A 144179-nucleotide genomic window follows, 5' to 3' on the forward strand; every position below is an offset into this window, starting at 1 on the left:
AGAAATAAAACAGAAGAAACCCCTGAGAAATTGCCTAAAATTGTCTTGGAAGAGGAGTCCTCTTCCAGAAATTAACCTCTCCCCTCCTCCCTCCCACTCCTCCTCCTCCTTCTCTACCTCGCCACTATTCCATTATGCCAGGAACCCCTCTCAGACATGTAAAGTGAAGTTAAATTTTATTTTATTTTTATGTAATTAATTGCTTTTTCATCCATGTCTGTTTAGTTTTAAGGTTCTGTATTACAAAACAACCTCATTACTTAATATTAGCCCAGTAAAATGTGAAAATTCTAAGGAACTATCACAAATTATTTCTAATTACATTATTTCTTACGGGAAAAGTTTGTTCGGTACTCATCTGTTTCAGACTCGTCATTAGTTCAGGAATGAATTAACAAGTACTGAGGTACCACTGTACATAATATTATTAGCTATAATCACTATGCTGTATATTAGAGCCCCATGAACATTAGACCTTATAACTGTGCCCTTTGACCAATATCTCTCCATTTCCGCCACCCTCCAAGTGCCCATAGCCACCACTCTAATCTCTGTATATTTCCTAAGAACAGAGATCTTCTCTTATGTAATCACGGTACAGTTATCGAATTCAGAAACTTAATGTTATTACATAATGTTATCTAAACTACAGTCCATATTCAACTTCCAGAATTTGTCTCAAGATGTCCTTTCTAGAAACTTTATTCTGATATAGATCCAGTTCAGGAGCATGTTATACTTAACTATCATGTCTCTTTAGTCTCCTTTAATTGGAACACTTTCTCAGTTTTTCTTTGTCTGCTAACAAAAACAATAAAAAGATGGCGTGACATTTTTGAAGAGTATAGGCCAATTATTATTTTTTCATTCTTAGATTAGATTATATATATTTATATATATTCTCCTAGTTTATATCATGTTTTACTCTACAGGGTTTTTTAATGGACCTAAGTTCTAATTTTAATGTAGTCAAATTCATTAATAGTTTCTTGTATGCTGAGTACTTTTATTTTCTATTTATTTATTTACTTATGCAGCACTATGCCTTTTAGTTGTTTGTTTATAAAATCCTCACCCAAAGGTATGTTTATTGATTTGAGAGAGGGAGTAAGGGGGAAAGAGAGAGGGAGAGAGGGAGACATTGCTGTGAGAGGGAAACATGCATCGGTTACCTGCGGTCCGGGCCCTGTCCGGGGATGGAACCTGCAACCTAGGTATGGACCCTGACCAGGGATCAAACCCACAATGTTTTGATGTACAAGATGATGCTCCAATTAACTAAGCTACTAGGCTAGGGCGCATTTTATTTATTTTAAAAATTTTTAATTGACTTTATTGGGGTGAAATTGGTTTGCAAAACCATACAGGTCTCAAGTGTACAACTCAATGAAAAGTCATCTGCACACTAAATTGCACATCCATCACCCCAAGCAAATCCTCTTTCCAACCCCATTTTTCCCCACTGCCTACCTTCACCTGTCCCCCACCACCCTTTCCCTCTGGCTATCACCACACTGTTCTCTGTGTCTCTGTGTTCTGGAAATACGTTTTTTTGACTAACCTCTTCACCTCCTTTCACTCAGTTCCCCAGACTCTGCCCTCTGACAGCTGTCAGTCTGTTCTATGTATCCATGCCTCTGTTACTGTTTTGTTTGTTAGTTTATTTTGTTCATTAAATAAAACTGCATCCTGAGGACATAAACTTTCTATCCTGTATTTTCTTCTAATGCTTATAAAATTTTGTCCTTCACATTTAAGTTCTTTGTCTCTGTGGAATTTATTTAGTGTATCATGAAAGAAGAATCTAACTACATATGTCACATTTACAAAATTGTGTATATCAGAAGTTCTTTGTCAATAACATGCCATATTCCTTAAGAAGCAATAGGTGTAATATAGTGAATTATGTACATTCAAAAGTCTTGGGAAGATTGGAGAAATAGGCTCTAGACCAGGCTTCCAAGAATGATTTTCAACAAACAAATATGTTAACATTGAAACGACTGCAGAGTTAGACCTCGGTCCTTGAGTTTTAGCTAAAAAGAATTCAGAGTCAAGACTCAAATACTACCAAAAGTTCATTTAGAAAATCACAGAGGTAGGAGAAGTGAGCTGTGGAAGAAGTGAGCTAGTTGGGCTGTGTGTGATCAGGAAACAAGTTACAAAGGCAAAAGCAGGGCCCTTGCAGTTTAGGAGAGAGAAAGCAAAGGTATGTGCCTTGAGGGAAGAAAGGGGGAAGAAAGGCTTGGGAATGAGAGAAAGAGAGACAGAGACAGAGAGACAGAAAGAGAGAGAGAGAGAGAGCCCAAGGCATGGAGGATGGGGAGCTAGATTATGTATTTTTGACTTGAATACTCCATGTGTTATTGTGCTCTTTGCCTTTGTTTTTTCTAAACTACAGCTGGTGAATTTTAGAAGACTCATGCAAGAAATGTTTTGATAGTATTGATGCTAAGGATTCAATATACAAATTTCAAATTCTCAACCCCAATAAACTATGGAGTAAACTGTGTTTACACCCAGGTTGGAATAGCCAAGAAGCTCTCTGCAACAGTCAAAGTAGTTTGCCCTTTGGGTATCCTCATGGACTTGGGAAATGTAGAAAACTTGTGAGGCTGGACTCTCAACAGGGCTCAACAAGGCCATGCTGGGCAGTGGACTCTTCAGACCCTTAGGGAAGTGAATATGAGTATTCGTCAAAAAGGATAGGTCTAGTATTAATGTTCTTTGGGTTACAGGTAACAAAAAGGTGACTCTCCTTAGCTTGTAAGAAAGGGAATATTGAAATATACTACTTGTGATATTGATAGACTGGCCAGACTGCGGGGAGCAGGCGGAGGGTGGGAAACACTCATCTGTGTCTCAGAGTTTGCGTTGGAGAAATGTAAACTAAAATAATAGAAGAGAGAAATCTGATCATTCCAAGCTGACACTGTTTCTCACCTTTAGATCAAATAGCTACAGCCCTGGAGGCTGGGTCTCTTAGCACAGAGCCGGCCAGCTCTTAGCCACCCTTATAGATGAGCACAGTTTCTGAGCCATGAAGAATGTTGTGAGCTTCATAGGCACTGCAAAGAAGGCCCGAAGGGACTCTCAGCCTGTGAAAATTTATATGAAAGGAGACATTTGAGAGGGAAGAAGCTAAAGTGGAATCAAAAGGAATTAAATCTGCTCCTCAGCAAAGTTTGTGGGTGGGATGTGTCTGAAACTCATGAGCTTCACTGTGCTTAGGTCAGTTGATATTAGACTAAGAAATTTTTATCCAACAAAGTAAGTTTTCAAAAATCTGGGTCTAGACATGGGATTGCCAGGTTTTAATTTTGCCAAATATAACATTATAAAATAAAACAAATTCCTGTCATTTCAATTTTAATATATATTTTGGCCTTTAAAACATAAAAAGGAATGGCATGTATCATAGGATATCTTTTTAAGGAAATAAATTTGGCTTCATGGAAAACTTATGACAGTTTCTTTCTATTTCTCACTTTTCTTGTGTCTGGTAAACATGTCTTGAGGAATCATCACCCGTTCCACATGGACTTTGAGGGACATCACTCTTCTTGTCAGAATTCTTCCTAATGGTTTTACAGTATAGAAAGAGAAACTCAGGTGAATAAAAAGGAGAAAATGAGTGAATTAATGGAAGGGATGCAGTGGAAATCACATTCTCCATCTTTCAGGATTGTTTTCTCTGCCTTCCTCTGTTGACTCATCTTGGACTTGGCTTTATAATTTACAACCTTCAGGCCTAAATATATAGCATTTATTGAGGACTTCCTTCTGTCTGTTATGGGATGAACTGTGTCCCTCAAAAAGATATGTTCAAATTCTAATCCCCGTATCTATGAATGTGATCTTATTTGGAAATTGGGTTCTTTGCATTTGTAAGCAAGATGAGGTCATCAGGGTGGTCATCAATCCAATATGACTGGTGTCCTTAGAAGAGAAGACAAAGAGACAGACATGCACAGAAGGAAGCCAATGTGAAGACAGACAATGTGAGGATGGAGGCAGAGGTGGGAATTGCATCTCCATATCAAGGAATGCCAGAGACTGTTGGCAACACCAGAAGCTAAGAGAAAAGCATGGAGTAGATTCTCTCCTTGTGCTTTCAGAAAGAGCATGGCTCTGCCAACACCTTGATTTTGCACTTTTTGTCTCCAGAACTATGACAATAAATTTCTGTTGTTTTCAGCCACTAAATTTGTGGTAATATGTTGCAGGAGTCCTAGGAAACTAATACAGTATCCTGGCTGAAGTTGCTGGGAGAAGCTGATTAGCTTCCCTCTGATCATGTGTAGAACTCTGGTCCAATCAGAAGCCAGCCTGGGCAACTAGGTGTGAGACAGTTTGATCTACATGTCTAATATAGGAAACCGGGCAGGCTAAGACCCACAAGAGAAAGGCCAGTGAACGTGGCTAGTGGATCGAAAACACGGAGGAGAACGTTCACCTTCACGCCCCCATTGGGTTGAGCTCGCACAATGAACTCCGATAGAAAGTTTCCCATTTCTGCCCTGGTCAGTGTGGCTCAGGTGGTTAGAGCATCATCTTACGGACTGAAAGCTTGTGGGTTTGATTCCGATCAGGGCACATACCCAGGTTGAGGGTTGGATATCCAGTTGAGGAGTGTATGAAAACACAACCTATTGATGTTTCGTTCTCACATCTATGTTTCTTTCTCTCTGTCTAAAAGTGATGGGAAAAAAAGAAATGTCCTTGGGTGAGGATTTTTTTTAAAGTTTCCCATTTCCTGAACCAAAATCTTCATATTTTATCATGGAGAAAAGGAAAACTTTTCATGATTGAACACCAACCACTAAAATGACATTGACCAATACTGCCTTATTTTGATAAAATATCTTAATTTCTCCATGTCGGGAATTCTTGCAAGATGTGGTTCCAGAGGAGAAGAAGCACTATCTGGTTAATGAACTAGCTACTTCAAGGCACAAGTATGTTAAACAAAATGGGCTATTCAGAAAATGATTAATCTAGTCCTGCTTTCCCTCTTGGGAGCACATCCCTCTCTTTCCCCTTCCCCCTCTCCTTCCACCCAGGCACGTTACCTTTGCCTTTCTCTTTTCTAAGCTCCAAGGGCTATACTTTTCCTTCTGTAACTTGTTGCTTAAGCCCACACAGTCCAGCTGGCCACTTCTATTACCTCTGTAACTTTCTATATAAACTTCCTCTTATATTTAAAAAAAATTAGCCCTGGATGGTGTGGCTCAGGGGACTGAGTGCTTGCTGGCCCACAAATGGAGAAGTTGCCTGCTCGATTCCCCATGCAGCACGCGCCTGGGTTCCAGGCCAGGGCCGCAGGTGGGGGCCTGTGAGAGGCAGCCAATTGATGTGTCTCTCACACGTGGATGTTTCTCTCCCTCTGTTTCTCCCTCCCATTCCCTCTCTCTAAAAATAAATAAATAAAATCTTTTAAAAATTATTAATCTGGGCTCTTTATGGCAACAAAGGGCAGGATAGAGTTTTGTTTTTTTTAAAGCACACATCAGCACCTGAGGATGTTTTGTGGGGTATATTGTGTTTCTCTAATCAGATCGAAAGAGCTAAAACGGGAAAAGTCTTTTTCTGGATGTGTTTTTGTTTGTTTGATTTTGTTTGTTGGTTTGTTTTGCCATTCTTGTAATTCCTTTATGTTCCAGCTGGGGAAGTAGACCTTGGGACTCACAGAACCAAGTTATGAATCATTCCCCCCAAATCAATAATAAACCCTGAATTTGAGCCAGGCCTGTAAATTCATTAACTTTCAGTTTGAGAGCTGTGGTGTGCTGGTATGTAGCCAACAACCGACTCTCCAGGGGGAAAGGCCCCGAATTGCAGTGTCTGCTGGATTTTGACTCCGCGGCTAATTTCAAGTCACCAGCCTCAGGAGAGTGAACTTGAAGTCGGAAGGAGATGTGCACAACTAGACACTCAAGCTAGCTTTTGCACACTATTGCTTAGGCGTCTGTCCTAATGGTCATGCTTAATATCTGTAGGAAACTTTCAAAAATTGTTTTCTTTATACCAAGTGTTTCCCATAAGATCTCCTTGATAGTCAACATTCTTTTTGTAATCCTTACACTTGATGAGGTAAATACTATCTACATTTTATAGGGCATAAAAATGAGAGCCTAGGAAAATAAGCAGTTTGTATAAAGCCAGGAAGTCAAGCTGAACTAGGCAAGTTATTTAACCTGAATAGTCTTGGTTTCCTTTTCTGCAAAGTGGGTTATAATGGTATCTCAAAGATGGTTGGGAGGATTTAATTAGATAATGCATGTAAAATTTTTAGCACATTGCCGGGTATGCAGTTTTCTCCATTTCAAGTGCAATAAATATTCATTGTAGAACATTAGAAAGCACTGCTATGCAAAAAAGGAGAACATTTAAAACACTTATGACTGCTAACAATCTTGGTGCAGAATTCTTTTCTGGCTTAATATGATTTATGAACAGCAGGCAGTCCAAGCATATGAAATACTTTTTTCAGTAATGAAGTATTTGAGCAATTGTTAAATGCAATTCTGCTTGAATTATGGTAGAAGCTTAGGTTGCATATCAATGTATTTAAATTACTTTTTAAAATAAATTTAAGCGGGAATAATATTCTTTCTAGAGTGGGAGTCCAAAGAAAGGAAATGCAGTCAAGACCCAGGGCATTTAAAAACCATAATGGGACACCAGCAGGGACACGTGGTATCTGTAATTTACACTTCTCATGAATGCTGCAAGAGAGATGGAGGGAGAACTGAGCTGGAAAAATTCACAGTTAGACAGGGAGTGCTAATGTGTTTCTTGCAAGCCCAGTCTCTTGTTAAGTGCTCCCTGGAATACTGTGTTGAGAGGGGCAATGGAGCCTATTCTCTGGGGTGAGTGGCGGGGAGGTGGTAGGGAGAAATGGAGAGGAATGGAGGGACAGTTGTGGAAGGACTGTGTGTGCATTGTGCCCACACTGGGCAGAGGAGGGGGAGCAGTGATTTGAATGCCAAGTATATGCTATTTTTGGTAGGTGATAGATCTCTGCCTGATTTGACTTAAAATTTTCAGTAGAAACAAAAAGTGATACTTTTGTCTTAAAAATTTTACATACTCTTGTTTTATTTGTGTTTCCTTTTGTTACCATAATTTAGTATTTCTAAAAGGGGCTTGTAGTTTAGTTTGCTTGTGTACAAAATGTCTTTTCTATTATTCTCAGGCACAATTTAAAAATTAACATATATTGCTCTGGGTGGGTAGCTCATTTGGTTGGATCATCGTCTTGTGCACCAAAAAAGTTGTGGGTTTGATTCCCAGTCTGGGTATGTACAGGAGGCAACTGATTGATGTTTCTCTCTCATATTGATGTCTCTCTCTTTCTCTTTCCCTTCCTCTCTCTCTAAAATCAATAAAACATACTTTCAGGTGAGGATTAAACATTTTTAAAAAAATTAACATACATTCACATAGGATATTTGAAAAATTTAGAAAGATGTAAAACAGCAACAACTTCATATGTCTCCACTACCTTTTTATGCATTCAGTTAGCCTTTTAAAAAAAATGCTATACCAACATATACCTCTATAAGTATATACATATATCATCTAGACTTTAAAAAAAAAGTGGGATCATATGATACACTACCATTTGTTTTTTTAACTTAACAATAGAATGTGGACATCTTTCCAAGTGGCTATACAAGGAGTAATCACATTCTTTTAGTGGATATGTATTTCTGTGTAAATAAATGAGCATCATTTATGTAACTATTATCAAATATTACATTGAAGGGTGTTTACATTGTTTTTACTTAACATTTTTTTCTGGCAATTTTAAGATAAGCTACATGAATATTCTTGGTATATCTATGTGCCTGTAGTAGTAATTCTATAAATATACATTTCTAGACATACAATTTCTGGAGTTAAAAGCCATGCACACTTAAATTTTTCATAGCTATGACCACAACATTCTCCAAAAAAGTGTTATCGAAGAATATCCTTACCTTTAATGCACCAAATAATTCATTTCTTCATAGCCTTCCAAAACTGCGTGTTAGAAGTCCTTCCTTTTATTATTGATAAGTTTCTGCGGTTTTGTCCTTGGTAAGAATTCTTGGGAACTCAGGAGACTAAAGCCTAGATGGTGAAACTGTTTGTTCCATTGGCTGTTAAAAGAGGTCTTTGGACCTGGAGTCAAAGGGGACCATTCTGGGGTCTGGGCAGGAAAGAGCTTCATGCTTGCCCTTAGACCTGTGGTACAAAGACTACACACAGTGTACGTGGTAGAGTGGCATAGTAAGCTCTACTAAAAATTAGAGGATCCTTCAAGTGGATGAGTCCAATTACAGAGAGGTTGGGATTTAGAAGTTAATCCTTTATTTCTTCAGCCAACACAATTTATCAAATCTATTTTACAGGCATTATTCTAGAAATTAAATAGAAATGTTTCAGGATTTCTAGGAGTTTACAATATATTTGCGGAAAGTGGGGGAGATTGAGAATCAGAAACCAGTACCTTCTACAGAGTTTAATGTAGATGTGATGAACATTTGTCTGTGCAAGTTTACTCATGCAAATTGTTGTCCCACCCACAAAGGAAGAACTAAGGAGAAGGGAAGAGGGTGTTTGTAAGAAAATGCTGCCAAAATGAATTTCAGATCACCTGATTTCCCCTTTGAGCTAATTTTACAGTGGTAGGTGGGTGGGTAACCAGTGGAGAAGGATCTTCTAGAGCAGATCTTCTCAAACTTTGTGTTTACATGAATCCCCTAGAGATTCTGTTAAAATCCAGGTTCTGATTCAGTAGGACTGGGATCAGGCCTGAAATTCAGCTCTTCCAACAAGCTCCTAGGGAATGCCGGTGCTGCTTATTAAAGGACCACACTTTGGTAAAGTTTTAGACCATGGAGCCCTAAATCCCTGAGTATGGTTGGGAAGAAAGGGGTGTCTTGGGTCAGAGATAAAGCTCGAGAGGTAGATGGGAGCCAACTGAAGAATAATTGTGTAATTATGGAGAGTCAATGAGATACTAAAAGAGAGGAGTGATTTATTAGGGGGGTGGGGTGGAATCTAACCCAGAGATGCAGACTATGGAGAATAAATCTCCTACCCACTTCCTTTCCCATCTCCCTCTCCTTCTCATCATCATTATCTTGCATTTAGATGTTAAAAGTCGAGAATTTCTTAAAGCAAGCACAAGAAAAAAGCTCTTTAACTATAGATTCATAATTATAGGGGAACTCAAGAGTTAAAGATTTTAGGCTTAGTTGATAGATTCAACTAAGACTAATGCATGTGGAAAGCTGTTATTCCAGGATCCTTTGTACCCCAGGAGTCTGCAAGCCATGGAGATGGTATCTGAGCCACTGCTCTTGGGCTGCAACTCTTATCCAATTAACTTTTTTCCAATCTCCTTACATACCCTTTCTTCTCCTTATAAAAAGGTGAGCTTGAAATGAAATGTTAAAATGGTTTTTGAGGGTATATAACCTGCCTTCTTGGATTACCAGCCATCTGAATAAAGCACCCATAAAGATTCAATCGTTGTCTCTGCTTATTGGTTCTGGTAGTGACAGGTAGTATGAATGTTGACTTCTTCAGTTTCAAGAATATAGTTTATGACGCAAACTTGACATGTAGAACACAGACAACATAAAACAATAGTATTTCTAAAGAGAGGTAAAAAGGGAGATACTTGGGGGAATCTTGGTTTGGTTGAGTTTGGCATACTGTGGAATTAGCACTATTTTGAAGACAAAACGATTTCTGACTATAATAAGATTCTTAGATCTCCGAATTCCTTAAAATTTCCAAAATGAGCTTTAATCTCCTTCTAAAACAATTTTGGGCTGCTTTGTTTGTGCAGTAGCCACCTCGACCTCACTGCTTCACTAATAAACTCTCACTTAAAATTTTAAAAGAAAAATTGTTTTGGCTATTTGTCTTATATACTGGGTCCCCACTTTGGCCATAATTCTATTTTTTGAATCATAAATTGGTGTTTTGACAGTGCTTTCTCTGGACTGTGACCTGGAACCTAAAGAAATTCATCACTGATTTTAAAGATTTTATTTATTTTTAGAGAGTGGGAAAAGGAGAAAGAAAGAAAGGGTGAGAAACATCAATGTGAGAGAGAAACATCAATTGGCAACCTCTTGCACATGCCCCAATCAGGGACAGAACCCGCAACCCCTGAGTGTGCCCTGACCAGAAATCAAACTGGCAAACTTTCCGCTGTGGAACAATGCCCAACCAACTGAGCCACATCAATCATGGCATAATCACTGATTTTATTAACATGTTTTATCAGACTGTGATATAATTTTCCTATAGAACTTTTCTGTAATAAACTCCTTATCTGCAACTTCTGTTCCCAAATCTGGTGGAGTAACCATCTCTAAAACAAACTAATAAATTGATTTTTATCAACGTTCATTTGTATATTTGGTTGAGGATAAACAACTTGGGAGACAATTTCTATTTCTGGTGGGGTTTAATTGACTACATATACTACAACTTGGTCCTCCAACCATGAATCAAAAATACAATATTTGTATTAAATAAGGGAAAATCATTTATTCAGATTTCAAAAATGATGAGTAATTAGTTAAATCTGGAGAAAAAAGATAGCTTCAGAATTCTGACTGCTATCACTTAGGGTTCTTAGGCTTTTCTTTTTCTCCTGTAGGAAAATATTTTGATTACTTTTATTTTTGATGTCTTAACATCTTTATGTAATAGTCTACGTTAATTAATTTCATTGTAACACTGATGAATCCCAAATGGTGTGGGTAATTCTGACCCTCTCTCCATGCCCCTTGGGTTGGGGCTTACATTTGCTCTTTTAGAAGGAAATTGCAGTAAGAAACATAGCCATGATATATATTTATTTTCATGAAAGGAAGACAAAGGTCCCTTTAACTCAGCAGGACAAAATAATCAGAAGTTTGTTTTGTTGTTCTGGAATCCAAACTTAGAAGCCTATCTGGCCCAGGTAGGAATATGAAATGTATGTTTGGTACAGTAGATGAGTAATAAGGATTGGGTTAGGGTATATATTCAAAATTAAATTAAGAAAAAATCACTGTGTGAGCCATACTTCCACAGTTGTGGGACAGATATGTCATCTGACTAAATGTCATTGTTGATAACCAGAGCAGTACTCCTATAGGACAAGGTAATATGGGTGCAAGAGGAGGCCATGCAGTGGAACCCATGACAACTGAATCGGTGCTTCTCTATTGGGTACATGCATTATTGTTTATCATCAAATACTGACATCCACGACTGGCAGTTACTTAATACTTTTCAATAAAATTTTCAGTGGTTTCTAGAAGCATGTTTATACCTGCTGTGTGCCAGGTATTATCCTGGGATGCAAAGATTAATAATAATATATAGTCTTTGCCCTTAGGGCCTGATTATAGGAGGAAAAAATAAATATAACAGATAAAAGCAACAGAGTGTTAGTTCTCACTCTCGTTGTCATTTTATAGGTAAAATAATAAAGAAATGTGGACAGTAGAAGAGAGAGCAGACCCATTGCCTTTCATCTCTTCATCTAAATCGCTAAATCATTTACATAATAATTGCACCATTGCCAAGAACCTCTGCCTTCCTGACTCCAGTCCCAGCTCTCTCTGACCCACTGCCAGCCTGGTGTGAGCAGCTGGGTTTTTGAGCCGGGTGTATAATAGCAGTGCTGTCAGAAATCTTTTGTCCAGAGTAAGGATATGTTCTGAAAACAGCGGCTCATTCTGCAGACAGTCATCAATATTTTCACTAAAATGATAGAATGGTAGCCAATTATTGAATAATTTGATCAGCTAAGGAAATTTCCTTGGGGATTCACATTAATGCAGAATGCACAGGGCTGAGAGGCAAAAAATAATACAATCAGAAAAGGCTGAAAAAAGGGCTCAGTTCAGTGTTTTCTGATACGATTTTTGTTTTAGTTTTACAAGGTATTTACTTCTAAAGAGTCCATAGGAGAGACACTTTTCAGAGTTGCAATTATGTTAAATTATATTACGGGTGGTGATTTTTCTTTAGAGACTGCTTTGTAATACCCAGTTTTACCAATATACTAGAACTTTACAAACAGTATCTCACCAGTCAGGTGTTTCTGTAGAATGCTGCACTAACTGAACATGAAAATTTGAACTAACACTATCAGAAGGCTGGTGGTCCACAAATAACTTCTTTAGAGATGAAAAGTTACTTTTGATTTTCCCGGTTATGAAAAATGATTATTCTACTGACCTTTTTTGTGGAGGGGTCTCTATATAAAAACTGACAAATCTTTCTAGATTATTCATCCATTAAATAAAAACATTTTTGAAACTCTCCCTTTTAAATTTTATTGATTTAAAACATGGGTAAGGAGCCCTGACTGGTGTGGCTCAGTTGGTCATGGTTGGATTCCTGTTCAGGGTACATACCTGGGTTTCAGGTTCAATTCCCAGTCATATGAGAGGCAACAAATTTATGTTTCTATCTCACATCAATGTTCCTCTCCCTCTCTTTCTCCCTCCCTTCCCTGCCTTTTTAAAAATAAATAAATAAAATATTTTAAAAAATAAAATAAAACATGGGTAAGGAAATCTAATGGGTAACTAACTGTAGATTGATTATCTATCTGTTTATGCAACTAGTTTGATTGCCACACTTCAGTGAGTTAAGGTGGGTATTATCATATTTCATCCATTTTAAGGTCTCCTTTTTATAACTTTAACATCTGAAATTACTGGTGGCCAGGCAGCAGTTCCGACACACTTGTCATCCTCTGGGCTCTCTTGAATGTGGTTGTTTTTCCTGGTGGCATGACTAATGCCTACAAGAATCATTTGAAGATGGAGGAGGAGTCTTGGCTGTTGTCTGTAGACCTTCATTGATATCTTCTCTTGGGATCAATGGATTAGAGAAAATCCCAGGGATATTATTTGAGCACTTAAAAAATGCTGCATCACTAATGTTATTGGATAATGTGTTTAGAAAAAAAGAACATTGCAATGTTACTCAGGATTGAGCTATAAGTGTAAAGAAGTCTGAAGAATACTTAATTTATTTTACTTGAGCATTGAAGGGAATTCCCATGGGGAATTCACATTAATGCAGAATGCACAAGACTGAGAGGCATTTGGAAAGACAAAAAATAATAACAAGCAGAATTTTCTTTTCTGTGCATGCACAAGAATGCTGTATAAGCCCTGGCTAGGTAGCTCAGTTGGTTAGAGCATTGTTCTAACACACCAAGGTTTTGCATTTGATCTCTGATCAGAGCGCATACAAGAACCAACCAATGAGAACATAAGTGGAACAACTCTTTCTCTCTCTCTCTCTCTCTCTCTCTCTCTCTCTCCTTTCTCTAAAATCATTGAAATTTTGAAAAAAGAATGTTATATAATAAATTTATGTCTAAGTAAGTGTAAAAGAATACTTTCAGTAAGTACAGTAAAACATTCTAAGTTATAAGAAAGTATGATGGCATAGTTTAAAGGCCAGCACTTTTTTGATTTTAGTATTGTCTTACAACAGCCTTCTTAGATTTGATGAAACTCGTATTTCCTCCATAGAGCTGAGATTCAGTGAAGGCCTAGGAGGGATGTAAGCACTGGAAGCAGCAGATACTATGTTAGATGCTGGGTACCTTCTCAAACTTCATCTCAAATAACCTGTGTTGTTTAAATTCCCACTGCGCTGATGAAGAAAAAGGTCAAGGAAGACATTTTGACCCTCGCATTTGAATATTTTCTGCCCCAGATATTTTGATCCTATGATGCATTTGAGAGCTTGGAAAAAAATACACCAGAAAAACTGCAGCCAATTTGAAATTAGTTAAAAGTTTCATGTTTGAGGCACCTAAATAATTTTGGAAATCAGCAATTTATTTATTTATTTTTTTAAGGTGAGAAAGTTTTATATTTATTTATTTATTAAAATTTTTTTACAAGGTTACTTTTTACTTTATTTTATTTTTATTTTGTTTATCTGTGTTTTTGTTTTTGTTTTTTTTTTTTAGAGAGAGGGGAAAGGAGAAAGAGAGGGAAAGAAACATCACTGTGTGGTTGCCTCTCACTTGCGCCCCCAACTGGGGACCTGACGTGCAACCTAGTCATGTGTCCTGACTGGAAATCAAATCAACGACACTTGGTTCGCAGGCCGACGCTCAATCCACTGAGCCACAGCAGCCAGGGCGGAAATCAGCAATTTATTTATTGTGTGTGTGAATTTTTAGAAGAGTTTATTTGAGCCAAACTGATGACATATGCCAGGGAGCAGGATCTCAAATCCTCTGGAAATCAGCAATTTCCTTGGTTTCCTCCATTATAGGACTGACCTTTTTATGAAAGAAAAAACAGTTGTGAAAATTGAACTACAACAATTATGTCACCTACATAAGTAGTGCGTACTGTAATTTAGGAAATTGTTCATGGACTAATATAGAGGAAAAGAGAAGTATGGATAATACCTTTGAGGAGCAGCACCACTAGTGAGGTAAATAAAATACACGAAATTGATAGTGTTTTGAGTCTGACGGCTGAGCAATTGTAAAATATCTCAGGAGAATATTTACAATATTTTAGTGGAATGATCAAGAGATAAGTACAAATGGTCAGCCTTTTATTCAAGTCATAAGGAATATTTCTGGGAGAAGAATCAGTCCAAAACGAACTGGTGACAATCTTTGATAGGATTTAGGGAAGGAGCATGGATTAGGTCCATCAGCTTGTCCTATGAACATTAGGCAAGTAATTGCTTCACTAAAGGGTGATTACAGAAAAATAAAGATCTAGAATAAACATTTAAAGGAAACAAACTTGTATGAAAGAAATTAATCACTGTAGTATGACGAACAGCGCAGGAACGAAATAAACTCCAAGTTATTAGGAAATGTACAACAGCTGACTTTAGCAGATAATCGTACATAATTGAGGAAAGTTTAATTCTTTAAGAAAAGTGGGATTGATACGAGCGCCATCAAAACAACCATTTCATCCTGTGCCTATCGCAAAGTAGGTACTTAATAATTATTAACTCAGTGGATGACGTTGACTGAAATGCCCTGGGAGCTAATCTAAGTTCAGATATCAAATGTCATGAACAATCCGATTTATGAAACTGGAAGTTCTGTCTAAAGCTAGAGCTCATTTAATTCAAAAGCCTCTTCGGTAGGCTTATTCCAACCAATTTACAACTCAAGCTATTTCTATTATGCGTCCTTCAACATTCGCTACAAAATGGTTCTTTTTTATTTTCAATATCTCACTGATTTTAATGAATCTGGTAACAGTTTTTATGTTAGTGTTTAGTTGGGGGTTAATCTTGAGGCTGGAAAGACAACAGTTTAAGTTAGGTATTTAGCAAATGCTGATCCATTTTTCTGGAACTATCATAAAAGAGAAAAAAATCTGTTTTTTTGTTTTTGTTTGTTTGGTGGGGTCGATTTTTTTTCCAGAAAATAAACGACAACTTTGGCAGAGGATCTTTTCAATTTTCAAAAAAGTTCCTTCCAATTTTAATTGGCATACAAATAATCTGGGACTCCTGTTATGCAGATTTGATTAGGCAGGTCTGTGAGGGTCCTGAGACTGCAGTTCAGACAGCCCCCAAAGTGAAGCAGCTGGGTTGTACATCTTACTTTGCGTAGCCAAAGTCACCTAATTCTCGCTTTCAACTTTAAAGACGCGATCCAAGTGTGCTTGTTTCGTAACGAAAGAAAGTTTCCAGAAAACATCTGGTCGGCTAATTTTCCTCATTTTCTAAAGGGAAAAAATGCAATTCAGAATCGCAGCTCCAACCTCCAGATACTTGGCTGTACTAAATAGGCTTTGGAGACCCAGGTACGCATCTATAATCAAGAGCCGGGTCTCCCCTGTGTCGCCGCCCGCAGCAGCTGGGATCACCAGAAAACACCGATCGCAGAAGCCTAGATGGATACCCGGTAACCCTCGGCCGCGGACTCGGCCCCTTTCCAGGAACGCAGGGCCCGCCCCCACGTGCGCGGCCCCCTATTGGTCGGGAGGGCGCCGGGCTTGACGTCAAGCCCCGCCCCACCGTTCCGCCGGCCCCGCCCCGCGGGGGTGGCCTGGCGGTTTGGTCCGGAGCAGCTGAAACCGGTTTGAGCGCAGCCGCATCCTGCCGCTGGGCGCTGCCGCTGGCCGCCTTGTGGAGCGCTGGCGAGGCGCAGCGGCCGGAACCCTGCAGCTCGGCCGGAGGCACTCACTCCTGAGCGCAGCGCCGGCGGGGAGGATCCGGGAATCCGCGGATCCGCGGACCCGGCAGGTGAGATGGACAACCGGGCGGGCGGGGGCTCGGTGCGGGGACCTGGGCGGCCGCTCACGTGGCAGCCGAGCTGTCATGGTGGCCCGGCCGGGGGGACCCGGTGGGGCTGGGGGCGCGGGGACCCGCGGCATGGCCGAGGGGTGGGCAGCGTCCCCGACCCCGGGCCGGGCACTGCCTGACGGGGAAACAGCGGCCTGGACATTCCGTCAGGTAAGTCGGTAGGCAGCATCTATGTATTCGACTTTTATTGTTTGCTGCCACGTTTCCGCTGGGTTGTCTGGTGCTTAGTTCCCTTCTGAAAAATTTGTGAAGTAACGCAAAGAGCGTAGGACCACCCAGAGTACACGAAGGACCAAGTTCAGGGACGGAGAAGCAGAAACGCAGCTGTAGCCGGCTGTGCGCCCTAACCCACACCGTGCCCCGTGCCCGCCGCGACTCCCTCCGTCTTTCCCCGAGTCGGACTGTTTTGACAACTGCTTATTTTCTGAAATTGCCTAATCGCGTAGTGTGGGGCATGCTTGGATAATTCAGTTATTCCAAGAAACCGAAGTGCCTTACTCTCCTAGGAAAGGGTTCCAGGAATAGACATCAGTGCCCTCGATCCAGTTTTAAGACAGCAGCTCTCTTTTCTCCAAAGCTCTACTTTTTCCGACTTCTGTTTGCCTCGATGAGACAGCGTCAGTCAGTTGGGTGCTTCATCAGCCCCTCCTCTTACCCCACTGCTCTTTTATAAAGGAAATCTGCCGTGAGTTCAGCCTTGAATTGGAGAGAATCCTTTCACCTTGAAGCAGCTGTTGAGTCTGATGTGGTACAAACCCAGGGAACTGATGGAACCAAGCAGGATGTTCGGACCTGAGGCCGTCTCATTTATACGCCTGTCGCCTTCCCCATTTCTCCCCCGCCCTAACCACTGCTCTTCCCCTTCATGTTTCTCTGTCTTGCTACATTTCTGATAGTTGTGACTTTGCTAAAAAGTAAATACAAGCTATCAGTATATTTTCCAACTCCTAATGTTTTGGCTACAAATAACACAAAATAAACATTAGGTAAAACTGCACATGGACCCATCCGTTCATGGTTTCAGAACTAGGGAGAACCAATATTGTAGACAAAATAAGACTTAGGAAAGTTGGACTCAGAGAAATGAGGACCACAAAAGAAATTCTAAGTGGCAAAGTGAGTCAAATTTGTACAAAAAGTAGATGAACGAATCAAATCTTTGTGTATGACTTGACCAGGAAAAATACGTGAAGTCTATATGAAAACAGTATCGCGATAACATGAAATGGAAACTCTTTGGAAAAACTTTACTGCATTGTTTGGAAAGTGATTAATTAACTTGGCTTAATGAAATCCAGAAATACTTTCTTAATAAAAATACATTGATTAAAATATTGGCTCAAAATACACTGGGGTCAGAGCTGTAAAGTGATAGTGATCCTCCACCAGAATGAACAGAAGTTAACTCAGGAAAATGTACATATATTCCCTTCTTACAGCCAGGATTGGAAACAGCTTTTTCTTTAAAAAAAAATTGAAGGGAAACAATGAGAGAGATTCTTTTAAGTCAGAGGAACACGTTTTAGCTAAAAATATCTATGACTTAAATTTAGCTCTAAACTAAATGTTCCTGTACCATAGTTGGATTAAATCTCCGTTTTGTCCCCTAAGCTGCCGGTACACTGGTAAGGTCATGTGTTGTGACAGTTTCTTTGACAAATGGAAGAGAGTAAAATTTATTTTGCCAGGTAGTGTAAAATCAGAAATATTTAAAAATTAACATGTCATATTTTGCTAATTGCATGAGTCTTCAAAAATGTTAAAATACTGTTAAATGTTATTTAAAATCTCACATGAGAATGCTGTTTAATATTTATCTTCAAAAAGCACAAAATGGAGGTTATATTTAAAAACATAAGCAAACCAAAAACCTGTCTCAGGAAGCATAGCCCGTACATGTAATAGGTGAGTTGGTTAAGTTACATATATAATCAGCTCACGTATGCATTTTTCATCTTGTTTAATGTATATTTGGAAGACCACTCCCTTTCGGCATTTTGTTGTTGTTTGTTTGTTTGTTTTTGCTTGTTTGGATGAAGAGGAAGTGTTGCTGGGTCTGTAAATTTTGCATTTTACCGCAGTACAGTATTTTACTTTGTCATTGCTGTTTTGGTGAGAGCTAGGTGCTTCAGTTCTGCACCAGAATTTTGGCCTCTGTCCACAATCAAGTAAACCGCTGAAGCAGCAGCTCCCTCCTGACTTTTATTTGGTATGGCATTAAGTAAAGGGAGTAGGGTGAAAATTAAACAAAATTATATGACTTTTGGCAGTCCAAGTAGAGAATGATGCTTTGTTGACATTTGGGGAGGTTTTGTGGGGGTATCCTTGTGCTTTAAGCTTCGTATAATACATTTACTCTAGTTGTGTCCTGCCAAGTTACTGTAGATACTCTTACAAGCAACTTTAAGAATAAAAGCCTCAATTTTAATAATTAATTGATTGCCCTTTTATTAAATTGAATTTAGATAATTTCCTCATTTAATGCCGTAGACATTTAGAGATAATTTTGTATCATTTGTTGAATTCAGTACATAAGAATAATTACATCTTATTTCTCTAAAATTGGTTAAAATAGTTATTTAAAATTGATCATCTAATAGTTGAGTACTATGTAATTATGTAGACAAGATTGTCCTTAGTTGAGAACTGTAGTAGCAAACACTGGGTGAAAGTACAAGTTACAGGTTGAGGTTAAGGTTGGTTATTCAGCAGTTTTACTGGATGGTGGGGCTTTTTGGTGTGTCTCAAAATTAATTCAGTAACTTCGAAGTTGAGCTTTTTTGCTAGCCTTAAGGTTTCGTCTTAATAGGATATAAATTTAAATGGACGGTTGCAGTGCTTCAGTGAGACATCTTATTTATTAGAAAAGGAAATATTTGTACTCAGGTTCTTATCAGATATGTTAAAAAAGAATTATTAAGATATTAGGATAATAGTAGGTTATTTGGGGGGAGGTTAACAATCTAGGTAGTTTTTAGATTTAGGACATTCTTTGGCATTGCTTGAACTGGATGTATGTGCTTTAAGTAGGTCATGTTTACTCTTAGAAAGTAGATTAAGGTATCTTAGAAATGATTTTGATCAAGGACAGATTTTTCTCCAATGTAGAGTCTTGGGTTTTCTAACTGGTAGAGTTGCCAAACTGGGAAGTCTCTGTCCAAGTGACATGAAACCACATTGACTCACGATCTTGTTTATATATATTCAACATTCACATTTATAATTGATGTAATGTGATGGTACACACTTTATAGCTAACATTGCGTCTGAACTCTTGATCCCCATAGCAGCCTCCTATGGATAGATATTAGAGATCAGGTTTCTCAGTGTCAACCCTGTTGATATTTGGAGCTGGACAATTGCGTGTGGAGAACTGTTCTCTGCATTCTATGGTGTTTAGCAGCACTCCTGGCCTCTATACATTAGATGCCATGGGCATCACCCCTGATTATGGCAACCAAAAATGTCTCCTGATATTGCCAAATACTCTTGGAGGGCAAAATTGCCTCTAGGGAGATCAGACTGATGGTTTGCCATATGGGAAGGGGATTGTGAAGTTGGGTGATAAAAGGTAAAGGGATTAAGAAGTACAGATTGGTAGTCACAAAATACCCACAGGGATGTAAAGCACAGCATAGGGAATATAGTAAATAATATTGTAATAACTATAAATGGTGCCAGGTAGGTACTAGACTTATTTATAAATTATGCAGATGTCTAACCACTGGGCTGTACACCTGAAATGAATATAATGCTAAATGTTAGTCGTAACAGAATTTTTTTTTTTAATTAGAAAATAAATTGTATGTTCACTTCATTAAAAAAAAGTGCTTCCAGTGAGAACCACTACTGTAGGTCTATCTTGACTTAGAAGTGTAGTTAACTGAGGGTAGCAGTGTTCATTAACCACTGCACAAACTAAGTAGGCAACGAGAGTGAGAAAAGAATTATAGGTATGGGGAGGGGGAAGACGGGAAAGGGAGAGATATGGTACAGGAATTAAGCATAGTAGGAGGGAATGATGTTGAGAACTATATGCACAACCAATGGGCATGGACTAAGGTTGGGGGACCACTGAAGGGAGAGGGAGGTCACTAGTTGGAGGGGAACAAAGGGAAAAGAAATTGGGACAACTTTAACAGCATAATTAATAAAGCATATTTTAAAAAAAAGAGAGAGACCATTGCGGAGTAGTGTATGTGTTCACAGAGAGCCAAGGGAGAACAAAGGGGAAATAGAAGAATGAATAACTTTGAAAGCTTCTTTAGGACTTTTTAATATAAAATAAGTGCAAATAAACAGTCTAGTAAATTAATAGAAATGACTTAGAATAACAACGTGATTGGAATTTTTTAAGGAACATTGGTGGGATGGGGTGCAAAAGTTTTGAGAGAGCACTGAAGAAGTTACGTAGCCATAATGTGTCCTTGTGTGGCATATGCGTTCCTTCTATATTTAAATTATATAAGCCTTCTTAAGAATTGACATTGTGTATTTTTAAAAAGTTATCTATTCCTAACTTCCCTTAGGTATTTAAGTTAGGGAGTGGTAAGCAGATTGGTTTGGCTGGGGAAAACAATGAAGAAGTGAAAATTCAGAGACAAAGAAGTGGATAAGTGATAAAAGACAGCAAGGCTTAGAGGTTTAGATTTCTGTAAATAACTGAAGTGATTTCAAGAATATTGAGGAAAAATATTCTAAATGACATAAATTATATTACTGGGAAGAGATTTAGAAGTCAAAATACGAATAGGAGAATTAAAGTTTTGAATGAAGTTCAAACTTGAGAAAGGAAAGCATATATGTGAGATCAAATAGAATCAACAGGGTTTGGTAATAGGTTGGAAATTTGAGACCCTAAATTCAAGTTTGCAGAACTGGACTCGATCGTTTTAAGGATAATAAAGAGAAAATCTGAAAAGAGTGACTTGTGGGGAAAGGTTTTTGTGATTAGTAGTTACTAATAAGCACATTCTCAAACTTGTTGCAGACCATGACTAGTTTGGGTTAGTGGATGATACTTTGTTCCTTGGTTCTTTCTTTGTTATTAAAGTTGAAATTTTTTTATTGAAGGAGAAATCATTTCTTGAGCCAAGCCTTTTTCCATCTATAGCTTTTTTTACTCCCACCATAACATGGGCCTGGTCGGGAAAGAGGTTGAGTTCAGAACAGCTGCTTATCAGAAGAGAAAATATGTGACAAAAGAATCTTGCATCCTTAAAAAAATTTGGCAGGGGTGGGGGGCACATTTGTTTTGCAGTTTTTATGATCCATACACTCTTATGGAATAGTTTTATAACCTTACAGGCCCTAAAACTTGCTAGGTACTTCATAAGTAATTATGTTTCTCTATATAAGGTCTCTGAAATCTTTTGTTTACAGTTAAGATTCATTTTGGGGCCCTGGCCAGGTAGCTCAGTTGCTTAGAGCATTGTCCTGATGTGCCAAGGTTGCGGGTTTCAATCCCCAGGCAGGGCTCATTCAACCAATGAATACATACATAAGTGGAACAACAAGTTGCTGTTTCTCTCTCTCTCCTTTCCCCTTACTCTCTCTTAAAAAAAATTGTTTTGTGTGTGTGTGTATGTAGCTATCTAGAGCTAATATTTTCATATATTATAAATGACATCTTCTCTTTTTCTTCCTAGCACAACGTCCTGAAATAAATCCATCAGAATGACACCTTCTCAGGTTACCTTTGAAATAAGAGGAACTCCGTTACCAGGTATTGTAAATGAGCATTTAAAAAAATCTGGCTTATCTTAAATATGGAGTTGTTATTAGAGAGGGCCTGATTTTTAGGTGAAGATATCTTTATGGCTTGCCTGATACCAGAAAAGTGCTTGGAGCCTAGTAAATGCAAGGAAAAAAACTATAACAAAACAAACAAACAAGAAAACCCACTCATTTCCTAAGAAAGCTATGATTTTATTTAACACTGCATATGACAAAGATAATTGAGCTGTGATTTTTAAGTAGTATGAAAATAAGGGAAATTTTGCTAGTGTGTGAAGTTGGCAAAATATTTTGGCTAAGATTGTTCCCTATTTGTACATTTTTATATTTAGCTTTATAGTATTTTTTGTTCCCTACGTAAGCAGTGTGAAATAGTTATTTTTTATTTTTTTGTTTTTAGTGTGAAATAATTTTAATGTGAGATAGCATGTCAAAATAGTATCATACCTGAGTTATATGCCTCCTTCTTTAATGTATAATACTCTGGCTGTACTCGCCAGTCCTTAACTCTGTTGCATTCCTTCTCTAGAACCATTGGGAGTTTCTCAAATTATTTCTTCTGCCCAGATCTGCGCGCCCTCCTTAACTGTCTTTACTGCAATCTCCTACTTTCAGCTAAGGTCCCTGTGAAATTCAGATATTATAGAATTATCTGAGTAATTTTTTGTGTGGATACATTATAAACTCTATGAAAACATGTTACTTTGTCTTGTTCATGCTGAATTCCTGCACCTCTCACAATGCTTGGCTCAGAGCAGGGATAAATGTGTGTTCAGTGAATGAATAAATGAATAATTGATTCATTCTACATATATAACATCTTTGTTTTAGGAGCTACATAGCAGTTGAGAGAGTTGTGTGTGAGTGTAAATTCTTAGTTAAAATGATCTGGTATAGCTCCATCTCTAGGTAAGCTTCTACAGATTGAAGATTGCTAGTTAGCTGATGGGTTGGCGCCCTTGGGTCGAGTGCTCACCTCCAGTCCTCCGTGCAGCCTTCTCTTGGGGAGAAGACTACAGAACTGTATCATACACATTTAGGGAGTTGTACAAAGGCAGTTTAGCTAGAAGGAGCTGGGTATGTCAGGCACATAGACTGACCACACAATTAGCCATAGAAGGATCAGCTTGGGAAGAGGGGACTCTCATTCTTAAGAACTAGAGGGAAGATAATGGTGGATATGAATGAAGATGAATATATAGGGGGGAGGGAGAGGACATAGAGGGACAGGGAGGGGATGTTGGGAAGACCCCCGCCACTCCCAGTTCTCTCCCATCATCTCAATTTCCTCTAATAAGAAGGAGGAAGTAAGTGTTCTCTACTGAATGTTGAGCAAGTAGGGAGTGCAGAGAGGAGTGAGGTTAGAGGGAACAAGTGAAAAGAATATGTGGGCTTGCTGTTTGCAAATTCCTTTAGCCTCTATAATCTTTTTATAAATGAAAACTAAATAATGAGATTTGTCTGTTTTAGTAAAGTTTCCCCCTTTCCCTCAGAGAAGCCATATCCAAAGGCAGACAGCAGAAAGACAGTACAGTAACATTGCAGGAGGAGCTGGTAAAATGCAAGAGCACTTACAGGAGGAAAGAGTGAACCACCTACTGATGGCCTAAGTTTTACTTTTTCCCTTTGGAGTACGTGTTCTTTCAAGAGCAAAGAGTAGCTGCTGTTTTGTGTGGGGCTAAGAAATAACTAACTCCATGGAAGTGTTTGACACTGTCCTTTCTAAAGGAAATATAATGGGCCCGAATCAGTGACTTTATGGTAATCTATATTTTGAGGTAAGAGCGACAGCATGTGCTATAATATGCATAGCAACATATACAGTTTGGGCAATGGATATTTATTTGTGCCTTGTATTTAACAACAGTGTTTATCCTCCAAAATAAAAACCAGAAGGTATGATAACCTAAGTTAATTGTAACCGATTACTTTAAAGGATTTATATATTAGAAATATTTTGACATCTTCATACACAATCACCTTGTGCTTTATGCACCTGTATTTAGAACTCTGAAAACTCCTGAATGACTCTCATACCTAGAATTTTAGTTAAGTTTTACAGTCCAGGTTTATAAAATGCTCACGGAGATGGCTAAACCAACTATAATCAGGTCTTTCCAGAGTAGTGCCTAAAGCGGGAAACCATGCCTGTCTCAGCAAGTGGAGGAATTTGTCTTAAGGTTTATCATTTGGGCTCAGTTCATTATCTTTTTCTTTATGAATTTTAATTATATTGATTCAAAATGTGTTTATATAAGTCAAAGACTTCTGCATATTTATATCCAGGAAGGTCTGGACTTCTGCTAAATACATGTAAGTTTAGCAAATTTAGATTATAGCTCTGTTATTTTGTTGATGAGAAATGTTCTGATGAAACAATAGTCATTATTTTTATAAGGTGCACTAAATTTTTTTATGTATTTTTTGAGGATGGTTGTTGTTGTCACATTGCTCCTGTCCTGGAAATTATCAATTACTATTTCTTTAGAATATTTACATGCATTTAGCGATTGCCCCTTTATATTGGAAGCTGCGGTTTGATCACTTTGTCTTCTTGGTGCTTGTTATCGGTTCAATAAGTAGTTGAACAAATGAAGAAAAGTTCATCCCTCCACATCCCTCTTTGTCTCTGGCTTTGATTCTGTAGACGTGGGTCAAGTTAATAACACAGGTGCTAGTATGGTCCCTGGGTCCAAACCCACATTTCCAGTGAGGGTCCTCTATCTCTGCTAAAGGGGCCTCTGCATCCAGTAGAGTGGATGCAACTGACAGCTTTTTTCTTGCTCTCTGAAACTAAAATTTGAAACTCTCCTATTTATGCCACTATAACTAGTGTTCTGTTCCTTTAGGAGAAGTTTTTGCAATATGTGGAAGCTGTGATGCTTTGGGAAACTGGAATCCTCAAAATGCTGTGGCTCTTCTTCCAGAGAATGAGACGGGTGAAAGGTAAGCATGGAGATGTTAGGTTACAGAATAATTGTGACATTCAGATTATAAACTTGGGGACTTCTAAAATAGCTTGGTGTATTCTATTTTTTAATTTTATTTATCAAGTTATCACATGTGCATAGATGAAGAGTGATACCATTTTAGAAAGTTTGTGGTGAGGAAAAAGTTGATCTGTGCCTCAATTTCTGCCTCTCAGACAACCATTTACAACTGTTAGTGGGTTCTTCTAGTATACATTTCTAAATAATAGGCTTATACAACTATTTCTTCTTTTTAATAAAAAAAACTTTTATGCAGTATCTTTTGGTTTCTCAATACATATTCTTGATAAAAGATTTAATTTTTGCTTTAGCCTATAAAAATTTTTTTTCAAACATGCATAGTATTAACTAAAAGAACTGAGAGTGGAACACACAATTAGATATCTGAGCTAATGTAATGAAATGAGTTCATTATGGAGATTAAATACTGCACTAAACCTAGCATGGGTTATTGGTGCATTAGGCTAGGGAAAGATGGATCTGGGTGCCAGTTTCAGTTCTGCTGTTAACTGTGATCTTGGTTGGGTCTAATATCTCTAGGCCTTGGTTACCTGGTCTACACAGTTATGGGGTTAGGATAGAATTAGTGAATGCCAAAAAAAACAGGTGCTTTTCCACTTGGGGATACTTGAAAGTGTGATGGGTTATCAGGCTCTATGAATAGGGGCAACGGTGAAGAGAGATGAGGAGATTCTAAACAGTACATGAATACATGCTATACCCTAGGGAGAAATACAGATTTGGTGATCAGGAAACTCTAATTCTGTTTTCCTGTGGAGCAGTGCTACTAAAAATGTGGCCTGTTGACCGTGCTGGACAAAACTTTTTTTTTCTTTTTTAATTAGTGCACGATATGAGAAACACAGACATTGAGAGCAAGCATTTATAAATGTTTATAGCAGTTTGACATGCTAGGCATTCTTGCATGTAACCATGGACTTATCCTATTGAACTGAGTATGGAGACCAGGCATATTGGTTGCAGGATCGGTTGGGTAAAACAAGTGAGCAAACAAAAACAGGGCCTTTGCAGCAGATAGTTTGAGAAACACTTAATGGCAAAGCAAAGGAAAATAACAAAAACTGGGCCTTTGCAGCAGATAGTTTGAGAAACACTTAATGGCAAAGCAAAGGAAAATAACAAAAACTGGGCCTTTGCAGCAGATAGTTTGAGGAGCACTAATGGCAAAGCAAAAGATAACAAGGAAATATGCTAAGGAAAAGAAAACAAACAAAAAAATATATAGAACACCCTTTTCGCTAATTGTCATTAATGTGGCACATTTTCTCAGCCACAAGTCAAGTTCTATTGATAAATGATACTGCAGTCACAGGAATGATATGTTTATTTCTTTCAAGTGGGTATTTTTTTCTTGATTTTTATCTCAGCCACTCCTATGAAGTAAACCTCATATCTTTCTGAACTTGTACCTAAAATACCCTTCTGCTCTGAACTTTTGAGCTGCTCTGTCATCTGTCTTAAGTCCATTTCATCCAGCCTCATTAGAGTGATATGGACAGAATGAGGTAACACTTAACTTATGGAACCAGCCATTTTCACATTGCTGATGTACACTGAAATATAATTGATTCATATATGGCAGATAAAGAGTGCTTCATAAGCAGAAAGGAAGTAGATGATACAAGATGATACAAAAGGCAAGCATCACTTTGCCTTTGGACACCAGCTTTGTGTTTCAGACTTGAGTTTCTTTGGCATTTTAGTGTACTGTAGCAGAGAGGGGAAATAAATTTCACCTTGAAGTTGGTAGAGTTTGCCTGGACTCCTGTGTTGAAAATGATTCGGAGGCCTGTCAGGGAAAAGTAGAGCACATATACCACGCATTTGCTGTCCTTGCTTTACAGCAACCAAGTGTATGCATCCATGCCTAGGAAGTTTTATCCAACTCCGTATGACCAGGCTCCACCCCAGACCTATGAAATCAGAGTCTCCCAGGGTGGAGCCAGGGTATGTGTATGTTGTTACTACCAGATTAATCGGATTGCTGACGGTAGGACTGTGGATGGCAGCTGGTTGTGGATATTTGTTAGGAACCACAGTTGAGTCAGAGTTAGGATAATGCCCTAAAGCATGTCTTGGCAGAGCCAGGTGGGGAGCAGTGCTAGCCATCTGGTGTCATGGAAGGACATTTGGAGCTGTCGTGTATTCACTGAACTGTTCATGTGGAAATAATGTTTGGGTAATAGTCTATGACAGAGGCTCTCAAACTTGTCTTTGTCATCGGAGTTACCTGTTAAATTACAGATTGTTGGGCTCTACCCTCAGAGTTTCTAATTAAATAGATCTAGGTCTGGGTGTGGCCTGAGAATTTGCATGTCTAATAACAAGCTCCTAGGTGACACTGATGGTCCTGGGACCATGCTTTTGGGTCTATGATTTGAAGCTAAAAATCAGTTCTTATCATGAATTGTAGTGAATTTTTTCACTGTTGAGTTAAAGTTTTGGAATAGCATAGTTCAGAAGGAGACATTGGATTGAAACAGGTAAGAAATACAGATACTGATTGCCTTGCTAGGGGAATAGCCAAGGGGTGGGCAGGAAAGTTAGAACAAGGGACAGTTGGGAAAATGGGTATAACTTGGCCAGCTTTGGCCCCAAAGCCTCTTAGCAGCCATGTAACATCACTAGCTAAGTGGAATGTTCGACTCTGGCTTCCGCCTCTGCACTACTTACTTTTTCTGTTTGGAATACTTCTGACTGGTTCCTTCCCATCATTTAGGTCTCAGCTCAGACAATTCTTCCTCATTGAGGCCTCCTATATAGAAACCTCCAAAACTTCCTGTCGCATCAGAAAGGTCAAATAGCCCTTATTATGTATGTTGCTTGGTTATTTATTTGTCTACCCACACAAGAAAGCAATCTCCTTGAAGATGGGGCTCTTTGTGCCTCACTCATCAATGTGTTCCCAGCACCTGGTACAGATTAAGCCTAAAGTAAAATTATGTGTAGAAATATATAAGTGGTATGGGTCACAGACCCTACTTGAGGGGTTTTATGAATTATAAAGTCTTTATGCATTTTACTTGATATTGATGCTGCTGCTTTAATTTTTGTTTGTTTGTTTTTTCCCCACACAGCATGTTATGGAAAGCAATCATTGTACTCAGTAGAGGAGTATCAATTCAGTATCGCTACTTCAAAGGATGCTTTTTAGAACCAAAGGTATGTTTTCTTCATCTAGTTTCCAGTTTCTTTAGCAGACTTAACTTCTTTCAAAAGCAACTGATTTATATTTGGAAACATTAAAAGTAAAATGAGTGTGTTTTGATAAATAAGGACAACAGAACTCTAGGTTAATAACATTTTAGTACCAAAAAGCAAGGAAGTAACCACTTCAGATGCAGATGATGTCTGTAATGGAATTTTTAAAAGATTAATAGTAAGTATGTTTCAATATTGTCATCATGGAATAGGTTTTAATGATAAATAAATGTTCTTGATAGGTAGGTATGCATTTTCTGTAACTTTTTAAAATTAATTAGTAACAATTTGCAAGGGTTTTTCTTTTTGTTTTTGATCCTTGTGTGGCATAATACATTTAGAGGAGTATATAGCCAGCTTTAAGTGAGTAATTCTAAAATTTCACAGCAGCCATCTCTTAGTGGCTGCATTGTTTATCTTCTATCAAAACAGATGTCATTTCTCTTAGATTTTTTTCAACAATGGTGTTGATAGATCAGGATCTTTCCTGAAGGCCTTTGGAGTAGCTATTAAATCTAAATCTGCTTGCTCACAATGATTTATTATTTTGGGATTGTTTTCATCTTTAGAAAAATAAAGTTAATTGTTTTCCTCTTTATTGTGAAGATACTTATTTGCTGAAAGGATTCTTTTCCTTAAGCGTTTTACCTTTGAGCACACTTGGGCTCCATGTGAACAAGGGTTTAGGCAGGAGTCTAGGAACAAAACATGTATTAGAACTTTTAAAACATTTTATTTCCCTTTGTGGTCATTGAATACTTGTTACATGTGAAAAATGCAAGCAGCCACTGTTAGCTCATTCTCTTAGCCACCATTATAAAAAAGAAAAAAACTGACAAACCCACGTCAGCTGTCTTTTGCACCTATTACGTTTCTTATTCCGAAAATATATTGTAAATACTCAGTAATTAAACTTAAATTACATTACGGTTGATCATTGTGTTGGCTTATCTTGACAATAGTCTCACTTTATGACTTAGGAAAACGTCATTTATTTAATGTAGGGGTTATGCATCATGACATTGTTCTTCAGTATAAATTGAATAATTGTGCATAGATACATTGAAAGCTTACTTTATGGATCCTGGTATGTGAAATTTTTAGCATGTGAAATCAACTAAATCTTACTTAAAGGGGCATTTGGACAAGGAAAATCATAATGAGTCCTTTGGGCATAGTTTTTTAAAGTAAGACTATTGTCAACACAGGTTAAATTAAGTCAGCCTACATTATTTCTCCTCCTCATTGAAAATGTAACCAAAAGCAGCAAATCAGTCTAAAATGCCTTTTTAAAAAAATTGGCAAGAATCTACTTACAGTAAGAAACAAGTTTTTCCCTTGTAATACTTGCAAAAGTTTACAGTATGTGTTGGTGAGTGTGTTTCTTTAAGTAGGTGCTCTGTATCGTGTACACATGTACCGTGTGATGCAGGGGCTGCCATGGTAAGTATGTTTTTCATGGAATAGAGTAAATAGCTTCATAAAATCCCATGCATATGGCTAGAGGCGTTTTCCCCCCACATGTCAGCTTAAAGTGACACTTTTTTTTGTAAGTTGGTGGCGCTTTTTAAATGAAACTTAATTTTTAACAGAAATAATTATAAAACTTTGTCTCAATTTTGCAAATAATAGAACAAATGTGCAAGGAATCTTAAATCATGAAATGGTGTAAATTATTGGAATATATATTTTATAAATATAAAGAATAATTGGAAAGCAAAGTAATTATGAAAGCATTGAAAAGCTGAAATGGGTAATATTAATCTTATTGAGTCAAGTTTTAGGAGGCAGTCTACCCAAGGAGTTGTAGAGCCTACGCTAAAAATCTTGTGATCTCCTCACTTGACCTTTGGCTTCAGCTTCCTCATCTTCAAAATGAAGGTTTTGAACTATTAATTTCTTAGGTCCCTTCCATTGCTAATATTTTATTGTAAATAATTAAAATTTATCATTCATATCCTCTTTTATATTTTGCTCCTTATGGCATATTCCTTTTACTTTAGAAGTTGAGTCTTGCAGTCCTTTTTCTCTTTAATTTTTCATAGCTACATGTTCTCTTATACTTTGTAGAATTAGAATAAGTGTTAATATGTTGAATTTTAAGATAATTTTACAGGTGACAAACCAAAATATTAACTTACTTAAACGTAGGAAACAAAGGTAATAGTTATTCCTGGAATGAAAACATTGGAGTGAGCCTGCAGAGAGTCCATTAATTTCACATCTTCACTAAAGTGATTTTTGAGTTAACATGCAATTCAAACATTTTAAAAATCTATGTCCACCCCTCTTGTAGCTAGAATTAGGGTAGTTACCTTTACAGAAATGTTAGTTAATTTTTAATTATATTGTCTGTGAAATATTTCCTTCGTCTCTGTATAAATAGCTCTTTATTTTTCAGTAACATGTTTCCAGTTTTTAATAGGTGTTAACATTTACTCATAGTTAGATTCATTACAAACTCTTATTTTATTCTTAATCTCCTTGATTTAACAAAAGAGTCAGTCATCTGCAATAGGCAGATGATGGTTTATTTTTAGAATACAGTAGTCTCTCTCTATATTGCGGTTCCCTTATCACAGCCTCACTGTATTATGGGATTTTTAAAAATATTATATTTGATTATCGCGGATTTTTCACTATATTGCAAGATTTTGCAGTACTCTATACGTATGTTGTTAAAGTACGTAGGTTTAAGAGTGTAGAATAAATGTAAGGTTCCTACTTTGTGAGGGGTCTAAAATGTAATACCCGCGATAAGTGAGGGAATACAGAGCTCAGGGTGTTATTTTGTAGAATGGTTTCTTAATATAATAAAAATCTCCTAAATGCTAAATACCCTCAGCTTCAAATATGAACCATCTCATAAATCTGTCCACCTAGCTTTCTTTGCTTAGGCAACCACTTTTCTTAATGGTCTTATTAAAAATAGTGATTTTTAAAAATAACTGTGGTCTGGCCTCTGACACCATAGATAAAGTTTCCTCAGAATCTTTTCCATGAACGCTTTTCTAAAATTGTGGAAGAAAACAATCAGTAAAATTTTAAAAGTTCACATTTATTTTTTTTTTGTGATATTTAAAGGCAGTGATATTACATGAGTATTTGCTTGGTGGTTTGTTAAAACAAAACCAAAACTTCAATTTATATGTTGGATTATCTTGTTTATTTCTCTCAATGCTTGATGTAGCTGAGTGATGTCCATACTGTTGAAGAAAGTAATCGTTAAGATTTTTTGTTGTGTGTGAAAGCAGATATATTTCCATTTTTGTTAGTATGCATGTTTGAAAACATTCCAGCAGTCCTTTGATTTAAAATAGGCTAAATTGTGAAATATTATAATTCTACTAATACTGCAAATGGAATACTGTCTTGGACCGATTTTTTAACCCCCTCCAAAGATCACTTTCCACCTGACTTCAAAATGCTTAAAACTGTGGCAGCCTTTTACAGAATGGAACTGTTCTTTTTTTTTAAGATCTTGAAGATTGTTTTTTCATTGGATAGGGCTTTAAAAAAGATTTCATGTTTTGGAACCATTACTGAGATTTTTAATATATCACTGCTTAGGTTTTAAATTTTTTTAAAAGAATTTCAGTGAGCTAAAATTTAAGATTATCTTCTAAAGTTTTAATAAGTAATCAAAACAATTTAGGAAATTGACTGTATTTTAAAACTTGGTTCATTTCCCCCCCAATATTATAACACTTTGTGTACCGAACAACATGGATTTGTAGTGTGAACACTAGCTGATGCAATTGTAAGTCATCTGTTGAAGCAGCCCTTTGGACTGCTCCTCATATACTCCATTCTGCTCCTCATACACTCCATTCTGCTCAAGCCCAAATTGTTTTATGCTGTGAGTAGTGGCTTTGCAACTAAAATATATGAGGGTAGAGTTAATTAAAATTACTGTTAAAATATATTCCCTATCAAATATTTAATCCACAGGGCTATTCTTAAATGACTAACTGTAGATACTACAGTGAAACACATGGTAAAGTTCTCCTGATGCCTGAATTAAAACACAAACAAAAGCAAGCTCTCTTTTTTTTCTCTGCCCACTTTTTATCATTGCTGATATTTAACATTGTATTCATGGTACCCTTTCAAATTACCTTTGATTAATAACTTATATAAGAATATAGATTCATTTCCTCTTTGAAGTGAAGAGGATTTTTTTGGTAGGGGATATGAAGGACATGGGAGGAGTGGAAGAAGGGAATAGGTTCGTTTTTTTTCTGGCTGCTTATTATTGCTAAGAAACATCATTTTATTTTTAATGTATATGTTTACGTCTCTTAAGGATTGGAAAGTTTGATATTTAAAAAACACAAATTCAGAAAAAATGTTACAGGAAAAAGTAGTAAAAAAAAAAATCATTTAGGAGATGTAGGATTGTATGCATCTTTCTTTTAGTTATAATGGAAATTAAATTCACCATATTTTAATATGAACAGTTTCACTTTTACATTTTTAAAAACATCTTACCCAGTCTACTGATTCATAAATAAACCTTCTTAACAAAGAGGTATTTGTCTAGAGAAAAGGAGCATTTCCTGTATTATTCCAGGATAAGTGATTTGAATGAGTATGTAGTGATATTTTAGTTTTCAAATTTAAAAACTTTGCAAGTGTTAAAAAAGATTTTAACCTCTGGTTGTGTTAAGTGGCACAATTATCTCATGTTCAGTAACCTAATGTGCCTAATGTACTTATTTGTTATTTGGCATACTTACTAAATATAATCAATATTCAGGTCCTATAACATGTTATAGGAGAATATTAATACCATCTAAAGGTGTACAACATTAGAGAGAAGTTTATGTTTTAGGCTTTTTAAGAGTATATTTAGTATATGCTTTGAAAAGGGCTTGAGGATTATGTATGAAAATGTTGATAGTGATTAACCTGAAGTGGTGTGATAATGGGTGACTTGTTTTTTTGTTTTGCTTCCCTGTACTTTACTACATTTGTTCAGAAGACATGTAAAGAACAGAAAATTGAAGTAACTCATAAGGTTACAGTAGAAAATTTGCTTTTAAAATATGTATTTAAGGGTTTTATTTTGGCACATAAGTTTAGTCATTTTTTAATTATTTTTAAAAAATGACTGAATACTTCAGTCTCTTAGGTGTATGCCGGGAATCATTTGGTAGGTTTATTCTGTTTTTAAATTAGATGTTATCAACAACATATAAAACTTTGTTTTCTCTTTTAGTAAGAGAACTTGATAACAGGGGACAACATTAGGAGTTATCACACTGTATGATTTATAAACTCAAAGGCATAAAGAGTAAAACTGGATGTTAGTTCCCCTTTTATCAGGTTTGTTCTTCAAATTTGCCCATGCGTGTTTTTTTTTTAGGGTTTCCTGTGCCCTTTAGAAACTCTGGTTTCTGTGATATGAGAAATCTGATGTTCTTCCTGTTATCTACTTACTATTCTTAAATGACATAGCAAAGAACTTTATTATGCCCTCAAGTTTCTTGAGTACCTTATGATAATTGATCTTGAAGTGCTTGCTCCTACTCTTCCTATGATCATAGAGTTTAGGCTTTTTCCTAACACTGCCAGAGTTACTTAAGATGAGATACTTCATCCCGTAACACCCCATTGATTCTGACCTACCAAACATAAAGTATATTTGCAGCTAACTTTAATTTAGGACAGAGTATCAGTTAAAGATTTAAATTTCATTGAAAAAAAAAATTGAGCATCATAGGCACTTCGAAGAATGGGTTGAAAACGGTTTATGTGCCAGTTCGTCTCATTTTTCTGTTTACTGTCTCATCCTCATTTTCTTCCAGCACTCATCAAGTTTTGTGACCTGGTACATTCCTAATTGGGGGCATATAATATTGCTAATTAACAAAATGAATTTCTTGGTTTCATATTTAGTATAAACTTAGGCCACAAACATCTAATGGAGTCATGGGTAGAAAATAAGATATAAGAAATTATTGCAGACATTTAACTTTTAAATTGCAGACTATCGGTGGTCCCTGTCAAGTCATAGTTCACAAGTGGGAGACTCATCTACAACCACGATCAATAACCCCTTTAGGTATGGGCATTAACTGCATCTGTTTGAGGCATATGCATAAAGTTACTAATATGCTGCACAGTGGCTTAGTGGGATTTAATAAATTTTTATTCTAAATTTTAAGGTCACTTTTCACTTAGCATATCGTGAATCTTACTTTCAAAACTAAATAGTTCTTAATTGCTTTTTTATAAACTATTAGAAATGCTTGCCTAGTTATTTTTATTTTTGGGTTTGGTTAACTCATTGTAGAATATTTATTTTCATTTGGATAGTTACAAAGTTTGTAAAATAACAATTGCTGAGCATCCATGGCTTTATTTGATTACTTGCTTAGAGAACTTTTGAGGAAAGAATTCAAAACAAAGATTCATTTTAAAAAATTTTTATTTAAAATTTTTATTTATTGATTGATTTTTGAGAGGAAAGGGAGAAGAGAGAGAGAGAGACATGAATTTGTTGTTCCATTTATTTATGTATTCATTGGTGGATTCTTCTATGTGCCCTGACCAGGGAGCGAACCTGCAACCTTTGTGTATTGGGATGATGCTCTAACAAACTGAGCTACCTGGCCAGGGCAAAATCAAAAATATTTAAATATTTAACTTTAAATAGTAAGAATAGAACAAGTTATTCTACTTTTTGTGTGTATTGTTTTGAACTAGTAAATACCTGAATAAACTTGTGTGAATAAATTCAAATTTCTTGGTTGTAGCAGACATATTTTCCTCCTAATTTACTTAAATAACTTGTTGGCTATGTTAAAATTGATATTCAGGTAGTTTTTAAATAAAAATTATTCAGTTTTCTTATGCCTAGAAATGGCATTTCTCTTTTATACAAGTATTTTTTAATTTCCTTTTTCATACTAAGATTAAAATTTGAAGTTCATTTCACGTATATTAAATTATCCACTTGGATTCATCTGTAAATTGACTCAATGCTTAGAAATGTATCTTTCAATTTCTAGAGAAAATTAGAATGTAAAGATAATAAACGGCTTTTTAGTTACCAGCTTAGAAAGCAGTGAGAGATTCTGCTTCACCCTGTAGTAGACACATCTTGTTTAAACAGATATCTCATCCTCTTTATTGGATTTTCTTTTTCTAAGTTTTAATCCTTTTTTAATATAGTATATTTAGAATTTTTCTGATAGTATACTTCAGCATTGTAATAGTTCTATACTGAGGTTGGATATTATTAGGTACTGCATATTTAAAAGTAATTTGTGGTTTGAAGCATCTTGCTGTTAAATATATTTTATTATTGTGAGAAGTGAGTGGGATGACTTTTGTTCTGATGTTTTAAAAAGAAATTTATACTTTTGGTAATATAGAAGTTCTAAACTTAAAAGTTGTGTGAAATCTGTCAGAAATCTTCATTGAGAACTGTCACCCTTATTTTGACAAATATTTTAGACTTAATGTTTAAAGTAAAGTAGGAAAGGAAAAAGAGAATCAGTATGTTACTCAGAGGGTGGGGCTTAAATGGTTTATCTCATTTAATTGAAATTTCTCTTAGGAGGTCATGTATGTGCTAGAACTTACTTTTTTGGTAGTTCCTCACAGCTCTGAGTATACAGGTAAGTTGATGCTGTTTGTAAAGCTTTTAGATAGTTATAAAGGATAGTTGAGATTTGAAGAGAATTGCATTTTAGATAAGTTCAAAATATGCATCACATAAGAATAAGCATTTTAATTGTGCCAAGACCTTTGGTTTGAAAAATGAACCGGGAGATATTGTTGTCCAGCAGCCTGTCAGTCTCACACAGTGGTGGGTGTAGAAGTTTGTCTCAGTGCCTCTAGAGCACCTGTCTGAGGAATTCAAGTATGTAAGAACTGTTATTGTTTGATAGCCTTCTTAAAAGGGAGTTCTTTATTGAGGGCTACAATAAACATGCTTATTCACTTTGGGCTGCTTTAAAATTTTAGATTTTAGATTTTAAAAAATGTTTAAGGTGGGTAATTTCTCAATTCTTTATTTGATATACATTGTGAATTTTAACTAGTTTTTCTATTTTCTTCAATTCTAGAAAATGAGATTATTATTGACGATGGACAATTTGGAATCCACAGTAAGTGAGGCTGAGTTTTAAAATTTTTACTGATGTGGTTGAGATGTTGTGCAACGTTGGTTAGAAACAGCATAGGGAAGTATGGCAGAGGTGGTATTTAAAATGGAGGTTAAATCTAAGAAACAAATAACATTCTCTTAAATAATAGTTTCCAATATGTATAACTCTTATGCTTTAAAATTTTATCCTGCCCTGGCTGGTGTGGCTCAGTGGGTTTGCTGCCAGCCTTCAAAGAGTCACTGGTTTGATTCCCAGTCAGGGCACATGCCTGGGTTGCGGGCGGGGTCCCCAGTTGGGGGCGCGCAAGAAGCAACCACACATGGCTGTTTCTCTCCCTCTCTTTCTCCCTCCCTTCCCCTCTCTAATAATAAATAAATAAAATATTTAAAAATTATTTTTATCCTTTTGAGTTTTATTTGATTGTTGATTTCAGATATTTGAGTTAATGTTGATATCACTTTTTAACAATATTATGTTTGAAAATGATACTAACAACCCTAAAATTTAAGGTTTGAAGTGTTATTCTTAAGCTAAATTTATACATTTTGTATGTTTATGTGTGCATTTACAGTAAAATCCAGATTAAGTAGAATGTTCTAGTAATTCTGGCTTAGTCTTTAACATTTAATTTACAGTATATTAGAAAATCTTTTTACCTCTGAATATGTTAAAAATGTTATACATTTATATACTTTTGCTTCAGTAAAACTTTATCTTGAGAATTCAACTTTTCAATGACTTGAATTCTCACAGTGTGTCAGCATTAGGCTAAACTGCATTTTCATTTTAAATACTTTACTGTAGGAGTCAAACAGTGTAAATGGGTGGGCAAAATGTGTGTTTGTGCTGAGTGAACCAGAGATAAATTGCTGATAACCAGTTTGCTTTCCTGTCCAGAACAGGAAGGAACAGGTCTGAATGTTTTGGTTGTGGTTTTACTAGGGACATATGTTTATACGCTTTAGAAATGTGCATGCTTTGGCAGTGTTTGGATAGGAATTTGGATTTTATTTAGGGTTATTTGTACTACATCATGAGGTCATCTAAAATGCTTCAGTAGCTTTAATGTTTAGTGTTTTATAGTCTTGTCCTCTTTATTTACAAAAGATTATATTTATGCTACATGTTTTGGAGAGCTTTCTTTATGGAGGAATAGTTTTCTCATTTCTTCAACTGGTAATGCACGACTTATATCTCATATGTTTTTTTTCTTAAGATTTTATTTATTTATTTTTAGGAACAGAGGAAGGGAGGGAGAAAGAGAGGGAGAGAAACATTAATATATGAGAGAAATAGATTGGTTGCCTGTCGCACGCCACCAACTGAGGACCTGGCCCGCAACCCAGACATGTGCCCTGACCAGGAATCAAACTGGCAACCTTTTGGTTTGCAGTCCGGCGCTCAGCACACTGAGCCATACCAGCCAGGGCTACTATATGGGGTTTTTTTTAATTAATTTAATTTATTGGGATGACGCTGGTTTGCAAAACCATAGCAGTTTCTAGTGTACAGCTCAATAAAACATCATCTGCACACTGCATTGTTTGCCCCAAGCAGTCTCTTTCTGTCCCCATTTTCCCCCTCTTTGAGCACCTCCACCTAGCTACCTCTATTATATGTTAATTACTATGCATTGTTACAAATGCATGAAAGTTTTTGTTGTTCTAAATTGAGCTTTAGTTAGCTTTTAAGATGGAAAGCCATATCTCCTACTTCTTCCATTTCTGAAAACAATTTAAAATTAAGAGATGTTAGTGGTTTCTCTTTGTTTTTAAAAATTTGCTAATTATTAAACATTTTAAAGTTATATTTACGGAGAAATGTTTCTTGTCTTTTTTGTTTGTTTTTTTTAAGTCCTCTGGGAAAACTTAGTTCCAAAACAGTTGACAACTCTGTAGCATTATGAAAAATTTATTACCTATTTTAGTAGGAAACTTGAAGTTAAACAGTGCTAATTTAGTATTATCATAGTTGTGCAGTTTATGGTAGAATATATGAATGTGAGAATACAGAATTAATAGGAACAACTATAAGTTAGAAGCCATCTTGGAACATATATTTTCTCTGAAATTGATTTGTATTACTTCAGTAATGGATTTAGTAAGAATATTTTTATTTACTTGTTGTTAACTGGCTATTGTTAACATTCGTTTCACTTCTTTCCCTTTTGTCATATAAAAGTTCTTGTTCAATGACAAATTTAAGACTGCCTATATATTAATTCGCTTTGGAGGGAAGTACCAGTGACATATAACTTGAGTGTATTAAAATCTAAGTGTGAACTGAAATTGTCAGCATGTATTGTACTTATTGGATTGTTTTTAAAATATGTATAATAATTATTTTTCTATTATTTGCCAGATGGTGTTGAGACTTTGGATTCGGGGTGGCTGACATGTCAGACTGAAATAAGATTACGTTTGCATTATTCTGAAAAGCCTCCTGTCTCAATAACCAAGAAGAAATTAAAAAAATCTAGATTTAGGTATGACCATGTGTATTTGTTACTTAGGCCATTTATTTCCACTAATGCTTTAGATTTCTGGTTTTAGGATTAAAGTGTATAAACTAAGAAAAGAGCAGACTTACAATGTCTCATTTTCTAATCACTATAGGTTTTTGTGATAGTGAACTGCTTCCCTGCCTCAGATTGCTGCAGATACATGCATTTATGTATTAATTTAGTCTTAATCTCTAAATTTGAAACTAGAACAGTTTTTTTTTATGTAGATAAATGATTCCCAAGCTTATACATCTGTATAGTTTATACCATTTACAATTTCTTAGTGTAGCATAAATCTCTTGTTTAAAATTGATAGAAGAGCAATGATTTTGTGCTAAATGAGGGCAGAATGGCTTAAACAGAAACATCATTGTTGGAAATATCCTTCAGTGTTCTAAACTTTCCTGTAGCTTAAAAATGAAAACTGTTCCATGAAGAAAGATAGCAGTTATCATAGCAGTTCCATATTAATTTCTTTTCAACCCTATATTAATTTAAGAAATAGATATCAAGCTTTGTGTGAATAGCTGAATAAATAGTAACTTTACTTTTCTGTAATGTCATTATATATATCTTTGAGCTGGCTTCTCAGTAACCCAGGCAGCTCTGTCATTTGGATATAATTCATAACAATACTGCAGTGTGAAAATCCTTAAATGTTTTACCATAACTGCTTAATATTGTAATACTTAACCCCCAATCATAAAATACATAAGGGAAAGGGTGTGTAACACTTCATAGTTGTTTGCATTGGCTGCTCTGAGAGTGAGTAAAGGGTTTTGGGTGTGCCTTGTCTCTGTGCATTTCTAGGCCTCTGCTTTGCTTCAGAAAAACCGAGGCTATTGGACCACATGGTTGATCTGCAAGATCCATTTGACTGCAAAGATTCTCTAACCAGTTAGTCATATAATTGAATATTTTATCTACATGTTAAAAGAAGCAAGTAAATTGTGTAACAGCTATAAAGTGTCTCATTAGCATAAGACCTTGAAGTAAAGAGCAGTAGAAGGAAGATGAAACCTTGGTTGGTTGGGCTTATTAGGATTTTTTTCCTTGACTGTAATTAAGAAATTAATAGATATTAATGGTTGCGGTTCTGATTGCAACAGTTCATATATTGCAAATATATGCTGAATTCTATACTGATTTTGTTTACAGAAATTATTTTGAGTGTTAGTATATATAATAATATAGTGTTGTTTAGGCTTAAATTGGAGTATTTTCAAATAACCATCCTTACTTCGTCTCTACAAATTAGTAACAGATTGTTATTGAAATAATCATGATAATCAATAACAACTGGTGTTTGTTCTGACCATCTCCCCCCACCCCCAATTTGTGTTAGTGATAGACCAAATTTTCATGGAGTAGGAAATAAACTTATCTACAAGGATATAAGGACTTTAAAAATTGAGTAACATCTTACACAGTTTATTTTATTTTTATTTATTGATTTGAGAGAGAGAGAAACATCAGTTTGTTATTCCACTTACTATGCATTCATTTGTTGTTTCTTGTATGTGCCCTGACCAGGAATTGAACCCGCAACCTTGGTGTATTGAAAAAACACTAACCAGCTGAGCTACTTATCCAGGGCAGCTTACGCATTTTAAGTAAAACACTAGACATGCTGTTTTATCTTATTACCGTCAAATTTTAAACACAAGTTTCTCTTTCAGTTGACTCCAGTAAGTGGAAAGCAATGTCTTTTTATGATAGACTGTAACATTTATGTAGCTACTTGAAGAAAACATTTAACAAATAAATTCTTTCATAGATCCCTTTACATGTGAAAAAAAATCTTTTTTTGTAGATGCACATTGTTTTTGGCAGAATAGCCTTTTTATCTTCCATACCTTTCTTGCCTGTTCGTTACTGTCCATATGTGGTATCCTTTCTTATATCCTGGTAGAGAATGTTTCTTCCTTCAGGTTCACCAACAGAGTCAGTTATCTAAAACTATTCCTAAGAGCTTGGTTTATGAGAAGAGATGATGGTTTTTGTTTGAATTATTGAAGTGCTACTTCTGATTTTATAGTATGATTACACAACAGTATTACTAATTGAATAATCTATATAGATTTCCCCTCTGGGAGACCTCAGAATTATGTGGCTATGGGACAAGGTTCAGCAGTGGTTGGAGGCAGGAGGCCATGCAGAGAGAGCATACCTCACAATTCCATTATTTGTATTATCATTCAGATCCCATTTAAATCTAAAATGAAAAGTTTTTGTAGCCCAGCTGTTACTCTATACCAGAGATTTTCATCTGGTGTGCTGCAAGAATTTTTAAAACATGCAATACCTGACTAGTCAGGGGCACTGACCTCTTCTCCCTTAAATTGTCAAATAAAAAATGAAACAGCCAACACAATAGCTGTCCTGTGTGAAAGAAATCAAACTTATACTTATTTTTTTTGTTTTGGTCAGGTTGGAATAAATATATTTTTTGGTGTGCCACAGAATTTTAGTAGTTTATAAACGTGTAACGTGAGATGGAAAAGGTCAAAAATTGCTGCCTTATGCACTAACATTGCTTTCTACATTAATAGTACTAAAATTGTTTAAGTACATTTCAATTGGTGCAAGAAATACTTTAGAATGAATTCTTTTTGGCATTACAAGTACTCTGTTTAAGTGATTGCCGTTTATAGGGAATAGGCTAGTCTCTGTGGCACTATGGCTTGGGTAATTGGTCTTTGTTTTCATTGCTGTGAAGCCTGTAAGAGTTTTAGACTCTTGGTTTATTTCTGGGTTCATTGTTTCATTTTTAAAAAGTACATGCATGTAAATACATGCAAACACATTAAAAGATGCATACACACAAATATGCTTAATTCAGTGTTTTTCTTTAGTAATATACTTTTCACAAAGTACCTCAACTCATTGTGGTAAGGTAGAAGAAAGGGGAAAATTTTCAGTTTACAACCTCCAACTCTTAACAGACTTTTAATTCACACTAACAGAATATGGTTCAATTTTGCGCTTGTTTTATGTATATGCATTTGTTAAACTTCTCAAAATAAATTGAGATAGCCAGTTGTAAATGAGATAATAGTGAATACCTTTTAGATTCACTTTAAAAAATTAATGTACATTTGTTTCATTTAATGCTTTAAAGAAATATATGTAGATTAAAACATTAGTATTTGTAGTCTTTGTTTAATACTCAGGTTGGGGCAAAAGTTGTTTACAGTTATTTTTATGGATAATAATACTATAATAATGATACAAGAATAAACTTTTGCATGCTGACAATTGTAAAATGACTTTTGCCCTGCCCTGTATTATATTTGTTATTTGAAGATCTTGCATAATCAGGGGGCACTTCTAAATTTTAGCATTTAGGTAACATTTTATGAGTTTTCCTTCTCCACTTTTTTGCATTTCATTAATTTTTCCTCTATTTAGGGTAAAGCTGACACTAGAGGGTCTGGAGGAAGATGATGATGATAGGGCGTCTCCCACTGTCCTTCACAAAATGTCCAATAGCCTGGAGATATCCTTAATAAGTGACAATGAGTTCAAGTGCAGGCATTCACAGCCTGAGTGTGGGTATGGCTTACAGCCTGATCGTTGGACAGAGTATAGCATACAGACAATGGAACCAGATAACCTGGAATTAATATTTGATTTTTTTGAGGTGAGTAGTTATTTAACTTAAGGGGATTGAGAAAGAATGCAGGCCTAAGCCTTTTTTTGCATATATTTTGATTTTTCTTGTATCCAATTTGTGTAAACCCATGATTTGTACAACATTTTAGATGTTTAATCCTCTATACATTTCACCAAGCTTAAACAACTTTGAGAGACTCAAGTACTATTAAGAATATAATTGAGAACTTCAGCAGCATTCATTTCAAATCAAGACTGGATGTGTTGATGTCTGTGTCTGTTCTAAATATAGATGAATTATATCAAAAGAAACGTCCAAAGATAGAGGGATGGGCATGCTGTGTAACTCTTGGTAGGCAACCTGATGTAACTAGCATGATTGAGTCCTCTTCGTGACTGAAGTCTGTGGTTTATTGAGGCATTTTTTTATAAGAATTCATTGTAACAGTGGGCTTGTTTTTGCAACTTTACTTGATTTAAGTATGTAATTAAGAAAAGTTGCTATAAAAACTGTGCCAGGTTGTTCCGAATCTGTGCTGCCAACTTTCCAAAGATACTTGTAACACTTATATACTAAAGCTCTCTAGCTTATTGGCTGTTCACATGCTCCTCACAAATAATGCTAGGCCATCCCTTGGGGTCCTTGCTCTGTTGCACCTAGTTAAGTAGCTATGTGTACCGCTTCCTTACACTGTTTGTTTTTTGACACTTCCACTCCCATTTCCACTGGATTAAAGTTTAAATCCTTGAGGGTAGAGAGAATGCGTTGGCTAGCAGTAGCAGCTAGCTACAGTTTCCTACAATTGACAATTCAGGATGGTTTTAAACCCACTGAATAACATTTGTTGCATATAATTAAAATGATAATCTTTTAATTGTTTAATTTGATGAATTCCTTGGCATAGCCTTTGTGAGTGGCTTTTTAGCTACCTTGCATTAGATGGAATTCAAAGTTTTTTTTCATTCATAAAACTAAAAACACTTCAAGAAAACTAAAATTAGATCTTACCTAAGTAACAAGATCTGTGGGATTTTATAAAAATATGAAGTTTTGGTTGAATGTTTCCTTGTTCTTTAAGGACCTACCTTTTAATCTCTTGAACAGTTAACTTCCCTTTAATTTGGAAATACTATTTTATTTATAAACTAGGTGGATAAAATATCCAGTGTAATCTCAAAGTATTCGATATCTTGGAGAGTTACCATTCATCCCTCTATATCATCTGTGTGGATGCACTTTTAGAGAATATAATATACATTAAAAAGCTCACTACAAGTATAGCTTGGTCTTTGAATATAAAAGTACTTAGTAACTTTCAGTCAATGCTTTAAATTCACTTAATATGTATTAAAGGATCAGAAGTGCAAATCAGAATCATGATTCATGAAGTAACACATAGTCTTAAAATACCATATACAAATAAGTATTATTTATTAAAACACTCTCTAAATTGTATGGATACAAGTTTGATTGTATTTCTTCTTGATCTTCCTCCATACAATGTTTTGATCTTTAAATGGAAAATATTGAAGTATAAGAATTTAGATTATGCTAAACCTCATTTTTTCAGGAAGATCTCAGTGAACATGTAGTTCAGGGTGATGCCCTTCCTGGACATGTGGGTACAGCCTGCCTCTTATCATCCACCATTGCTGAGAGTGGGAGGAGTGCTGGAATCCTTACTCTTCCTATCATGAGCAGAAATTCCAGGAAAACAATAGGCAAAGTGAGAGGTAAGCCTGGAGAAGCAGGGTGGCCCTTTACAAATGAGCAAAGTTAAGTTAAAGTTTTTTATTAGATTCAAATTGAGTTTTTGAGAATGATAAAGATTAAATTAGTGACTTGTTTTAGAATATTAACTAACATAAGGATATATATGTTGAATTTTCTGGAATCAGTTTTAACTTTTTTTTCTCTATTTGATAGAGATTGATAAAGCTAGGTTGGGTGGTATTTAAATGTAATTGAGCTCATCATGGCCTTTTTAATTGTCTTTATTTTTGTCCCCCCTCCCCCTTTTTCCCTACAAAAGTTGACTATATAATTATTAAGCCATTACCAGGATACAGCTGTGACATGAAATCTTCATTTTCCAAGTACTGGAAGCCAAGAACACCACTGGATGTTGGACATCGAGGTGCAGGGAATTCTACAACAACGGCTCAGTAAGTTGAATATTTGAGCAGTATTAGCATTTTGGTAGCTCAAACTTGATAATGTTTGACTGACAAAAGGTCAAATGATTCTTTTATTTTTACCCTGCAATTTAAATATAATTTGGTAATTGGGTTTTCCAAGTCAGATTAGAAACTGACTTTTCTAAGATTCTCGATAGTGTTTTTAATATAGTATTCCCTAACTTATCATGGGTATTACATTCCAGAACCCCCACGAAGTAGGACCCTTACATTTATTCTACACTTTTAAATCTATATAACTTTAACAACATACATATACACTACCGCAAAATCCCGCAATATAGCGAAAAATCTGCGATAAATAAATATATTTTTAAAAATCCCGCGATACAATGAGGCTGTGATAAGTGAACCACAATATAGCCAGGGACTACTGTATTCTACTGAACTGATGATAAGAGAGACATTAAAACTAGAAAGCCAGGCCCCAAAGGAGAGGAGAGTAGGGAGTGGGTGAAAAAGGTGAAGGGGAATAAGAGGTACAAACTTCCAGTTATAAAATCAATAAGTCTTGGGGATATAATATAGTCAATAATATTGTAATAACTTTGCACGGTGACAGACGGTTACTAGACTAATTGTCATGATTATATCACAAGGTATATATATATATGTATATGTATATGTATATACTGTGTTGTACACCGGAAACTAATATAATGTATACCAACTGTATACTTCATTAAATATATTTTTCTAAACAAACAAACTAGAAAGCCAGGAGGAAAGCTTAATGCCAACAGAGTCAGCCTGATGACATCAGTGTGTTGGTATTATAGTCCTGACTTGGCATGTTGCCCTCTCTGGGCCTCAGTTTCCTCACCCATTCTCAATATAGTTTCCATACTTCCAGCCTGCTAAGAGGGTCAGCCTTTTCCCGTTCCCCCCGTCTGCTCGTATTAAGTCATCTGAGGCTTCATCACAAGGAACAAGTTTCAGTGTCTCTATTACCTGCTATTGCAAATGTTTATTTTTCTTTCTTGGTCACCTCATCTGAGGAGGAGGTTGTGTTAGCATAGGATATGCCTATATTCAGCTTGTAAATACTTCCATTTTTGAATAAATACACACCAACCAAGTGATGGTGATAGTCTTATTTTGGGAATGGCAAAATTAGTCTCAAGGTAGAGAATAAGTGCTATTATCATTGTTGGAAGTAATAGCTGGCTTCTTTATTACATTTGTTTATCTTCCCTATAGTATATGATAACTTTAGTCCTATATATTTCTCTTTCAGACTTGCTAAAGTTCAAGAAAATACTATTGCTTCTTTAAGAAATGCTGCTAGTCATGTGAGTGAGCCTCTCTTTCTTTACATAACTTTGGCCTGTTGGTCCAAAGGTAGAAAAGTGGAGAAATCCGAGTCTGGGAGTCTCCTCCAGTCTGCATTAGTAGGTTAAAAAGGGGGAATTTATGCTGCTTCTGAACATGTTTCTAAGTGAAGATGAAGTATCTCTAGACACTTGTATTTAGATTCATGGTATAGTTGAGATGAAAATAATGGAATTATTAGCTTTTTATTGGAAAGAAATTTTGAGTGGTTGGGCAAGAAAAATGTTCCCCATTAAGCACTGGTTTTCATCAACTGAATAATGTGCTCATTCAGATACTCACTTTGGGAATAATTCTTATATTAAATTTTTAACTCCTTTTATTCAATTACAAAGGGTTAAGAGTCTTTTTTTAGCTTTTAGTTTTTTTCAGCAACTGCAACCTGACTTTTTAAATTAAGAGCCTGAGATCCACCTTCTCCCCCCATTCATCTGTACCTGATTAAAAAGTCTCATATCCTAGAGTGAAACTAAGGAGAACATGAAGGAACATCTCATTCTTTTATTTCCACTTTTACCACAGTGTCCTCCACATACCTTTTAAAACTTTGCCTTTTTAAAAATAGTTCAGAATGTAAACTTGATTCATTAGATATTTAACTTTATCACTTATAAATAAGCAAACGTCATTCTAAGACATACTTTTTCATATTTTAGCATCTTTGAAATTGTGATGGGTTTTAAAACTTCCTTAGCCTTTTGTAATGGCTTGGTTGGCAGTGGTATTTTTTCCCTCTTAGGGATAACATAAAATAATGATGCATTTTATTGTAGTTATTTATTTTAATGTTTAAAAATATTAATAGTGGATAGTTTTGACTTTGTGTTAAAAGGATGATATTAAATCTGTGTTGGCCTGTAGTTCATTATTTGGAACCAGTTTTCCTTCATTGTAGCTAGCTAATCTAAACACTGTTTATTAGCGGTCAGCAAGTGAAGATCCCTATTAAGAACTTGCAGAGTCTCTGCTTTTTAGAGAGGTTTCCATTAAGCCTTTTCCTTTTGTATTGTGTTAAGTTTCTTTGTAACTCATATGGATCACATTTTAGAATATCTTATGTTAATTATTAATGATTGGTTTGTTTTAATGTTAAAAACATATCCTTAGAGAGGTTTTGCCTTATTTCCTAAATTCACACATGAATTTTGGGATCAGATTTTATCTCTTAGTAAGATTAACTTTGTAAAGGATGATGGTCATGTCAAATTAAACATTTAAACTGGAAAGCCATAATTTAATATGTTTAAGCATTACAACTATTTGGAGGTGGTATAGTTTGTTTTTTCCTGTAGAAATGGTTTGTGTTATCATCTTGCTTATATAATAGAAGGAGCTAAGCTTATTTCCTGCTTTAGAAATTATCAAAGAACTCGACTCCTGCAGTTTAAGTCTGTTATCCATGTTTACTCAAAAGCTGAGCAAGGTTCAGCAATATATCCACCCATTCATACTCAGTATTCCTCTAGAAGCTCAGACCTTGTTTCCTTTGATCCTAGCTGGCTTACTTGCAGTGAACACACAAATTCACATGTCAGGTTATATTCTCGACCTTTATTTGGAATAACTCGTCTATCGGAATGGGTCTGACTTTTAAAAATATATTCCTAACTCTAATTTTTGTCCTCCTTTCTTTGGTTTAGGCTTCTATCAGGAAATTTGCCATGTGCATCATTCTTGTCCATTTCTGCTTTCTTTGTCTTTTCAGCAGCAATTGTAGTTTCCTCTTTAATATGGTTACAGAGGTTTTGCTATAAAAGGCTGTGGTGTTCTGCTCAAATGTACCAAGGAGCAGAGCTAAGAGACTGAAGCATATTCTTTTTCCCACCTCATCTTTAAGATACAGCTGTCGAGCTAAGGTCTGCAGGGGACAATAAGGTATGAGTGAGGTAGCTCTGTGCTCCAGGCTCCTGCTCAGCTCCGTTTCTGCTAAGAGCAGTAGCAAAGGTGACACACCTCTGAAGGCTGTCCCCTACCACAGAGGGGCCCAGGGCATGTTCAAGTGTATCGGTGCCTGTTTTTGCCAGGAAAAAATTGCTCTGCTATTGCAGAAAGGAAAATACTTATAATGGCTTTAAGAGAAGAAATTACTTTCTAGGATAAAGCTTGAAGTGTAGCATTAAATCACTAAGAAGTTTTATGTTTTTGTGTACAGGTCTGTGATTTTATAGTAAACAATAGATTTCTTATGTCCTTGTAGTTTCAAATGTATTGTGATCCAGATAACATTTTTCAAGCACTTGTTTCCTTTATTTCCGTCAGGGTGCAGCCTTTGTAGAATTTGATGTACATCTTTCAAAAGATTTTGTTCCTGTGGTATATCATGACCTCACCTGTTGTTTGACTATGAAAAAGGTATGTTGAAATTCTTTCATTTAAAATAGATATATAGTAGATAGTTATTAAATAGAGCTGACCAATTCATTTTCTTGGTGAGTTACTACTAATCCCTGTTTCTTTCAAGTTCCTGCAACATTGAGACAGAATATTAATGTCCTAGAGTAGTAGGGTCTCTGTGTTGCTGAATTGGCTTTTTGATATTACCTAACAAAATGACATTCTAGGTGGTTTCTTTACAGTCTGGCACTGTCTCTATATTGAGGCAGGAGAGGAAGCTATCAGAGTGTTCGTTTTCTAGGGGCTCTTCTATTTCTGCTTCAAGCTTTTTCTCAAATTAATAGGCTAGTATGATTTGGCTAAAGTGGGAAGAGCCACAGTGAAAAATAAAATTGGGAAAGAGCTTTGGAGCTAGGTAGTGGAGAGTGTCCATGAAGGGGTTTAGAATTAGTAGCTAGGGAGATATAAAAGACTTGAGCCAAGAAGGGAAATGTTCAGAACTAAACTTTCAGGTTAATAATTTGATACCTGATGTAAGAGGAATTTAAGAGGACAGAGAGGGAACAGTCATGCAGGCCAAAGGTAAGATGAGCCTGAACTGGAGTGGAGACTACGTGAGTTGGGAGGAGGACTTGATAGAGGACAAAGTCCAGAGGAGATTTGAAAATGCATATAATTTCTTAAAGGTTATAATTATTGTGCCCTGGCTGGTGTGGCTCAGTTGGTTGGAGTATTTCTCTGTAGCTGAAGGGTTGCAGGCTTGATTCCTAGTCAGAACATGTACCTGGATTGTGGGTTTGATCCCTCAGGCGTGTGCGATCTCTGTTCCAGGTGCTTATGGGAGGCAACTGATCAGTGTTTCTCTCGCATTGATGCTTGTGTCTCCCTTCCTCCCTCTAAAAGCAATGAAAAAGTGTTATTGTGTGAAGATAAAAAAAATGTAATTGTACAAACGTAATTGTGATAATTATATAGTGCTTAAACTTCAATATACAGATAAACCAAGTATTATTCGGTATTTGGTATTATTTTCTACGGAGTTGATTTAAATTAAGGCTAGTTTGCTAACGTGTGACACAGCACCGGACACTGCATGTCGTGTTAGTAGATGACAAGGCTTTTGGTCTGCCTGCTAGTGGATCCTAATCAGTCATATGGGTTTGGATTACTGTGATGTGCAGGAGAGGGAGGGAAGGAGATGCACTTTTAGATGACAGAAGCAGATGTAGAATAACTTAATAGAAATGGAGCAGGTTGTTTTTGCTGTGAGGAAACATGAATGCAAAGTGAAATGAGAAAGATGGAGGGGACATAAAGGGTCTTACTACCAAGGTGGAGGTTAATGAATCTAGTTCTAATTTCTAAAAATCTATGAGTTAATTGAAGAGTAGTATTGATTCCCTTTGTTCACCAGACTTTATGTTTTTCACCAGACTTTTTTCCTTTTTTAAAAAATATATTTTCTTCTTTGTCTTGCTCTTCAGTTGAATCTGGATATTTGGGGAATGAAAGTAATGAGTTGTATGTATTTTTAGTTTTAATTTTTAAGCTGGTGTTTTCAAAAAAATCAATAGTTCATAAGATTATGAAATAAAGTTTCCTTTCCCCTTGGCTGCACTCCCTTACTTTTAATAGTTTCTTATGTATTCTCCGAGGAAAATTTTGTGTTCATATCATATGTATATGAATGAGTATAAAAGTAATGGATTTCAGCCCTGGCTGGGTAGCTCAGTTGGTTGGAACATTGTTCCATACATTAAAAAGTTACAGGTTCGATTTCCAGTCAGGGCACATACCTAGGTTGTGGGTTCCATCCCTGGTTGGTGCACATTTAGGAAGCAACTGATCGATGTTTCTCTCTCTTTCTCCCCAACCCTCCATCCATTCTCTTTCTAAAATCAATAAAAACATATCCTTGGGGTAAGGATTTTTTTTTTAAAGTAATGGATTTTAGTATACAGAGGTGTGAAAAAGTAGGTTTACAGTTGTGAGTACACACAACAGTTTATTTTATTATTATTTATTATTGTATTATTTATTTGATTACAACTGTAAAGTTACTTTTGCCCACCCCAGTATTTGTTGGATTGATGATTTATTGGTAGTATGTTAACTCATTTTTATTAAGATAGATGTGCCTAACCAGTGTGATATTTGATATTGTATTAAAAGTCTAATAAAACAGATTTCCTCATGGGGAAAACATTTATGGTGGAGTTTCAGGTACATATATATTACTGCTTATAGTTAAACAGACATTTTTAATAGCAATTGATTTTTGTGGCTATTTTTAACCAAACTTAAGTTTAAAAGGTTTAGAAAAGGTTAGAAATTTATTGACAGAAAGTAATTCTTACATAGTAGTTGCCTGGTGATTACCTAGTCGTGTGGCATAGTATATGGAAGATAAAATATATACAGGATGACAGGACATAGAGGAAATCACTGTACCTCTGGCTTTGTTTTCAGTGTGTCTTCAGTGCCATAGCTTGCTCCCAACTCTTTTTTCTTCTTCCAGGCACTACCACTGACATTAAAAACAAAAACTAGAATTAAGAGCTGTGGGGTGGTGGTAAATAAGAAGAGCTCACTAGTTACCACACAGTTCTCATCATTCAGTAAATTAAGCTATTAGGCCTGTCTTGGGTAAATTCATTAATAATTTGGAGCCCATTTTTCTCTTTATTTTTATTTAGAAATTTGATGCTGGTCCAGTGGAATTATTTGAAATCCCAGTAAAGGAATTAACATTTGACCAACTCCAGTTGTTAAAGGTAATGATAATAGCATAAAATGTAAATTATCTGTTTGTACCTGTCAGTATATGATAATATTCCTTTTGCACATGAGATGATATATTTAGCATGAAGAGAGCGTATGCTTTGGTTTTCTGTTCTATTAGGAAGAGTGGGTTTGTGCTAATCCATCTGCCTTCTCTGTTTTCATGGACCTCATTGGTTTTTGCATACCTGAAGGGGCTAGGCTATGGATCTTTGGAGGCCATAGAGGGCTAGCCCTTCTCTTCCATAATCTTAGGTTCATTCTTTATATAACTCACTATTTTACAGTTGGCCTTTTTATGCTATTACAGTTGTCCTGATTTTATACTCATGTTGCTACCTAAGATCTTTGTGTATTTTGTTATACCATGTAATTTTATATGTTCCCTCTTTCTATTCTCATCAGATACCTAAATAAGTGGTTGATTGAGCATAAACAGTTTCCTAACTTAAAAATTGTTATATTCTTCTTTCTTATTTGGGTATTTGATTATGATCTTATGTGTATGTATGAACATATAAAATATACTCAGTGGTTAGTGCTTATTTTATTAAACTTATAATTCTATCTTTGATAGTTTTCTCTAGCTTGCTAGCTCTTCATAAACTACATGTCTTTGTAAACTAAGGCTTTTTTAACGGTTGCATTTTGTGTATGTTTTTTTAGCTCACTCATGTGACTGCACTAAAATCTAAAGATCTAAAAGGTATGTACATATATGGAAACACTGTTTTCATTTCATAGTTAACATACAAACCGTATTTCCTTATACATTTTAGTGCACTCTTGGTCATTTTATTTTATTTTAAATTATATTTTATTCATTATGCTATTACAGTTGTCCTGATTTTCCTCCCTTTGCCCCCCTCTACCCAGCACTCCCCAGTCCCTCAGACAATTCCCCCACCATTGTTCATGTCCATGGGTCATGCATATAAGTTCTTTGGCTACTCCATTTCCTATACTGTACTTTACATCCCCATGGCTATTCTGTAACTATGTATTTGTACTTCTTAATACTCTCACCTTTTCACCCAGTCCCCATAACCTCCTACCATCTGGCAACCATCAGAACACTCTCTCCATGATTCTGTCTCTGTTCTTGTTTTCTTAGTTTGTTTTTTAGATTCAATTGTTGATATTTATTTTTTGCCATTTTATTGTTCATAGTTTTGATCTTTATTAAAATAAGTCCCTTTAATATTTCATATAGTGATGGTTTGGTGATGATGAAGTCCTTTAGTTTTTTTTTTTTTTTTTTGTCTGGGAATCTCTTTATTTGCCCTTTGATTTTAAAGGATAGCTTTGCTGGGTAGAGCAACCTTGGCTGTAGGTTCCTGCATTTCATGACTTTGAATATTTCTTGCCAATATTTCTAGCCTGCAACATTTCTTTTGAGAAATCAGCTGACAGTCTTATGGGAACTCCCCTGTAGGTAACTAACTTTTTGTCTCTTGCTGCTTTTAAGATTCACCTTTAACTTTTGGCATTTTAATTATGATGTGTCTTGGAGTGGGCCTCTTTGCATCCATCTTGTTTGGGACTCTCTGTGCTTCCTGGACTTGCATGTCTATTTCCTTCACTAAATTAGGGAAGTTTTCTTTCATTATGTTTTCAAATAGATTTCCAATTTCTTGCTCTTTCTCTTCTCCTTCTGGTACCCCTATGATGCGAATTTTGGACCTCTGGAAGTTGTCCCAGAGGCTGCTTATACTATCCTCCTTTTTTTTTTTTTTTTTTTTTTGATTCTTTTTTCTTGTTGTTGTCCTGCTTGGTTGTTTTTTACTTCCTTATGTTCTAAGTCATTGATTTGATTCTCAGCGTCATCCAGTCTATTGTTGTTTCCCTGTAAATTGTTCTTTATTTCAATTACTGTAGCCTTTGTTTCTGACTGGATCTTTTTTATGCTGCTGAGGTTCTCACTAAGTTCCGTGAGAAGCCTTATAACAAGTGTTTTGAACTCTGCATCCGATAGATTGCTCATCTTCATTTCATGTAGCTCTTTTTCTGGAGTTTTGTTTCGTTCTTTCATTTGGACTATGTTTCTTTGTTTCATCATTTTGGCAGCCTCCCTTTGTTTGTTTTTATGTTTAGTTAGAGCTGCTTTGACTCCATGTCTGGGCAGTGTGGCCTAATGTAGTAGGTGTCTTGTAGGGTCCAGTGGCGCAGCCTCCCCAATTACCGAAGCTGAGTACTCGAAGTGCGCCCTTTTTGTGGGCTGAGTACACCCTTCTCTTGTAGTTGAGCCTTCATTGCTGTTGGCAGATCAATGGGAGGGATTTACCCAGGTCAGTCAGCTGCAAGGATTGGATGTAACCATTGACCACCAGCCTCTGCCCTCCATGGAGGATCAACTGTGTAGGTGCAGGGTGGTGGTGTTCTGAAGTGGTCTGTTGCTGTCCACTGGGTGTGCTGGCCCTGGGGTTTCCCGGGTAGTACAGGCCAAGGTCAGACCCCACCTGTGTTTTGCCAGGGCCACCCTGTATGAACTATAAAGCAATCTGAGATGGCTTCTACTTGTGCTGGGCTTGGAGATTCCTAGGTGAAGCCAAGCTGTGAATCTAGGCTGGCTGCTGCTAGTGCTGGGCCTGGGGCTCACTGAGGCCAGTTGTTGCTTGTTTGATAGGATTTAGGATGTTGTGCAGCATGAGCGAAGACCAGCCATTCATATGGACAAGCAGCTTGGGTGGGCCCATAAGTTGAGTGGGGCAGAGTCTCTGGGGATCTCCATGGTGGTTCAAACAGTGTTAGCCAGATTGATGGAGTCTTAGATATGGCTCCAGCTTGCTGGCTCAATCTGGACAGATGTTAATTCTGTAGTTGTCAGACTTCCATTAAACTCGATTTCTGGTTGTTTTGAGTGATGGTTGTTCTATATTTTAGTTGTAATTTTGATGTGGTTGTGCAAAGAAGGGAGCCATGTCTGCCTATGCCACCATCTTGACCAGAAGTTACCCGCTCTTGGTCACTTTAATGCACATAATACTGGGCTATCCAAATTAATTTTATAAACATGAAAGCTTTACGTATATTAATCTTCAAATACATATATGTCATGTGTAGTAATCATGATGTTTTACTTTTATGAATTTTCTTAGCTTGATGATCAAAATTCTTTATAATTTTGTTGTACCCTTCATCTTTCCCACATTCTTCACATTACAAAGTAGAGAATATATCAAGCATAGAATCTGGCTCCAGAGTCCAGAGTTTGAATCCAGCCTTATCTAATATTTACCAACTGTGACCTTGGGCAATTTAATTAACTACTCTGTGCCTCAGGTTCCTTAAAGCTTGTCCTGCTTAGAAAATCTCTTTGTAATTCTACTTTACTTTCTGCTTCCATGGAAATTAATAGCCTATGCTGTACATCAGAGGCTTAATGTATCCCTTTTTTAACCCTGTATTTTTATATATGTCCTATCTCTTCAACTAGAATGAAACCTCTCAAGGATAGGGAAAATGTTTTTATTTTTTATTGTGTTCTATTACAGTTGTCCCAAGGGAAAATGTTTTTATATATTCTCTAAGCCATTTGTAGTATTCTGCGTACAGTAGGTAGTCATGACATATTTATCTGCGGCTGTGATAACAGAATACTTAAGATGCTTTTACTTTTTAAAAAAATGTGAAGGGCTTAAAGATTCCAAAGATTATGCCCAGAGCACAAATATGACTTAATAAGCTTATAAATATTTCATAACTTTTCCTAGTAAAATGAATTTTACCTTTAATTTATTCAGCTGGAAAATTTAATATGATTTTCTTTGAATTTGTAGTTCATGGGCTTTTTTTTTGTTTAAGAAGAGAAAAGCTTGTATTAATTTTTATTCTCTTTTGGAAAAAATTCTTGTGTGTCTCGAGTTAGAATCTGTTTTTGAATAAATGTGATGATAACCAAAGCACATTAGTAGCTGGAGCTTCCCTTAATTTCTATCTTTTGAGCTGATTTTGATATTTCAAATGGTCTTAGCAAGATAAAATAGCTCTTAATTACATTGAGAAATAAATCACTGCCTGTGACTACTTATTTAAAAATAATTGTACAGTTTTTATAAGAAAATAATCACTGCTCAGGCTACAGGGTATGGTATTTCTATTAAATGTTGAAAGCTAGCCTTCAGAAAGGATGCTTATATCAAAAATTGGGGGTTTAATGGTTACAAATAATAAATACAAGAGCCTTGAAACCTACATATGAAAAGATTTCATAATTACTTTAGCATGTTTTTTTTTTTTGCCTTAAGAATTTAGGAAAAGATCTTAGTAATAAAATAGTATTTTATCTACTGAGCTTTTGCAATTTAAAATTTCAGAATCTGCGGTTGAGGAAGAAAATGCTTTTTCTGAAAATCAGCCTTTTCCTTCTCTTAAGATGGTAAGTTCTTTAGGAAAACTAAAGCAAGGCTATCTCATTAATTTTGTTATGTCTTAAATGAGCACCAAAAAGATTGTGTCAAAGGCAATATTAATATAAACTTGCGATCACTTATGCTTTTTACAAAAGATACATACATTCTTATGTGGTATACTAATGCTACCTTTTTTTTTTTTAAATTTAAGTAATTTATGTGCTCAAATGAATAAAAATTCTCACCTCAGTTGGTCAGTTTGATAAGACTAGGAAATTCCCATATGTCTATATATAAACAGGAAGGAGAAGGCATGGGACAAAGGGTGGGAGGGAGATGTGATGGTAAGAGAGGCATTTTTACAGTATTTTTAACTATTCCTTAGATTTTGGAGAGAATTGAGATTTTTCCAAAGATAATAAGAACCCTGGTTACTTAATATGAGTCACAGATATAAAGAATTTACTCTGAAAAAAGTGTAACAGAAGCAAGCATGAAGATTTAAAAACTAGACAGAGTTCATACAGGAGTCCATTTGACACATCAGGCAAGCCTACATGGACACCAGACACTCTCCTTAGCCATGCTAGGCCTGCTTTTTATTCTGCTGGCTTCATTTCCTAATTTCTGCTCTTCTCCATAGTCTTTTCTTGGTGACATCACTGATAGATTTCTTAGGAAAAAATAGGTCATTTCAATTTATTGCAAATACTTACCCTACAAAAAGGATGTTACAAGAGACCTCCTAATATGGACATTGTCTAGTGTCAACAATAAAGATAAAGTTAAAAAGTAAAAATAAAATAAATAAAACATGTATTTAGCATAAATTTATGCTAAAGGAAAGTCTGTAGACTATTGTGTTAAGTGAGCGGGCTAAGGAACAATAACAGTATTAGTACAGTTTTATAAGAAATAAATAACTATGAAAAAAAATTAAATGGGCCTTGTCCTAGTGCATTTAAAACATGATTTGAATAATTTGTCAGATATTTGTGAAGCCCAGCTATGTAAAGTCATTTTTTTTCTAGTCCAAAATTCTGAAATCATTTGGTTCTTAGAAATCTCATGATTTCTAGAGTCGTGATTTAAAAGAATGGAAAAACAGGTTTTTAAAAAATTGAGAAAGGTTTGACAATATTTGTTTAACCACATAAGTTAAGCACACACACACTCATTTATTCACTCACTTTGCCATCACTATAATTGAATCACAGAGAAATTTTAAAACTAAAAAAGGCCAAATACGATCTCAGTATAAAGGAGGATCTTTCTGCAAATTTGATGTTTAGCAATCTCAACACTAATATATACTTTTGTCCTTATTTTTCTAATTTAGTGTTAGTCCAATAAAAATGTGCCATGTATGTTAAATAAATATGGTTAAAGATATCAGAGAAAAAATGTCAAAAAGCCCCACATGAAATTGAGCACAAACTCTTAGTTCTGCAATTTTCATGCAGCTGATTAGTATAGAACCAGGGCTAGATCCCAGATCACCAGAATCCCAGGTATGTTCTTACGATTCATTATTGTTAGTGTGTTTATTTGCTGTTATAAAATCAAATATCATGTGTACTATACATGTTAAATGATTTCTAAAATTTTCAAATAAATGGAAGTTAAAAACAATCTGTTTCAAATTCATTTTCCCTGAGCATGTTTATTGTTTGCCTGGTCTTCATGTTTGAAGACTAAACAAGTAAGCTCTCTGTAGATTAATAACTAGGCTTCCTATTTTCAATTTGCTTTTCTAGTTAACGCTACCAAAAGGGTTTTATTGCAAAGTGTCTAGATAACTTAGTTTAAATAAATTGACATCATATTACTCGTTCATTTATATAGTCATATCCTTATTTACGAGCCGTGGCATAATCTTTCATTTGGAGTGACATCTTTTCAGGAAGTTAACAGCACAGTATTGTTAAGCATCATCACCTTCAAAACAAGCTGGAACTATTACAGGAGAAAGTCAGTTGTTTTTGCTGGTGCAATAAAGAGTTACGGATCAGCTAGTATTAGCGTGCAAGCAGGGTTTATTAGTGACACGTTCTAATGGAAGAGAATGGGCCTTGCTGAGGTGGGGTGGTGGGGAAAGGCATAGGTTCAGGGCAGGGCAAGGTAAGGGTGTCAAGAGCATCAGGTCCTTTGTCTTGAGGACTTACCTAATTTGTGGATAGGGGTAAGGGAGTTAACGTATTGATTGGTGGGTAAAGGCGGTGCCAGCTTCCCCCTGGGGGGACGTGACCACCCAAATGTAGGTATGTGTGGGGGTCTGTTAGCCTGAATTGTTATCTTGCTGCAGACCACATTTGGTCATCTTGTTATAAAACAGATACATGATGAGAGGTAGTTAATTGAAGTTGAGGCAGTTACCCAGAGTTATTTATGGGCTCTTTCTGTAAGCACTAGGGACCACCTCGTAAAACAGATAGTAACTAGAGGTAGGCAGTTAACTAAAGTTGTTTTATGGGCTTCTTCTTTGGGCACTGTGGACCCTCCACCCCCACCCCACACCCCCCATCCCCTTCTAGGCCTTTGGATGAATGCACAGTTTCAAAGGCCTTCTTTCCCAGATAGTAGAAACAATACATACAGAATTTCAAGGGCTCCCCTCCTCCAGTGCTATCATGGTGTTTCTTGTGATGTTCAGAACACTTGGCAATATTATCGGACCAGGCTGAAGACTGCTGAGTTAGTGGGTGAGACAGATCTTCCTCCTCCTCCCTTCCTTGGTTTACTATCTGTCTTACCTAACAGAACCATGGTTTTTCAACCATATCTTAGTATAGTTGATTGACATATTTGAATGAAATCCGGAAAACATGATAAACGTCTTCTTAAATCCTTGAGGTTGCCTAAATTATTACAGCTCACTTTGAATGTCCAGTAGTAGTGGTGAAAAGAATTTTAGGTTAGGGATCCATCTTTGTAGTAGGAACAAGTAATCAGTTACCACAGATATTGCCTAAGATGATTACTTTTGCTGTTCAATTTATTTTGACTCTCTTAATTAACTTAACAAGGTATCAGTTTGAGTATGAGAAAAGATACTGGTTTATACTGAGGGCACATTTTACTCTCACTAGTGATACATTTCGTTACAGATGGCTTTTTGTATTAATACTGTTTTCCTTTTTCTCCCTCTTATTCTACCATTCATCTCTCCAAAAATAAAACAAAATTCACCACCAACAAACTAAACTCTAGGTTTTAGAGTCTTTGCCGGAAGATGTGGGGTTTAACATAGAAATAAAATGGATCTGCCAACAAAGGGTGAGTAATTCTCTAGTATGTTCTTCTTCCCCTCGCTCCCCTATTTCTTTAAATGCATTCATTCTTTGTTTTAATGGAGTCAATGAAATTGAAAACTTACTACGGCTTCTTACACTAAACACAGTGTTTTTAGACCTGTTTAATAAAGCATCTTTTATACTATTATGTGAGTACAGTAGTCCCTCTCTATATCGCGGTTCACTTATCATGGCCTCACTGTATTGCAGGATTTTTAAAAATATTGTATTATTTATTGTGGATTTTTTGCTATTTTGCGGTACTGTATACGTATGTTGTTTAAAGTTGCATAGGTTTAAAAGTGTAGAATATGTTTAGGAACATAAATAGTGTTTATAAAAGTGTGGGAAAGGTTAATAAGGGACTGGGAACAGTTTTTAAGTGTGGGAAGGGTTTATAAAGCCTTAAAATATATATAAATACTAAAATAAATGTAAAGTTCCTACTTCACGGGTTTTCACCTATCGCGGAGGTGTCTAGAATGTAATACCCACGGTAAGTGAGGGGATACTGTACTTAAGAGCAGTGATGAATGTATTACAGTAGAAATTTCCATTTACATGTGTCTCATGCACATTTATATGGGTAGTTTCTGGGCATACTTATAAGGTGAACAATGAGAACACTCTGGACAGTGAGAACTTATAGCTCCGATTAGTTTTTGTTTTATCCTTCCATCTAAAAACATTTTAAATAATTTCCTAAGCAGTTTTCTGTTAAGTGCTAGTAGATAGTAATAATTAACCAGGAAAAGAAATTTCTGCAAATATGTTTTAAGTCACTCCCAGATTCAGTCATTCTTTTGTTCAACAATGATATATTGAAAAGCTGCTGTGGGCCAGGCATATTCTGGGTACTGGACAAAACAGAATAAATCTTTGCCTTCCTGGAACTTATATTCTAGTCAAGGAGAACAACTATTGAATGTATTAGATAGGGATATGTGTAAAAGGATGGGGGATGCACGGTAAGAGGACTAGTTGGGATGGGGGACATTAGAGGAAGTTAATTCAGGTATCATGATTGGGCAAGCAGAAAAATAGTCTGGAATTTGTTTTGATCGGAATAATTATAACTGCCCTCAAATCATGCCTTCTAAGTAAACTATTTATTATAAGGTAATTTTTAGTTTTGGGAGCTTTTAGATTTATTTTAATAAATTTATTTTTAATGGGTATTTTTATTAAAATACTATTTGAATATCAGCAGGACTCTTGGCATCTCAGCTATATTTAGAGAATTATTTTTATTATTTTTTCAAGGTACTTGATATGCCTAAGAGCCAAAGAATGAGCTAGTAATTTATAATCACCATGGCCTTTTTTGTAATGAGTTAGCAAATGGAGTCCTTTAGTCCTAAAGTTTATGAAAAAAATATAAAAATATTTTAAAAGTTATAGTATGTTGCAGATTTCCAGAGTTTTAGTTTTTATTTTGTTAATTTATTAAAACAAAAGTCTATTGGTAGTTTAATTGCTTTGTGTAAAATTGTGTCTATAACTGAGTTGTGATAGCTGCACTGTCACTAAGTAGCCATGTGGTCATGGTCAAGTCACTTCATTGTTTCAGGCCTTTGCTTTTTCTCATCTATGAAATAAGAGTTGGATTGGATGTTCTCAAGATTTTTTCTAGCACTGTGATTCTGGGGTTTTTAATAGCTTTTGTTTATTTTTTTCTACATAGGATGGAATGTGGGATGGTAACTTATCAACATATTTTGACATGAATCTGTTTTTGGATATAATTTTAAAAACTGTCTTAGAAAATTCTGGGAAGAGGAGAATAGTGTTTTCTTCATTCGATGCAGATATTTGCACAATGTGAGTACTATTTTTATTTTTTCCTCCTATACTCTTAGACTGTATGTAGCTAGGACTTAGGGTACAAAGATTATGCTTGGATGTGGGGAAGTGCCCAGACCTCACCCTTGATATGTCCTCTTAGTCAAGTTATGTATATTCTCACTTCCCTTGAGGACTGCCTGCTGGGAAGCCCTCCACTCCTGTGAACTCCACACCCGCTGGGTCCTAACGCCTCATGCCCTGTGTCATATGTGACATCTTCCGTACCAAATTGTAAGCCCTCTAGGGCGTTCTTGTTACCCATATCTGAGAATATTGTAGGTCTCGTATAGAATATTTAAATTTTTTGTATTTTTTGACTGAAAGACAATATGTGCATGTTAATGGTGGTTGTATCTCAGTAATGGTATTATGCTTTTGCAGGGTTTGTTTTCTTTATATATTTAGTATTTTCTAAAGTTTCAACACAATATATTATAATTGTCTCCCCAATGAAAAGTATTTTTTAAATTGTCTTTTTTTAGGGTTCGGCACAAGCAGAACAAATACCCCATATTATTTTTGACTCAAGGAAAGTCTGATATTTACCCTGAACTCATGGACCTCAGATCTCGAACAACTGCTATTGCAATGAGCTTTGCACAGTTTGAAAATCTACTGGTAAGTTATGTTTGAATTTCTTAATTTCAATTTTTTTAAAAATGTGTTTTAGAGCAGTAGTAAAGTTTTAAGTTATGCTACATATCTAATTTATTAGTTTTCACCTATGTATAACGAACAGATAGTTCTACTTATAAATGAGGGTATTGGATCTTAGAATCAAAAGTCCTTATAGGAACAAAAAAATACATATTTTCTTGCAGGCCTAGATTAAGTAAGTTTTATAGTTGAGTGGATGTCTAAAATGGCTAGACTGTAAAAACTTGCTTTGATAAAATAAGTTGAGTAAGAAAAAATTGTAGCATTTTCTCTCCCTGCCTACTCTACTTTGGAGAGCACTGATCTAGAGTATGACCATTTAGGATTTGCAGTTAAAAAGTTACTTTTTAACCAGTAACTTATTTTTCTTCCATTAGGGGATAAATGCACACACTGAAGACCTGCTCAGAAACCCATCCTACATTCAGGAAGCAAAATCTAAGGGACTAGTCATATTCTGCTGGGGTGATGATACCAATGATCCTGAAAACAGGAAGAAATTGAAGGAATTGGGAGTTAATGGCCTAATTTATGATAGGTATTTGTTTTTCATGAAAAATTTTCATGAACTGTTAGGGAAAAAGTAGTTTTTATTTTATAAAATTATAAATAATAACTTAGTAAAAGTTTTGTAGTTCATCCTGTGGTTTTTTAACATTTGTCAGTGGAATTTTTCAAACTTGGGAATTGAAGCTTGTTCAGGTGACTGGACCCTGAGTCACATTGGGCGTGGGTGTGGCCGGCTGCCTCAGACGTCTTCTCTGTCCGCACCAGCTTTTTTGCTAATCTTACTCAATTCTGTGGTTTTTCATACCTTTTATATATTCCTAAGTTTTTGTAGTGCCAACTCAGACCTTGCCCCTGACTGCTAAACTTTTATATCCAGCTATCAATACATGCTCTTCCTGTAGATTTCCTGATGTCAGTATAAATGACAACTCTGTCTTTCCAGTTTCTCAGGCCATCCTTGGAGTCTTTCATGATGACTCTGTTCTTGATTTCATATCCCAATTCCAGTCAAACAAAATCTAGTTGATTCTGTCTTTAAATATATCCTGAATTTGTGTACTCACCACGTTTACAATTGTCATTCTCCCTTAAGCTACCTCGTTTTTCATGTGAGTTATTGAAGGAGCCTGCTCACTGACCACTGCCTCTACCCCTGCCTCCCTGCTCAGTTCTCAGCACTACCGCCAGAGGGAGCCTGTTGAAACCGAATTCAGATAAAGTTACTGCTTAAAACTCTACCGCAGTTTTCTGTTGTCTAGAGTTAAACTCCAGGTCCTTATCACCGCTCCCCATGTCAGCATCCAGGAAAGCCTTTCCTGAATATCCTAATTCAGATAACAGCCTGCACTCACAGTGCACTTCTGACTTCTCCATAGCACTTAACCACCATCTGACATACAATATTTTACTTGTTTATTTTTTCCCCTGGTCTCCCTCACCCCCATACACCCAACACAAACATAAGCTCCATGAGGGCAAGACTCTGCCTTTACAGAATAGGAGTTAAAATAGTTGTTAGAGCAAGTCTTTTCTTTTTAATAAGCTCCCTGGGTGTTCATGATGTAAGTTTGAGAGTCACCAATCTGAGAAATGAAAAGGTTGCTTAGTATAAAGAAATGTGGGGTAGAGAGCATGCCATTTACTCTTCTTGCTAATACTTGAGCAGCATCATGCAAAGAGTAAGTAGTGGAATCTTACCAGGCCTCCTTTAAAAAATACTTTCCTTGGATTTAGTTCATATTACTACTTGTCCTATAAAATTATATCACTTTCTTAATAAAGCTTTTGTTTTTTTCACTGTTTTGTCTGAACAAGTCTGGTTTTAAAATTGCAGTCCAGATAATATCTGCCTTTCTTCTTAACTATTAATTTTGCTTTAAGCAACATGTTTTATAGCTTTTCTTAGAGACATTTCCAACTAATTAAAGGAAAATTAAAAATTTAAATCAACAATTTGAAAGAAGTGTTTACTTAAGCAAAATTTTGAAGAATATTTCTTCGTTTTGTTGAGGAAGAGGAAAGAATGGTTGCAGATATTTTTCAGGCAAGAAAATGTGAGGTTATACCCTGTACGACTTTGTAGGATATGCAAATTTTAGGCAGCTCCTTCATCTCAAGGGCCTTACTTGGTTGGAGCCAAATGCTGACCGACATGTAAGAGAGAAAAGGCAGATGCTCTGCCATACAAAGGGCCCTGAAGGAGACTAGTTCTTCCTGACCTGGGGACAATAAGAATAATTTCAAAGAGGAAGCATTGCGATGGATTTGGGGGTGTAGTTAAGTGTGCTTTGACAGGATATGCATTTTAGGCAGAGGCTAGAGCACGAATCGGCATGTCTGTGCTAAAGGTGTGGAGGATTTTGAGGAGACACCCAGCTCTGGGGTCCTGCTAGGATCTGATGACAGGTGAGGTGGACTGTGTCAGAGTTGGTTTTTGCCCTTGAAAGTTTTTTTTTTTTAATTTTCATCAAATAAGTGCATATATATGTACACATAACTACATGTGTGTGTATGTGTATATACATACATAGCTTTAAAGTTACATTATGTATATAGTTTAAAATTTTAAATACTTCTGTAAGACTTAACAGTTAAGAATAAAAAGCAGCATTCCCTACACATATCCCTTTCACTGTCTAGCTGAGTTTTTGTGCCCTAATTTTAGCTACTCATTCTGCTACTCAATGTGTTTATGCTATAATTTGTCATTATCAAATTTAGACATTACATATAAGATTTTGAATGATTAGTGATACAGAGCCTTTCATTCATTTTACATCAGGGAGAATTGTGGTGAAGATGGGTCTTTTAGTTTATCAGAAACTAATTTGTTCTCTTCTTTTACAAAGGCTTTAACACAGTAATTTCCATTTCATCATGGTTTTGTGATATATTATCATATAAACCGGTACGTTTGATTTGCTGATATTTGGATTTGCATTAATGATAATGACTAAAACGGCCTTTAATTTCCCTTTCTCCGAATGGTTTGATTTTGCTGTGAAAATAATACTTGCCTCATGGAGTAAATTGGTCAGTGTCCCCTCTTTTTATAAAAATTACCATGCCTGCTCAAATAATTTTTTTAAAATGCAGTACAGACACCCACTTTTAAAGAACATTCTCATTAGGTTTTGAAGTCCCTTGTGTCCCTCTTTCTAACTCTATTCTCTTCTCTCCTTCCTCAGATATAACTGCCTATCAAATTATTATTCTCTTCAAAATTTCTTTGAATTCTTATTGTTGTCACTAAACAATATACCTTTTAGTTTTGCATGGCTTTAACCTATATTTGTACTTTTGTTGCATGTAGCTATAACTTGCATGTAGCTATAATCTGTTCATCTTTGTGGCTGTATACCATTTGTGGTTGTACATGTCTACCATAATTTATCCTACTATTGGAGAACATTTTGGTGGTTGCAGAGTTTTTCCTATTACAACATTTGCTGTAAACATTGTCGACCAGATCTCCTAGAATACACGTGTAAACTTTCTCTTGGGCAATGACTTTCAAACCTTTTTAATCCCAGCCCAATTAAGAAATGAATTTACATTGCAACCCAGTATACACATAGATAAATGTATCTAAAAGCATCATGGCTAGGCATAAAATTCCATGTTAGAAATCGTTTCCTTTAAAATTTAAAAGTATTTCTCCATTATCTTCACAATTCCAGTGTTCCTGTTGAGGAGCATAAACCAAGTTGATTCTTATTCCCTCATGTGTATTGTGTGTGTGTTTGTTTTCCTGTTGGGAAGCTTGGAGAGTTTTCATTTTGTCACAAATTTTCTAAAATTTCATAGAGATGGGTCTTATTGGTCTGGTTTTACCCATTGTGCTGGGGATTTGGTAGCCCTTTAGTCTACTGATACATGTCCTTGAAAATGCAAAAATTTATGTGAATTATTTCTTCAATTTTTGTCCCTTCCATTTTTCTAAGGTTTTTTTTTTTTTCTTTATAGAAATCCTTTTGTTTGCATATTATACACTCTTGGACCAAACTTCTAATTCTTATCTTTTTTTCTACTTTTATCTTTGTCTTTTTGCTACACTTTGAAAGATTTCTTCAACCTTATCTTCCACCCATTCTATTGAGGTTTTCACATCTGCTATTAAGTTTTTAATTTCCAAGAACTGTCTTTATTTCCCTAATGCTCTTTTTTTCTGTATCTGTAACATCCTGTTTTCATTTGACTCATTTGTCTGAAAGCATAAAGGACTTTGTTCTTTGGGAATTTTTCTTCCCTTTTGTTCACTATCTTACATGTTAGAGGTTTTCAGATGTTTGGAAATTAAAAAGCTTGTTGGCAGCCTGGACTTTGTTAACTTGAATTTCACTATGGGTGATCCAGGTGCCTACTTGGTCATACCCCTTATGTCACTAGATTTAGAACTTTACTTTTTGGCTGATTAGATTGCTCATAGAAGAGTCTGTACAAACTACCTAGAGGATCCAGGTCAGGCTGCCAGGGTTCTTGGAGGCAAGTGAGGGAAGAGAGCTGGGAAAGGGAGGACATATGTCTGTGTTAGCATTGGTTATGTTTGCACTGTCTCTCATTCCCCTGGTGCTGGTGGAGGTTTTATAAAATGTCCAAACCCTCACCTGGTCTTGTCCTCCATTCCAAGAGATTTCCTATTTAACTTTTGAAATAACCTTAGTACGGGAGGGGGACCAGCCTCCAGGGCAGGGAGCTCACAGCCTTCACCCCACCCTCCCTGTTTCAGCCCCTTTTCCTTTCACTCCCAGTTGTGGAGGAATTTGATGCTGCTTTTAACTCAGTCTTTTCATTTTTTTTCCACTGCTGGCTTGTGATTTGGCCTTTTCTATTCCAGCTTCCAAAAGTTTGTTGCAGGGTGTCTGTTTTTTTCTGTACCCATGGATTTTTTTTAAAAGATTTATTGATTTTTTTAGAGAGAAGGGACAGGAGGGAGGAAGAAAAGAAGAGAAATATTGATGTGTAAGAGAAAACATCGATTGCTTGTCCCTCGCATATCCTCAACTGGGGACCTGGCCAGAAATCCAACTGGCAAACTTTTGGTTTGTGGGACAAGGCCCAACCCACTGAGTCATGCCAGTCAGGGCAGTTATTTGTTTTTTTAAATATCTTTGCTTTATTTATTTTTGTATGTTTTATTGATTATGCTGTTACAGTTGTCCCAATTTCTTTTCTCTTTTCTCCCCTCCACCCAGTACCATCCCTCCCTTCAGCAGTCCCACCCACCTTAGTTCATGTCCATGGGTCGTGCAGATAAGCACTTTGACTTTACCCTTTCCTATACAATTCCTAACATCTCCCTGTCTATTCTGCACCCTCCTACTATGCTTCTTATTCCATGCAACATTTTCCTCCTTCTCCTTCCTTCCCCCTCCCAGCTGACAACCCCTCCCCATACTCCCATACCTATGGTTCTGTTCCCACTCTGGTTGTCTGCTCAGTTTGCTTTTGTTTTTACTTTTTAAATTCTCTTGTTGATAGTTGTGATTTTGTTGTCATTTCAATGTTCATAGTTTTGATCTTCTTTTTCTTAAATAAGTCCCTTTAACATTTCATATAATAAGGGGTTGGTGATGATATACTCCTTAAGCTTTACCTTGTCTGGGAAGCACTTTATCTGCCCTTCCATTCTAAATGATAGCTTTGCTGGATAGAGTAATCATGGTTGTAGGTCCTTGCCTCTCATCACTTTGAATATTTCCTGCCAGTACCTTCTTGCCTGCAAAGTTTCTTTTGAGAAATCAGCTGATAGTCTTATAGGCACCCCTTTGTAGGTAATTCAATTCTTTTCTCTTGCTGCTTTTAAGATTCTCTCTTTATCTTCAACTTTTGGCATTTTAATTATGATGTGTCTTGGTGTGGTCCTCCCTGGGTCTAGTTTGTTCCTTTCCTGGACCTGTATGTCTATTTCCTTCCCCAAATTTGGGAAGTTCCCCTTTATTATTTTCTCACATAATTTTCCAGTTTCTTGCTCTTCCTCTTCTCTTTCTGGCACCCCTATGATTCAGATGTTGGTACATTTAAAGTTGTCCCAGAGGTTCCTAGGCCTCTCCTCATTATTTTCAGTTCTTGTTTTTTCATTCTGAACTGGTTGACTGTTCATTTCTTCTTTATGTTCCAAATCATTGATTTGAACCCATTTCCTTCCCTTCACCATTGGTTTTGTGTGGATTTTTCTTCATTTCACTTAGCATAGCCTTCACTTCTTCCCTTATGCGTTTGCTGTACTCAAGCATATCTGTCAAGCCTGTGAGCATCTTTATCACCAGTGTTTTGAACTCTGCATCTGTTAGATTGTCTACTTCTTCATCTGTTAGGTTGGTGATCCCCTTACTTCTCCCACTGGAACATTGATCTGCCCCTGCTTTTGGGCCATATTTCTCTTGTCTCCTCATCTTGACAGCTTCCTGTGTTTGTCTCTGTGTCTTTAGAGCTGTCACACCTGTTATGTTGTAAGGGGTGGAGCCTTACGTATTCATCAGTACTGGTGACTCGTTCCACCACGTTGTGGCGCTGTATGTAGGGTAGGGGCCTGAGAGGGAACAGTGCCACTTGACCTGCACTTGCCTCCTTTCCAGGCACTTCTCTCCCTTCTAGTACTAAACCAGCTGCCTCTGTTGAGAGACCAGCAGTTTCTTCTACCATCCCAATCCCCCACTGGTTTTCACAGTCAGAAGGAATGTGGCTCCATTTTCCCAAGTGCTGGAACCACAAGCTGTGCGGTCTGATCTGGGGCTGGGATCACTTCCCAAGGTTGAAATGTATGACTGTGCTTTTCCCTGCAGCTACAGTTCCTGTTCTGCTGCTGTTGCAGCCAGCCCGCTGCTGCTAGCCACGCCGCCAAACACCACCCCCACAGCTGCAGCCGTAGTACTGCTCCTTGTCCCTGCCCCGGCTCAGCTCCTCCTACCTTTCTGGCTGAATATTTCTTCTTTATTTCTTTGTTTGTTGAACTTCCATGAAGTTTTGGTTTTCTAGATTCTGGGTTATTTTATTTTTGAAGTGGTTGTAAATCCCTTCTTAGTTGTGAGGAAGACATAGCATGTCTACCTACGCCTCCATCTTGGCCAGAAGTACCCTTTGCTTTATTTTTAACAGGATAAGGGGGAAAGTATAGTTAGATGGCTTCTGTTCAGTCTGATACATTGACCCACAGGTCAGTTTTAATTCTCTTAAAAACATGTCTTTAATTAACTAACATCTTTGTTTTATAATATTCAAATATTTAATAGAGTCAGTACATATTTTAATCTTGTTTATCAAATTCTTCCCCACCATGATGTCATAAAGCTTCTCTTGTAGTGCTTCTCGTAAGATGCTTGGCTTTTCCACATTTAGGCGCGAAAGGTCACCTTCTCTTCTGGTCTGCAGTGATAGTGCTGCTATCATCACATGGGGCTTTTTCTGTGCTTTTGACTCTGGGTACCCCTGCCAGGACTGCACAGCGTTAGCATAGTTCTCACACAGGTGAGAAGGTCTCATCTTGGTCTTTGTGCTTTGAAGCCAGAACTGGGTATTAATTTCAGCTCTGCCTCTACATAGCTTCCTGTTCGCAAAATAAGACATTGCCAGTTGATTGACTTTGAGAGAGAAGATACTTGAAAAATCACTAGTAAACTAAAGATTTCATTTTCTGTTTTAGTTTGTTTCTAATCAGCTCTTTCACCCCAGGGAACAAAAGGAAATGCTGCTATTCTGGATTATCAGAAAGATTGGGGAGAAGAGGAATGTTTAAATAGAACCAGTGCTTACATCTTAAAAAAAAAACAAAAAGAAACTTAAAATATGGATGTTCTAGGCATTCAGTAAACAAATTCTTCTAAAAAGGTTAAGTCACCCTGGTCTTAAGTAAATCATAAAATCACCCTATTTTATGTGTTTTGTGTTTGTTTCATCATAGGATATATGATTGGATGCCTGAACAGCCAAATATATTCCAGGTGGAGCAGTTGGAACGCCTAAAGCAAGAATTACCAGAGCTTAAGAGCTGTTTGTGTCCCACTGTTACCCGCTTTGTTCCCACATCTTTGTGTGCGGAGCCTGGCATCCACATGGATGCCAATGGCATTGATAATGTGGACAGTGCTTAGTTTTTATCGGGCAGAGGCCATCTGGGGCATGCACCGCCGGTCTGTGGGTTCACTTTTCATTGAGCATTGTTTATCTATGCCTTTTAGGTTTCTCAGTCCAATGAAGCAATAATGAAGTATTCTACTGTTTCACTACAGTTCTTGCTAGAATTTCAAGTATGCTATTTAAATCATTTGGCCAGGTATAATTACCAGTCAGCCTCTTAACAATGAGAAAATTTATTGGTTGGAAAATATTTTAAAACTAAATATGTATAATGTTAAATGTCCATTAAAAGCATAGCTCTTTGAAATTAACTGTATAAATATTCTTACAGGTTTTCATTCAATCAGGTCTGAAATATTTAGCACTTGAGGAACATGACTGTGCATAATTATACCTGACCATAGAAGAAATAAGTACCTCAAATGCATGCATTTGCACTGGTGATTCCAACTGCACAAATCTTTGTGCCATCTATGTATATATGCATTTTTTACATGGATTGACATGCACATGTACCGTTTTCCTTCAGTATGAACCTTGTGGCTGCTGCCATTTTCCCATTTAACCAATCCAATGCCTGTGTAAAAAGCCTGGAGTTGATCCTTGAAAACTTGTTTCAGAAGTTTTTTTGCATAAATGTTAAAATTTCAAAATGCAGGGTAATTTAATGTATAAAATATTAGAAGTATGTATTGCATACTTAGTAGAGTAGATCATTGTGTATAAATTCTGTTCAATGCATGCGTAAGGTTTCAGGCATGAGATTGTACACATTTACTCTTAAGTCCTTGCATCTGTGGTGCTAGGTGAGTGTGAAGGGTGTCAAGGACTGAAAATATTTTGTTGCCTAACAAAAAAAAGCCTGTTTGTAGGCATTTTAAATGTGCTTATTTTAAGTCTCTCTCACTACCCATTACACACCATTGCTTTATGGGTTTGTGTGTGTGTATGTGTGTGTGTTTGTACAGTAGTTAAATCTCCATGCAGAAAAATAAATGTCATGAATTCTCATATTGGTATTCTTTATTGGTTAAGGTATATCATGCATGTAATTTATTTAGAAATGTAGAAGATCTGACTAAATATATATGCGTGTTCTGAGGGTTATGCTAAGGTTTCTTTCTTTAGAAGCAGATTGTTTTGGCATAACTGTAATTTAAGAATGAATGTTAAATAAAATACACAGCTTTAGTTTCTTCATTATAAAATGACATTTCAAGAAAGTTACTTTTGTAGAATTGGTTCTATAATATTATTATGAGAAATTGGAATTTAGAGCCTACCCTAAAGGGATGGCTTATTTCTATCTACCTTTTACTGCATGTTCTGCATTAGACAGCTATTCCTAGGACTTGGAATTATACATTGTATCTTTTTATTTTTTAAGCCAAGCAATGCAATTTTGGTGAGATCTTGATTACGTAAAGATAGCCTTTGAAATCCTATGGTATTGTGTTTGTAACACTGATATTTAATGGGAAAAAGTTTCGGAAACAGACTCTTCTGCCAGGGTTCTATTTTGTTTTCCATGTAATGAGATTTTCCAGAACTTTGGTGTGCATTAAGTACTTCAAGAAAAAATGTTTTCTTCATCTGCAGACCTGTGCAATACAATTACCATTACCCTATAACTTGATTAGCCAAATGCATGTATTTCTAGTCTTGTTCGTTGGTGCTCCCCCACCCCCATGCCTTTCAAGTTCCAGCTCCATTTTGAAAACTTGCAGATCATAAAGAGAAAGAAGGGAGGAAGAGGTGGAGAGGAGGTGGGGGTGGGGTGGGGGGGGGGCGGTTTCCTGAACAGTGTCATTTGCTGAGAAGAGCTTACAGCCTCATGCCCACTTTCCTGTCTCTTCCTGACCTTATAAACCAGGTTTAGTAGAGGATTAAAGCAAGCAGTATCTCCCTGTTTTATAGGACTGGCTTCCATATCACTTGTTTTGCTCTTCGCTCTGCTCCAGCCACACTGTAGCTGTGCTAGGCTGTGGCCATGTCATGCTCCCTGTCTGTAGCCACATGCCCTCTGCATACTCCAAATTCATTTCTCTTTGAGCCATCAGCCTCTCCGGAGCCTTTGCAAAACTTCAGAAGGGATGACTCCATAGCCGCATGGTCACACCTTGATCATGCCGGCGGGCATCACAGTGCATTCTAGGTGTCAAAGCTGATTTTGGCTCACCTACCAGGACATACATGGATTCTTCAAGGGTGAAGACCTCGTCATACTTTTATTTCCACAGTAAATGGCACATAGCAGAAAATAAATATTGGAATTACTGGGCTAAGTAATTTATATCAAATGTCCTTTTGAATGAAGCGATTTAATTATGTTTCTAAGAATGTAAGCTTTGGATTGGTTTACACTTTGACAATTGGAACAGTTGTTTTGATGTCATAGAGGTATAATGTTATATTTTCTGGAAATTGAGTGAAATGTTTAATACAATGCCGCCATTCTTTGTATTTTCTACTCTGGAATTATGTACTGTACTGGGTGTGAGTGGGAGGAACATAGCTCATTTCCATGTCGGTGGTGCCTGAGGGCCACCACAGCCGCCCTGTACCTCACTCCCGAGCCCTGTGATGCTTGTCTTCTCCCCTCCAAACCCCATGCTTAGCCTACCTCAGCCCCTCTGTCCTCGTCTGAAATGCCTTCTGTCTTCTTTTGGTGTCCAGCTCAGGTGTCATCTGCTCCACAAAACCTTCCTTAGCTTTTAATCAGAATCATGATGCAAACAAATGCAGACAACCTCTAAATCTCACTACTTCATTTTGCAGCTGAGGTAATAAACCCAGAGGTGTTAACTGACCATGTAGGGACGAGAACTGGGTTTTGTGACTACTCTGTGTTCTTCAACTATGCTGCCTTCTGAATTCCTGTGGCATATGCTTTCTTATAGACCAGCTTTTGACGTGCCTGTTATATTTCCTAATAAGATTGTAAGCCCCTTCAGGGCAGGGACTTCTTTGCATTTCTGGCACTACTGTAGTGTTCTCTACTTAGTTATGAACTAGATAAATAAATGGTGGTGGTAACAATCCTAGTTTCTTAATTCAGATTGTTTCACACTGTGGCATGCTAGGCCATATTGTCTGGAGTATGTACAAACGTGCATGTGTGTTTATATGTGTTTGCATGTTTATGTGTGGAGTTCTCTGCCCTCGTTGGTTGAGGTCACATATTTGATGGGTGACTATAAACCAATTTTCTACTTTATGTTGAATGAAGGCAAGTATGAGAATAAGAGGATAATTACAGGAATAAGGTATGGATTTCCCCCAGGCCTGGTTGCCCCTTCTAGGGGCAGTACACCTAAACCCTACAGCTGGTGGCCTGATGGTGAAGAAAGTGCTGCTCTGGGTAGGACTTCTGTGACCTGTGGGGCAGCTCTCTCATTAGTTCTGATGGACCCTCATTGCCCTTTTGCCTTGGTACTTTCTCTTCACAGCTTCCCTGCATTTTATCTTTCACATTATTACTGGTTTGGTCTTCAGGGTTGACAGTGGAGTGAGTCCTGTTCATTTTAATAGAACTGATCTACTTTTGCATTTTAGGTTTGGATCATGCACTTTTGGTGTAGAAAACAAAGTATATTAGAAATGCATTATTGGGGTTCATGAGTGGAAGTTCAAGTATAATCTCTTAGACGGTGTCTGTAGTTTGAGAAGTAGATTTGAATGTTTAAAATGCATATGATTAAGACCATATGAGTGTGTGGGAGGTGAGGAGAGATCCTGGGCTGGAACACTTCATGAACCTCTCAAACTCTCACAGAACTGGGCAGAGATCAGAGTTGTTGTGAAGCCAGTTTGGAGCATAGTCTTCGTCATTGTAGAGACCAGGGTAGTGTTCATGGTGTGTTTGGGGAAAGTGAAGCCACCCCAACAATGAGAAGATATTTGAACGTCAGAGGTCTTGCATCCTTGTAGGAGGTAAAAGTTTATTAATATTTTTAAAGCAAAATGGTATTAAAGTAAAAGTTATTTTAAAATAGTGAAGAAAATATTAGTACAGGGATAATAAAAGAAGTACAGAGTTAAATTAGCTAATCTGCTAAAGTGACCCAAACATATCTCTACCTGTTTCCTTAGAAAACAGAAATGTGGATGGAATGGATGAACTTCTGAAACTTATTTGCAAATACGAACTGTATAACTTCACAGGAAGAAAACTAAAAACCTAGTAAAAGTGGCATGGAATCCCATGATTTTAAATGTATCTCTAGCCCAGACCCCTCCCCAAGCTCCAGATTCACACATCCAGCTGTCTGTCAATCTCCACATACAGGCATAAAGGGTGTCTCACACTTAATGTACCTCAACTAAGCTCTTCCTCCACTGCTCCCACCCCACTTCCTCCAGTGTTCTGCATCTCAGTAATGGTACCTAGGAGTCATCCATGATTTTTCTTTTATTGAAAACTTGGGATTAGTGTAACTTTGTATTATGTAATAGGTCAATCACTCATTTGTTGTTTCAATTAAAATTTTTTTGCTTAGTAATATGAGACTCACAAAGTACCAGAAAGTTCCCTTGGGATTATGATTGTTAAATTGATTTTCTAGATTACTGTGTGGCAAGGATTACTATTTTAAAAATAGGAGGTCTTTTTATCCAGAACACAGTGTCTCCATTTATTCAGAATTTTTATGTCCTTCAGGAAAATGAGATTTTTCAGTTTAGGTGGGGGTGTGCTTTTTAAGGTTTATTCCTTTAGCCCTGGCTGGTGTGGCTCTGTTGGAGCGTCATCCCGTAAACCAAAAGGTTGCTGGTTTGATACCTTGTCAGGGCACATGCCTGCGTTGCAGGTTTGGTCCCTGGTTGGGATGCATGTGAGAGGCAACAGATGAATGTTTCTCCCTCTCCCTCCCTACCTTCCTCCCTTCCCCTCTCTAAAATCAATAAATATATCCTCAGGTGAGGATTAAAAAATATTTATTCCTTTAGTTTTAAAAAGTTATTGTTAGGAATTTTTTTAAAATTTCTATTACATTTCCTTAAATACATTCTTCACCAATAATTTTTAATAACAGATCTTGTCTTATTTCACGTAGGCATCCTTGTTTCTTTCCTGAGTGTCATGGGGAATAAGTGTGATGGCTGGTGAAGTTTCTAGTAGATAGCTTTTATTAAATTAAGGAAATGTCCTTTTCTCCTCCCCCTAACCCAAGGGATAGGTTTTGAATTTATCCAAAGAGGTGTTTGTTTTTTTTTAAGTTGATTTTATTTACAGCTTGTGTTTTTACATCGGAGCATGACACAATTACATTTTCTCATTTCTGACCTGCAAACAGATAACCTTAAGCGGAAAAAGATTTTTTTAATTATCAAATTAAGTACATCCAAAATACAACAGTTACATAACAATTCACAAAGTATAATTCATCAGGACATAACCTAAGAATTTAGAAACAGGAGAAATCTGGCCAAATATAGCAATAGATTATTTACATATCCAAAGACAAGCAGACCTATATGAACTCCCAAACCAGATGTTCAATAGTTTTTTTAACTCCCCATTGAACAAAGGAGAATGATGATTCAAACCTAGCCAGCCTTGACAGTCTGAATCCCAAACTCAGCTACTTCACCAGTAATAGCAAAGCATCTCAGATTCAATGAATTTTTGAAGATTTAGAAAACTATAGTTTTTCATTTATCAATTTTAATGGAGTGAATGAGGCTAATATATTTCCTAATGTTGAAGTGCCCTTCAACAACTGGTAGAAAACCTACTTTATGAACACTGATTTGCTAATTTGTTTAGGATTCATTATCTATACTCATAGATGACATAGTTTTCTAGTCTAATTAGGATAATTTTATACAATAATAAGCTTTTCAGTTTTTTTTTTCTATCTAGTCCAGTTTATAGAATGTGAGAATCATCTGTGCATTGAAGGTTTGATAAACTAACTGTTCTATGAAACTATTTGCACATGTTCAAGTATTTTTTACTGCCCTTACAGTTAGTTATAGTTCATGTTCCCTACCTTTTCATTAAATTTATATTTCCTTGGGAAAATCATTCCAGTTTTTCAAGATTAAGAAAATATGTATATAAAGCTATATGATATATTTAGCGAGAGAGTGCACAAAGTCTTCCCTAAGTGTGACCACCTTTTTAATATTTTCTTTTGGTAAGGAGCTGTATTCTTGATTAAATTGCCAAAGATACTATTTTTTTAACTAGGCTCTAGTAGTATTGAGCAATGTGTTTACTATTTCATTAATTACTGCTCTTTAGTTTTTAGAATTTACCTAATTTGTATTATTTTCTGCCATTTCTTGCTTATTGAGTTGAATCTACCTCTGTTAAATACAATTTTGGTTCTGTAACAATGAAATAGTAGAGTTGACCTTGGAGTGCACTGTTTAAATGTTTCGTTTCTAGCTAGTCTGCTTAAACTGAATTTCCTTATATTGAAATTCATTAAAGCATAACCAAAATCAAATACTTGATGAGGGCTTGGATTGAAGAATACAGCAGCTTCTCTCTTCAACATGCTCATTGTTTGGTTGGGGTAATATATGTTTTTAAAAATGCAAGATTGTAGTAATTATCTCTAAGAGAGCAATAGAAGAATTACCATGTTATACCCCAATGCTCATTTAGCAACACAGATCAGTCCTACCATCTCAACTTTAACCAAAATGGCTATGTTTTGACCTCTTTTATTTATCCCAATAGAGGAGTGATTTGAAGATGGGGTTCCTTAGCTAAAAATATTTGAAATGCCTATTAGACATGTAAATGAAGGGGTGTGTGTTGCATTTTGGGTGATTCTTCTCAGTGTTGTCTTCCAATTCACTTATTCACTCTTTACTAGATTAACTTATTCTGTTTATTGCATTTTAAATATTAAACTTTTTCATTTCCATGATTTCTAATTGATTGTGTCCATCTGATTTTATTTTATTCCTTTTTATTAAATAATTTAGTTTTAACAGGAGTGTAACTTTCATTTATCTCTTTAAACATTCTCAACATAATTTACTTTATCCTTTTTAGGCTGTTCTGGAATACATTCCTGTTCCGATTTTATTGATTTAATTAGCTATCTTGACATTGAGTTTCCTTGTGTATTTTGGAGTTTTGCTATAGAAGATTATTTTCGTTTCTTTCCTTCCCTCTTCCAACCTCTCTGATGCTCTTGTGGTTGCTTCCCTTACAAGCTTCCTCACCTCAGTCTAATTCAAGGTATATCATTATACCTGGTAATTAGTGCCCATAAGGACACTGGGGATATTGTATCTCATTCCAGAGTCACCAGGTGGAATTATTTTAATTTCTAGTTCAAGGATATTATGTGTGTTTGTGTGTACATGTCGTCCGTCGGCAGCCGTCCGTCTCGAGAGACGATGGTGTAGCTTCTTAAGAGTCTATCTGCACCGCCAAAAATGGCTGTGCAGTCCGACTCGGGAGTGACACGGTATCTGTCTCCTCCCGTGTTGAATCGACATCTTGCGATGATGCTGGAGTGTCCTCTCCAGTGAAGCTGAAGCTACAGAGCCTGGGCAGGGTGATATGGAGGGTCTGCTGTTGCCCATGCAGCAGACCCCCCCTCTCTTCGCAGCTGAAGGGTCCAAGGGAAAGACGGAGTCAATACAGCTTGGTTTCAGGTGCGCCGCAGGAGTTGCCGGTGTTGACTACAACGTCAAACCGTCTTAGGGACTCCGGCTCCGGATTTTCTGTCGGGGTTTACTCCCTTAGCCTTTCCCCTAAAGAGGTATGCCGCAAGGCAGCGGAGGTTTTTTTTTTTTTGGAGTCAGAGTTTTCCTTCTCTGATGTGCCCTGACTGGAAGATCGAACCAGCGACACTTAGCTCGCAGGCCGACGCTCAATCCACTGAGCCAAACCAGCCAGGGAATTGTGTACATGTACACACACATATATACACTCATGCATAGGTGTATATATGTGTATATGTATATATGTGTAGTATATATGTACACATACACCTACATATATTGTATATGTAGTTGTATCTGTGTGAGGCGGATGTGCCTCACACACCCTAGGCTCGGTTGGAAGCTGCTCTGTCTAAGCAGAGTCTTCATGACCACGGCGTAACAAACTTTATCCAGGGCACTTTATTATGTCTGGTGAACAAACTTTTACCCAGGACACTTTATTATGTCTGGGGGAAGGAAGGTGGCTGCCTCTCCAGTGGAGAACAGCAGCTAAACCTTCGTCCCTCATGCCTTTTATTGAGGATACACATGAGAGGTACAAGGTCAAGATTCATGACTCATCAATAGCTTGGAGGCGTTAGGATTACAGTTGACAGTAACAGATTACATGTACTAGTACAGAGGGTACAGTGACCAGTCCATGTCAGGGTCTATCAAACATCTTGATGCCACACTGGTATTGGGTGCAATGTTTCATACATTCCTTGCTAGAGATTGCTTATGTTACATTAATGATAAAGAAAGCAGAGCAAGTTCTAAAGCATAATAAGCATTTTTTAAATCCAATTCCCATGGAAATCCTGTGAGTGGTCTTTAGTTATGTTCCACATACAGCCTTATGTTGAGACTTAGAGACAAGTACAGCCGGAATGCCGGCAGCAGTCACACTCAGGGTGGGGTTATAATTTCCTAAACCACAAGGAGCGGTTCCCTACATCTCCCCCGTTTTTGTTTTTTGTGATGCCTATAGTAAGGCCTATGAAACTTGCTACTTGCTTTTTTCTAATATGATCATGGGTAAATAACTTACAGATACATTGAAGGACACAGAGTATAGCAATAATTAATGAACATTCAGTTGCTCCCATTATCCAAATACGTAAATTTAGTCTTTGAAACCAATTTTTAGGGTTAATTCATTGAAGGTTATCATTGAGGGTGTGAAACACTTTTTGTTCAGCAAGCTGCTTAATGTCCATAAGCTGCTGATGGAGTTCAAACTGCAATTGATTAATCTGGCCTTTAAGATTAGTAGAAAAGTCCCCTCAAAGATGATCGATATCTGCCTAGGAATGCTGGTTGGAATTCTATTTTAGGGGAGTAATGCAGAGTTTTGAAAACCCTGGGTCACAAGTGAGCTGTTGCCTGGTAACCAGGGCATTCTGACGTTCCTCCAGCCACAGTTTGGCAGCTTCTATGGGTGAGTGTTGGACCAGGATTTCCTGATCAATGCGAGACTGCTGGATCATCTTTTGAGTGGTGTTGGCGAGCAAGGCTTCCACTGTATGGGCAGTCTGGGCAGACTCTGCGAGGGCAGTCCCAGCGGTGGCAGCTGTAGCAAGAACAACAACAGCAGAGATAATACAAGCAACAAGAGTGCCTATAAAGTGTCGGACTCTAACTTCAGCAAGAGCTTGATTGTAGTGAGACCTCTAGGGTCTCACCATTTCCTGGTGACATTAACTGGCAACCAAATTTCTGATTGCTTTCACACCGTGAAGATGGTTGTTAAATTAAGCTGAGTGACATTGGTCTGAGTCATGCAGCTAGCGTAAATAGAGCCAGAAGTACCATGAAGATAATATACATTAAAAGAATGATTATAATTAAGCTGTGGCACCCCAGGAATAGCAAGAAACAAGTAAGGGTGAGAGGTGCACACAGTAACCCATGCCTTATTTAAGGTTTTGATATCAAAGTAACTTTTTTTCTGTCTTAGGATCCTTATTATAAGAGAAAAGTCCTATAATTCTTTTTATAAATGGCAATCCCATTTTTCATATATCTATATGCCATGGGCTACTATGATTTTGAGATGTAATGTGAATAATGAGTGCCCCAGTACCTAGCCCTGTCCATGCTAGCTTTGCATAGGTAACATGGGGAAGTGCCTTAACTAGACCATTGCTGTTATTGCCTTTAATTTCCCAATAGGTTCCCCAATTCTTAGATTGTAAGGGAGTGCCAGGAATTCTTATAGTGGAGGCTTCTGTGCATCTGCAGAATGACCATGTAATAGTCTTTGCTGGCTTGTTAATTGGCTCACAAAGAGGCAACTCCGGGGGAGTACTGGCTGAGATTTGATATTCTTTTCGGATTCTAACTGTTCCTATCATGGATATATTAGTTTGTTGCTTTCCCTTATAAACAGTATGGGCATAAAACTTATTCATTAAAGGTAAACACAAGGTGCCAGATAGCATGGAGAAGCAAGCAGGTAAATGCTTTGATATATACATAGTATTGGTAGGAATGGGCAACCAATGTTTGTTTACTTCTAAAGGTCTGTCACGTGGGAGTCAGGTGCCTCCTGTCCACTTAGACAGGGGAGACTCAGAGTTCCACCAAGTAAGGAGCTTAAAAACTGGTGGATCAAGTACATGGCTTCAATATACATGTTCTGTCTCAGCAGAGAGGCCTAGACCTCTGAGACAAATCAGTATAGCTATAATTTAGAGTTCTCATAGAACTAGAGGACACTATAGTTTAAAAAGCTAGAAAACGGTTTTTAGGGGTGTCCTGTGCTCCAACAATTTCCATTACTTCCTCAGCTCTATTAGTAAGGTTTCTTAAATCTACCCAAGTTATATTCCTAGACTCAGGAGGGTCTGCATTCCCCTGACTTCTCTTGCCAGTCTCCTCTGACACTGGTGACGTGCTTGGTTCCGCGCTTGATTCCAGGCCAGGTTCCGAGCCCTGTTTCAGTTTCAGAGCTTGTTTATCGCCAGCTAAGATAGCTGGTCAGTCAAGTCCTCAAGTCGCCTTATCCATTCTGCATGGTCGTTCTCCTGGTGCTGGTCGTCCTCCATGGTATGGTTTCACTCTTTTTGCTGGTAGCCACCAAGGTCCTGTAGAGGTGGAAACACAGGCCTATCCCCTTCCCCAGGTTAGCAAATCAACCGGGCCTTCCCAGTTCTGTGCTCCTTGAGGGTCTCGATACAACAGTAGGGGACGAGGTTCTTTATCTTCTGGTCCATGACAACAGAAGTGTTTTTCAATAAGAGTAGTAAAGGAGTCATCACAATTTAAAAAATTATAAGTATAGATTGCTAGATTAATTCGATTCTTCTGGGAGGACTCCATACTCCCCCTCTTTTGTTTTCATTGAGATTTTTAAAAGTATGGTGGGTTCGTTCAACTATTGCTTGGCCTGTTGGATTATATGGAATTCCTATTTTATGTTTAATGCCCTATATTTGTAAGAATTTTTGGGTAGAGCGGGCTATATAGCCTGGGCGATTGTCAGTTTTTATTTGCTGTGGTTGACCCAAGAAACTAAATGCTTCAAACCAATGTGTTCGAATATGCTTAGCAGATTTTCCTGTAAGAGCGGAGGTATGTAATCCTTCAGAATAAGTATTTTTAGGTATATGGAGATATTTAAGCTTTTTAAAAGGTGGAATGAGTAACATCTGTTTGCCAAATTAATCTGGGGCCAACCCTTGAGGGTTGGTCCCACTACTGGGAGGCGCTGCACCAAGTGCCTGACAATCTGTGCATTCCCGAATAATTTGCTTAGCTTGAGAGTGAGGAATGCCAAATTCATTGTGGAGTGCTTGAGAATTTTGGTGGTAAAACTGATGAGAGGCAACTGCTTTTTGAAAGGTAGTTAATACACTGACTAAAGCATCAGCACGTTCGTTGCCTTCTGTCATAGGGCCTGGAAGGCCTGAGTGAGAGCGAATATGGGTGACAAATATAGGATGCACTCTCCTATCAATTAGACTTTGTAAAGTTAGGAATAAACTAAGTAACTGGGGATTTATAGACTCTTTAAGTAAAGCTTGATCTATGTGGAGTATAGTATACACCGTATAGCCAGAATCACAAACTAAATTTAGAGGTTCATTTGGCCATTGTTGGAGGGCCATAATGGCTCCAGAGAGTTCAGCTCTCTGGGTGGATGAGTGGCTGTGAGTTACACAGTCTTTCCAATTCTGTCCTTCCCTCCATATAATGGCTGCTTTTCCAGTTTTTCCTGATCCATCTATAAAAATAGTTTTTGTCTCAGATATTGGTGTACGACTAATTTTACTTTTAATATGCAGATTCAATTGAGGTATATTTTGTAAAAGTTTATTTGAAGGAAGATTGATTTTAAGCTTTCTAACATAATCAGCTATAGCATATTGGAAATCTAGAGATTGACTAAAAAGCTGTTGTAAATACATTTGAGTTAGAGGTAAGTGAATAACCTCTGGGTAATAGCCAAAGAATTGCTGAGCTCTTTCTTGTCCCTTGATTATTAGTTGACAAAGGGCAGAGATATAAGTGGTTTAGCTCAGTGGATTGAGCGTCGGCCTGCGAGCTAAGTGTCGCTGGTTCGATCTTCCAGTCAGGGCACATCAGAGAAGGAAAACTCTGATTCCAAAAAACCTCCGCTGCCTTGCGGCATACCTCTTCAGGGGAAAGGCTAAGGGAGTAAACCCCGACAGAAAATCCGGAGCCGGAGTCCCTAAGGCGGTTTGACGTTGTAGTCAACACCGGCAACTCCTGCGGCGCACCTGAACCCAAGCTGTATCGACTCCGTCTTTCCCTTGGACCCTTCAGCTGCGAAGAGAGGGGGGGGTCTGCTGCATGGGCAACAGCAGACCCTCCATATCACCCTGCCCAGGCTCTGTAGCTTCAGCTCCACTGGAGAGGACACTCCAGCGTCATCGCAAGATGTCGATTCAACACGGGAGGAGACAGATGCCGTGTCACTCCCGAGTCGGACTGCACAGCCATTCTTGGCGGTGCAGATAGACACTTAGGAAGCTACACCATCGTCTCTCAAGACGGACGGCTGCCGACGACTTTTCTGAGGTTGGTGAGAAAGAAACAACCATTCAATCCTAGTGAGCTGAGGCTGTAGCTGTCCTAGAAGTTCTGTAGGGAAGTGTAATGTAGGAAAGCAAAAAAGCCTAAGTGGGTAGGAAGGGTTAAATCTTTCCATTTGTCTTGTTCTAATATGCTGATTTACAATACCAAGTTTTTTTAAAGCCTGAGGAGACAAAGTATGAGATGAGTTTAAATCCGGGTCTCCTTTAACAGTATTAAAAAGGTGGGTAAGCTTTTGAGTAGCTATACCTAAACTGGGCCATATCCAATTAATAACTTCTAATAATTGTTGAAGATTGTTAAGGGTTAATGGGGTAAAAGGAACAATTTCTACTGCTTGAGGTCGTATTGTCCTATTAAATAAGGTGAAACCTAAATATTGCTAAGGCTGATACTGCTGGATTTTGGGGGAGTGCTATTTGTAAACCTGATTGAGGAACTCTTTTTTGTAAAAGTTCAAAGCTTTTAGCTAATTGCACCTGTGAAGAGGCAGCTATTAAGATGTCATCCATATAATGATAAATGATAGAGTCAGGAAAAGCTTGCCTGACAGGTAATAAAGTTTGGTGAACAAAGTATTGACAAATAGTAGGACTATTTAGCATTCCTTGAGGAAGAACTTTCCACTAATATTTTTGTAAGGGCTGAGAATTATTGATGACTGGAACGGAGAAGGCAAAGCATTCTTTATCCTTTTCAGCTAAGGGAATAGTGAAAAAGAAGTCTTTTAAATCAATAACTAGCAAAGGCCAGTCTTTAGGAACGCAAGCTGAGTTAGGAACGCAAGCTGAGTTAGGAACACCAGGTTGAAGTGCTCTCATTGGCTGTATAATTTCATTTATTTTCCTAAGATTATGAATGAATCTCCATTTTCCTAACGTTTTTGGAACTACAAAGATGGGTGTGTTTTAGGGGCTATATGATGACTTTATATGTCCCACTTTTAATTGTGCTTGTATTAATTTTTGAGCTTGTAATAATTTTTCCTTTTTGAGTGGCCAATGGTCAACCCACAAAGGCGTATTAGAGAGCCACATGAGGGAGAGAGGAGATATACGAACAGTGGCCACTGGGGAAAAGGAGGCAAGTTAATAGTCATGCCCCATTGAGTGAGTAAATTTCTTCCCTAGATGTTAAGGGGGGCCTACAGGACATAAGGTTGAATTCGTCCTGCTTGGCCATCAGGACCATAACAATGGAGAGTCCACACACTTCTTTTAGGCTGTGAGACACCTCCTATTTTATTAGGGGCCAGTTGGGTGGCCAAAATTGGCTTGATATGACAGAGTTGGTTCCAGTATCTAATAGTCCTTGAAATGTTTTGTCTTTAATTTTTATTTTTAGAAGTTGTTTTTGTAGTTTAATAGAGGCAGCTTAAAAAACAGATTGATTATCAGTGCTGCCAAAGTTTTTATTTCCTCTTTTAACATTTTGAGTTGCAGGCACAGCATAAGGAAGAAGTATAAGCTGTGCTATGCGAGTGTTAGCAGGTATGATATGATAGCCTGTGGTTTGCATTATAACTTTGATTTCTTCATCAAAATCAGAGTTAATAACTCCTGGTTGAGTAATAACACCCTTAACAGTAAGGCTAGATAGGCCAATGGTTAAACCTACATATCCTTTAGGGAACTGTCCCCATACTCTAGTAGGAGCAACATAAATGCAATCTTGTTTTTTAAGAGTTAATTGCTGCGTGGTGACCAAATCCAGCCCTGCGCTCTGGCTTGTGGCTGCATGAAGGTCTGTGACTCAACACTGCCCTGAGTCCAAAACATTTGATTGTTGGGGCCTTGGGGCTTCTGTTTTGGTTCGGGGAGCCGGAGCCCGTGCCCACCTGTCAGTTTCCCTGATTAGCAGAAGGTGCTATCTACTTGCTATTCTTATTAAATTTAGATTTACAGTCCTTGGCCCAATGTTTACCCTTGCCGCAAGGAGGACAGTCCTTTTTTGGAGACTTACAATTTCCTTTCTGATTACTGCGGCAGTCCTTCCTAAGGTGGCCTGTTTTTTACAAGTAAAGCATTTAATCTCTTTTGACTTTTGGCAGTTGCCATAGAGATGGCTGCAGCAAGCAGAGACGCCTTATAACTCTCCATGCCAATATTTTGACAAGCCTGAATAAACTGACTAATATTTTGAAAGTTGTTCAAGAGAATGAAGAACTGTTTTACAGTCTTTCATTAGAGTTCTCAAAAGCCAATTGTTTTTGAGCTTTTTTGTAAAATTTTCTTATTTGACAAAGCTTTCCAAGTATTTTAAAATGTATCAAGCCTGATTGGTCTAGAGTTTTCTTCTTTTAGGTAAGAAGAAAATAATAAATTCTTGAGATATTTTAAGGGCCCTTTGAAATTCCCCATAGTTATAAGGAAGTTTTTTAACTTATAAATCTTGGAAATTTTGTCAAATAAGGAATATATATTATGAAATGGTATTTGACTGTTTATTTAAAGTGATAATAAAAGGTATATAATATTAATATAGACTGATAAAAATTCAGTTCTTAGCATTGAGAAACATGAATTTTTGAATATTAGTTAAGTATTTGAGTAATATACTAAATCAATTAGATATCTTTCCTTAATTTGACATCCAGTTCCTTTTATCAGTTGCTGTAACTGATAAAGTTCTTGTTCTTCAGATAACCCTGACCCCATTCTTTCATGGGAAGTGGGTCCTTTTTTGTTGGTTTTGATTTTTCTCCTTTTTCTGCCTCTCGTTCAAATTTTTTCTAATTCTAAACTAGGGATTAATTAGTGTAGTGGGTCGAAGTGTGCTGCTTGTGAGGAGGGCTCCCAAGGGTGTCACGCCTTGGTCATCCCAACCTCTCTTACGTGTCTCGGTTTCTCTCCCAGTCATCTAAAACAACTGGAAGGGCTTGGAGTGCTGAATGAACAGTTCTTATTTTGCACGTCCCTGGACGAGCCAAGAATTATATTACTGTGAAGGGAATTTTCTATGAGACCCCTACATGTCCCAGGGGATGACACCAGACACCTCTGCTAGGTCCCAACTCACATAGGGACACCTGAGAATTCGGGCCAGAGGGAGGAAGTGCCTCTTATCATTAGAAGTCGGTCATCACCAGAGCCCTCATATGAATCCTATTTCTGGCCTAAAGTTTTTCTCATTCTGATAAAATCCTAATTGGTGGGAGATGCCATGGGGTTGGACAGTGAGTGCTTGTGACTGTGTTCCTGATGTTGCACGGACTTTGACTTGCACTGGCAGGTGCCTAGTGCTCTAACCCTGTCCGTGTGCCAGCTTATCCTGTCATGGGAGACTTCAACCGGCGAGCGCCCTATCAGCTTTTAACTGCTTGACTCGTGCCCAAAATTTTGTGGCGATTTATTGAACGAGAGAAGCCAAAATGGTCCTTTGAATGAGAGGAGAGAAAGGCAAAACCAAAAACCCCTGCCAAAGAGAGTGGCAGAAAGAACTCCTCCCCTCCTGAACTGAAACACACAGGTAGCCTTTTCCAGAAAGAGGCTGTGGGCTGCAATCCTCACCCTGGGCGAGTGGCCAAAATTCCAATCCATGCAGTGTGATTGTCCATGACCTGGCTCTTGGCTCCGCAGCCTTTCCAGGTGTCACTTCTTTTGAGTGCCTGTCCCTCGTCCGGGTGCCAGATGAGGCGGATGTGCCTCACACACCCTAGGCTCGGTTGGAAGCTGCTCTGTTCAGCAGAGTCTTTGTGACCACAGCGTAACAAACTTTTACCCAGGACACTTTATTATGCCTCGTGAACAAACTTTTACCCAGGACACTTTATTATGTCTGGGCGGAGGAAGGTGGCTGCCTCTCTAGTGGAGAACAGCAGCTAAACCTTCGTCCCTCATGCCTTTTATTGAGGAGGATACACACGAGAGATACAAGGTCAAGATTCATGAATCATCAATAGCTTGGAGGCGTTAGGATTACAGTTGACAGTAACAGATTACATGTACTAGTACAGAGGGTACAGTGACCAGTCTGTGTCAGGGTCTATCAAACACCTTGATGCCACACTGGTATTAGGAGCAATGTTTCATACATTCCTTGCTAGAGATTGCTTATGTTACATTAATGATAAAGAAAGCAGAGCAAGTTCTAAAGCATAATAAGCATTCTTTAAATCCAGTTCCCATGGAAACCCTCTGGGTGGTCTTCAGTTATGTTCCACACACAGCCTTATGTTGAGACTTAAAGACAAGCACAGCCAGAATGCAGGCGGCAGTCACACTCAGGCTGGGGTTACAATTTCCTAAACCACGAGGAGCTGCTCCCTACATCTGTGCATATATATATACAGCATTCCCTCACTTATTGCAGGTATTATGTTCTAGACCCCCCCCCACGAAGTAGGAACCTTACATTTATTCTACACTCTTAAACCTACGTAACTTTAACTACATATACAGTACTGCAAAATCCCGTGATATAGTGAAAAATCTGCGATGAATAATTAAATATAATATTTTTAAAAATTCCGTGATACAGTGAGGCTGCAATAAGTGAACTGTGATATAGAGGGACTACTGTATATCAACATATATTGAATATATGTAGTTTACTCTTTCTGTAGTCTGCTCATTTTTCCTCTGTGTTTGGAGCAAAGATTTGCTTGTTTTTGTTATTGTGTTGAGCATAAACTCACCAAATCATGACATACTGTTAAAAATCCCACCATCCCAGAGAAGTGTTGTAGGTTCCTCCTCCCCAGAGGGGCACAGAATTAATGTGGTGTATGTGGTGGAAGTTCTTTAGCTGCCCAGCACCCCACCTCCTACTGTGGGGAGTAGCATTTCCTTTTTGAGAATTCTCTCTCCTCTGTTGGGTACAGTCTTTGGGGAATGTAAAATAAAGTACACTCCTTTTCCCCAGCCAAGAGCTGGGCAAATGAGCAAAGCCAAACCAACTAGCCTCTATGGATTCGCTTCTGGATTGTTGCATATTAATCAGAGCAACCAGAGGATAGAACAGGTGTTTGTACTGTTTACATTACAGGGCAACTTTAGTGGGTTCTGTAGGGAAGCCCATTGGATTTTCCTGATCCTTGTTCTTTCTGACCTGACTCTTTGGCCTTCCCTTCAATCATGTGAGATTTCTTATGCCCTTCTGGTACAATAATTTCTTCTACTATTAGAGGCAGTTCTGTTGCTTAACACCCAGGAAAACTTGACTGATAAGAGTATGTATCCTTACATATGTAAATGCATCTACAAGCATGTAAACTTCCAAATACAATTCTTATATGCCATGCTTACAATTCAGTAGCTTACATTTTCTTCACACATGTATTTAGTATCAAACGAGAAGCATTTATTAAGTAATGCAAGTTGGTAGAAGCCCAGTCTTGATATTTTGTTTTCTTCATTTTTTTCTATTATTTTTAGCTCTCCTGCAAGAAAAGCTCAATGACCTGAAGTCTTCTGTGAATACCTCAACCTATAGGGCAGTGCCCTTCCTTTCCCCTCAAATTCCCAGAGTAGCTGACTTACTGACAGTTGCTTGCCTGGTTACTTATGTGTCTTGAGTCCAGGACAGGAAGAGCAATGAGAAATTACTTTGATGACATGTTAGGCTTGTTTTAGTGCTTGATATACATACACTTGCCTTATGTCTTTTGAGTGCCTATGATGCCATTATATTCATGCTGTTTTATCCAGTAAGTGAGCAGATCCTACACTCACACAGGAAATTTATTTCACAACCCAGAATCAAAGACAGTGAAGAAACCAGCTTCGCAAAAAAGGAATTTGACTCCACTTCCACCTCAGAAGCCTGCTTCCTGGAACTTGTAGCATGTGACTGTCTTTCCAGCATCTCTCAGCTCTTCCTCCCTCATGGCATGAAATGACTCACATTGTCTATGCCTGTCTTTCTTGTCTTCCCACCTTTCCCTGGCACTGGGACTCAGCTGCCCCTCCAGTGGCTGATGATTGGAGAGGGGACAGCATCATCTGTCTTGGATTAGGCAATGGGTGACAACCAATGGCCTTTTTTCCCCCCTATGGTTGGTTCTAGTTCTTAAAATGTCAGAAACTTTCTTGGGAGTTGAATATTGAAGAGACAAAGGTCCTGTACATCCTCAACCAATGGAGCCTGGATCTATGGTCACCAATCTGGCCCTCTGGGTAGTCCCTAGGAATTCCTTGTTTATAGTATACATAGCACATATAGACTACTTGAGTTGAGTCTTCAAACCCATTAACTGACTTTCAGCAGGGAAGTAGGTGAAGGGAATTAAGAGATACAGACTTCCAGTTATAGAATATATTAGGGAAACAAGGGTGAGTAGATTGCACATTTCCAGTGCAGGGGATCTGGTGAAAGTAGGGGATTCAATAAATAGGTGCTGACTGGTGAGGGGATAGCAAGGTCCTGGGAGCAGCAGCAGCTTGGCCTATTAAAAAGTGACCGGTGATAGGAGTGGCTGTGCCACTGGACCATACAGAACACTACTACATTAGGCTATACTATCAAGACATGGAGTAAAAGCAGCTCTACACAATACACACAGACAAACACAGGGAGGTTGCCAAGTTGAGGAGGCAAAGAGATAAAGCCCAGATGAAAAAACAGAACAAAACGCCAGAAAAAAAAAAAAAAAAAAACCTAAACAAAACAGAGATAGCCAACCTATTAGATGAAGCATTCAAAACATTGGTGATAATGATGTTCACAGACATGACTGAATACGGCTACAAAATAAATGGAGAAGGGAAGATTATACAGAGTGAAGTAAATAAAAATATACAGGGAACTAACAGTGATGGGAAGGAAGCTGAGATTCAAATAAAGGATTTAGAACTAAATGAAGAAATAAGCACCCAGAACAAGAAAAAAACAAGAATTATAAAAAATGAGGAGAGGCTTAGCAACCTTTGGGACAACTTTAAACATACCAACATCTGAATCATAGGGGTGCCAGAAGGAGCAGAGGAAGAGCAAGAAATTGAAAATCTGATTTGAAAAATAATAAAAGAAAACTCCCCTAATTTGGCAAAGAAAATATATATACAAGTCCAGGAAACACAGAATCCCAAACAAGCTGGACCCAAAAAGGACCACACCAAGACACATAATAATTAAAATGCCAAAATTTCAAAATAAAGAGAGAATCTTAAAAGCAGCAAGAGAAAAGCAGAGAGTTACCTTCAAAGGAGTTCCCAATAAGATTATCAGCTGATTTCTCAAAAGAAACTTTGCAGGCAAGAAGGGACTGGCAAGAAGTATTCAAAGTGATGAAAAGCAAGGGCCTATACCCATGATTACTCTATCCAGCAGAGCTATCATTTCAGAACAGAGGGCAGATAAAGTGCTTCCCAGACAAGGTAAAGCTATAGGCGTTCATCAGCACCAAGCCCTTATTATATGAAATGTTAAAGGGACTTATTTAATAAAAAGAATACCAAAACTATGAACATTAAAATGACAAACTGAAACAATTGAATCTAAAAAATAAAAACAAAAATGAACTAAGCAAACAACTGTAACAGGAACAGAATCATAGGTATGGAGATCATTTGGAGGGTTATCAGCTGGAGGGGAAAAAGGGAGAAGGGGGAAATGGTGCAGGGATTAAGAAGTGTGAATGGAAGGTACAAAATAGACAGGAGGATGTTAAGAACAGTATAGAAAAGGGAGAAGCCAAAGAACTTACATGCATGCCCCATGGACATGAACCAAGAGTGGGGGGACTGCTGGAGGGAAGGAGGATACTGAGAGGAAGGGGCAAAGGGAAAAGAAATTGTGACAACTGTCACAGCATGATTATACAATATACTTTTAAAAAGAAAAAGGTGACCAGTGATGGCGGGTACCTTGTCAACAAGCCTCACCTCAGATGTCATCCCCTCTCCGAAGATCAGGGGGAGCTCTTGTGCAGGTGTGTCCACAATCAATCCCTGGCAATGGAATTCTTAGTCAAAGGTCACATGGATACTGTACTGTGGTTGTGTTTAAAAAGTTCTTGCCTACTAGAAATAGATAGTGATGTAAGTACCAATTAAATTATGTTATGGGTTTGCTTTAAAATAATTCAGCCAAAAATTAAGACGTGAATGTTAGGGAGGGGGTAATATGAATCAAGAATGACAGAAAGTTAGTAATTGTTGAAGCTGACTGATGGGTACTGTGTTTGTTTGTTAGGGCTATCATAACAAAATACTAGGTGGCATAAATGACAGCAATTTATTTACTCACAGTTCTAGGGCCTTGAAAGTCCAAAACCAAGGTTTGGTTTGGTTTATGTCCCAAAGGGAAACCCACTTTTAGCAATATGACAGGTAAGATGCACTCAACATAGCTTCCCATCACAAACAAACACTTACTTAAAATAATAGACAAACTCTTGAGAAAGCAAGAAAAATCCACAAAAAACAAAACCAAAATTGAGGCCACAGCTACCCTGAAAAGTCTGCTGTTCCAGAAAACTAGAGACTGGATTTCAAAGGCCATGTGGAGGGACAGGAGATAATGTCTTTGACCCATACAAAGTGGGAGAATGGGACTGAGACCTTACAAACAGCCAAAAGGTTGCAGTTTGGGGGAAAGAGTGATTGAGGGGAAAAAAAAATAGCTACCAGCAATTCACTATGTCTTGGGCCTCTGCTCAAGGTTCAGGGGTAGGAAAGTCTCTCCTAAAATTTCAAATCATAGGTCTAACCTCAGGTTCCAGGTTTGGATTTACGCTACTACACGATCAAAAATAACCCAGACTGAGAACTGATCTTTGAGCACTTCCTGGTTGGCCTGCAGCCTGGGGCACCTAGCAGCAGCAAATGCAGATTCCACTGGGAAGGAGTCACTCTCACCCAGGCCCCTGAGAAGTCCTTGGACGTAAACCAAATATTAGTACACACCAAAAAGTTGCCAAACAAGCAAGCCACCATGAGTGAGTCAGCAGAAATGTCAAACAGCAGATCCGGAACCCCAGGACTCCAGACAGTGGGTTTACTCTCTTAGCTGGACCTGGAGGGGGTGAAACCCAGGAGGCGGTGATGGCAGACGCTGCAAACTGACCTGCGGCTGACATGGCAGCTCCCAACTCCTTTGCTGGAGGAGGTGTGGGCCCCATCGAATGGGCTTTCCCGTGCAGGGCCAGTCTGTTGACCGCTTCATGGCTATGACCCGTTAGGACCCCACCTCTCCTCCACAAACTCTCCCAATTCTCTTGGATTGAACGGAACACCTGCTTCTCCTCCGTGTCTCCCTCCCCTGGTTCCCACATAGACGTGCACCTCAGCAGCTGGGGCCTTTGTCTCAGCTCTCACGTGCTCCCTCTGTTAGAACACACACCCTTTGCGTGCTCACAAAATAGCTACTCTGTGACATTAGCACCGAACACTGATCTGGAAATAACGCACACACAGAGTATGTATTGAATGGGTGGATATTTAATAGAGGGAATTGTTGCTTTGTGTTTATTAAGCATTTTATTCCTCTCAGCCACCCAGCGAGGCAGGTGTCACTCCCACTGGCCCGAGAAGAGACGGCTGGTCACTCAGGAGAGGGGCAATGACATCCTCAGCACCAGCACGGCAGGAGGGATAGGGTTGGGAGGAGGTTCAGATCTGAGGTACCAAGCAGGAGACCTGCAGGGTCGAGGTGTGTATCTGGGGTGAGGGAAAGGGACATGTGGACTGTGACTGCTAGGTCTCTGCTTGGGCACTGGGTGGTTGGCATTGCCATGAGCTGACCAGAAGGATACAGCGATTTTCCCTCTGGGGCCTGCCTGGCTTTAAGTGTCTGGGGACACCCAAAGGGAAAGTCCCATTGGCAGCTGGATATACTTGTCTGGAACTGAGCAGAATGTCCGGATAGAGAATTCGAAGTCATCAGCATGTAGATCTGCCTGTCACTTTCCCTGACGCACACATGTTCACACACACACAAACCAGGGAACTTGGTTACACAGAAATTCTGACAGCTGTTTATTAGAGTCACTGGCCTACTTTTAAAATGCAAAAGCCCCACTGCCGTGGAACTCTGGAGTCAAAGGTACAGTGTAAACTCTGTAGGTGAAAGGGTAGGGAGGGATACTCTCCCACCGACACCTTCAGAAAATTTGACTGACAACATACAGAATCTCTGGGAAATCAGTAGCAAAGAAATATATTTAACTTTAAAAATCATTTGACTACATCCTCTTTTTCTAGGAAATACTGCAGTAGGATGATTTCAATCCCATTATGTCAGTGAGGATTAATTTCCATGTGCAGGTGTTGGAGTGGGTGTTCTGAATGGCAAGAAAGGCAGGCAGATCATTTTGGAGCACAGGATATTAGAGCCTTGTCCTGACCTCCGGAATATAGTGGCGCAAGACAACCCGGGGGACAAAAGCCAGGGATGGGGGTGGGAACGGATGAAGGGTGTAAAGGAGGATGGAGAGGGTGCCGAAGAGAAATTAAAACAGCCTAGCATGGCCCTGAACCAGGACAGAAGCCAGTCTCTTGTCTTCCTCTCCCCTCTGATAGTATGTACCCTGCAATTCCTCAGTGTTCAAGTGTGGGGGGTGAGCCTGGAGCTCTCCATGCCTTTTAGAACATGCCCAAAGGGTAAATGGTATACAGGTTCTAGGAATCAACTTATAAGCGACCTTCACCATCACAGTTTATGTGTCGATGAGTGTCTCCACCAGAGACGAGGGTCTGACTCCACTGGCTTTTAGGAAGGCTGTCCCAAGCGGGAAGGGCAAAGGTCTCAGGGGTGGGTGTGATGGAAGTATTCCAGGCTCGGTGTTGGGAGGAATGGAGTTCGTGGGAGTGGGGAGGGAGAGGAGTCCAGGCCCCAAGTACATTTTAAGGGCTCTGTCGAAAGTGCAGGAATCGGGCATCATGACTCCTCCCTCTCCCCACTGGGGGAGTCTTCAAGGACCCACTTACCAATTGCAAGGAGGAGCCAGTTGAGCAGGGTGAACTCCAGGGTCCACAAACACCGTCTTCCTCTCCAAAGGCATTTCATAGGTCACAGAAGTGTCTGGAGCTGGATCCAGCAATTTTATTGGCACCTTAATCAAGTTTGAGTGGTGACACCTTTGGCTCAGAAGAAGTCTCAAAAATGTTTGCACCTCTTGGAATTATTTTAAATTTGGGAAGCCTTAGAAAATAAGGAAGCTGGTGGCTGGTGATGTTGAAAATGTAGAAGCAGTGACCCCTCTGCTGTGGTCCTTGGGCTGTGTCCTGTGATGGAGTGGGTCAGGTACGGGCACGACTCAACACTGCAGCTTCTGTTGCTGAATCCTCAGTTTCCCTGGGGTACTCTTCGGGGTGCAGGGACTGCTCATGGGTTGACATACTCCAGAGACGTCCACAGGATACCCTGAGTTTGAGGCATTAACGGTGCTGGGTTGGTCTTTGGAGCCTCAGCAGTGAGGACATGGTTGCCCCCTCCTGAGGCTTAACATCAACATCACCAAATGCATTGGAATCCTGGCTCCACCTGTGTGAATCTCTCTGTCTGAGCCTCCGTCTCCTTGTCTGGGAAATAGGTAAGAGTCCCAAACTGGCAGAGTATGGTGTGGGTTGTAGATATGCGTGTAGCATGTGGTCTAGTGCTAGACGGGTGTTCAGTCATTAGACATCATTGTTGCATCATTACTTGCTGGTGGGATGTGTTTAAGGCTGAGACTCTGAAGCTCCCATGGATCCCTCATGATGCCCTGCCATAGAGAATCCCAAGGGGAGCACACGGCCACAGCGCTGCTCAGACTCTAGCCACTGTCTCTGCTGGTGCTGGGTCATACCTGGGGCCAACACACCCTGGGAAAACCAGGGGGCTCCCTGAATAACAGCCTCCAGTAAGTCTCACCCTTATATTACGCAGAAAAGTCTCCTTAAGCCAAACCAACCTATTTATCAAGCCAGATCACACCTGTGCTGATGAAAATATCTGGCGGCAAGAATGATCAAAGCCCCACATGCAGAGCTCCCTCTCCCTTCACCTGCAGCCCTGCCCAGTTCCTGGGCAGCCTTTCATGAAGCATGTGGCCAGCCTTTTTAACCCTCTTTTGTCCCTTCCCCAGGGCACCAAACAGCCTTCACAAGAGTAGAGATTTTTCTAGAAGTTTCTGGTATCATCACCACACTTATAGAACTTAGCACATTTTTTTGTGCTTTAAAAAAAAAAAGACTTTATTTATTTATTTTTAGAGAGAGGGGAAAGGAGGGAGAAAGAGAGGGAAAGAAACATGATGTGCAAGAAAGAAACAGCAATTGGTTGCCTCTCTCATGCCCCCAACTGGGGACCCGGCCCACAACCCAGGCATGTGCCCTGACTGGGAATCGAACCAGCAACCTTTTAGTCTGCAGGCTGGCGTTCAGTCCACTGAGCCACACCAGCCAGGGCTGCTTTGTGTTTTTGATTTATGTGCCTTTTGTCTTATTCTGCTTGGGCCGCTATAACCAAACACCAGCAATCTGATGGTTAAACAACAGAAATAGATTTCTCACAGTTCTGGAAGCTGGGAAGCCTGAGATCAGGGAGCCACATGATTGGTTCCTGATGAAGGCTCACCTCCTGGCTTGTAGATGGTCTCCTTCTTGCTTGTCCTCACATGGCCCTTCCTCAGTATTTGCACATGGAAGGAGAGCGATCTTTCTCTTCCTCTTCTTATAAGGGCATTAATACCATTGTGAGGGTCCTACTCTCATGACCTCATCTAAACCTAATGTGCCCAAAGGTCCCGTCTCCTAATATATCACATTGGGGGTTAGGGTTTCAACATGTGGATGGGGCAGGTGAACACAATTCATTCCCTACCACCCTTTTCCTCGACAGGAAAGAGCTTAACCCCAATGCTCACTTCAGAGCCAGGCACTCACTAGGCCCCAATCGATACTCAAATGAATAAATAAAAGTGACCTATGTGTATAACATTTCAGATCTGTCTCCTCTTCTCCAGAATGATCTTCTTTCCCTCTGTTTCTGCCTATGAGGTTATGCAGCAGTCATGTTCAAAGGGAAGAAAAACAAAAACAAAGCATGAGACCCAGGCATGCAGAAGGCTTCCAAAGCCTTAAAAGAAAGGGGCTCTATAAACTCAGAGCAAAACTTCGCAGTGTCTTGTTAAGCAAAGAGGTGACTAAAATCAGCTTCTAATGACCACAACTGTTAGCCACAGGAAAGGCCAGGTAATCCCCAAGGAACAGGCAGTATTGGGAGAAGCAACAGAATGTCACACAAGTCCCTCTGCACTGGCAGAAGATAGGTTTCAACAGGTGGAGGGCAGGGCATGGAGGAGACATGCATGGGCCATTGTACTATGCCAAAAGCCAGGCAGGTGTCAGAGACTAATGGGATGACATCAAAGAACACATGCGCCAAGCTGAAGGGTCTTTCATTCACCTAAGGTTGTACAGTTTTAGTGCCAAAACAGATAGTGGACTGAAACATATCATAATGATACAAGAACAAAATGAAACAATAACCCCTTGCATTTGTCACCACTAAAAGTAGCCAGGGCACAACAGGTTCTCTTAGCAATTGATAAATAAAGGGACAGAATCAGGCATTTATCATACACTTCTCTTTTATAAAGGAACACTTTTCTTTGTAGAAGAATTCCAGCTAATAGAAGCAAAAGGAATGCTAGAATATAAAAATTTACCAGTTTGCACCATAGCTGGTGTGGCTCAATCAGTTGGAGCATTGTCCTGTAAACCAAAAGGTCGTGGGTCTGATTCCCAGTCAGGGCACATCCCTAAGTTGTGGGTTCAGTCCCCGGTTTGGGCACAATTGAGAGGCAACGGATGGATGTTTCTCTCTCACATCGACGTTTCTCTTTCTCTGTCTCCCTCCCTTCCCCTCTCTCTAAAATCAGTGAGCATGTCCTCAGGTGAGGATTAAAAAAAAATTTCCATCTTGCAAGCATTAATGAAACAGTAAACTCAGGCAAAGGTCATCATAAGCTGCTAGAACCACGAGTGAAAGTTGATGGGAAGCTTTATAATGGAGGGACCAGGTCAATACCACCTGAACCTGCAGGCAGTGTTGGCATCACCAGACGTGTCTAGGAGCTATGGTATGCCCCCAGGTGGATAGCCACAGCAAATCCACAATACCGCCTCTCAATTCTTCGTGCCTAAAAAGCTGAATGTGAGCAAGCCTCTGGACCTGACTTCCCATGTACAGGAAACACAGGGCACAGAAGAGCACCATGGGATATAGATGACATCTTAGGAAGCAAAAAGTCAACCCCAGAGCATGGAACATTCTAGAAGATAATTGATCTACTCTAAGAAATCAATGACCTTAAGCTAAAAAGAGGTAAGATTGCTTCAGACTAAAAGAGACCTTAAGAGACACACAACCAAGTGTGAAGTGTGGACATTTTCAAACCTGAATCAAAGAACACAACTATAATGACAACTTTTAGATAATCAGGGTAATGACTATAGACAGGCACTAGATAATAATAAATAAATTGTTGTTAACTTTATGAGATGTTCAATGTCATGTGCTTTTTTTTCTTTTAAAATTATTCTTATCAGTAAGAGAAGCATGCTAAAGTGGTTACAAGAGACATGGCATAGGGTCTTGGATTGCTTGAAAACAATCCAGTACAAATAGAAGGGAGAGTAGGTAAATCAGCACCAGCAAAATGTTGATACTTGCGATCATTGTTGTCACTGAGTGATGAGTATATATGGGTTCATTATACTGTTTTGCCCAATTTTGTATATGTTTGAAATTTTCTGTAACAAAAAGCTAAATAAGACAGCAGAAAAAGGGTTCTGGGCTCTCGTTTCAATTCTGTCACTATCAGTTTTAAGCTTGAGTAAGTCAGTTTCCCTCCTGGGCATCAGTTTCCTTATCAGCAAACCAGTTCATTGAAATGATGAGCTTCCAGCTCCTAAAGGCTGTGGTTCTTTAACCGCTCTTCAAGTTGGAAGCCATTTTTACATGACTTTCCACTTACATCCATGAGGGGATGCACCCCAAGTCCAGGCTGTTTGGGAAAAGAGGGGGTTCCAGGGGGAGTGGAATGCAGAGCCAGCCCAGGGTTACACGTGATAATCAGACTTTGTTTGTGTTTTGTTTCAGCTCATCAAGGAACTACAAAAAGGCACACAGAGGCCCTGGCTGATATGACTCAGTGGATTGAGCACCAGCTGGTGGATCAAAGGGTCGCCTGTTTGATCCCCAGTCAGGGCACATGCCTGGGTTGCAGGCCAGGTCCTCATTTGGGGGTGCACAAGAGGCAACCATACATTGATGTTTCTCTCCCTCTCTTTCTCCCTCCCTTCCCCTCTCTCTAAAAATAAATAAATAAAATCTTTAAAAGTAATAAAAGGCAGACAGAATCATCTGATGTAATTTCCTTTTTTTATTTTTTATTTTTTATACAAAAAACGTTTTATTAAGTACAGTTTCATATTTAGAACATTCAAAATTATAAATGTAATTGGATCTTTAGGATACATTACTCTTAAAATACACAAGTTATATACAGACATTAGAAACTCAGCCTCCAAAATACTCAATAAAGATGTCCGGGTGACACTTATAGAATTGACCTAATAATTTTTTCTTCTCTTTGGCAGACAGTTTTGGATCCTTATCAATAGTTTTTAATAAATTCAATAGCTCATCCTTGGTTGTCTTCTGTGTATGGTCAGAATAATCACTTTGATCGATTCTCTGGCAAAAAATATATCCTGTGTCTCTGTTTGGATCTCTTCCATTCTGAATGGCCATGAGCTTAACACTGACAATTTTATGTAGAGTTCCAGGAATCTTAAAAACATCTTTTTGATGATCCATTAAAAAGAGTACCAGAAGATCAGTTTTGCCTTTAGATAAATTTTTATTGTCAACAATAGCTTTTGAGAATATCCTTTCACAACCATTCGGTTGTCACTTTCTTTCTGTAATTTAAATTCAGAATGATGTGCTGCAACAGCCATGAAATACAGTAGCCTTCTAAATTCTTCTCTATTTTGGGAATCCAGAAGCTTTATAAAGAGTTGAGTAGCTTCTAATGCTATTTCAGTCTTCCCATTCACTAAGAGTTCTGCAATTCCATTATGAACATCACATAAGTGATTTAACAGAGGTTCCCTACTACTATAATATTGGCCAATGGCATTAAACAGTAGTTCTTTCACTAAGTCTATTCTATCTGGTTGTTCAGGAAAGTTTCTGCTTGTGACCACCACCAGCTGGTCTGGAAGGTATTCCAAGCAGTCAGTTGCTGCAGAGAGCCACTCATCTTCCTGAGAGTCACCATAAGCCTTGAGAATCCCTCGATCCAGATAGTTACTGTTGTTGACCAAGTCAGGCTGTCTCTTAGGTCAGGGAACTTTAGGTACAACCTCTTGCTGTTTGAGTAAGGAGTCAAGCAGTGGAAGGTCTACAAGTTGTAGTAAACGCCCAATGGTTTCTTCTTGCCATACTTCATTAATAACGTGTGGAGACAAAGTTGCAAAGAGATTTACATGAGGGGAGTTAGCAGGCTTTAAACTCAGATCTTCCCACAGATCCTCTAAACTTGATGATTTGATAACAGATGACTTAAATAATGTGTCTGTATACCTGGATGGTGAATGTAGTTCATTCTCTTTGCCAAATTGGCTGTCTTGGTTAGGTATTGCTGTGAATCTATAAAGACTGCAACTACTATCTTCAAATGTAGGTTTTTTGTCTTTTCTAAAGACTTTGGTTGGAACTGCTTCAAATACTTTGTAGTCCATAAGTGCCTGACACACTCTTACCACTTTGGCCTGAGGAATGTCTACATCACCAAAATATTTATTCTGAATTAGGTGAGAAAAAATGACATCTACAGCTTCCGAACCAACAAAGCAGTCATTGTGTCTTTTTAAATGGTGCCTTCGTTTTTTCACCTCCACCTGTGTCCGAAGAGTGTTTATAATGCTGCTCCATACGTATGTAGCTCCAAATGGTTTCTGGGCCACACTGAAACCAGGAGGCCTCTGCGCCGGGTTGTGGAGAGCGGAGAGGTTTAGCGTCGCTGCCTTCTCCCGCACGGTGGCCATGGCCTGAGCTGCCTAGACACCAACACCTCAGACTGCTCCACCGTGAAGTGCGAGCCCGCGGCTGCCTGTTAACTGGCCCGGGGCGGGGCTCTCGCCCCCCCCCCCTTTTTTTTTCAGTGTGTGCTGTTGGTTCATTTCTGTGCAGAAATCTCTTTGCTGAGGATCTGGACAGAACTGCTTATTCACCAGCTGGCTTAGTGCAGAGGGAATGGCTTTCTCCAGTTGGGGTGATGTGGCTGGTTCAGCTCAAAAGGCTGTTACTCAACATTTTACTTTTTGCAACAAAATTCCAGATATTTAAGAAAATGTTTGCAATGAGGAAGGAGCAACCTGTGAGCAGGTTGAGCAAAGTAAAGTTCTTAATGAGTAGATATATGTTTTGGAGAAACACCAATCTGGCTTCTGAATCCCTGTACTCTCTTTCAGCCAGTATGTGTTCAGGATAATATTAGACTGAGCTAAATGTCAATGGGATGGTATCTATGGGGGAAAAAAAAAGAAGAAAAGTGCACCCTATAGGGAAATGACTGGATTGAGCTAGAATTCTTTGATGTTAGAATTCACATCCCATAGCTGTAAATACAACCCAGATGCTAAAGACCCTCAGGTTTGTATCTCTACCCTCATCTCTCCTGTGAAGTGCAGATCCCTATAGCCAATTTCCTCGTCAAGGTCTCTACTTGGAGATTTAGCTGGATCCTCAAACCTATATATCCATCCCCATGTGAACTCAGGATGTCCCCTCCTTCCGCCGTCCAGCATGCTATTTGCAGTCTTTCCTTTTCAATAGAAGGCAACTCCATGCTTCCAGTCACTCAGGCCAAATCTTGGAGTTACCTATGACTCTCTCTTTACTCCCGTGTCCCCCATCCAATCCATCAGCAAATCCTGTTAGATGCTTCCTTCAAAATACTCCTGTTTTCCTTGCCTCTTCCTTTGGCAGACTATGAATTGGGGTCCCTGATTAGAACTGGGTCATCTCCTTACCTCCAAAAAGTCACAGCCATGTCACCAGTTCTACCTTGAGAAAAACAGGACTCTAATGACTTTTGTCTCTGCTTCTTCCAGGCACCACAAGAATCCCAGGACTCCCTGGAGATCCCTCAGCCTGAGACACTTGTCCCCATATGGCTGTGCATCTGCCTCTCTTACCCTGCCAAGCTCCGAAGGCTTTCCACCCACCTAGCCTTCTGGAACACACAGTCAGTTGTCAGCTAAATGCTCTGTGTCCTCCACCTCTTCTCTAGGTGTCCCCTTCATCATCTTTCTCTAACCCAGCACAGCCCAAAAGACACATAATGTGAGCCACTGATGCAATTCTAAATTTTCTAGTAGTCACATTAAAATAAGTAGAAAGAAGCAGGTAAAATTAATTTTAATAAAATACTTTATCTAGCACAATAGAGCTAACATGCAAAAACATGTATATGCAACCCAACATATTTCAACATGCAAGAAGTAAAAAATATTCATGGGATATTTTACATCTTTTCTTATACTATCTTTGAAATCTGGAGTGTGTTTAACACTTAGACCTTACCTAAGTTTAGATTTTCAGTGGTTATAGTGAAATGTAATCCTACCAAAACTATAAAGTTGTGTGTAACAGAAAAACATTTTATACTGCTTCAGTTTTTAAATTCACTGGTATTAAATTCAATTTAAAAATTCTGTTCCTCAGCTGCACCAGCCGCATTTCAAGTGCTTAGTAGCCACATGTGGTTGGGGGCTGCCGTATTGCACTGTGCAGAGCTGAGTGAAACCTCACCTTGCCTGCTGCTCTCTCAGTGTGTAGGTATTTTCAGCCTCTGTATGTGTTTGTGGATCTAGGCGCCTGGGTGTCTTCCTTGCCATCCATTGCTCCTTTCCTGGAATAGTCTCTTCCCCATGACTATTTCTCCTGTCACCCTGTTGTGATGGTCATCTACCAAAGCCTGGGTAAGTGACTTTGTTCCTTGAAGATTTCACTTTCTGGCTCCCTGTTACTTCCCCTGACACTCTCCCGTCATGATCCTTGGTAATATCAATATCTTTGTAAATAATTTTTTTCAACATATTGGTCTCTCGGTTCCTCACCAATGGTCTTGTCTCCTCAGCCCTCAATCCTGTCCTGTCCCATATCAACACTCTCATGCATCCCAGTGTCCCATTGCTCCCTCTGGTATCCTCTTGTTAACAAGACCACCAAGTTACAGAGTATCCCCGAGGGAAGAGAAAGAAGACCGCCTTCAGTTAGAGCAGCAATTTACAACATTTTTCATCTCATGGCACACATAAATTAATTACTAAAACTCTTGTGGCATAACCAAAAATATATACTTTTTGCTGATCTGACAAAAATAGATATAATTTTGATTGATTTACCAAGAAAAACAAAAAACTTATTACCTACTGTTTTTGCTCCAAAGTGACGTTTTAAAAACCAGGTGCCTAGCCCTGGCGGGGTAGTTCAATTGGTTAGAGCATCCTCAGGATACACCTGGGTTGCTGGTTCCACCCACAGCGAGGACACACACAAGAATCAAGCAATGAATGTCTAAATAAGTGGAACAACAAATTAATGCTTTTCTCTCTGTGTCTCTCCTCCCTTCTCTCTCGCTCTCTCTCTCAAATCAATAAATAAAAAATTAAAGAAAAAATCCAGTGCCCACACTTGTATATAGGGAATTCTCATACCAAGGATTAATGAATCAGATGCAGTATTGTTATGCGTCTGTGACCAATAAGATGCAACTGTATTCTACAACCTATATATTTATTGTTCAGGACAGTGCATTCACATCTGCTGGCTATTGTTGTGATGGCTGGTGTTATTACTTTATTTGACAAACTAAAGGAAAAGAGGTCAGTGCCCTTGACTAATGATTGCATGCTTTAAAAATTCTTGCAGCGCACCGGTTGAAAATCACTGAGTGAGGGTATTGGTCCTTTTTCTTCCGCTATCACAAAGCCTACACAGGAGCGCCACCTAGAGGACTCATTGTGTCCTGGGGAGAGTTGGAAGACAGGCAGGCGCGCTCTTGAGTTGACTAGCTACACACCATTACCAAGGCTCCTAACGGCCCTAAATGTTACTTTTTCTGCCTTTAAAGTGAGAATAATAATTGCTTCTCCAGTAATTGCAATAAGGTTTAATGCATAATACATGTAAGGCATTGCTAATGTGCCCAGCGCCGAATTAAATTCTCAATAAATGAACAGCAGCAGTTAGAAGACAGTGTTCAGCATAGCCAGTCTCAAGCCATGAACCCAAACAGGAAACTTGTGCTGAACAAATCCTTTTAAGCATCCCTGATTTCTGGCTTCAGGTTCGAGATACATATTCTACACCCGAAAGTGAAGAATTCTAACCACAGGATCTGTTGTCATGCTTTGAATCTACCTCAAGAAATTCTTCATGTGCTTGCAACACATTATCATAAAAACATGTTTCATCATGAACCTTCAAGTGTAGGATTTTCAATGCTGTTGGGAGCATTACTGGAAGACAATTCAACGGCAAGGTTTTTCCTGGAAAAGGACCCTTAAACACTCTGTGCGTGTGCTGCCATCTAGTGGTAATTTGGGAAATATGTCTCTAATGTGTCCTGGAGCTGCTAGCTGAGCAGGTAAATTTTACCCTTTCTGAGCAGGGTTTGTAGTTTGGTTGCTGGGCAACTGGCCTTGTATTCCTTCCTGAATCCTCCTGGATAATCCTAGCTCCCCTCATGGTATGTGGGTGGGTGTCACAATGGGACCCTTATGACATCACTGCCCCTCCCTTGGTTACTTGATTCTGGGAATTGCCTGTCAACCTGCCCCAGCCCAACTCCCAGGTTCAGAGAGACTCATCCAGTGACTTTCCTTCCCTCCTTCCAGCTCCTGCTTCCCTATATCCCTGTCTCTCCCCTATCTGTCCAGAGTGAGGTCAATTACAGATCCCAAGTTCTCACCAGAAAGAAATAAACGATGTTCAAAGAGTAGCACTGCCAAACGTTGATAGCCCAGGTGGGCAGAAGCAATAAGCACAGAGAAACCCAGTGCCAGGTCAGTGGCCAGACCTTGAGAAGTCAGAAAATGAAAGGTGAGGCACTGAAGCCTGGGTGTCTGGACCTGAAGAGTCAGGGTAGCAGCGACCTGAATTACAGGAAACCGGGATCTTAGAAGCTTAAATTGGGGAACATGAAAGGAGGTGTGGCTGAGGGTTGTTCCTGGGTCTTTCTCGGTGGCCAGCACTAGGACAGCCTGAGGAAGACACACTGAGGCAGGTAGGAAGGGCTCTGTCTATGGAAGATGTTGAAAGAGACCAGGCTGGTGGGGAGGTAGCTCTCTCAGCCTGGTGCTCTGTGAGCAGAGTCTGAGACTTGCAAGAGCACCATTAGTGGGTCAGCACTGGGTGATGTTCAGGAAAGAGGCTCCCTTCTTTTATAATCTATTTTTTAAGTAAATTTATTTATTCACATGGATTGAACAAATAACCTCTAAGAGGTTTTATTTCAGGGAACAGCAACTTTCTCCCCTAGCTTGTCCCCATTGTCTGCCCCTCAGAAAACCATTTTCTCCCCTTTGAGCTGAGCTGTAAACATCTCTCCTAATTCCCCCGTCCCTGTGTCCCCACAATGCCAGCTCCCATTTAAGGCGCCCTGCTGTTCTGTGAGTCCTTAGATCCCATCCTGGCTGCAGTTGTAATTTGTTGCAATGATTTGGGCCTTTGCACTAAGGCAGTGGTTTTCTGGTGAGTGTTCTCAGTAAAGCCTTGCTTTGCTTTGCTTTCCCATTCTTCTCTTGGTAGTGTTTTGTGCTTCTCTCCAGCTCTTTCTTACTTAATTTTGAGTGCGTTAAGTTTTCCCAAATGATTTTTTAGCAGGCAGTTCTGGAGGAGGATGGAGCACTGTGGTTCTCGTAAGTTATCGTTGGAGCTAAGGTTTTTGTGCTTGGGTGTTTTTCTTCATCTTAAAAAACAAAATGCAGTCACCAGCATGAAAGACCATATAAATTGCACATGTGGAGCAGAAAGAGAACTAACCTCAGACTCTCTCCCTGCAGCTATTTCTCACTCCACAGATACCCCTGTGATGCTGTCCCCAGTCACAGCCTAGAAAGCCACTCTCTGGAATTTTATGGTTCTCAATTAATTGCTTTTCTTTGCAGTTTAGTTACAATTGTTTGTATTTGCTAAGATACATCAAAGAGTTTTGCATGTCTTTTTACACCATATTGTTTTTCAGGATTCCCTCTGTTGCTCCCTGACTTTGTTTGTACTTCCTTGCTGATGGGAGCAGAGTGTAGTGGTCTGCATATTTTCACTGCTGTGAAGTATTCCAGTGTGCTGGCTCTCCCACAATTCATTTACTCATTCTTCTGTCGATGTACAGTTGGGTTGTGTTAGTTTTGCTTTCTTGAACTAGATATACTGGTCTTTTTGGATCCATGCAAAGTTTTCTCTAGCAGTGAAATTGCAGGGCCACAGTGAATAAGGCCAAACAAACTCTTTTCAAAAGTGGTTTCACCACCCTGGCTGGTGTGGCTTCGTGGATTGAGCACTGGCCTGTGAACCAAAGGGTCACAGGTTTGATTCCCAGCCAGGGCACATGCCTGGGTTGTGGGCCAGGTCCCCAGTTGAGGGAGCATGAGAGGCAACCATACATTGATGTTTCTCTTCCTCTCTTTCTCTCTCCCTTCCCCTCTCTCTAAAAATAAATAAATAAAAACTTAAAAAAAAAAAGTGGTTGCACCAATCACAGTGTAAATGAGTCCCTTCTACCCTGCTTCTTTGCAAATACATTAGATGTTGCACTAACATTAATCCTTTGCTTTTTACCCAGCTGATAGTGACAGGTGATGTAAGGCTATTCACAAGAATAAGCCTCCCTTCTCTCCTTCAAAATATTTTTAGTTACAACAGTTTTCACCACCCACTGTCACTCGGTTTCTTTATGGCTGTTTTTTCCTCCCTCTTACAATGTAAGTTCCAGGAAGCAGGGGTTTCATCTGCCTTTTCAAAGCTGTTCCTTTGTGTCTAGAACCATGTAAGGCATACAGGTATTCAACACATACTTTTAAAATCATTCAACGAATAAAAAATGTGAAATAAATCAGAATTAAGGTGAAAACACTAAAATACATAGAATCTTAAAATTACACAAATGCTTGTGAAGAGGGCAAGCATCAAACAGGAACCTACAGACCCTGGATATGTGGCTGAGTTGGTTGGAGCATCATCCCATAAACCAAAAGGTCACCAGTTCAATTCTCAGTCAGGGCATATGCCTAGATTGCAGGCTAGGTCCTCAGTTGGGGCGTGCAAGAGGCAACCAATCAATGTTTCTCTCACACATTGATGTTTCTCTCCCTTTCTCCCTCCCTTCTCCTCCCTCTAAATAAATAAATAAAATCTTTTTTTTTTTTAATAAAATCTTTTTTTTTTAAAAGCAGGTTTGTAGTTCCTCCAAAGGTTGACCATAGAGTTCCACCTGACCCAGGAATTCCAGTACTAGGTATATATATACTCAAGAGAAATGAAAACATATATCAACCCCCAAACTTTACACACATGTTCAGAGCAGATTTATTCATAGGGACATATATTGGAAACAATCCAGAGGTCCATCAACTGATAAATGGGTAAACAAAATGTGGTTTATGCATACAATGGGATATCTCTTAGCAACAAAGAAATAAAGTTCTGAAACATGATTCAACAATTATGAACTTTGAACACATACTATAAGAAAGAATATAGTCACAGAACCACATAGTGTATAAGTTATATTTATTTTAAATGTCCAAACTGGAAAATCTATAAAGACAACGTTAAATAGTACAGGGGTTGTGAAGAATGGAAAATACTGTTGGTGGGCATAGAATTTTCCTTTGGGGGTCATAACATGTTCTAAAATTAGGGTGTCATGATGGATGCACAACTCTGTGCAATACTAAAAGCCAGTATGCATTTTAAATGTGTGATATGTACTTCTGGTCAAGATGGAGGCCTAGACAGACATGCTGTGTCTCCCTCCACAACTAAGAGTGAATACAACTACCTCAAAACTAGAGATAAGCAGAAGTTCCAGAAAATCAAGCTGCATGGAAGTCCAATAAGCAAAGATATACAGAAAAAATATTCATCCAAACAGGTAGGAGGGGTGGAGCTGAGGCAGAGAGGATGCGGTGTGGTGGTGGTGGTGGTGGCGGCAGTGGCACGCCGGCAGAAAGCACAGTTACATGTTTTAAAAAGACAGGAAGGGCACCTGGGGAGCATTCCTAGCCCCAGACAAGACCACACAGCTCACAGTCCCAATGCCGGGGGAAATAAAGCCTCATTGCTCTGACTGTGCAAACCAGCGCAGGTCGGGGCAGAGGAAGAAACCACAGGTCTCTCAGCAGAGTCCACTTGTTTAATAGGCCCCCATAGTCCTAGAACATTTTCAGACCCACATACTCTGGGAACGACGGCCAAGGCAGCAGCTAGGGAGGCTCCAGTCCAATACATAAGTGGGAGAAGTGCCTGAAAAAGGGGTGAGTGCTGAACAAGCGGCATTGTTCCCTCTTGGACCCCTCCCTCACATACAGCACCACAATGTGGTGAAACGGGTCGCCCTGTACTGACGAATCCCTAAGGCCCCGCCCCTTACAACGTAACAGGAGCGACAGCTCTACCAAAGACACAGAGGCAAACAAACACAAGAGCCTGTCAAGATGAGGAGACATAAAAGTATGGCCCAAAAGAGGGAATGGATCAAGGTTCCAGTAGGAGAACTAAGCAATGAGGAGATAGCCAACCTAACAGATGAGGAGATATCCAACCTAACTGATGCAGAGTTCAAAACACTGATGATAAAGGTGCTCACAAACTTGACAGATATGCTTGAGTATGGCAAACGCATAAGGGAAGAAGTGAAGGCTATGCTAAATGAGACGAAGGAAAATTCACACAAAACCAATGGTGAAGGGAAGGAAACCAGGGCTCAAATCAATGATTTGGAACATAAAGAAGAAAAGAAACAGTCAACCAGTACAGAATGAGGAAACAAGAATTGAAAAAAATGGGGAGAGGTTTAGGAACCTCTGGGACAACTTTAAACGTGCCAACATCTGGAACATAGGGGTGCCAGAAGGAGAAGATGAAGAGCAAGAAATTGAAAGCTTATGTGAGAAAATAATAAAGGAAAACTTCCCAAATTTGGTGAAAAAAATGGACATACAAGTCCAGGAAACACAGAGAGTCCCAAACAAGCTAGATCCAAAGAGGACCAAGCACACCAAGACACATCATAATTAAAATGCTAAAGGTGAAAGATAAAGAAAGAATCCTAAAAGCAGCAAGAGAGAAGCAGAGAATTGCCTACAAAGGGGTGCTTATAAGACTATCAGCTGATTTCTCAAAATAAATTTTGCAGGCAAGAAGGGACTGGCAAGAAGTATTCAATGTGATGAAAAGCAAGGACCTACAACCAACATTACTCTATCCAGCAAAGCTATCATTTAGAATGGAAGGGTAGATAAAGTGCCTCCCAGACAAGGTAAAGCTAAAAGAGTTCATCATCACCAACCCCTTATTATATGAAATGTTAAAGGGACTTATTTAAGGGAAAAAAAATCAAAACTATGGACTCTAAAATGACAACAAACTCACAACTAACAACAACTAAATCTAAAAAATAAAAACAAAATCCAATTAAGCAAACCAGAATAGGAACAGAATCATAGGTATGGGGATCATTTGGAGGGTTATCAGCTGGGAGGGGGAAGGGGGAGAAATGGGGAAATAGTGCAGGGATTAAGAAGCATAATTGGTTGGTACAAAATAGAGGAGGGAGTTAAGAATAATATAGGAAAAGGTGAAGCCAAAGAACTTATATGCACAACCCATGAACATGAACTAAGGGAGGTGGGATTGTTGGAGGGAAGAGGGTACTGGGCAGAGAGGAGCAAAGGGAAAAAAGTTCGGACAACTGTAACAACATAATCAATGAAATATACTTTAAAAAATAGGTGATATGTATGGTATGTGAATTATAACTCAGTAAAACCCTTTGTGAAAAACAAGAAGGTAGAAATGATGCTAAGAGCCTGTGGTTGAGCCCCCTGCACTCCCCACCCAGCCTCTGCTCTCCTGTCTGACAGCCGTCTGTCTACCAGGCCATCCTGGCTCTGAGGCCCCCTCTGTCCCGCAGGTACCTGCTGACCATCTAGTTGATCATCAGTTGGTCAGGTGGGGCCTGCCTCTCAGCCAATCAGGCTCATCGGGCAGTTGGCTCCTTGGAGACGGAATCGGTTAAACCGACAAAGCCTCTCTCTGTCAGACAGTTTGGTGTCTCAGTGAGTCAGGACTGTGTGTTGACCCAGGCTCAGTCAGTCAGAGGGCAGCTGCTAAAATGTTCCCAGTCAGGTAAGCGGCAGCTGATCAGATCAGGCCACACAGGGGCAAAGCGTGAGCTGCATGAGGGAGCTAGAGAAGCACAGCACCTGGTGGCTCTCTGGCAGGCAGGGGAGCTCGTGAGGATGGTCACCATCTGCCTGGGAAGAGGTGACAGTACACAGCAGGGCTCCCCTCCTGGTTCAGGTGTTCTTCCAGGAACTGGACTGCCTCTTGTGGCCTGAGGGCAGGCCTTCTTCAGGAGAGCAGACTGGGGACAGGCTGGGGACCTGGGAGGAGGGAAGAGGAGGAGCTCTGGGCACAGGGGTTAGGAGAGGATCCCGGGATCTGAGGTGTTGGGTGGAGAGGGGCTGACTGTGCCCTGGGGAGCAAGAAGAGCACCCACCATGGTTGATGCTGGAGAACAAGGTCTGCTTTCTCATGACCTGCCTGTCATTTTGAACAGGAAATGAGCAATGTAGAGACAGACCCAGAGAACCAGCACAGTCTGTTGGAATCACAGAAGCCCTCGGGACTTTAACTCTCTTCTTATGCCATTAACAGGTGCTGATTGGTTTGGATGCTTAATGAGCTACAGTATGAGGGTGCATGACTGGCTCCCTCCTCCCAGACTGGGACCCACATCCCTCTGTGGCCTCAGGTCCAGGCTCCAGCGCTGAGGAAGACCTGGGTGCCCACACCACCTCCCACCTGGAACAGGACCGGACTTGGAGACTCTGGGGAGGTTCTGCACCTTCCGGCGTCCCTGGAAACCTCTGCCCTGCAGGGTTCTCTGTGTTGCCATCTTGGTCTTAGCCTTCATGTCTGCCAGGAAGGGGCCTGGACTCGGAAAGAGACCCAGAACCTGCATGCAGCCCCTGCTGGCTGGGCTGGGTTCATTCTGAGCTCCAGGCCTCACCTGCCCTTCCCCCTGCTGAGCAGCGAGGCCCAGGCAGAGTGTCAGAGCAGCACAGAGCAGGGGACAGAAAGTGCAAGGAACCGCAGTTTCTCAGAGCGCGCCCTCAGTTGCTGAGGTCAAAGGCTCGCTGAGCCCCTGTGAGCTGTGTGCTCTGGGCACGTTCAACCTCTTTGTGCCTTTGTCGTCCTCAACGTGGGGACGCTAAGAGAGCCAACTGCACTGACAAGCTGGGGTCTCTGCTGACCTGTGCGCACAGACGCGGGGCAGCACTTGGGGCTCTCCGTGAGGGTTACTCCTCCTCATATTTGCTACCTGGGGAGGCTGAACCAGGGTGACCTCTCAGAGGCTGCCCTCTTCGAGTCCCTGCTGCCTCATCTCTGGGGCCCATGAGGTAAATGTCCTGGGTGCTCTGCAGTCGCCACCGTGCAGGGCCTGTGTAATTCCCTCCAGACCCTCCAAGTCAGAGTCCTTTCCTCATGGCCAGTGGGTCCGGTTCCCAAGGGAGCCTCACTGGTGAGGTCCTTGGTGTGCCTGTTTGGTTTCAATGACAGGAAACGGAAGTCTGTGAGTGCATTTCATTTGTTTTCATCAAGGTCTGATCAATCACCTGGAGAGAACGTTTAGGCGCATCTTTACACCCAAGTTCCGCTTAAGCCAGGCTCTCTGGTTAAAAGGGGAGAAGGTCTTCGCAGTTGGAACACGACTGGGCCGGCGGGGACACGGCCCGTGTCAGTCTCGGCCCGAACAGTGCGTCTGGGTGGGAAGACCGCACTCTGGAAGTGTCTCATGACCAGGTCATCCTGGAGGTGTGTCATAGGTTTTGGTCACTGATGTATTCCTGTTGTGGGGCCATGACTTACTTTCCTTCCTCTGACTCGGCTCTTGTCCATTTTCCTTTTGGGCTCCTTTGCTGATGGTTCCCAGATTCTCCCAGGATAACCATGTTCCAGTGGCTCAGTTCCCCTGCGAGCTGAAGCTCACCTCCTGCCACTCTTTCTTTTTTCTGTATTTCTGGAATGCATTTCATTTGTTTTGATCAAAGTATCATCAATCATACATCTTTGCATGAGCTGATGTTCCTTATTGGGTTGTCCTTTCTTCACAATCTGGTAATATCTCTCTTTTTGTTTTCCGGTGACAGTTTTGAGATTCTGCTAAATCCATTGTTGATCCTCTGATACTGGTTTTTTTTTTTTTTTACAGTATTTGCCAGAAGAAAAAAATGATGGTTATAGGCTCCCCAAGGCCTCAGACCAGACTGTCCAGGTCTGAGAACCTCTGCTGGTAGAGCCAATACCAATACAATCTCGTCCTGTCTGTAGCTTTAAGACACAGAAGTCTCCTACATTCCTAGTGAAGAGTGATGTTCCTCAGCTCCAATGGGTTCAAGTCTACAATTGCTTAAGCACTTCCATTTCTCATGTTCTCTCATATTTCTCCAAGAGTAAGGGACCTCATCCATTTCTCTTAGTGTTTCTTCAACTCTTTTCAGCATCTTGCTGATTAGGGGGTGTCACTGATTCACAGTTGTCATCCAAGGTTGAAGGAGGGACCAGTGGGACATAACTGTCCCCTAAAGAGAGCTTATACCCGATTTGTTGAGCTTTACACTAAGACTCTGCCCGCCACCTCCTCATCCCCATTGGTGTCTTGTCCTCTTGAAGCAGCCATACCACCTTGGCTATCCAGGTCTCCCAGTGCCCAGGTGACTGCAGAGGGACTGACCAGTGGACTTGCATTTGCAGGGTGTTGGGGAAAAAAGTGTCAGAAAAAGTGCAGGGGCTGCAGAGTGTCCCCCTATGCCAGGACTTCTTTCTGCCTTGCCCCAGGGCTTGGCACAAGGCTTTGATCTCCTCTCAGTGACTACCTGGTCAATGGCCAGCTCCTACTCTGATTGGACCTCAGTGAGAGCTTGTTCCCCTTCCCCTTCCCTCCCTCTGTGATGTCCACAGACATCTCCCAGGATCTGCTTCCTCTCCACGTCCATGCTGCTGATGGAAACATGCCCACCCACAGCCTTGTCTTCCAGCAGGGAGTGTCTCTCACTCCGTTTCACCTGCCCGCTGTTTTCTGGGATCAGGAAATGTCCCAGACTTGAGAGGTGAAGAAAAAAAGTGGGTCCAGAGAGGGTTGTCTTCTCAAGACCACATGGAGTTGGCAATGCGGTAAGCTCCAGAATCCTCGGCTCAGTAGCATGGGGCTGTCTTCTCTTACAGATTCCTAACATCCTGGAGTCCAATGTGGGACTCTGCCACCTCCTAAGCCTAAGCTGGTGCAGATGAGCTGAGGTTTCCATGGGGATGTTAAAGAAACCTCTTCCATTACTGCCAGGTCCCCTGTCACCCCATTCCATGCTAAATGTGCAGATGTGATCCACAGAACCAGAAGCAACGGAGCGTGGAGGTGAGGGGCCGGACCCTGGCAGTGGCAGCATCGGAGTCACAGTGGGCTGGGGGCTCTGAGGCACTGAGGCTCCGAGTTCAGGGGCTTCAAACCTTGGGAGCAGAGCAGCAGTGTCCAGGGGAGTGGGGGATTCTGAATCAACGTTATGCTGAGCAACGAGTACAGGCATAGTTTAGAGAATCCTGATGTTCAGGGGGCCCAAATCACAGAGCTAGGACTGACTGGGGTGGGGTGGGGGGGGACTGGGTGCTAGAAAGTTGTGGAGAACAGGGCAGGCACCTGGATCAGCAAGGGGAATGGTCTCCCAGGCCCTGGAGGCTCAATGATCTCTGCAGGGACAGGGCCAAGGGGAGCCAAACCTGGGCCAGGATTCGGAAAAAGTGCTTTTAATCTTTTTTTTTCTAAATCCAAGTGACAAATGCACATATTCTTAAGAGACAAGTAGCTCTACATGGCACCCAAAGAACTTCCTCTTCCTCTTCCCACTGTCTGCTTTCAGAACAAAGCATTGTTAGTACTTTGACCTTTTCCCAATTTTCCTCTCCTTTAGCTCTCTTTTCATCTCATCCTTTAACCCTAATATTCCCCTGTAGTCTCTTGTACCTCTGCATTTGCCTCCTGCTTCTTGAGGTAGTGACTTCATTAATCTGTAATTTGATATGTTTGTCCTACTTTCATTGGCCTTGTGGCATCATTTTTCATTTGTTAAAAAGGTTTTTTTTTTTTATTTAGAGAGAGGGGAAGGGAGGGAGAAAGAGAGGGAGAGAAACATTGATTTGCAAGAGATACATACATTAATTGGTTGCCTCTTACACACCCCTACTGGGGATCTGGCTGGCAACCCAGGCATGTGTCCTAACTGGGAATGGAACCAGCAACCTTTTGGGTCACAGGCAGGAGCTCAGTCCACTGAGCCATACCAGCCAGGCCTGCACTTTTCATTTTTGAGGATGAGCTTCCCGTACTCCTTTTTCTTGCCTCCACAACTTTGAATGCATGATAGGATCATCCTTTTTTGAGAGCTCACATCTGAATGAGTTTGAGTTTACCAGAACTAAATTTTTGTACAAGTTTTTGTTTGGGGTGTGTTCCAGACTCTAACATGCTTTATTGTATTTCAAGGTTTTGTATGGAGTTACTTTTACCCATTCGAAGGAAACTGAAATATATAGTGTATATGAGAGATTTTATATGTATAGTAACCTATAATGAGTACTAATAAATGAACTGTGTACCCACCTCTCAGCTTAAGACAAAAACAACCATTATCCTTGAGGTTCTCTGTGTGCCTTCAAACATCATTTCTGCCTCACACTCAGGGTAACTGCAATCCTGAAGTTTATGCTTATCAGTCTCTTGCTTTTCTTTATAGTTTTACCAGACCTTTTTTGGTATATTCACAGGATTCACTAATTGCATCTGCATATTCTAGAACTTTTATATAAATGATTTTAGTCTGTTTTATGTAGCTATTGCTCAATAATGCAAAATAACCATACCAAATCTCAGTGAGATGTCACAATAAGCATTTATTGCATGGCCATGTGACTCAAGATCAGTGGAGTTTAGCTGGGATTGGAATCAGGATCCAGGTTCTGACCAGATCTGGTCCACATGTCTCTGTTCTGTGTCTAACCCACGGCTCCCTAAGGCGTGCTCTTCAGATTGCAAAAGAAGCACAAGAGAACAAGAGCACATGAGCAAGTTCATTTTAACATGTCCACCAATCACACTGGCTAAAACAATATGTATTGCCTAGCCAAAAGTCAAATAATGTAAAAATTACATTGTGAAATTATTCTGTGTTGGCATATGTAGCCATAGCTTATTCACTTTCATACAGTATTTCATGGTCAAGACTGTTTTTCTCTGGCTCTCTTAATATTTGAGTGGCTTCTAGATTTTACTAAATGAAGATAATACTGTTTTGAAAAATCTTGCAAATGTGTCTGCGGGCAGGTGTGCAAGAATTGCTATAGATTATGTAACTGTTTAGCATAATTATTCAAAATTTTGAAGTAAAGCAGAAAGATGATTGTATTTTTTTGTGTGTGTGTGTAACATTTCGTTAAGTCTACTTAAAGGTCATCTGACTATCATAGAATAAAACTTTGTTGACTTTTGTCATTTATTGGGGCTCTAATGTTTTAGAACTCTCTGATGTTAAAGGTTAACTTGTAGAAAATGTCAGGTAGCCTTGCTCTGAGAAATCACCTGGAGACCCTTCTAGGATTAAACACCAGGTTTATTGAGGGAAAAGGGGGTGGATGGAAGAGGAAAGTCCCAGACCGACTCAAGGGCCCATAGGAGTAAGGTGGAAGGGGGGAGAAAAAGGGAGTGGAGACTCCCAGTCACTCACGCGGGCTGATAGGAATCACCTGCCTGTGAGGCTGCGGGTGCCGTCTCCACACCTTGCCAAACATACATTTCAGTTAGGGTGAGTTTATCCATCAATACATTCAGCAAGTTATTTTGCATATGGTCCATTTGCATACATCAAAAAGTCTGGGCAGGCAGTCCAGCTGCTGCCATGTTCTGACAGAAAACTGATTAGGTGTGTTGATTTTTTAAGTAGTCAGTAAAGGAGATAACACCAAGTGCTACAGTATTATTGTCCTGCGGGAAAATAATCAGTTTTGCATCGAATTTAGCAATTTTATTTCAGTGTTTTTTTCCAGACATAATATAAAAAACTCCTTTCCTCCTTGAATTAATTTTGCCAAATGCTTCTTTTTTCATTAGGGAGTCAAATAAAATCCTAATATAACTCACCATTTATTTATATGAAAATTGTTTTTAGCAACTTGAGAATAACATGCCTGTATATATAGGAGTAGAACTGTTGGCTCACAAGAGAGAGCCACATTTAACCTTGCAGGATAAGGTCAAACTGTTTTTCCAAACTTACTGCACCAACAGACACCGCAAATCCAGTGTGACAGACCTCGCCAACAGTGACAGGCACAAGAGTAGGCCGCCCTCTCCTGTCCTCCATCGGACAGACTGCTTTCTGCCAGTATTGCTTGCCTGGGCTCCTCTTCTCTCCCTCAGGAGGAAACCAGGCGCAGGGACATTCCCAGCAGACCTGCTCCCTCACCCCCAACCCATGCACCATCTTGCAGGGAAGGGGTATGGCTTGGTTGGGCAACTCCCTCTTCTTGGAGTGGTGAGTTTTGCAAGCTCCTCCTGCAATTCTGCATCCTTGAGCCTCTTCTGTGCTCACTCTCTACAGTTTGGTCCCCTCTTCCTCTTATTCTTTGGTTCGATATTTCTGTTTTAATTGTAGACTATTTGAAAATGGGTGAGTTGGTGGGACAGATCCCTCTGCTGGTATCTTCAGTGACAAAGGCAGAGTCACACCTGTGGCCTGGTTGTTGTTTGAGGGGAAGGGGGAAAATGAAAGAAGCTTTTGACTCACCTGTGCCCTTTCTGCCTCTGGAATCCCTCAGGCCTCTCCTCTCCATTCCTGTATCTACCCACCTGCCCCATGTCACCCTCTTCCCTAGATTTTTAGTTTATGTCTATCCTATCTTGTCTCGTCCTATTTTTTTCCATTCTGTTCTACCCAAGACACATCAGTGAATATTTAGAGGGATCATCCAAACTCTAGAAGTCAGTGAACCCTGAGTCATGCCCTCAGCGCCCTCCCACTCCTCAGAGGTGGGACAGCCTTCCCCTCATCCTCCAATCCTCCAGTCCACCCTGATATCCAGCTTTCCCTCAGGCTCAATTCTACCTGGCCCCTCACCCACTTGAACACTATCTATGGCTCCCCGGCCTTTAGAGTATAAACTGGGTTGTAGGGAGAAATAAGAATATACCTGTAACATGCTTATAAAGGAGCTAAGCATATAGTAAATGCTTCTATCAGTCTGGGTTCAATCAGGAGTCAGAAACCATACAGTAATTTAAATAGAGAAAGTTTAATATAAAGATTAATTAAGCTATGATAAAATTATAAGATGTAAAGTGAACTCTATAGGGTAGAGATAAGAGAGGCTCCCCAAAAAACATAGCCGTGCCAATGTCCATTTAGGGGCTTCCAGAACCAGCAATGCTCTTCCAGCACCCTCTACTAATAAACTTGACATTGTGCTCATTGTCAAGGACAACTGCTGAAAAGAATCTCATTTATCACACAGCAGATGTGGAAGTATGAATGAGGAACTGGGAGCCTATAAATTGATAACTGGCACAAGGCTCAATAAATAGTAATCACCTTGTGATGTGGTTTTTTAATTTTAGGGGAAAGGCCAATATCTTATTCTGTATCTCTGACAACTTCTGACTGCCTTCATATTACCACTCCTCTGGGCACACAAGTCAGCACAGGCTCCAAGCACCCACGAACCCAAGAATCTGCTATTGAGCATCAACAAGACAGAGCCCAGAGGACTTCCAGCCAAGATGGAGGCCTAGACTGACATGCTCCATCTCCCTCAACAGCTAAGAAGGAATACAACTACCGCAAAACCAGCAATAACCAGAAGTCCCAGAAAATAAAGCTACATGGAAGTCCAACGTATGAAGTTATAAACAAGTGGTGCTCATCCAGATGGGTAGGAGAGGGGAAGCCATGGCAGAGAGGTCAAGCTGTGCTGGCGGCGGCAGCAGCTTTGGCAACAGTGGCAGGACGGCAGTAAATACAGACACCCATATTTAAGGGGAGGTGAGAAGCACGTAAGGAGCACCCCTGGCTGCAGACCAAACCTGTCAGCTCACGATTCCAATGCTGGGGAAGGCAGACTCCCATCACCTCAGACTATGAGGGCTGGAGGGGGTGGGGATGGAGGAGGAGGCTCCTGATCTCTCAGCGGAGAGTGAATGGCAGGAATCCATTTTGGGCCCCCGACCCCACACAAAATGCCACAGCGTGGTGAGAAGGGTTGCCTGGTACTGATGAGTGCACGAGGCTCCACCCCCTATAGCATAGGAGGTGTGGCAGCCCCGCCCAGGAAGCACAGGTAAACACAAAACTGTCAGGGTGGCACAGATCATGATAAAGATCCCAATCACACAGCTGACTAGACAGCAAATATCTAATCTAATGGCTCAGCAGATAGGAAACCTTTCTGAGGCACAGTTCAGAGCTTTGGTTATAATTCTTACAGATCTAACAGCAGATCTTAAACAAGACAAGGAAGGAATGAAGGCTAGTCCTGCTGCAATGAATGAAAACACATACAAAACTAGTGGTGAGGGAAAGAAAACCAGGGATCAAATCAACAAATCGGAACACAGGGAAGGAACAAACAGTCAACCAGTGCAGAAAGAGGAAACGAAAAGTGAGGAAAATGAGGAGAGGCTCAGAAACCTATGGGACAACTATAAGAGAGCGAACATCCGAATTATAGGATTGCCAGAGGTAAAGAAGAAGAACTAGAAATTGAAAAATTATGTGAAAAAATAATGAAGCCGAACTTCCCTAACTTGGGGAAGGAAACAGACTTACAGGTCCAGGAAGCAGAGAGTCTCAAAAAAACTGGACCCAGGGAGAACCACACCAAGGCACATTATAATCAAAATGTCAAAAATTAAGGATAAAGAGAGAATCTTAAAAGCAGCAAGAGAGAAGAAGAGAATTACATACAAAGGGGTCCCAATAAGACTCTCAGCTGATTTCTCAAAAGAAACTGCAGGCAAGAAGGGACTGGCAAGAAATATTCAAAGTAATGAAAAGCAAAAACCTACAACCACAATTACTCTATCCAGCGAAGCTGTCATTCAGGATAGAAGGACAGAGAAAGTGCTTCCAGGACAAGGTAAAACTGAAGGAGTTCATCAGATCCAAACCACTGTTACATGAAATGTTAAAGGGACTTGTTTAGGAGAAAGAGGATCAAAACTATGAACATTAAAATGAAAACTGTGTCACAACAACCAATAACAGAAGCTAGAGAATCAAAACAAAGGCAAACTAAGTAGGCAACGAGAGTAGGAAAAGAATTATAGGTATGGGGAACATTTTTGAGGGGGTGATCAGTGGGGAGAGGGAAGGGGGGAAAGGGAGGGAGATGGTACAGGAATTAAGAAGCATAGTAGGAGGGAGTGGAGTAGAGAGGAAGAGGTTGAGAAGAGCTATATGCACAACCAATGGGCATGGACTCAGGGTGGGGAACAACTGGAAGGAGGAGGGTCACTGGGTGGAGGGGAACAAAGGGAAAATAAATTGGGACAACTGTAACAGCATAATCAATAAAGCATATTAAAAAATAAAAATAAAAATCTAAAAAAAAAACATAATTGGTAGTTACAAAATAGACAGAGGGAAGTTAAGAATAATATAGGAAAGGGTGAAGCCAAAGAACTTATATGCACAGCCCATGGACATGAACTAAGGTGGGAGAGATTGCTGGGGGAAGGGGGTACCAGCTGGAGGGGTGCAAAGGGAAAAATTGGGACAACTATAATAGCATAATCAATAAAATATATATTTAAAAAAAAGACAGAGCCCAACTCCATCACACCTGAGAGTAAGAATGCACAGGGAGAGCCAGAAGCCCCTCAGACACAACCGAGGACTGACAAGTCAGGAGGAGGAGTCAAAGGGCAAACAGGGGTCCACAAACCCAGAGCTTCCAGCATGTTCCAGTTGTGGCTCACAAACCACCTCCTCCTCTTCCTGCTAGGGGTCCTTAAGTGGATGGACAGGTCTTTTGCCCAGCCCAGAGTTTCCCTATTAGTTTATAGAGCAAATGACATTCAAAATATTTTATTAGCACTGATGACAACCCTTCATTTAGGATTTATATATGCAATTATCTATTCTTTTTACAGCTATTTATTTGAAATATCATCTTTCATTCACTTATGATTTATTCAGAAAGTTTTTGATTACCTCTCACCCTTTCAGCACCATGCTGAGAGTTCTAACTATAATAATAAATTTAGGTAGACAATGAACTTGTCCTTGATTCCTGGTGAACAAAGAGATTTTCCTTTCTTAAATAGAGTTGGCTTCTTCCACCTAAAAAAAAGCCTAGATGCACACATAGAGAATAATTATCTATCCATCAGCAAATATTCACTGAGAACTTGTGTAACACTCTGCTGCAGGAAAAAGAATAGAGATAATGTTATTTTGTTCTTTAATGATTCACAATCATTCTGAAAAGGCAGGAGAGACAGAAAGAAAAGAAACTTTCTCAGCAGTCACATGTAATTTAAAAAAAAAAAGATGTCACAAAGGAATGAAATATAACATTTTTTCCAAAACATGATTACAATCTGAATTAATCTATTTCTGAAATAATTCCTCAAATACACGCTAAGTATCTGGTATGTGTTCTACACTGTACTGAGATGTCAACCCAAATCAGGCACTATCCAAAGGGAAAGCAAAGAGAAAACCTCTTATGACTCCTCTTAACACTTCTTTACCATCTTGTCCTTGAGATCAAAGTTCCTGAATTATTCACAGGGGAGGCAACCATATCACAAGCTTCTTTCAGTTCTTGAGTCAAAACATAGTGGCTTCAGGATGAAACAATACCTTTGATTAAATTTCATTCTATTACAAAGTAAAGCTAAAGTAAACCTCACTTATGTGTGTTTCTATTGAATTGGATTTTTTTGTATCTGAAGTCTGTATTTTCTCAATTTTAAACAAATGAAGTGTCATGAAATACAACTTATTCAGAAATATATCAGTAGTTGACCAAGCAGGTTTGTAAAAGCTTTTCTATGCAATAATGCATTTAATATCCAAAATAAATATTGAGTTACAAAAAAAAAAAAAACATTCAGAAATAGGATAGGTCCTTCTCATAGTGGGGAGTGAGGAAATTGTACGAAGTCTTCCAGGATTGACCTAAAGAGGCAGTGGCTTAGAGCAGAGATGTGGCTACAGGAGAGCACTCACGGGGAGTGAAAAATGCAAGTGACAGATCTTGCAGAGTGTGGAAAAATGAGAACCACAAACAATCTGACTCCCCTAGTTTTTCTTTATTCTAAAGGAGAGTTTCACAAATTTTAATAGAGTAAACCCAGTCAGCCATTCCAACTTTCCAAAAGGTTGAGATGTATTTTATCAGGGTATTTTAACAAAAGAAATACCAATTCCTAAAATATTGCTGGTATATAAATCAAAATTATTATTTAATCTACTATGAGATGTTCTGCAAAGAAAACTGGGTTGTGTCAAAATATAGTCACTAAATTGTTGGAAAAACGATTGCCAGTGCAGTACTCGTGCTGAGACCTAAGTGCTCACAGAACAGAAGGGGCCGTCCGCCTGTGATGGGAGCATGAGAGGATCTCTGTGCCTCAGCTTAAAGGGACGAAAATGGTTTTGGGCAAGGCAGGCAGTAAGAAAAGAGGGACAGATGGAGCTGTTGTTTTCTGAACTAGAACCTTGTAGGTGTTATTTGATGGTTGATTAATTGGTTCCACATGAATATGTAGCTTGGGTTTTTAAAAAAAATGAGAAGAGCCTCTTTCCTGACTATTACTTAATGACTAGGTCCAGGAGGCTCAGACCCCACCTGCCTCTAGAACAATCTCACCAGAAAGTATTCTCATGCTCCCTAGAACTAGAATGTCCCACAACACTAGTAGGTGTTCCCTAGCTTTAGACACTTGAGGGCATAGGAACCTCTGGGCCCTCTCAGCCCCGCTTTCTTCTGCGGCCCCCAGTTTCTCCCCCCGAGTTCCTATGGCCCATCTCCTCCTGTGAGATGTCTCAGGCTGGCTGCTGCGTTTCATGCCCACGTGCCAAGCCCACAGCTCCCCTTCAGTGACTGTGGCGAAATCCCAGTCAGACTGCTTGCTGGGGGAGCTGAAACCTGCAGGGAGTCTTGCAAACTCTCCTTAGATTGAATCACAGTCTAGGGTGCTCCTACCCACTCTCCCCTCTGCACCCCACCTTGGGGGTGAGACTCACCTGGAGGTCTGACAGCTCTCCCAGCCTTTCATAGCTCCCTCATGGTCTTTTCAAACAGACATGTTCCCTAATAAAATCCTTGCAAGTTTAGTCTGTTCTTGGCATTTGTTTCTCAGAGGAGCTGGATAATAGACTCCCCACGCCCCTGTCCTTCCAGGAGCCGCTGTCCCAAGCCCCAAGAGTCCCCTGCCAGAGGGCCACACCTCTCCCCTTCCTGAAGCCAGGTTCCCACCTTAGAACTCTACTTCTCGGAGTCCCTGCTCATCACACCTGCATGTCTGGACCATCGCTCTCGCTGACAAAGTGAAATTGGCGGCAGAGGTGGACCGGCAGTAGAGCTCGGTTCTCCATCACCATGGAAACCCCAAGCATCCGGCACTGGGGAGGGTTTTAAAATGGCAGATCAGTTGCTCAAGGGGCGGGTCAGATGAGAGGAGGCGGGGTAACTCTCCGCACCACCCCCTTCCCAGTACTTCTGGGCACCCTCCCCCTGCAGGACTCGTCGTCTCTTGCTGCCCCGTAGCAGCAAGCCCAGGGGGCAACGTGATTCTCTGACAGCTCAGGAGTCATGAACTTGTGGGCTTCGACCTGATGATGTGAAGTGAGAGAGAATGTCACCCTTCCTGAGCCCCAATTTTTTTCCTCCTGCACATTTGGGACACATCCTGAGTGACACCAGACAGATGGAGGTTGGATGGAGTGAGAGGGAGATAAGAACTGAAAGAAAGGACTGAGGCTGGATGGGTCCCTCTGGGACAAGGAGTGGGGCAGGGACAACTCTAGGGACATTTCACAGGAAGGAATGGTAGGGGCTGGGCTGCAGGACGTCACAGGGCCCCATTGTGATCCCTTCTGCTAGCGGAGCGGGGATTGGCAGAGGGAGCAGAGCGGGAGGGTTTGGTTGCCAGGGCCTGAGCCCAAAGGGAGACGGTGGGCGCGGAGAGAAGGCGCTGCGGCTCCTGCTCGTCCTCGGGGGCCACCGTCACCCCCTCCTCTAACAAGGTCTTCACTTCCTCCCCTCTCGGTCTCCTGGGTCTGGCTCCAGGTGGACACCCGAGGTCCCCCGCAGGCCCCGCAGACAAGGCAGTGGACCGGGGTGAGAATGGGGGTGGGGGGCGCTGGCTGCACCGTGGGAATGAGAGCTGCCAGAGGGGACCCCGACGCAGGGACAGGGCGGCGATGGGGCTTCACTACTCCGGCTCCGCTGAGGACGCACAGGCGCCCCTCACCTCTGTCCTACGCTAGGTCTCCAGTTGTTGCCCACCGGCCTCCAGTTTTTCTCCTCGTTTTGGTTCTGCTCTTGGATTTCTTTAAAAATCCCCCTGCCTCCAGGCTCCCCTTTCACTTACTGCTCTTCAGCCTCTGAATGTCCGCATCTGCCTGCGGGTATCAGGGCTGCTTCCGAGTCCAGATGAACACACTGGGGCGGCACCTTGAGTTTCCTGTCCACAGTGCCGGTGAGCAACGCGCCCTCTCAAGGCCCAAAGGAATAAGGTCATCGCAGCGTCATTTTGAAGATGAGCTCAGAGGACACACGTCCGTTAAATCCAGTTAATGAGGGACCCACAAAGACTATACTTTAAAAATTCCAGCAGAGAGGCTGCAGTGATTTGGGGGAGAGGCCTGAAAAGCAGGACCCCATCTGCTGGCACCAGCAATGCTTCCGGGACCCCGCTTATGTACACACAGCCTCCACGGATTGCAACACCACTCTCAGAGGGCTGAAGGGCAGTTTCATGGCCTCCTTCACTGGCGCCCACCTGGGGAATCCCCAAGAACTGCTCTGCAAAGATGCAATTGTTTTTTTTAGTCCTCATCCGAGGTTATGTTCATTGATTTTAGAGGAAAAGGAAGGGAGGGAGGGAGACAGAAAGAGAAACATCAGTTGCCTCCTGTATGCATCTCCACCGCGAATTGAACCTGCAACCTAGGTATATGCCCTGACTAGGAATTGAACCTGCAACTTTTTGGCATACAGGATGACACTCCAACCAACTGAGGCACCTGGCCAGGGCTGCAAAGGTGCAATTTGATGACCACTTGGCAAGGACATTTTGTCCCCTACTGTACCTCTGAAATCATTCACTACCCAGACATATATATAAATTATCCATCTTCTTTCTGTGACTTCCCATGTGCCAGATATTGACGATGAAAAACAAAGGTGAGACTATTCCTTTTCTTTAGAAGGTCACCATTCATTGGATGAATCAGCAAAGGAAGCAATTGACTATTCACAGCTGGTGAGCACACAGGCGGGATTTCAGAGAAGAGAAACATCAAGACCACTGAAATCAGGGTAGCATTCCTGGGGAGGGATATCAGAGCTGAGCTTTGGAAGATAAATGGGACTTTTAAAGCGGGTAAGGAGAAGAGTGAACCAGGGGTATTGTGTGGCAATGGCCCTCTTCCTTGCTCCTCTTCCTCCCTGCTCACCTTTCTGCTCAGCACAGCTACAGTGCTTCTCCAAATCACGACTCAAAATGCTCACTTCTAAAAAGAACATGATAGTTCATGCCTCTGCTTCTTCTGACTCTCTTATTTCTCATATGTTACCTACATGCCCAAAACCCACATTCCCAAGACTGCAGATGAGATATTGCATTTCCAAATCTCTTATTTGTTTTGAAATTTTTGTGGGTCAACATGGTGAAAATACTTCTTGAAATTTGCTATGAGAGATTAAGAAAACTCGAAAACAGGCTCTGTCCCTTAAATTCACCCTCAAGAAGGAAGAAGGGGGACAATCACCCCGCCTATTGACTCCTGAGTTGCCATATGCACCCTCCATACATATTAGAATTTACACAGAACAACGTAACTCTGCATTTCCGCCAAACAAAACATAGCTTTCTTTGTACATCTGAAGATGTTTTCATGTTCTCTCCAAAACAAGGTGCACAGTTCCAACAGACATTGTATTCATTGCTGACTATTTTATTATTCCTCAAAATTCATCATAGTTTCACTGAATATTCTCTTACCTGAAGACTAAATTATAAAATTCAGCTTCACTGATTTGCATATAAAATAGTGAAAGGAGAGAAAAAGATTAAAATGGTATTTATCAAAATACATACATACTACAAGCAAAGAAAAAAATATGCAGACCTACTATCATATTTGTCTCTGAAATTTGTTATGAGGTCATAATTGAAATCTGTGGCAGCACATCAATTAGTCTTAGCTCTGTATCTACTGGAGTTACCCAAATCTCTACTTCCAAAGGATGAGTCCTCAAACATCCTGTCGCGTTTTAGTTGCAGTAGTTTTTGTTAAACTTTACAGTCAGCTTGGAAGCACAAAGAGGCTCCCACCAAATTTCCTGGGCTCCTAACATAGCCCTCCTTGCCCCCACTGGGTAGCAGCAACCCCGGGATCCTTTAGAAATCAGGATCAATCACACTAGACAGTAAGGCAATTCCTTTTTACCTGTTGGTTTAATGGAATAAGAAATCTAAAATATCAGGTTGGTGCAAAAGTAATGTTCGACTTTTTTAAAAAAAGTTTTAGATAGTACTTATTAAATTTGTGCCTCTTATAATTTTTTGATGTCACAGTGACTAATTTATACCTTATTTTTTCAGATTATCAAAGTATTGTTCATAATTGTTGACAATATTTGCACCCATGTTCATCCCATCTAAAGACCACACTAGAAATGTTTTACTCTCTGAGTTTCATAAAGGCGCCAATGCAAGTACAGCAGCAAAGTCTATTCAGAGCGCCTGTGGGGACGATGCAGGGACTGAAAGAAGCTGCAGGAGGTGGTTTTCCTGTTTCTGAAGTGGGGATTTCAATTTTAAAAGTGAGCCAAAGTAAGGTCGTCCAAAAAAACTTGATTCCAAAGTGCTGGAAGCTGTTGTCATGGAAAACCCCACCATTACCTCTAGAAAACTTGCAGAACAATTTAACGTAGCCCATACAACCGTGCTACACCAGCTGAAAAGGATCGGAAAGGTTTCAGTAGTTGGAAAATGGGTCCCACACGAACTGTCTCCAGAGAATCGGCAACAGCATGTTGCTTGTTGTGAATCATTGCTTTCAAGACACCTTCAGGCACCATTTTTAGGTAGGTTTGTAACAGGTGCTGAGAAGTGAATCCTTTACCATAATGTTAAATGCTGCCAATCATGGATCAGTCAAGGAGGAAGAAGAGCTCAACAACCAAGAGCAGGACTTCACCCAAAGAAGATCATGTTGAGTGTATGGTGGGATATGGAAGGAATTGTCCATTACAAACTGTTAGACAACGAACAATTACTGCTAATCTTTACTGTGAACAACTTCATCATTTGAAAGCAGCTTTGAACCAAAAGCGACCCTCCTTAGTCAACAGAAAGGGTGTCATCTTCCATCACGATAATGCTCGTCCTCACACAGCTCGACTCACCAAAAATTTCTTGGAAAATGCTTGGTTGGAAAATATCGCTCCATCCTCCATATTCTCCTGACCTTGCTCCTTCTGATTATCACTTGTTTCGGGGACTACAGAACCATTTTGATAGTCTTAGGTTGACATCAAGAAAAGAGGTTAAAAATGAGTTGGATTCATATTTTGCTTCAAAACCTAAAGAATTTTACAAGCGTGGCATTTATAAGCTAGTTGACAGATGGAATGAGGTTCTAGAAAGCAAAGGAAGTTATGTTAACAAATATTTTCATAATCACGGGCTTTTTCATTTTTAAAACAGACCTCAAAATTGGACATTATTTTCGCACCAACCTTATATTAAGGTAAAGTCTCATTTTCAGTTCAATAGAATCATCATTATTTCCTTTGATATTATCCCTTTGGGGACTAACTCTATAAATTAACAAAACTAAGTTGCTAGGACAAGATACAAAAATCCTTCAACTAGGTTATAGTTGTAATTGTCAAAGGAGCCACACCCAATTCTACCCCCGATTCACAGCCCAATTTATTCTGGCTGTTGGAGAGACCACACTACCTAATCGTCTATGATTCAAAACATATACTACATCAGGTAGAGCAGAAACTTCTTATTAGTGTTCTCTTCCAACTTAGGCCCCAATTGAATCTAAGCCATTCCACCTCTCAAGTAGGCCAGTCACTTCTGGGTGATGGGGTGGGAGGTAAGAACAGGAAATTCCATGTGGGTGAGACCATTGCTGAACATCCTTTCCCGTGAAATGAATTCCTTGATCAGACACAATGGGTGGATTGCTGACAGTGGATAAGGCATCCTGTGAGGTCACAGATGGTGTTGCTGGCAGAAGCATCCGAGGCAGGGAAGGCTAACTTTTTCTACTTCAGGACCACTCCTGTAGTGCTGCAGCTGGCTGGTTTTGTGTGCTACCAGTGTATTGTGCAGATCCAGGTTCAAATGTTTCCTTCAGTCATCTGGTTGTGAGGAACACTTCCTGAGGCCATGTGCGTGGGTTGAAGGAGAGGAGACAATGCAACAGGAGTTCAGGTCAAAGGAGTCTGACCACCGGCTCATGCAATCTACTTATATCTTCCCGACCTACTCAAACTTGAACTCTTAAATACCATTTCCATTTGATAATAAATACTTCTGCACATGCTCAACATTGTGGCGAGGTGTGCTCATGATGAAAAGTTCAAGACACAAGATTACTTAATGTCCAAATGTTAGGTTTTCAGTGTCTCCAAAGGCCCTGTGGCAAGTCAGAAGAGGATATGGATTTTCTCAAAAATCCTAGAAATCAAGCCGTCATTCTCCCATTTGTGCTTGTGAGAAGCGCCATATATCAACTCTATTTGCCACACACTCTTCAAGTGTCACTGGACCAAGTCATAGAGGAGCTTGTCCTACAGCCTGAACTGACTACACAACCTCCTCTTTCTCCAGCCCCACCTGAAGCTGGCATCCTTGTGTCTCTGTAGATGAGTCGACATAGTACACCCAACTGTGATATATGTCGCCTCCCAAATCCAAAAAGGCCTACCAAGAGCTATGTCCATTTGTTCATAGCAGATGGAACAAGGTACAGAAATTTGTCACTTGCCCTGGAGGGTTTCTCTATATGCTATGACTACTGAATCCCCAGAAACTACACTCAGGGGACAAACTCCTGGATTTTCATGGGCTGTGTCTCCCACAAGTGGTTCATGTATGCCTTAGCAAAGGTAACTAAAGAACTTGCTACTTTCTGCTCATCAATTTCAATAATTATATTGTCTTCAATATAGTGGACCAGAGGCATGGTTTGTGGAATGTCAAGAAGTCAGTATCTCTGTGGACTATATTATGGCAGAGAACAGAATAGATCTAGCCCTGTGGCAATGCTGGTGGTAAAAGCAAATATTTTGTGGTTTCTGCAAGTTAATATGAAGAGAAAGGCATCAGCCTGACCAGAAGCTCCATACCAAATTCCAGGGGCCATTTTTTTTTTGTTTGTTTTAAGTATATTTTATTGATTATGTTGTTGCAGTAGTCCCAATTTCTTTTCCCTTTGCTCCCCTATGCCCAGTACCCCCCTTCCCTCCAGCAATCCCACCCCACTTAGTTCATGTCCATGGGTCATGCATATAAGTTCTTTGGCTTCACCTTTTCCTATATTATTCTTAACTTTCCCCTGTATATTTTATACCAACCAATTGTGCTTCTTAATCCCTGCACCATTTCCCCATTTCACCCCCTCCCCCCTCGCAGATAATAACTCTCCAAATGATCCTACCTATGATTCTGTTCCTATTCTGGTTTGCTTAGTTTGATTTTATTTTTTAGATTATGTTGTTGATAGTTGTGAGTTTGTTGTCACTTTAATGTTCATAGTTTTGGTCTTCTTTTTCTTAAATAAGTTCCTTTAACATTTCATAAAATAAGGGCTTGGTGATGATGAACTCTTTTAGCTTCACCTTGTCTGGGAAGCACTTTATGTGCTCTTCCACTCTAACTGATAGCTTTGCTGGATAGAGTAATCTTGGCTGTAGGTCATTGCCTTTCATCACATTGAATACTTGAATACTTCTTGCCAGTCCCTTCTTGCCTGCAAAGTGTCTTTTGAGAAATTAGCTGTTAGTCTTATAGGCACCCCTTTGTACATAACTCTCTGCTTTTCTCTTGCTACCTTTAAAAGTCTCTCTTTGTCTTTCACCTTTGGCATTTTAATTATGACGTGTCTTAGTGTGTTCTTCTGGCTTTTCAGACTCTCTGTGCTTCCTGGACTTGTATGTCTATTTCCTTTGCCAAATTAGGGGAGTTTTTCTTCATTATTTTCTCACATAAGCTTTCAATTTCTTGCTCTTCCTCTTCTTCTGGCCCCTCTATGATTCAGATGTTGGTACGTTTAAAGTTGTCCCAGAGGTTCCTAAGCCTCTCCTCATTTTTTCCAATTCTTGTTTCCTCATTCTGTACTGGTTGACTGTTTTTTTCTTCCTCTTGTTCCAAATCATTTATTTGAACCCTGGTTTCCTTCCCTTCACCATTGGTTTTGTGTGGATTTTTCTTTGTTTCAGTTAGCATAGCCTTCACTTCTTCCTTTATGTATTTGCTGTACTTAAGTGTATCTGTCAAGTCTGTGAGCATCTTTATCACCAGTGTTTTGAACTCTGTATCTGTTAGGTTGGCTATCTTCTCATCACTTACTTCTCCTTGAACTATTCTCTCTTTTGGGCCATACTTCTCTGTCTCCTCATCATGACAGGCTCCTGTGTTTGTTTGCCTCTGTATCTTAGGTAGAGCTGTCGCTCCTGTTACGTTGTAAGGGGCATAGCCTTGGGTATTTGTCAGTAAGGGCAACCCGTTTCACCCTGTTGTGGCGCTGTATGTGGGGGAGGGGTCTGAGAGGAAACAATGCTCCTTGCTCAGCACTCACTTCTTTTCCAGGCACTTCTCCTGCTTCCTATGGGGGACTGGTACCCCTCTAGCTGTTGCCCTGGCCATCGTTCCCACAGTGGATGAGTCTGCGGATATTCCAGGACCGTGGGGACCCTTTAAACAAGTGGACTCTGCTGAGAGACCGGCAGTTTCTTCCTTTGCCCCAATCCCCAATGGTTTTCATAGTCAGAAGCAATGAGGATTTATTTTCCCCAGCACTGGAACTGTGAACTGCACAGTCTGGTCTGGGACTGGCAGCCCTCCCCAGGTGTCCCTCCTGACTTTTTAAAACCTGTAACTGTGCTTTCCACTAACCTGTCACTGCTGCCGCTGCTGCCACCACCACACCATGTCTTCTCCTCCCCGGTTCCACCCCTTCTACCTGTCTGGATGAGTATTTCCTCTTTATATCTTTGCTTGTTGGACTTCCATGCAGCTCAATTTTCTGGAACTTCTGGTTGTCTGTAGTTTTGAGGTGGTATTTGTATTCCTTCTTAGTTGTGGAGGGAGATGCAGTTTGTCTGTCTGTTACAGCTCCATCTTGGCCGGAAGTCCCAGGGGCCATTTAAATTTGCTTCATTTTTTATTGTGAGCTTACAATTGTGATCAGAGCCCCTATTTGATTAATGATAGCCCACAGTCACTGTTCAAAATTCATCTGAATTCTGTACAGACCAAACTGGTGAGTTAAATATAGTGGGTATCAGCATCTTGCTTCTTCCAAGTCTTAGACTGTGACATTCATGTATATAATTTCCAGATTGATGCTGTTTGCATCTGGTTTGCTCTCAGTGGGGAGGTAAAATTGTAGGGTCTTCCATCTGCCTGCCAAGCATACGAAAAAAAAGGAGGGGGGCATAGCTGATTTGGCCAGTAAAGATACAAAAGTCACATTTAGATTCAGTTGGTTTATTACCTACATAAACAGTGAAAGGAACAGTGAATAGCCAATGGTGCTAATTCTCTGTATCCTTGTTGCACACAAGCAGGAGACATTGACACTGCTGACAAGCCAGTGAGTGGTGCTAGACTGCAACTCTATTCTATGGGGGAAAACCCCACACCTCGTCAGAACCCAGGAGGCAATGGCAGCCTCTCGAGAACATAGGGAGTTGAGTGGGAAATGGCCCTCAGAGCAGCTCCCATCCTCTTGTGTTCCAGGAGGACAACAAACTATCTGCCAAGAATCAAACTACCTATGACTCAAGCCTTTGCCAGTGAGACTGTGTGTGTATGTGCAAGGGTGCCAGGATGTGAAGATGGGGCCATTTTCCAGAATGCCCACCCAGCCCTCGACCTTTCCTATATCCAGCTAAGAGTTCTTGGTAACTTAGGTCATCCCATTACTGGTTGGGGCTTAGACCAAATCCATTGTTTGTCTTGGGCAACACTGGGCAAGAGAGTCCACACCCTGATTCTGATTACTATGGCCAGCTTCCTGCCTGATAGTGCACAGCCAGGCTCCCTGTCAGGGCCAAGTCAGTTAAATATGTCATTAAGCCAGGCTCAGCCTTAAGGGGTTGGCGACTGCACACACCCTACGTTGATTGGCCAGCAGGAAGTCTAGGGCAATGTGATTGTCATTACCGCTTATGCTGTATGGTTTTTAGAACAATGAGTAATTGGTAAAAAAAAAAACATACCAAATTGTCTAACAAGAGCACTGTCTACAAAGTTTATCTTGTTCTTTCAAGTGGAGGCTATTCCTTTCTAGAGTCAGGGCCTGTTGGGAGGTTTCTGATGAAGAGTCTGTGTTGACCAGCAGTTGATGGTAGCAGTGGAAGTCTGGGGTCAGATTGGCCAGCTGCTTTATGGATAAGAGCATTTCAGGGTCTAAGGTGTCTTCTCCTTGTCTACTGGGCTTGCCCGTCTCCTTCCACAGCCAGGTCATGGGTATGAATGGTCCTTGCAGCAATCACTCCATCATGTTTGTGATCCTTCTTGGGTCCCACCTGAACCATGCACCCAGATTCATCTTTAACCCCCTGATATGTGGGTCACACCAGGACCACCTTAGGGGTTATCACCGCATACTCGTGATCGCTATCGTGTCCATAATTGCCTAAATTCAGCAAGCAGAGTCAGAAAGCAAAAGAAGCATCAGATTAGTCAGCCAGGCTCTCTCTTGCCTCTCTGAAATGCCAGTAGCCCAGTTTCCCAGAGGCAGACATGGGAGGCAGAGGAAGAAGGGTTAATTATGTGGTTTGGGCATCTTACAACCAGTCTGGGACTCTTCTGTCCCACAACATGTTCCATTTCAGAGGATTGCTTCATTGAGAACCCAACGTGCCTTTATGAAGACTATGTCCACAGGGAGCTGCACCCCCATTGTCAGTTTTCTTGGTTAAGATTCTCCTTTCAAAGGGACCCATTCCATCCTTCAATGCCACCTACTACCTAGCAGTACAGGTCTGATCAGCTTGTAGATTCCAGTGATGTTTAGCCTTGGAGGCCTTTCTCTTTGGCATCCACATGGAACACAAATGGGGTTTGTGTCTTGTGCAATATGCTGCCATGCCTGTCCCCATAGATGATGAAACTTTTATGTTCAGTTGTCCCACAAGGTGGAGATTGTCCAGGAGTCTGTGAAAATGTAACAGGGTTTCTGAAGCAAGTATCACAGTCTGTCACTCCCCACACTGAGCAGAGTTCCCTTTTCCATGAGCAGTTTTAAGCACTTTTCTTTGGGTTTTTGTGTGTATACCCTATTGACCTTTAACTTAGCCAATCGATCTGTGACCCAGGCCCAGGAATCTTCAGGAAAGTCAGTGGACTGAAGCCCCTAACAGGTCAAAGGCTGGTAGAGGCTGCATCTGAGACAGTCATGTTTGAAGGATGAGTGGGCACTTTTTCATGTAGCTGTGAGATGTCACTGATGCATGGTTTACTTTCCTGCATAGGCCACTTCCATCAGTAATGGATGCTTCTTGGGCAACAGAGACTTTGTTGGGGGTTCTTATTTCTAACCCACCCCAGGATAGGGATGCCAGGATCTAACAACACCTGCTGTTACTTCTGCAGCTTTTCAGCATCCATCAGAACCCAATTACAAGCAATGATTGTCTCTCAAATGGAGTATACTTGGTGGCAAGTGTCAGGTACAGGTACTGAAATATGGCATTCTCAAATTGTTTAAAAATGGTTCTCATGGAAATAGGTAGTAAGCATATGTCAAAGTGTTATTTAATTCCTTAATGAAGGAAGCAAACGGATGACAATGAATTTAATTATATGAAACTGGATTTATATAATCAGAGGAAAAATTGCTAAATCTAATACATTATTGTACCACAGGGCAATAAAGCTGAAACTTTTGGGGTTATTGTCTTTACCAAAATCAAAAATCATCACAACTTAACAGTTTTCTACAAGTTTACATCAGAGAAGGAAAACTCTGACTCCAAAAAACCTCCGCTGCCTTGTGGCATACCTCTTCAGGGGAAAGGCTAAGGGAGTAAACCCCGACAGAAAATCCGGAGCCGGAGTCCCTAAGGCGGTTTGACGTTGCAGTCAACACTGGCAACTCCTGCGGCGCACCTGAAGCCAAGCTGTATTGACTCTGTCTTTCCCTTGGACCCTTCAGCTGCGAAGAGAGGGGCGGTCTGCTGCATGGGCAACAGCAGACCCTCCATATCACCCTGCCCAGGCTCTGTAGCTTCAGCTTCACTGGAGAGGACACTCCAGCGTCATCATAAGATGTCGATTCAACACGGGAGGAGACAGATACCGTGTCACTCCCGAGTTGGACTGCACAGCCATTCTCGGTGGTGCAGATAGACTCTTAAGAAGCTACACCATCGTCTCTCGAGACGGATGGCTGCCGACGACGACAAGTTTACTTCTACCTGTACTGAGTTATAAAACTATAAAACATAAAATCAATCAGTAATAAGCCAATAAAGTTACATCCCTGACAGAGTTGGGTGATCTCCAAGGAGCTTACTGACAATGCTCTTAGAATGTCATTTAAAGGTTGTGTCATCATCTCTTTGCTTTATTGCAGAGTTTTGGTCATTTTTCTGTGCAGTCATTTAATATTACAGTAATTTCTCACACACCTGCCCCAGGAGACACATACAAGCGTATTCAAAACAGCATTCTTTGCATCAGCAAAACTAAAATGTCTATGAAAAGAATCACAGAAAAGTAACTGCATTCATTATAATGGAGTACTACCCACCAGTTAAAATGAACACGGTACAGCCACATGCTCCTAGATGGACTCATATAACAAATAGGGTTGCATCACTGGGGTAGACTGAGTTATAGCCTCCATTTGTTGTATTATGGATCCACACCCTCCCTGAGGCCTCATGAGGCCAGAGTGAAATTCCCCACCTCTGGACTCCAAGCTGAGCCATCAGACTTGCTTTAGCCGTTAGGATGTTGGTGAGCATGACATACGCTAATGCTGACAATATGCTTGCACGGTGGGCTTGCTTTCCTGTTCTCCTGCCCTTTGCCATGAGAAGAGAATACCTCAGATAGACACAGGTTTTAGGAGGTAGGAAGACACATGGGGCAGGTCTGGACACAAACCACAAAGCAGCTGAACGTAGCTCAGTCAAATGCAACCAACCCTTAGATGCACAAATGAGGAATGGCTGTTATTGTTGTATGCTACTGAATTTGGGGATTGTTATACATCATCATTGGGCAATAGTTAATTAGAATAGACACATTGTATAACTATTTATACGTTCAAGAACATGTAAAACTACTTAATTTTTTAAAGCATAAAAACATTGTAAAAAAAATCTATAAAAAAAGGAGGTGATCAACAAAATTCAGGATAGTGGTTACCCTCAGGGTGAATGAGGGGAGCACACAGAAGACCTCGAAGATAATGGTAGTGTTCCATTTCTTAAGCTGAGAGATCGGTGTATTGGTATTAGTATTCTCTATACATGACATATGAACTTGGTATATTCACTCATTTATAAGAATTATTTCATTTTACTTAAACTAAGAAATAACTAAATGCAAAAACCTTAAATAATAAGATATATAAGAGCCTTTGACACAGCCCTGGGCTCTCCCCAATATAAGTTCTTAAAAAGACAGGTAGAAAATACGAGCTATCAAAGAAGAATGAGCACAAGAATTGATCAAAATTACTAAGAAGGGAAAAGAAAAAAAAATGTCTGAGGAAGAAAGCTCACTAGATAATTGAGTCCACAAAGCAAGTTAAAAAATTGAAAATTTCAATCCAGTTAAAAAGCTGACAAATCAATCATGACTATAAACAAGAGCTCAGAAAAAAGCTATGAGGGTGGCTGCATAAAATACAATTTAAAAAACTGGTAAAACTCAGAGAAAAAAAAACAGCTCAAATTGTTGTAAATAATTACTCCTGGGAGCAGGCAGAGTGGAAATAGAGAGCTCATTAAGAGCTATTTGATGCTCAAAGCCAGGTGATTATACAATTGTCTTATTTTAAAAAAAGATAAAAAACATCTTTTCTGCCCTGACAGGTGGGGCTCAGTGGATTGAGCCTGGCCTGTGAACCAAAAAGTCGCTGGTTCAATTCCCTGTCAGGGCACATGCCTGGGTTGTGGGCCAGGACCCCAGTTGGGGGCATGTGAGAGACAACTGATTGGTGTTTCTCTCACACATCAGTGTTTCTCTCCCTCTCTTTCTCCCTCCTTTCCCCCTAAGAAATAAGATCTTAAAAAAAAAATCTTGAATGCTATGATGGAAAAAGTAGGACAACTGTAATAGAATAAAACAATAAATTTTTTTTTTAAAGGATCTTTTCCAACCCCTGGCCCAGGTTTGGCTCCCCTTGGCCCTGTCCCTGCAGAGATCATTGAGCCTCCAGGGCCTGGGAGACCATTCCCCTTGCTGATCCAGGTGCCTGCCCTGTTCTCCACAACTTTCTAGACCCCAGTTCCCTGCCCCCGCCCCCCTCCATCAGTCCTAGCTCTGTGAGTTGGGCCCCCTGAACATCAGGATTCTCTAAACTATGCCTGTACTCATTGCTCAGCATAACGTTGATCCAGAATCCCCCACTCCCCTGGGCACTGCTGCTCTGCTCCCCTGAACTCGGAGCCTCAGAACCTCAGAGCCCCCAGCCCACTGTGACTCCAATGCTGCTACTGCCAGGGTCCGGCCCCTCACCTCCACGCTCCGTTGCTTCTGGTTCTGTGGATCACATCTGCACATTCAGCATGGAATGGGGTGACAGGGGACCTGGCAGTAATGGAAGAGGTTTCTTTAACATCCCCATGGAAACCTCAGCTCATCTGCACCAGCTCAGGCCTAGGAGGTGGCAGAGTCCCACATTGGACTCCAGGATGTTAGGAATCCGTAAGAGAAGACAGCCCCATGCTACTGAGCCGAGGATTCTGGAGCTTACTGCATTGCCAACTCCATGCAGTCTTGAGAAGACAACCCTCTCTGGACCCACTTTTTTTCTTCACTTCTCAAGTCTGGGACATTTCCTGATCCCAGAAAACAGCGGGCAGGTGAAACGGAGTGAGAGACACGCCCTGCTGGAAGACAAGGCTGTGGGTGGGCATGTTTCCATCAGCAGCATGGACGTGGAGAGGAAGCAGATCCTGGGAGATGTCTGTGGACATCACAGAGGGAGGGAAGGGGAAGGGGAACAAGCTCTCACTGAGGTCCAATCAGAGTAGGAGCTGGCCATTGACCAGGTAGTCACTGAGAGGAGATCAAAGCCTTGTGCCAAGCCCTGGGGCAAGGCAGAAAGAAGTCCTGGCCTAGGGGGACACTCTGCAGCCCCTGCATTTTTTCTGACACTTTTTTCCCCAACACCCTGCAAATGCAAGTCCACTGGTCAGTCCCTCTGGAGTCACCTGGGCACTGGGAGACCTGGATAGCCAAGGTGGTATGGCTGCTTCAAGAGGACAAGACACCAATGGGGATGAGGAGGTGGCGGGCAGAGTCTTAGTGTAAAGCTCAACAAATCGGGTATAAGCTCTCTTTAGGGGACAGTCATGTCCCACTGGTCCCTCCTTCAACCTTGGATGACAACCGCGAATCAGTGACACCCCCTAATCAGCAAGATGCTGAGAAGAGTTGAAGAAACACTAAGAGAAATGGATGAAGTCCCTTACTCTTGGAGAAATATGAGAGAACATGAGAAATGGAAGTGCTTAAGCAATTGTAGACTTGAACCCATTGGAGCTGAGGAACATCACTCTTCGCTAGGAATGTAGGAGACTTCTGTGTCTTAAAGCTACAGACAGGACGAGATTGTATTGGTATTGGCTCTACCAGCAGAGGTTCTCAGACCTGGACAGTCTGGTCTGAGGCCTTGGGGAGCCTATAACCATCATTTATTTTTCTTCTGGCAAATACTGTAAAAAAAAAAAAAAACCAGTATCAGAGGATCAACAATGGATTTAGCAGAATCTCAAAACTGTCACCGGAAAACAAAAAGAGAGATATTACCAGATTGTGAAGAAAGGACAACCCAATAAGGAACATCAGCTCATGCAAAGATGTATGATTGATGATACTTTGATCAAAACAAATGAAATGCATTCCAGAAATACAGAAAAAAGAAAGAGTGGCAGGAGGTGAGCTTCAGCTCGCAGGGGAACTGAGCCACTGGAACATGGTTATCCTGGGAGAATCTGGGAACCATCAGCAAAGGAGCCCAAAAGGAAAATGGACAAGAGCCGAGTCAGAGGAAGGAAAGTAAGTCATGGCCCCACAACAGGAATACATCAGTGACCAAAACCTATGACACACCTCCAGGATGACCTGGTCATGAAACCCTTCCAGAGTGTGGTCTTCCCACCCAGACGCACTGTTCGGGCCGAGACTGACACGGGCCGTGTCCCCGCCGGCCCAGTCATGTTCCAACTGCGAAAACCTTCTCCCCTTTTAACCAGAGAACCTGGCTTAAGCGGAACTTGGGTGTAAAGATGCGCCTAAACGTTCTCTCCAGGTGATTGATCAGACCTTGATGAAAACAAATGAAATACACTCACAGACTTCCGTTTCCTGTCATTGAAACCAAACAGGCACACCAAGGACCTCTCCAGTGAGGCTCCCTTGGGAACCGGACCCACTGGCCATGAGGAAAGGACTCTGACTTGGAGGGTCTGGAGGGAATTACACAGGCCCTGCAGGGTAGCGACTGCAGAGCACCCAGGACCTTTACCTCATGGGCCCCAGAGATGAGGCAGCAGGGACACGAAGAGGGCAGCCTCTGAGAGGTCACCCTGGTTCAGTCTCCCCAGGTAGCAAATATGAGGAGGAGTAACCCTCACGGAGAGCCCCAAGTGCTGCCCTGCGTCTGTGCACACAGGTCAGCAGAGACCCCCAGCTTGTCAGTGCAGTTGGCTCTCTTAGCGTCCCCACGTTGAGGACGACAAAGGCACAAAGAGGTTGAACGTGCCCAGAGCACACAGCTCACAGGGGCTCAGCGAGCCTTTGACCTCAGCAACTGAGGGCGCGCTCTGAGAAATTGCGGTTCCTTGCACTTTCTGTCCCCTGCTCTGTGCTGCTCTGACACTCTGCCTGGGCCTCGCTGCTCAGCAGGGGGAAGGGCAGGTGAGGCCTGGAGCTCAGAATGAACCCAGCCCAGCCAGCAGGGGCTGCATGCAGGTTCTGGGTCTCTTTCCGAGTCCAGGCCCCTTCCTGGCAGACATGAAGGCTAAGACCAAGATGGCAACACAGAGAACCCTGCAGGGCAGACGTTTCCAGGGACGCCGGAAGGTGCAGAACCTCCCCAGAGTCTCCAAGTCCTGTCCTGTTCCAGGTGGGAGGTGGTGTGGGCACCCAGGTCTTCCTCAGCGCTGGAGCCTGGACCTGAGGCCACAGAGGGATGTGGGTCCCAGTCTGGGAGGAGGGAGCCTGCCATGTGCCCACCTCCTTTAGCTCCATCAGCACCCAAACCAGTCGGCACCTGTTAAAGGCAAAAGGAGAGAGTAAAAAGCTCGAGGACTTCCGTGATCCCTACAGACTCTGCTGATTCTGTGGGATTTCTCTGCATTGCTCATTTCTTGTTCAAAACGGGAGGCTACAAAGGACAGGGCAGGTCAATGAGAAAACAGACGTCAGGGCCAGCCCTTTGCTTCCTCCCCTCCCTGGAAAGAGTGGCCAATGCCACCGGTTTGGGCAGAGTTGCATGGGTCCAGTGGTCCTGACAGTCCCTCTGGGAGTCTAACCACCTGATGCCCACAGCACAGCCCACATCAGCTGCAGCAGGATCAGCAAGGAGAACATGCTCAGCTATGAGGCCTACCTGCTGATGGCTACGTTTGCTATTTCTTCACTCTTTTCTTAGAACTGGGTTTGTCAAACATATGAGGATTATAAAAAATAATACCACAGCCAACAGGTTAATAGAAGCTTCATCTTGTTTCCATGCCTGTGGCCCACTACGGGACAGTAAAGTAAGAGACCATATTCCTGTTATCTAAACTGCAGGGCCAGGCCCGGTGGGCTGGGGAAGACTATGCATCCTATGGCAGCCTGGGATGGCAGTGTCAGGCATTTTATAGGGAAAATTGGTCCCTAGAGCAGAAGTAACTGCCCCTCTGCACCACTGGGGAGGCCAGATGAGTGCTTCAGGCCTTACCTTCCACTCAGGAGCGAGCTATGCAGGTGAGCCTACTGACCCCATCCTTCATTCCTGCCCCCTCCTCTGAGCCAGGGCCAGCGATGTGTGTGTCAGTGTCTCCATGTGACCGTGGTCTCTGCAGCCTCTGCCCTTGTCTGTGCTGAGGTGAGAGGTCTTCGGGGAGGATACTGGTCCCCTGCACTCGGGGAGCATGTCAGCGGTCAGCCACTCCAGTGGGACTTATGCCACTTCTGCGCTGCAGGGAGGAGAGTATGGTTGTGACTGAATGTGGGCCTGTCTCAGTGTATCCCCTGTCTGTGCGTGTCCTTCCGTGTTTGTGGGAACTTGCTCAGCAACACCTCTCCTTCACCTGAAGCCCCAGGTGATTCTTCTGATGAGCTCAGGAGACTTTTCTGGGCCCTATAAGATTGTGGCCCTGGGCACTGCGCCCCCCATGCCCAGTAGCTAAGGGACCCCTGGCTGTCCTGGTTGTGTCTGTGGTCCCTTCATCCTCCCAATTTGCCCAAAAACCTTTCACATGGGGTCTCTGTGCACAGAGGACAGAATCCAACAGCTCCATGTCCCGGGAGGGCTGCCAGGTCACCACTGATGGGCACGTGTCTGCCCTGCTAATGGGACTCTCCTGCTCTTACATTCTTAACACCCTCTGACATGTGTGTGTTGTTCCTCAGGGCCAGGCAGTGCTCTCAGCTCATGGCTACCCTCACCCCCGCGTACAGATGAGGAAGTGGGAACCCAGAGAGGTGTCGCAAGTGCCCAAGGCCACAGGTTCGTAATGAGGGAGCTGGTGCTGGAACCCAATCATCTGGCTCAGAGCTTACTTTCCAACTCCAGGGTCCTGTCCCCTCTGTGTGGACCTTGGAGCCCTTTCAAGAGCAGGGTGAGCACCTTTATCACAATCAAGCCGGGGCTGATGTGAGGGTTGGACAGAGGGGCTTCTAGAACTGGACGTGGGCCTGAGTCTTCCTCTTTATCTCCTTCCTGCATCCACAATGCCTCATCCCCTCCCAGACTCAGTTCTTATCCCAGAGGCTCTCAATCACGGCCTCTCTGTTCATCACGGTTCCTGGAGCTGCAGAGAGGCATTTCCCCACCAAAAATGCTAACTGTATTGGTTTTTCTTTCAACTGAATATTTTACAAATGGTAACATTTTCTATGACTCTTGTCTTTCTCTGGTCACTTCAAAACACAATACAACAGGGGGACTGGTGACCCCTAGGGGAGAAACAGGAGAAGCCTTGGGAGCCTGTCTGAACACCAGTGACTTTACCACAAGCCCAGAAGTGATGAAACTTCAGCTGTTAGGGAAGAGGCAATGTCCTCCTGGGGCCACACAGCTTCCCTGGGGCCCTGGATGGATCAGCAGGATGGTGTCCATTCCCCTGGGGCAGCTTCTAGAGTAGGAGGAGTGCACATAATCACCCCATGGAGGGGCTGTTCCTGGCATTAAAATGCAGGGAAACAGAAGCACAAGGAGGTGGCATCACCTGTAGAAGGTGACTCTGTTGTCCTGTCAGAACTGGGATATGGCCCAGGTGTATTAAGAGCCCTGTAGCACACCCTCCAAGGACGGGTGTTGGAGGTCAGCAGGTGAGTGCTCTTAAGTCCTAAAGACCTCGGCATGGGGGGGATCCCCCCGACTAGACTGCAGCTTTTGTGGCACCTTCATCTGTGCCACAGCAGGAATTGGGTAAAACCCAATCCTGGCCCAGACCTTGTTCTCCAGCATCAACCATGGTGGGTGCTCTTCTCGCTCCCCAGGGCACAGACAGCCCTCTCCACCCAACTCTCAGATCCTGGGATCCTCTCCTAACCCCTGTGCCCAGAGCTCCTCCTCCTCCCTCCTCCCAGGTCCCCAGCCTGTCCCCAGTCTGCCCCACCCCCCAACCAAGGAGGCCTGCCCTCAGGTCACAAAAGGCAGTCCAGCCCCTGGGAGAACACCTGAGCCAGGAGGGGAGCCCTGCTGTGTACTGTCACCTCTTCCCAGCAGATAGTGACCTTCTCTAGCCTCACGAGCTCCCCTGCCTGCCAGAGAGCCACCAGGTGCTGTGCTTCTCTAGCTCCCTCATGCAGCTCACGCTTTGCCCCTGTGTGGCCTGATCTGATCAGCTGCCGCTTACCTGACTGGGAACATTTTAGCAGCTGCCCTCTGACTGACTGAGCCTGGGTCAACACACAGTCCTGACTCACTGAGACACCAAACTGTCTGACAGAGAGAGGCTTTGTCGGTTTAACCGATTCCGTCTCCAAGGAGCCAACTGCCCGATGAGCCTGATTGGCTGAGAGGCAGGCCCCACCTGACCAACTGATGATCAACTAGATGGTCAGCAGGTACCTGCGGGACAGAGGGGGCCTCAGAGCCAGGATGGCCTGGTAGACAGACGGCTGTCAGACAGGAGAGCAGAGGCTGGGTGGGGAGTGCAGGGGGCTCAACCACAGGCTCTTAGCATCATTTCTACCTTCTTGTTTTTCACAAAGGGTTTTACTGAGTTATAATTCACATACCATACATATCACCTATTTTTTAAAGTATATTTCATTGATTATGTTGTTACAGTTGTCCGAACATTCTTCCCTTTGCTCCTCTCTGCCCAGTATCCCCTTCCCTCCAACAATCCCACCTCCCTTAGTTCATGTTCATGGGTTGTGCATATAAGTTCTTTGGCTTCGCCTTTTCCTGTATTATTCTTAACTCCCTCATCTATTTTGTACCAATCAATTATGCTTCTTAATCCCTGCACTATTTCCTCGTTCCTCCCCCTTCCCCCTCCCAGCTGATAACCCTCCAAATGATCCCCATACCTATGATTCTGTTCCTATTCTGGTTTGCTTAATTGGATTTTGTTTTTATTTTTTAGATTTAGTTGTTGTTAGTTGTGAGTTTGTTGTCATTTTAGAGTCCATAGTTTTGGATGGCCTGGTAGACAGACGGCTGTCAGACAGGAGAGCAGAGGCTGGGTGGGGAGTGCAGGGGGGCAATGTCCACAGGCTCAGCCATTATCTGGACTCCAGGCCCCAGCAGCTTTAATGCTGCAAATATATTCACCCCTGAAGACGGGACACAGGAGCTATCTCTCCAAGGTGACCCATCGGGAAGGTCAGAAGGTGCCAGAATAAAACTAGACAAATCTGTTACTACTCCGAATAGCCCAGCGTGTATAGGAGGAACACCACCTTAGGGAATGCCATTGATTAGCATGAATTGTGTCCTTCTAAAGTTATATTTTGAACCTCTACCCCTCAATGTGATGGTATTTGGAGCTGGGGCCCTTGGGAGGTGATTAGTTTAGATGAGTTCATGAGGCTGGAGCCTTCATGATTGGCTTGGTCCCTTATAAGAAGAGATATCAGCTTCCTCTCTTCTTCCTCATATGAGGATACACTGGAAAGACGGTTGTCCACAAACCAGGAAGAGACTTTTCACTATAGACTGAGACCTACCAGACCTTGATCTTGAACTTTTCAGCCTCCTGAGCTGTGAAAATAAACTTCTGTTGTTTGAGCCATCTAGTCTTTGGTAATTTTTAAAGCAGACTTTAAAAAAAAAACACCTTTTCTTATTATTTGTGGTGAAAACTAGGGAATTATACTTTTTCCCCACGAATGCACTCTAATTCTTACATTGAGCAACCAATTAGTTTTAGTCAGGCATTGTGGGTTTCAGTAATTAATCCATACAGAGTTAAGGTGTTTCAAATAATTTGGGAACACTCATTTTTAAATAATAGCTCTCATTTGCTGAGGCCCTGGTTTAAAGGTTTAGTACGGATTACCCTGCTAGATCTTTACAATCATTCTGTGAAGAGGTTCTGTAGTACACCCATTTAGCAGATGAGGAAATAGAGCCCCAGAGAGGTGAGGTGATTTGCCCAAGTTGACCCGCTGCAGAGATCTGGAGCCAAGAGGAGATTCAGGACTGCTGGCTTCAGAGACCACTGGGCTGTATTCCGCCTCTCCTCCGCATGGAAACTAGATGCCCAAATGTGCTCTGCTTTGGCCTCTTCTGGTTGGAAGAGGCCCAGGGACCGGCCCAATTCTCTCCTGGAAAGTGGGCATTAACGGGTAATTCCGATTTGGAGAGCAACTAGGACTCTGGTGACTAAAGAGGGAGGGAAGATAGCAAGGCCGCAAGAGACGGGAGGACAGGAGGAATTGGCCACGCCCCTCCCCCTGTCAGAAATCCTGTTTCTCTTTGAGACGCCAGACTCTGGCTTCCCCGGAAAGACCTCCCGGATCTGTGACTGACACTCGTTCCTTTTTTTCCTCCGTATTCCCCAGCCCTTTGCTCACTTTCGTCCAGTCCTGAGCACTCTGGCTCTGAGCCTGGTCCGCTTACTGGTCACCCAGTAAACGTTCCGTCCCTTAAGTGCCCGAACAAGGCCTTCTTCTGGGTTCCTACAGCTCCGTTCACGGTGCCAAAAACAATACTGGCCTGGAATCAGTTATTCCAGGGATTCAGTAAGAAGTAAACGTGTCTTGTACATAGTGGACATGAATGAGTGAGGAGCGAGGAGCAGTGAAAAGAACGCTTTTCGTTTCAGAGGGTGAATTAGAATGGTTGCTACATAATCGGCCACCAGAGGGCGCTCCCGGCAAAAGGGTCTTCAAGCCGCTCTTTAGCCTTTTGACTTAATCTTCCGCCAAATTCCGCAGTCAGTGCTCTCGGGTAGATAGCGGCACTAAAGTCCCAAACGGCCTGCCAGAGTCTCAAGGCATGGGCGTTTACAGTTTGCTGGCATTTCCTCTGGGCGAGCAGAAACCAAGAAAATCATCAAATCGATGGCCCGTGGTTTGCTGGATGAAGAGTAAGACTGGATCAAGACAATGCGGTTAGAGCTGGTCCCTGCTTTACCAGTTTCTGGAAGTGTGACGTTAAGAAAATCACTCTCTGCTCTGGGCCTGGTTTCCCTCTCTTAACTGGCTGGGTTCAAGTTCCGGCCTGTCCTGGGATGCCATCTGCTCTTCTAACCCTCATGGCTAATGTCCATGCAATTTAATCCACATGGAAGCTTAATCCTCTGCCTTCTGCCTCAATTAGGGAACTGCAGTCATGGAAACCAGCACTTATTGCAGTAGGAGCCACCAATGTCATGGACGTTCCCCAGATTCTTCCTAAAATGAGCCATGAACAACCAGAAGAGTGAGACATTCGGAAAAGCCAAAGCAGCCGGTAGTATCATTCAGAAGGGAGCCTAAACCAGTATATGCAGAAGGAAACTACTCCGTGCCAGTTCTAGGACATAGAACTCATTCTTACGTATAAGAGCAAAGCAACGCACAACTGAATGCAGCACCATTCAGGGCCGGGCAGCCTTGGCAGGGAAAGAAGGGAGGATTGGGTAAGAGAATGGGCTGTTTCTGTCACATTTTATTTCATAAGAGAGACGGATGGACTTCGAGTGCTTATGGCAAAATATCAACTCCAATAAGTCTGAGTTCTTAAATTGTTTGCTGTATCTGACCCATTTTTTAATTGAAAAGAAAAATATGATTTAAAGTAACTTTTAAAATAACAGCGAGCCCATCAGAACCTATCTTAATCTAGGGTAGTGTTTTTTAAATTTATTTTTTTCTCTAGCAGAACTCTCCATAGGTGAAGGCATGTGTTCATAACATACCTTAGGTTTCCCAGAGCCAGGAGGGGACTCTGCTCTGGATCTAACCAGTCCTACTGCACCTCAGATATTTGGGGCTTTGTCTTTCACATTTGTAAAATAGGGAGGAGGCTTGTCTCATCTACTTTACTGAGTTGGAACACACATTAAATGAGATATTTGTGAAAACAGCTTGTAAATAACAATACAAGCAGGTAAATAATCATTATTTACTTGCCAAGCTGGGAGTCTCAAGGTCTTGTATATTCATAATATTAGCATCAACAAGAACAGAAGAAGAAATGCAGGGAGCATGAACAAAACAGTATAAAGGGAAAGAAACACTTCTGATGAGAGCTGAGACCTCCAAGGAAATAGTTGCTTTTCCTAAATCCTGACTCAGAAGCCTACCTTTCAAACAATAAAATTTGTTGTGTGAAAAATGATCCCAGGCATCACTGTAATTAGAATTAAGAATAGTATATATCTCACCACAGTGAGTCAACAGTATTTTCTATGAAAGCCCCAGGGCTTCAGTGCTTGATGTTAAAAAAATGAGCATAGGAAAT

The 144179-nt window shown here is 40.3% G+C and overlaps 1 protein-coding gene and 1 pseudogene across 3 annotated transcripts; one reads left to right on the forward strand and one right to left on the reverse strand.

Moving 5' to 3' along the window:
• The first annotated feature begins 16089 nt into the window (after nucleotides 1–16089).
• On the forward strand, nucleotides 16090–70401 carry GPCPD1 (glycerophosphocholine phosphodiesterase 1). 3 transcript variants are annotated; one of them, XR_016512754.1, is made up of 21 exons: nucleotides 16090–16266; nucleotides 21975–22051; nucleotides 24912–25008; nucleotides 28151–28235; nucleotides 34266–34341; nucleotides 36353–36394; nucleotides 38756–38879; nucleotides 42309–42540; nucleotides 44084–44246; nucleotides 44546–44678; nucleotides 45949–46003; nucleotides 48303–48395; nucleotides 51074–51151; nucleotides 51825–51864; nucleotides 55475–55536; nucleotides 58721–58786; nucleotides 60488–60624; nucleotides 61131–61266; nucleotides 61683–61843; nucleotides 64164–64222; nucleotides 69215–69278. XR_016512754.1 is itself a non-coding variant. In XM_090286069.1 (20 exons), exons 2-20 carry the CDS (start codon nucleotides 22003–22005, stop codon nucleotides 69402–69404), a joined length of 2019 nt encoding a protein of 672 aa, XP_090142195.1. In that variant the 5' UTR covers nucleotides 16090–16266; nucleotides 21975–22002; the 3' UTR covers nucleotides 69405–70401. The 3 variants fall into 3 exon arrangements, 2 of the variants coding, with proteins under 2 accessions (XP_090142195.1, XP_090142197.1); XM_090286069.1 differs by lacking the exon at nucleotides 64164–64222 and having other exon boundaries at nucleotides 69215–70401; XM_090286071.1 differs by lacking the exons at nucleotides 16090–16266; nucleotides 21975–22051; nucleotides 24912–25008; nucleotides 34266–34341; nucleotides 64164–64222 and having other exon boundaries at nucleotides 28158–28235; nucleotides 69215–70401.
• Nucleotides 70402–97550: 27149 nt separating this feature from the next.
• Nucleotides 97551–99139, reverse strand: LOC150003266 (DEP domain-containing protein 7 pseudogene; annotated as a pseudogene).
• Between the last annotated feature and the right edge of the window lie 45040 nt (nucleotides 99140–144179).

Source organism: Furipterus horrens, unplaced genomic scaffold (assembly GCF_987537825.1).
Source record: "Furipterus horrens unplaced genomic scaffold, mFurHor1.1.pri manual_scaffold_8, whole genome shotgun sequence".
Classification (NCBI taxonomy): domain Eukaryota; kingdom Metazoa; phylum Chordata; class Mammalia; order Chiroptera; family Furipteridae; genus Furipterus; species Furipterus horrens.

Bases quoted from the DNA above. Each gene is read 5' to 3' on its own strand.
- GPCPD1 (XM_090286069.1), top strand. From the start codon at position 22,003: ATGACACCTTCTCAGGTTACCTTTGAAATAAGAGGAACTCCGTTACCA. The intron at 44,247-44,545 runs GTAAGCCTGGAG...TCCCTACAAAAG, and splicing joins AACAATAGGCAAAGTGAGAG to TTGACTATATAATTATTAAG. The intron at 51,865-55,474 runs GTATGTACATAT...TTAAAATTTCAG, and splicing joins AAAATCTAAAGATCTAAAAG to AATCTGCGGTTGAGGAAGAA.